The sequence below is a fragment of the Arvicanthis niloticus genome, chromosome X (genome assembly GCF_011762505.2).
Source record: "Arvicanthis niloticus isolate mArvNil1 chromosome X, mArvNil1.pat.X, whole genome shotgun sequence".
NCBI lineage: Eukaryota > Metazoa > Chordata > Mammalia > Rodentia > Muridae > Arvicanthis > Arvicanthis niloticus.
This window is the reverse complement of record NC_047679.1, coordinates 127,642,646-127,749,174: the sequence shown is the minus strand read 5'-3', so window position 1 is coordinate 127,749,174 and position 106,529 is coordinate 127,642,646. Positions and strand designations below refer to the sequence as shown.

The following is a 106,529-nucleotide window of genomic DNA, read 5'->3' as shown; positions in this document are numbered from 1 at the left end:
TAACTACTCCAGACCTCATGTAGATTCCTTATTGATCCAAAGGCTGTATAGAAAACACTTGCTACTGCACAGTACAGTAAATCTGCACCTCCATGCTGGTCTCTGGAGTCTGTTTCCCAGGTTCATGACTCTGCCTCCCTCACCCCCTCCTGGATTCTAGTTCTCACCATTGTATAGCCTGTCCTTTTGGGCACCTCTGTCAATTATTTGATGTATATTTAGAAGTATGAGCCTGTATAATTTCTTGTAACTAGATATACAGAATATTAGCTGGACTAGACTAATTGCTGTATCAAATAATTTCTGCATCTCAGTGAACTTATTCAATAGAGGATTATTTTGTAAGCTGTGCTCTGTCTACAAGCTGATGGAGGAGAGTTGGGATGGAGATTGACATTTTCTCCATGGAAGCTATTAGGAACCCAGCTTTCTCTTGTTCAGTGGCTCCAGTGGCCCATAGATATTCACAGATCTTCTCTTTTTGTACCTGGCAGATAAATGAGAGGACAGCATATTGAGGATAATATGTGGTCAGACCTGAAAGTGTCATCCAACCTCTTATCGACATCACATTGGATGGTATGTAGCTACGTGATGACCCAAGGGAATCCTAATAATGAGATTCTGGGAAATGTAGTGTAGCTACATATAAAGGAGGAAAGGAAGTGGTGGCTGGTGAACACACTGCATATGTATATGTAATGTGTAATGAGAGAAACCATAGGTGTGAGGAAGTTCTCTTCAGGAAGCTGTGTGGTGAGAATGCTAAGAGAAGTATCAAAGGCCAAACATCCCAGAGCTTCAGTGTTTAAGAAATAGGAAGAGGAACAGCAAAAACAGGAAGCTAAAGATAGGCAAAGTGACTGAAGGAAATAACTGCAAGGCCACAGGGCTGAGAGGATACTCTGTGAAGGCTGGAATATTCTCTTTGGATTTAGTATCAAAGAGAATCAATCTCTCTGTCTCTGTCTCTGTCTCTGTCTCTGTCTCTCTCTCTGTGTGTGTATGTGTTTATGTGTGTCTATATCAATACCTATGTCTCTATATGAGAATATTTTTTGAGAATTTGATTGTAAAATGGTGAAAGGACATAGGATAGTAGCTAGTGGCCAGACAAATGATACTCAAGATGAGAGTAGAAAAAATGGATGGGAGAAAAGTGTGAATGTTTGAAAATTACAGGGAAATAAGCATAGTATATAAACCCAAGAACAAGTAAATGGACTGTTGGACAAACAACTACCCTGAAAACAGACTCATGCATATGGCAATTTGGCTTAGCTGGTAAGAATTGCTAGGAAATGGACTGTTTCTGATACAGACATGTTTGCATCAATGTGTGGGAGCATCATTGGATCCAGGTTGGACAGTCATCCCATCTTGGGATAGGGGTGTAAAGCAAAAAGACATTTTTAGAAATTGTAGCCTCATGGAAAATTGTGTGAATGATATGCCTCAGGGAAGGCCCCAAGCCCACAGTGAAACAAGAAAGGGATGTACCTTGAAAATAACTGTAGATTTTCCAAATTGGGCAAGCTGAGGGTATAGCCTCTCCAAGGCTGGGTAAGTTGTACCCATAGACTTAAAGTTAGACTAAACCAGATTCCAGACTTGCTGTGACTGCCATACAGCCTGTATCCATTTTACCCCCCAGAACTTCAGGTCCTTCAGAAACAGCCATAACTTTTACTTCCTAGGAACAAAGTGAGAGAAGGTTTTTATAGTCGTCTTCCAAAATAAGGCAGTGCAGACTGGGTCATTTAAACAGCTGTGGTTCAAGGCATAGATATATAATGACTCATAGTTTTAGAGGCCAGAAGTCCAATATCAAAGTGTACACAGAGTTGCTTTATTCTGAGCCCTTTCTCTTTTGCATGCAGTTAGCAAAATTCATTCTATCTGTATCTGCATCTGCATCTGCATCTGCATCTGTATCTATCTGTATCATCTGTGTTTCTGTTTCCTAAGGAAACAAGTCACAATGCATTAGAGTCTACCATGCAAACCTTACTCTAACTTGGTTGTCTCATTAGAAGGTCTTTCACTAAGGAAAATTACATTCTATAGTACTGGGTATTAGGACTTCAGGATATAGATTTAGGAGAGAGAAAAATTCAGTCCTTATAAGCATCACCTTAGGGTCTGACATGAATTCACTGAGTGTGTGTAGAGTGTTAGATGAGGCTTTTCTAATGGCCCTAGAATTCGTGATCAAGGAACAGAGATGGAAACTAGCTACTTTTGACAGAATCTAAGGCAAAAGGATGCAGTTTCTGAGAGGTGGGAGGAGCCAAGGGGATCAAGATAGAGACAGCGTAGGCATTTTCTTAATTCTGTCCATTTTTTTTTTTTTTAATGTGAGACAGAAACTCTCCAAAATCTTGTTTCTTCTACTTTTGGGTTGAATCCCCAGAACAGGTGAGAGGCCCATGCTTTCTACAACCCCTAATTTTCTGCTGTGAGCATCCCAAGAGGGTCTTCTCACACTGATGCCTCTTTGGATCAAACTCTGCCTACTGATGCCCCAAGATAGTTAAGGAAAATCTATTGGCTCTAAAAGGGGGCTGACATGTGAACTTAAGCTCATCAAACCTGTTCCTCTATAGTTCAGTTTTCTCCTTTGTAAAATGGCAGTTTTAGGAGTTATACATAATTTGTGGGACCCATTGTAAAACAAAAACACATTATGTCCCCCACTTTTAGAAAGCCCTTACTGTAATGGGTTTCCGTATGGGTTGAAATATGTGTTTAGTATTACATTTTCCTCTTTTTTTTTTCTTGAAAAATGTTAAGGTGTTTGGAAGTTGATGATTCAATGGGTAAAGTGCCTGCTGCACAAGCATGAGGTTCTGAGTTTCTGAGTTTAGATCCTCAGAACCCATGTAAAATCAGGCTATGGACAGTGTGTACCTACAACTCCAGCACTGGATGGGGGAAATACAGCCAGTTGGATCCTGAGAGCTCTATGGCAGTTAACACAGCTAATTGGTGAGATTCTGACTCAAAAGTGATAAAGACAGTTGATGGTGACCTCTGGCCTCTGCACACAGAGATACATACACACATGAACTTGTATGTTTGTCACATACCCAAACAACTAAAACAAAGTTATTAAGCCCTTTAAATCAGTGACAGCTGAGTCTTAAAACTAAGTTTGTAAGCCGGGCAGTGGTGGCGCATGCCTTTAATCCCAGCACTTGGGAGGCAGAGACAGGCGGACTTCTGAGTTCGAGGCCAGCCTGGTCTACAGAGTAAGTTCCAGGACAGCCAGGGGCACACAGAGAAACCCTGTCTCGAAAAACAAACAAACAAACAAACAAAAACCCCAAAAAACAAAAAAACAAAACCTAAGTTTGTAGAGTCCATGTGTGACTACCTAGACTAAATAACCATTAAACCAGCCTAGCTTCCAGCCATCTCCCTTCTGTTGAAATTGGACAGGGGTACACTGTGCGATTATCCCAGAGAATGTACTTGATGAACAGTTAAATGCTGTGCTACAAAAGGAGTTAATTTCCAAAATGTAATGCCTTCCACTTCAAGGCATCTGTTGGGCACATTTAGATTTCTCTGATAGTTTGCACACCAATAGCACTCCTCAGCACCTACTCAGGATCCCCTTGCCCACTGTGTGTCCCCTTCCCTTTTCACTTTGCTTGGCCTTGGGCACTCTGAAAGCACCAGAATCAGAAGGGTAAACATCAGTCCCCGGGGGCTCAGACTCATAGTTGAGCTCACATTTATGTGCTAGAGCTAAAGCACTTTTGTTCTTTGGTAGCCTGGGAAATCCCAGTGTTCCCTAGCAACAAGACCCATTTGGAGTCGTTACTAGGGAAACCCTGGGATTTCCATAGTTACTGAGAGCTCATGCAGCATCTCTTCTATAGCTGAACATATCTGGTATCAGCAGAAGAGGGGGGAAGGGAACTGATCTGCTGCTACCAAAGGGGGTAGGGCTGCTTTCACTGTATCTTATCACTCTACACAGAGGGGCAAACAAATGAGCAGGGCCTGCAAGCATTGTGAATCAGTAGTGCTACCCTCACCACACAGAAACCTCTAAGCATGAGTGATCATTTTGGAGTGATATGGTCTCCTGGGTTTCCATGGTCCTGAGTGTACACAACACAGAAATCACTGAATGCATTGTATCTACTTATCTGTGTTTCCTCCCACTCTGAGAAGGCATCCAAATCTTCTCTTTGGTTGTCTGGGGAAAGAGGAACAACATTTCTGAATGCATGAAATAAAATAGGTACGTTTTAAAAGGAAATAATTTTAATTGAAATACAACTACTAAAATATTTGTTATAGCATGATTTTGTCATAAAACATGTGTCTCTTCATTAATGCATCAAATAATAAAATAGAGTAGCAGGTCTAATTATGGTAATTTCCAAGTACTGACAAGTATAAAGGATATTTGGAAATAGTTGCTTCCACGACTACTGTTAACTGAGGATACTAGGTATTTCTCTTGGTGATAAAATCCTGCTTATTATCTTGTAGCTTACTGTTTGCACCCTTTATTGCTAAAGCTAAATTTCAGTTAGAGGTTGTTAAGAGAAAAAAATATACTTTTCCAAATTTAATTCCACAGACTCTCTAAACTTTATGGATATTGTGGACTCTGGGCTTGAACACAGACAGAGTCACATGTAGTTGTAACATCTTTCAAGAGCTGAGCTATTTAAACAAATAATGCTGAGAACAGCTGAATATACATAAGTCAAAGAACCATGCTGGAGTCTCACTATATACCATGTATATAAATTATCTTAAAATGAATCAAAGACTTAAATTATGGAACAGAACTATGAAGCATATAGAGAAAATGGGAGAAAAGAGCTTCATGACATTAGATATGATCGCTTTTTAAAATATGGCATCAGAACATACATACGACCAAAGAACAATTAGATAAATAAGGCTACTTTAAAAGTAAAACATACCTACATATTAAATGAAACAGTCATTAGCATAAAATGACAATGAAATGACAGATCATCATTAATATAGTTAATATAGTTAGTATATCTGATAGTTAATATATCTGATAATATTTCTGTTATTGACTATACACAAATGACTTGTACAACTGGACAACAACCATGTTTTATGTTAAAAAATAGACAGATGAGGTGCTAAAGAGATTGTTCTTTTAGAAGATCTGAGTTTGTTTCCCAATATCCATATGGCAGCTCACAACCATCTGTTAACACAAGTGCCAGGGCATCCAATCCCCTCTTCTGGCCCTGCACGCATGTGCACTTACACAGAGGCAAAACATTAATACACATAAATTAAAAATAAATTAAAATAGATAGATGATTTAAGTAGCTATTTATCCAAAGAACATATACCATAACATTTTATTCAGTCACAAAGAAGAATGGAATTATGTTATTTGCTGGAGAACTGGTGTGACTGGAGATATTGATATTGAGTAAACTAAGCCAAACTCAGAAAAGCATATATTTCATGCCTTTTTCTCATTTACATAATAAAGAGACTAGTGGGAGGAGAAAGGGGGGAATGAATATGGACAAAGTTAGACATACTTGAAACTGTCTTTATGAAACCCAACATTGTGTATAATAAATTAGATTCCTGGGACTCACATGATGGAAGGAGAAAACAGACTCTAATAAATTGTCTTCTGATCTACATGTATATCCCTACTCACACATAAATAGCATAAAAGTTTAAAGTAAATGTATAACAACACACACAATGGCTAATATGATGCTCAACACCATCAGCCAATCAGAATCACTATGAGATTCCACATTATATCCATCAGAATGGCACCATTAAAAAATAGAAAATATCGCCGGGCGGTGGTGGTGCACGCGTTTAATCCCAGCACTTGGGAGGCAGAGGAAGGTGGATTTCTGAGTTTGAGGCCAGCCTGGTCTACAGAGTGAGTTCCAGGACAGCCAGGGCTACACAGAGAAACCCTGTCTCGAAAAAACCTAAATAAATAAATAAATAAATAAAAATAGAAAATATCAAGTGTTGTTAAGAATCTGGAGAAGCTGGGACCTTTGTACACTGCTTCTGGGGTTCTGAAAAGGTGTAATCTCCATGAAAGATAGTATGGAGATCCCTCAAAAAATTAAAAGTACAATTATCATAAGATTCATCAATCTTACTCATGTATACTTATTCAAAAGATTTGAATTCAGATCATAGCGACACTTTTTAGTGAAGGCTTATGTTTTTTTGAAAACCTACTTTAATAAGGGTTCTCAAATGCTTTGACTTCCCTTCTAGCCCCCTGTCCAAAGGTAGGAGAAAAGATGGTAACTAGGACAAGGAGGGGATATGGACCTGTTTAGAAGTAGTTCTTTGGGGGCAATTCCAATCTCTGTTGTCAGGATACAAGCAGTCCAGTCCAGTACTGTCAGGATACCAAACATGAATCAGTAACAGTGTAACAATCCAGCAGAAACCACCAGTCCTCCACCAAGTTGGCACAAGTCAGTGGGAGCAACCTGGACCAGGTCACAAAAGAAGTTCTCTGCCATGCCTCTCTCAAGGAAGCAAAGACTCGAGACCAATAAAGCATTACAAGGCTAGGTATGCAAGTCCACTGTCACTGTTGAGTCCTACTTACACTCTCTCCAAACATCATGTATCCTCTCACAGGTCTTGCCTCAGCAAAACATCACATGATTGCATCACATGACACAACCAGAAATTTCCACTTCATTTTACATCCTTGTTTTTTCTGCATTAAGCACAATAACCAGGAGGTGGAAATAAGGAACCAAATGTTCATCAGTAGATGAAGATCTGAACAAAATATGATGTATACACATGAAAGTATATTATTTGACTATAAAAAGTGATATATGACAAATATTACAACACGGATGAAGACATTTCCCTAAATGAAATAATCAAACTACTACTAAAGAGTAATTCAAATGCTAAATTTCAAATTATGTGTATTTTATGATAATTAAAGATGAAGAGGCATACATGAGGCAAAGAAGCAAGCAATCTTTTGGCTTGAAAATGCCTTGTTATGGGAGATGGAAGCAGCCAGCCACTTTTAGATTTAAGGTCCACTCCATGGGATGTTAACTCATACCTGATACTACTAAATGGCTAAGAATCTGAGACTAGTTAGGTGATAGGCTTAGGGGAAAACCAAATACTATTATTCTGCTAAAGGAACATAGCAATAAAATGAGTCCAAATGACATACTGCTATACTTACAGATCATTGCATCACTTGAACCCTCATCAGAAAAGCTTCTCCTTGCAGTAGATGGGAATTAACAGAGACCCACAACTGGACAACATGCATAGACTTAAGAGGCTTTGGGGCACTCCATTCTAAATGGGATTTTTAAAAAATCAAAACCCACCTCTCAAGTCTCAAGGATCTATGTGGAAGAGGAGGCAGAAATATTGTAAGATCCAGATGTAGTGGATGACTCCAAAAAATACCCCGTATCTTCCAGGCACAACAGGACTGAAACACATATGAACTTTCAGAGATTGTGGAAACACACATAAAAAAAGACCTGCACAGGTTCAATCCAGATAGCACTCAGCTCTGGGAGAGGGTCTCAGCATTGGGATGGGAAAAGGGCATAGTAGATACACTGATGCAAGAAACTATTTGGAATTGATACCTGCTAGGAAAGGAAAAAAATCTGTTTTTCTCAATTCAGTGTCACTAGGTATATCAAGAACTAAGGAGATCACAGCCAGAGGGAGTTATGCTCTACAATCTACAAGAGAATATCTGGAGATGGGGCATTAAACTGTGAGTCGTTGGCTGTGTAATCTTCATAGACCACAGAGGCTCAATGCCAGAAAGGCATTGCATTTTCCCAGGCTCCTTTGCCAAGAGCCCCACTTCTAACCGTCTTTACTACCAGTCCAACAAAGATGCAAACCTACTTCCAGGTGAGCTAGAGATTAGGAATACAAATAAGTCTGTGTTTGGCAACATGTAGAAAGAGGCCACATTGATTGTTTTGCTCATTTAGTTTTTCATTCGAGTAAATTGTTTTGAACATCCAGTGCACTTAAAACAGATTTTTATATTTTCTAGTTTCCTGAGCTCAAGTTTGCTCTTTAAATATTCAACATTCATAATTAGCTCCTCAAAACTATGACTGGCTCTTTCTACTCTCCTTTTAAACTGCACAAACATCTTAGAAAACTTTGCTATTGTTTTACAGTTATTGTCTCATTTCTCTTCTCCATGAATTGAGAATTTCTTCATTACTTACTCTATATAGTCACTGATTATCTAAGACAATTCACCTTCATTTTGCCATCTTCTTGTATGTTAATATTCCCAAGAATAATTTTTCCATCATACAATTTTAAACATCCATTAAACAATGGTTTCTGTTATAGAGTACAATTCTTTGAGCCAAACAGCTGCCACCTTTACCAGCTCAGCTGTGCCTGCTTACAAGAGACTATCCTCATCAACCCTGTTGACCATTGATGTTCCCTAACAGTAGGAGAGCCATTGGATCCTACTGGACTATTAGTCATGTTTCCCAGACACTTGTACACAATTCTGTTCTAATTGCACATGGTCTTGGAATCTTTGGAGGTGCTAGAGTATATAGGCTGGGAAACGTTAACTGATGAGATTCTATCTATGTGACGAGGGAGAATTGTTGTGGATAGTCCTGGCCTTGTATTTTGATACTAATTCCCCTTTCCTGTGAAGGGCTGCAGAGGAGGTGTGAGTCACTACACAGGTGAATTCTAGTGAACCTTCTGCCCACCTTAAGGTGTAAAATAAAGGCTAGAGCCAGTGATTGGGCAGAAGAAGGAGAGGTGGAGAAATAAAGGTTGGTTGGAAGAGAGCAGAGGGAGGAGGACTGGAGGAAGACAATGGAGGAAGAAGACAACTAAAGAAAGGACAACTGGGAAGCAGGAGGTAGAAGGACAGACTCAGGGGCTGGAAAATCTTCAAGTTATAAGGGTCGAATAGGCTGGGAAACAGAGTAGTGTAGGGGTATCTGCCCAATCTAGGCTTACAGAATATACTCATAATTATTGAGTTGTGTTTTCATTGACCAGTCATATTTGGGTTGGAGATTTAAATATCACCCACTATAGGGAATCCATCATTCATTCTGAGCAAAATTTTCTAGTACATTAGCTTCTGTGGTGTCCATGCTCCTATAAGCAACTCCCCACTCATAAGTACTCTATAAGTAATCCCAATTAGTTCCCCAGGATGAAGCTTGGTGTAATTGTACTTTGGTTTGTTGTTGACAAATGAGGAAATGGAATTACATAACCACTTTGTGGACTCAGTTCTCTCCTCCAACCTTTATGTGACTTCTGGGAATCTAACAAGTTGCAAGTCTTGCTGGCAAGCACATTTACCAGTGAGCCATCTTGCCAGCCTAATATGTTTATTTATTCAAAAATTTCATGTGTAAAGTGTCACATCCTAACAAAAATGTCAAAAGTATAATTTAGCAGTGGCTATGAAGCTAACATAGTTATACAGCACACGAGTCTACATAGAGTATTATTAGCAATGCAGAGCCTCCCATATGAAGTATAATCAGCTTCTATGATAAAGATGTATGATAATTATTTTTCTTTGTTTTACTACCCTTTAAAACATTTATTAATTTTTTATTCCATATGACATTAATTAATCATTTATCATTTTAGTGCTGAGGATCTTAACCAGGGCTTGCACATTACTAGAGATACACTCTAGCTCTGAGCAACCCTCCACCAGCCTGAGTTGAAAATTTTTATCCAGTTCTAATTTTTAAAGAAAATTTGTCTACATGTTTTCTTGAAGTTATATTTGTTGTTGTTTTTGAGACACAATTTTATGTAGCTCAGGTTGACCTTAAATTCACTGTTTAACCAAGGCTGGCCTTGAACTCCAAATCCTCTTGTTACTACCTCCCAAATGCTGGGATTGTTAAAACTCAACTATATTGAGTTTTGACAAATACCTAAGCTGTGTAAGCTAATACAATTATGGTGTCAAACTTTTCTCTGTTCTCAGGAAGCTTTCTATTTAATTTTTTTGGGTTTCCAAAACAGCTTATTGGCTTGATGGATGATTGTTGAGTCTGGATGTACACCCCAGTGAAACTTAGGGCAGACCTGAGTTAAATAGGGAGGGAGAAAGAGGGAAGGGTCTGGGGAAGAATGCTTAATTGGCTCCACCCTCTGGCCTTCAGGCTTCTCATTGGTATTTAATCTCTCTAGGGCTGGAGGCCTGTAGTCACGCCCTCTACCTGTGCTCTTTGGGTGTGGCTGCATTGCCCTGAACGTGACTGAACAGTGCAGGTCAATGGAGTTCCATACCATGTGTTAGGAGCCTGGATTCTGGGAGCACAGTGGAATAGATGCCCATTCCTTACAGGCAATGGATACCTGTTGGGTCTCCGGGCTTTCTGGCCAGTGCTTCGACCAAAACCAGCCATCCTATCATGGTCCTACACCCCACTCTTTTTTCTTTAAAAGGAGGGGCATTTCTGTGTCATCTGTAGTGAAAATTTTGGATGAGGAAGTCAAAAGAGAACACTATGCAGGCCATAGGGGGTAGCACAATTAAGTCACAGGGTAAAAAGAGCTGGGGGTGGGGATTGGGAAGGCAAAGGATCATTGAACCAATTAAACACAGGTGGTGCAGTTTGATGGTAATAACATCTGATTAATCTAGATAGACATGTTTTCCTTACTAACATGTAACTTTTGGCTATTTGACTTTGGCAAGAAAGTTCATTTGTAGCTGGAAGGTCTGAATCTCTCTTCTGTAGAGCTCAGCGTGCATCTCTGGGTTCTTCAGTCAGACAATGTCGATGGAAGAAGGCAGCTTGGTGTCCCAGGCAGGTTCCAGGGGATGGCGTTGTCTCTGCTGGACTTGTGGGAGCACCTATAGGATAATGACAACTGGGAAGCAACACCCTGGAAGGGGGGTGTATGCAAAGAGTGGGTAGCCAGTATTAAATTACTCTGGAGCAAGCACATCATGGTCTGCTGTTGATATCTGTCCCATGGAGAGGCTTTTTCCATGGGTGCCAGCCAGGGGGTGCTCTTGGAGCTGGCTTTACATGTGTCCTCTACTGTAAGGCCCCCATGAAGGGAGAACCTCACCCAAGCCTCAGGAATTCTCAGACACCCATTAACTCACAAGACACTGAACTTGATGCAATCAATAAGTGGTATATTTCAATCAGTATACTGAGGTTAAGACCCATGACCCATGCAGGGGCAGTGGGGTCTGACCCCTGGGCTTTGGAGACAGAATTTAAAGCCAAAAACCACAACTCAGGGGGGAAGCCACAACCCAGGGGGAGTGAAGGAGGGTTATTGGAGAGCACCTGTGGAAAGTCCCAGCCCATTATTCAGTTTGTGACAGGGTACAAGGAACAGTAGACTATTTTCTAAGAGCCTATTTGTAACCAACCATCTATCTTGTGGTCAGCCAAGTTCCTGAAACACAGAGCTCAAGACCAAGTTGACCTGTACTCTTGGTTCTGCCCAGCCTGCTAGGAGATTTTGAAAAAATTTTAACCCTTTCACTACCACCTATAGGGAACGATATAGGCCCATGTTCGGGCAAGCACGGGTGTGAGTCTCTGTTGTGTTGTGGGTCCACGAATCTGCCAACTGGAACTGTGGCTCAGTATGGCAGAAGCAGAAGCATGGGATCTTTGAGTTGGTTCTGCACTGCACAGGTAGGCGCTACGGGGCTCCGTCCGGGGTGTGTGTGTGGGGGGGGGGGGTGGAGTTCTAACTCAGTCTGGGGTGCAGAGCTCTTGGATGGGGACCCCTGGGCAAGAAGGCTTGCGGGGATCGACTGGTCTCAGACTCCTGGGCTCCCAGGCAACATTGAAAGCTGTGGAAGAGTTGAGACTTGGGGTGTGTGGGCTGGGCCAGCCTGCAGCCAAGAGGGGCAAGAGGAAGAGCTCTGGTGGCGCCCTATGGGGTGAGCATCACTCACTTGGCAGGGTCAGCTAGCTTGGTTGAATCGGTGGGGAATGATTATTTTGCACGTTGGTGTGGGCATGGCTTCTTGAATCTTGTTGGGCTGTTGTGATTCCCACAGCTCTAAAGAGACTGGAACATGGGAATCTTGACTGAGTTCACTTCTACACATGCAGCGAGCACTATGGGTCCTTGCCCGGCTGGGGGAGTTCTTACTCAGTCTGGTTCTGCGGGGGTACAAAGCTCTTGAATTGGGGATCCCTGGGCCTGGAGGTGGCCAGGGACCGACTGTCTCAAGCTCTTGCTCTCTCAGACACTGCTGAGAGGCCGCAGAAGGACTGAGACTGGGGACATGTGAGTGCACGACCGGCCGGCCCACAGCCAAGAGAAATGGGGGGCAGAGAAGAAAGAGGCCACGGCAGCACCCGGTGGGAAAGACTTGGTTACTGTACTCACTTAGCAGACTCAGCGGCCGGCTAGCTTGCTAGAAGAGGGCTGTCCCTGTGGCTGGAATGCAGAGAGGTCCTTCACGATGGCAGCATAATAGTTGAGACCTTTTCCACGCTTACCCACGGTATCAATTTCTGTAGTTGTGTAGCTGTTCAAGCCCCACATTGGTTGTGCCAGCTGTGGGTAGAGTGGCTGGGAACTGTTGAGGCCCACATTCTGCCTCAACACTTTGCCTCAACACTTTTGGGGCTAAGTGCTCTGGTCAAGAGAGAGTGTGGCTCTTGGGGCAAGTGACGCGAAGAATGGAGATAAGTCAGGGTGTGATTCAGTCTCTCTTCTATTTTCTCATGTCTCCCTTATTGAAGGGAATTCTGAGGTATTTATATACACAAGCAGGAGAACACAGGTGAAAACACTTTACCACGTGCACCATACAGCTGAGGTCACTAAACAGCAAAACAAGCTATGTGGGATAAACAATATATTTATCAGAGTGTGCTTCAGCTGTTACAGGCTTTTGACAACCAAGTCTTTCATCAGGGTATATGGTTCCAGATGGCTGCAAAGTTGATCTAGCCACTTTCTACTAAAGTCGACTTCCAACAGGTCCCCCTTTTTAAATTTTTTTCAAAAGGGAAGGCTGGGAAAACTTACGGAAACCGTGCCTGTCCTAGGTTGGAACAAAGGACCCCAGCCTCACTTAAGATGGTGAGGCCTCCCTTATTTTAGGGGCAAGGGTCTCGATACGCTCTCTTACCCGTCATTGGCTATCTGGCTTAGCGCGTAAATTAGGGGTTAATCCTCGTCTGTCTTGATGACAGAGGTTTCAGAGTCCCCTACTTCCAGCCTGTAATAGCGGACCTGTATGGGTTTCATTTGTTATCTGTTGCCGTACCAAAGCCATCAGTTTGAACAGCATGAACCCGAGAGACAAGAGACTTAATATCTAAACCGTTGATATAAAAGCAACACTCTTTAAGGCAACACACAACTTCCCCTGTTGGAGAAGTGAAAGGTCTAAGCCTTGTACCCACAAATTTTCAATAGAATTATACCAATGAAATCCTTGAATTTTGCATCAGCTTAGTAACAATTATACAGATAAAGACAGCCTAATATTAACCACCTCAGTCCCCAAGTCCAGGGAATTGGGGCGCCAACTCTTCATTAACTTCTTCAAGCTGAACATGGGCGTTGACTTTTAGAAGAGGAATGAGGGGAAGGGTAAATTGATAAGCATCTGAAGTCTGTCTTAACTGCATCCAGCTGAAGTCCAGGGCATCAGTGAACATGCAGGTGATAAGATTCATCCTCCAAAGCTGTGTATTCTACAGTATACAAATCTCAAAACAAATTTTAGTATCTAGATAATTATTTTGATTCTCTGAAATCTAGTGTTCTGGAGGCCTACCTCTGTCATGTCTGATCCATATAATTCTGGAAGTCATAACTACTACCTTAATGACCTCATCCGAAAACTCATAGAAAAAACTTTTTTTCCAAATTAACCTTTCCTTAAGCCAGTAACCAGAAAAACCTTTACATTGAGTTTTTATCCAGAAAAATATAACTATATAACTCAGAATCACACCCATTTTGAAAGTTAAATCAATTACATTATCATTCTGCTTAGCTCTCTGTCTAGAGCAGCCTTCTATTTATTCCTTGCGTCTTTAAAGCCTTTTTCATCTGTTTTTACTCACTTATTTCTTGCCCCATTTTCGTTACTATAACATTTATTTATTTATCTGTTTGGCTCTCTTGACTCAGAGCAGCCTGCAATTTACTCCTTGCATCTTTAAATCCTTTTTCATCTGTTTCTATTTACTTATTTCTTGCCCCGTTTTTGTTACTATGCAATCACCTTTGTTTCACTTCCGAATTCAGCCAGCTCCGTCAGTCGACTGGTTCTCCAGCGCAGGGTGTCTTCCCCTGTATCCCGCTTACTGGAGCTCTAACATTGAGACTGTCAGTTGACTGGTTCTCCAGCGCAGGGTGTCTTCCACTGTATCCCGCTTACTGGAGTCCCTGTTCAGGCACCACTAATGTTGAGGCCCACATTCTGCCTCAACACTTTTCCTCAACACTTTTGGGGCTAAGTGCTCTGGTCAAGAGAGAGTGTGGCTCTTGGGGCAAGAGACGCAAAGAATGAAGACAAGACAGGGTGTGATTCAGTCTCTCTTCTATTTTCTCATGTCTCCCTTATTGAAGGGAATTCTGAGGTATTTATATACACAAGCAGGAGAACACAGGTGAAAACATTTTACCACGTGCACCATACAGCTGAGGTCACTAAACAGCAAAACAAGCTATGTGGGATAAACAAGATATTTATCAGAGTGTGCTTCAGCTGTTACAGGCTTTTGACAACCAAGTCTTTCATCAGGGTATATGGTTCCAGATGGCTGCAAAGTTGATCTAGCCACTTTCTACTAAAGTCGGCTCCCAACAGGGAACTCTTGAGAGTTCCTCCAGGCAGGAAGTTAGGCACTGTGGCTGTGGCTACAGCAGCTCATTAAAGGCCTTCTTCACGGTTCCTCACTGCACAGCCCCAATGACATGAGAAAGTCCTTGGGTTTCCAAAACGGCTTTATTGGCATGATGGATGATGGTTGAGTCTGGATGTACTCCCCCCCCCCCCCATTCCATTTTCTATTCAGGTTTTTTCTCATCCTATGTAGCCATTCTGGTTTCATAAATTTGTTCTGCATTTTCTAGAATGTTCTATAATTAAAACAAAAACATTTCAATGTTGTTGTAATTTATTCCTCGAGTTTAATGTTTCAGTGTTTTATTTTTGAATTACATTTCATTGGATAGATCACAATTTATTTAAACATTTACATGTAAGGAGATATTGGGTTTATTTATTTCCATTTGGAATGTTAAGACCTTGTGGTGATTTGAATAACAATGGTCCTCATATATTTGAATGCTTAGTCCCTAAGGAGTAGAACTGTTTGAAAGGATTAGAAAGATAAGGAGGTGTGACCTTGTTGGAGGAAGTGTGTCACTGGGGGTGGGCTTTTGAGATTTCAAAACCCCTGCCAGGCCCAGAGTCTCTGTCTGTCTCTCTGTCTCATTGCCTCTCTGGCATGATGATAAAGCTTTCCTTCAAAAGAGTTGCCTTAGTCATGGTGTCTCTTCATAGCAACAGAACTGTCACTAAGACAGAAGTTGGTACCAGGGAATGGGGTGTTACTGGGACTACCCTGTCCATGCTGCTTATTAGTGGCATGTGGATTTGGAACTTCTGATTAGGACAGCAGTTGAATGCTTTTAGTGGGGCTTAGTGGTGCATATCACTAAGTGTTGGAAGACAGTGTTGCTGAGAGCAATGTAAATTATGATGATGTTTCAGAGGAGAACAATAGTAAGTGGCCTAGAGATCTTTCTTATGATATTTTGGTGAGGAATGTAGCTTCTTTCTGCTCTTGTCCAAAAAATATGCCTGAAGCCAATTAAAGAGTTTTGGATTAATGGTATTGGATTTCAGTCTTGATTTGGTCCAGTATTTCCTCACTGTGCTCCCTTTCCTCCCTATGGGGACTAGAGAGTAGAATGTGGAGGTTTGAATAATAATTGGCCCAGATGCTCATATATTTGAATGTTTAGTCACCAGGAGTGGAATTGTTTTAAAGAATTAGAAAGATTAGGAGGTATGGCCTTGTTGGAGGAAGTATGTTACTGGGGGTGGGCTTTGAGATTTTAAATGGCCAAGCCAATCACAGCATCTCTCTCTTCCTGCTGTCTGTGGATCCAGATGAAGTACTCTCAGCTTCTTCTCCAGCTGAGAAGGAGACCATGTCTACTTGGGTGCTGCCATGTTTCCCACCATGATGAGAATGAATTAAACTCCTAAAACTGTAAGCAAGCTCCCAATTAAATGCTTTTTTTTTTTTTAAAAAAAAAAAAATAAGATTTGCCTTGGTCATGGTGTCTCTTCACAGCAATAGAATAGTTGCTAATACAATCCTGCTATAAACATCTTATAAAATATTTTATGCAAATATCTCTGCAGCTTATGTCCTCTTTTATTTTGGAAAGCAGACATTCTGAGATGCATGATTCATGTTTATTTTTCATCTCCATTTAAAAGGTATGTCTTTAGTTAGGTTTACAAGAAATTTGTTTGTAGGAAGATTATTGGAAGCATTTTGGGAATGCTATACATGAGGGAGTACAGTCAGTAGAAAGTACAGGGAGAGTTGAACTATGACTCACTCACCATAGTGAAGCAGTTTTGCTATTTGAGGTTTCAGAAGCTCAAGCTGGACTTGCCTGTGGATCCAGATTATAGAACTCTTCAGCACTGTCAGGGGCAGCCCTGCTTATACACTGAAGGCCTAAAATCAGCAATAGGCCTAAGTCAGCCTGCTAACAGAAAGTCTCGGGTCTCTGTGGAAAAACACTGAAACAGATAGCTATAAGATATTGTAAACAGGCAGCTTTGGTGGAAATTTACCAGCCTGGATAAGAAGAAATAGTCATAGGTCTTGTGGATAGTCATAGACCTTGGGTAGCCTTGGTGGATAGTACCAACTTAGATAAGGACAAGTGAATCATACACAGAGTCATAATGACCTGACCCCTGAAGCTTCACCCAGCTGATACTCTGTTCTGGAAGATATCGTACTCCCCCTGAACACCTATGCTCCTGTGTCATCCCCTTCCCCACATTCTGCATTTTTTTGTATATAACCCCTGTGTGAAAAAGTAAAAATCACGATTTGATCAGACTATAGACATATCATCATTCTTTGTGTCTGCCTATTTCCCTATTCTCTCTTTTAGGTGACCTCCCAGACCCAGTTTAATGCCTGTGAGGCTTTAAGATGAGATGTTCCACCCCCCAGTGTTCAGGGGCTCAAAGAGATCACAGAAGAGAAAGTACTGACTTAAGAGGGAGGCAGGCCTACCAGTTTTTCAGGGCATTGAGGGTGGCTGCCCGGAGCACTTTTTAGAGTGACTCCCAAAGGAGCACCCAAGTGAGACGTCTCCCCCTGGAGATGTTTGAGAGCACTCCTATTCAGAAGGTTACCGCAGTCCACCCAACTGTGGGACAATCCTGGGGAGGATCAGAGCGGCAACGTCTTGAGGTAAAAGGTCCCCAGGACAGGCATTTTTGTGAGAGATTCAAGGAGTGAGTCACCCAGGGAGCAAGGAATTAGGGTTAAGAAAAGTCCTTGTTATATGTTGGAGCATCTTCTGGGTATATGCCCAGGAGTGGTATAGCTGGGTCCTCAGGTAGTACTATGTCCAATTTTCTGAGGAACTGCCAGACTGATTTCCAGAGTGGTTGTACCAGCTTGCAATCCCACCAACAATGGAGGAGTGTTCCTCTTTCTTCACATCCTCGCCAGCATCTACTATCACCTGAGTTTTTGATCTTAGCCATTCATTCTGACTGGTATGAGGTGGTATCTCAGGGTTGTTTTGATTTGCATTTCCCTGATGACTAAGAACGTTGAACATTTCTTGAGGTGCTTCTCAGCCATTCGAGTTTCCTCAGTTGAGAATTCTTTGTTTGGCTCTGTACCCCATTTTTTAATAGGGTTATCGAGATTATAAATAGTATGGTCGCTGTCTTAATCTATTGCTGTGAAGGGATAACATGGCCAGGGCAACTCTTATAAGGACAACATTTAATTGGGTCTGGCTTACAGTTTCAGAGGTTCAGTCCATTATCATCATGGCATGGAGCATGGCAGCAGGCAGGTGTGGTGCTGGAGAGGTAGCTGAGAGTTCTACATCTGGATTCACAGACAAGAAGAGTAAGACACTGAGACCGGCCTGGGCTTTTGAAACCCCAAAGCTTACCTCCAGTGATGCACTTCCACACTTCAGAAGCCTTTCAAATAATGCCATTCCCTAAGCATTCAAATATATAAACCTATGGGAGCCATTTTTATTTTATTTTTTATTGGATATTTTATTTACATTTCAGTTGTAGTTCTTTTAGACAGGAACAGTTCTAGGTCAGGAATTTTGACTGCAGGTTGGTAACCCCATCCCTCCATTTGATACCCAGTCTATCTACTGGAGGTAGACTCTTCGAGTTCCCTCTCCCCAGTGTTGGGCATTTTGGCTAAGGCCACCCCTATTGAGTCCTGAGAGTCTCTCACCTCCTGGGTCTCTGGTACTTTCCAGAGGGACCCCGCACCTCCCACTCTCCAAGACTGCATGTTCATTCTCCTGGCCCTCTGGGCTTCTTACCTGTCCTACCCCCTTCCATGCCTTGATCCTGTTCCCCTTTCCCCTCTGCCTCCCCTCTCCCACCCAGGTCCTTTCCCTCCCTCTGCCTCCCATGGTTATTTTCTTCTAAGTGGCCATTCTTATTCAAATCACCACCAGTCACTCTGAAGAAGAACATGGTACTTCCTATTAACACTATGTATGCATTAGTGTATAACTCTGAAATTGAGCTGGTGGATATTTATATCAGAGAAATAAAACCTTAAGAGGTGTTGTTTTCCATCTCTTAAAGCTTTCAATTGACTGCTCGAGAGTGACCCAATTATGGGTAATCCACTTCACTTGATTTAAACATTAATCATAGCTACAAAATACATTCACATTTTCCGGTCACACCTATCAGGTTAGCCTTTATATACACATAAAAGTAGAAATGCCAAGATGTTTTCTCTTTTATTGGTCAAGATATTAAGGCAAAATTGGTTTTCAGTAGCATGTTCTGACCTGGTCATTATGTCCCATATCTGGTTTATTGTAGACCTAGCATTCAGAGCCCCAATTCCATAGAACACACATCTAAACTTTACTACACACTCACTCCCCCAACTCCTTGCCATAAGTGTTTGGGTTTATTTTCATTATCATTGACCACTTGCTATAAAAATCATTTCTTTGTAGTTGGCTACTGTACAGCACTCAGGGCTCTGGACAATTGTAGATGGTTCTGAGGTCTCCTACCCTGCTCTTACATTACTTGTTGTTCAGGCCATCCTCCAGAGGATGGAGCTCTACTTCGGTTAGCCATGACTTATCTTCATTCTGCTTTTCAGCTGCTGATTACGGGCAGATGGTATTGGCTCTCTCCCTTTCTTAAGATTAAGAGGAGGGGTTCTGAGTTCTAAGGCTTTCCCCTTCAAACTCTGCTGATGGTTTCTGTTGTGTTTGGTGTTATGAGCATCTGGAAGGATAACAGGAAGAATTATGTTTAGTTTGCAGAAAAAGGTGGAGGAAGGATTAAAAACTGGAGATTTATAGAAGGTGTATAGCATGAGGTGTGTGTTCCAGGAGAGGAGTATCAGGCCAAGTGTTGTGGGAGATATTTAAATCTCCAACCCAAATATGACTGGTCAGAGAAAACACAACTCAGTAACTATGAATATATTCTGTAAGCCTGGATTGGGCAGATACCTTTGTCTCTGTTGTCTTCCTCCTTCATTGTCTTTCTCCAGTTGTTGAGCCAAAAATGTTGAGGCCCACACTGCCCGGCTTTGGGGGCCAAAATGTTGTGGCCCTCTCCGCTCCACGCTTGGGGGCCAAAATGTCCGGGACTGCTCTGGGGCTTCAGTTTGCGGGTCATGGTCTATCCAGAGAGAGAGGGGGGATAAAGGGAAAGAGACTTGAAGAACGAAGACAAGACAGAGGTTCTGATCAAGTCTCAAGTCTCCTTTATTGAAGGGAAATCTGGGGTATTTATACGCTTTTGCCACGTGCCTTGTAGGCTTGTGGATACCACGTGCCTTGCAGGTGTGGATATGACGTAAGCCTTACAGGCGTCTATAGCGTGGATAGCACGTGCACCTTGCAGGCCTGTATGGCGTGGCTAGCACATGGATAGCACGTGGATAGCACGTGGATAGCACGTGAACCACATGCCTTGCAGGCATGGATACCACGTGGGCCTTGCAGCTGGGGGCACTAAACAGCAAAACAAGATATGTGGGATATCAGAGTGTGCTTCAGCTGTTGAAAAACCAAGTCTCTTGTCAGGGTATATGGCTCGAGATGGCTGCAAAGCTGATAGCTGCTTTCTGCTAAAAGTCAGCTCCCAACATCCAGTTGTCCTCTAGTCGTCCTCCCCCTGCTCCTTTCCCACCAACCTTTATTTCTCCACCCCCTTCCTCTGCCCAATCACTGGCTCCAGCCTTTATTTTACAAATTAAGATGGGCAGAAGGTTCACTAGAAATCACCTGTGTAGTGACTCACACCTCCTCTGCAGCCCTTCACAGGAAAGGGGAATTAGTATCAAAATACAAGGCCAGGGCTATTCATAATAGCCAAGGAATCAAGGAGAATAGGAGGAGGGCTTTGGATGGCTCAGATCACCTTGATATTGTCCCTGGAGCTGGGTTGGGAGGGAAAACTTTCATTTTCTTCCATCTTTCCGTGTTTGAGGTCACTTGTTGAATTTCAGTAATATGTGTTGGTGGTTTTTTGCTCATATTCTGCATCTATACTGCTTAAGATTCTGTTCCAGATCTCCTGCCTTCTCTCTCTTTATCTATTTCTCTATCTCTCTATCTCTGTATCTTTCTATCTATCTCTCTTTACAGGGTAGGGGAGGCCATTCCTTTAGGCTTTGTTTGATCAGCAGCCATTCGCCTAGCCACAAGGGTAGGAGGGACTTAGATTATCACTGAATCTGGGTCTGGGGGAGAGGGAGGGCAATATTCATAGCATATTACTTTGCCACATCTTTGAGGTGGAGGGTACTTCGGGCTCCAATTCATTCTGGTTGGAATAAGGGGTTATTTCCTTAGTACCTCTAGGCCTTTCCACTGGCCTTCTATTTTCCATATCTACTTATGTTAAATTTCAGTAAATTAGATGGGAATGAGAAAATGTCTCATATAATTGTTTCCTTTAGGCATCCTATTCAGCTCATGCTAGTCTTTTCCACCATTCATAATTACCTAGTGCTCATATATCTTACCTAAAACCCTTCCAAGACTGATATAGTTATATTTAGTATATTTGGAGATATGGAGATATGCATGATCCTACTTTCTTTCAAAATTACATTTCAATTAAATTAATTGTGTGTGTGTGTGTGTGTGTGTGTGTGTGTGTATGTGTATGTGTGTGTGTGTATGTGTGTGTAGGTCAGGGGATTGAACTCTGGTCCTCAAACTTGATGGCAAGCACCTTTATTCACCAAGACATCTCACCAGCCTGATTCATCTTACTTCCAGACTACAAATGTTTTGTACATCCACTTAAGGCTACTACCAGAGAACTTTTCTATCCATTTTCTTTTTTTTTTTTTTTTGTCGTTATGACTCACTTCAGTTTTCTGTTGTTCAATTTGAAGTCACTGTCTTCTAGCTGTCAGTAAATAATCTTTTCCTCTAGGCATTCCTATTTTCTTTCAGATATGTGGATCATGTTGGTCTCAGTAGGTGAAATATGGAGGTCAGGATTTTAACAATGTGGGGGGGGTGAGAAGTCATTCTTCAGGAAACTACTATGTAAAAGTGAACATATAATGTTTCTTGGTAGGTGCCTTAATAAGTTTTTTTCTGATGTTATGATAAAATACACTGACAAAATGAACTTATGGGAGAAAGGGTTTATTGTAGATTGAAGTTTCAGTTAAAAGTCCATTATCATGAAGAAGTCACAGTGTGTAATTTGAGAAAGATGATAACATTATATCTATAATAAGGCATGCAAGCATAGTCATGCTCAATTAGCTTTTGTTACTCTTATACAGTTCAGAATCCCCTGTCTAGGGAATGGTATTACCCACAGTGGGTGAGTCTTCCCACTTCAATTAATATAACCAAGACAATTGTCCATAGACATGGCCGCAGGCCAACCTAACCTACAAAATTCCTCACTGAGACTCTCCTTCATAAGTGCTCCTAGATTGTGCCAAGTTGACAATTAGTACTAAACACCATAGACCCCCAGATGATTAAAGGGGGGAAAAGTAAACTATCTTTACACACAGATCATAGTATATACAGAAAATTCTTTCAACCTGAAGAAATTCTTTTAAAACTAATGGTGAAGTTTAGCAAAGTTACATAAGATCATCAGAAAAAAAAATATATTTTATAATGAACATTTGGAAATTTATGGTGAATTTAAAAATTACATCTATTTAGTGTGTGTGTGCATACACACACACACACACACACACGTGCACATGTACCTAAGTGTGTATATACATGCACCTCAGTGTGCATGTGGAGGTCAGAGGACAAATTGTAGGATTTGGTTCTTTTGTGCTTTGTGGGTACCAGGAGTTGAAGTTACCTCATTACTCACTGAGCCCAAACTTATGGTGAAAACAGCTTTAGCAAAATAAAACACTTAGGAATGAATCCAGCACAGATATGAAAAAAATGTGCACCAAAATCTACAGAATAAAATAATAAACACCTAAATATATATAGAGATATAGCTTGTTGAAGAACTAAAAGATGATATTGTTGAGATAGCATTTCTAAAAATTCACTGAAAGTTTTCAGAAAATCCCAACCAAAATACAGATGTAAAGTTTCAGCTCAGAGAAAATTGCTATATAACACTCTGAGATTTTATAAAGGACACAAACCTATAGCAATCTTATTCCAGAAACTGATGAATCTCAACTAAGGTCAAATTAAAAAACCCACACCAAGACATATCATCACCAGAACATAAGAAATTTAAATAAAGAGAAATTATTTTTAATTTTAGTTTTAAATTATGTGTTTATCTGTGTGTGGGTGTATGCAGGTGTCCATAGAGACCCTGCTCTATTTGACTGTTCAATATTCTCAGGTTCTTCCCTCCACTGTGTTAACCATTGCATCTTATCTAGTTAAAACCCTGTTTCACACTATTAGCAGTTATATGGTGTGACTACTGGGAAAGCTGAGGGTGATCTAGTAACTCTGGACCACCCTTCCTTTCACGCTGGCAGTGTAGTTGGTTCAAGATTAACCCTTTCTTTTGAAACAGGCTTTTTGATCAGCCTGTTCTGCCTTTTTAGCTTTTCTCTGACCTGACTGCCCTCCAGCACAGTTCCCTCTTTCCTCCTGCAGGAAACTCCTACTCTCTTGCTCAGTCACCATGACTAAACCCTCTTGTTTTCCTCTTTCCTGTGCTCCTTGCCTCCCCAGTGCTTCTATTTTCACCTGAAATTTTTCCATTTGCACAGCCAACTGCCACCTTTTCTTTGAAACAGAATATAGGATGAAGGAAAAGAAAAAAAAAAACAGATAATTTTCTGGGAGCAGAGCAAGAGATATCCAAGTGATAGCAGCTACAATAATTTTTTTTACTAGTGTCTTCCAAAAAAAAAAAAAAAAGTACTACTCCCTTATCCCCTTCTATTTTCTCCACAGCATTTGAAATCAAATTTCCCATTCTGCCTAACCCCATGTCTGGGTGCCACTTGTGGCTGGTCTTTGCCTCTTTGTGGGTTCTTCCTTTTTCTACTCTTCTCCACCTCCTTTCTCCCCACCATTTTAACCCCCTAATACTAGACAAGAAAGAAAAAAAGGACAGAGAGGAAAGAAAAGGGATCCCTAAATGAAGTCAGAAATCAGAAAGGGGGAGATGTTATCATTAGACTACTTTCTGCTGATTAGGGGCGTTCCTTGGGATAAGTTTGATCTTTGCTGTCAGGATATCTAATTTCTTCTTTTTGTTTCTTCTTCATGTATGACTGTTTAACAAACCAGGACAAACAACAACTAATCAACAACCCACCTATCAGGGCCATAGCATTTATATACCCTCTGAAAAATTCCCAGAATCATACAATGTCACACAATTACAGAAACTATCTACAGCTGACAAAACCTCACCTTTGCTAGAGTATGAGGCAGTCTGAAGTAGCCTCATACCCCACACCTGAGATTAAAACAAACACATATAATATTCTGTGTTTTTTAAAGAAACAAAACCTTCAAAACTTTTATTACGTGTGTGTGTGTGTGTGTGTGTGTGTGGTCTCTGTTGAAAGGAACGAAGGCATATTGAATTAAGGCTCACACTAATGACCTTATTTTACATTTTACATCAGCTCCCCCATTACAGACTCAATATTCATATATAGGTACAGTCTCAAGTATTGGAGGTACAGATTTTTACATATGAATTTCATAACTGGCACAATTCTACCTACAATAACATTCATTTCATTCCAACCATGTCATTTATAAGCCATACAAAAAAAGAGAGAAAATAAAAAAGAGAAAAAAAAACCATCCCCCCAAACCAAAATAACCAAACCAAACCAACAACAACATGCAACAACAAAAACAGAGCATTTGTTTTGTCTTGCCCAGGTATACCTGGACATGGGGCTTTCCCTGGAGTGTGGCTGATATACCCAGTGACCCTTAATTGAAAGTAAAAGACTTTTTTCCCTTTGCCAGCAAGTATCAATTCCAAATAGTTTCTTGATTAGGGGTGGGGTTCTGTGTCCACTTCCCTCTCACAGTGCTGGACCTCCATCTGGCTCAGTGATTTTAATATTACTTTTCAAGATGCTAGCATCACCTAGGACATAAGCCTCTGGGTATACCTGTAGGGGTTTATCTAGATAGGTTAGTCTCTGTCCATGCCTGTGGCTGGTTATCTTGATTGAGTTAATTTATGTGAGAAGACATAATGTAAATGTGGGAAGCATCATTTCCTAGCCTGGGCTGAGGTTCTGACTAAAAGGTTGCAGAACAGGGCATTCTCTTTATTTTCTCTGTGGCTGTGGATGCAACTTGGACAGCTGCCTCAAATTCCAGCTTTTAGGATTTCCCCACAGTGATGAGCTTTATCAAAAAGTTGTGAGCCAAAATAATTCCTTTCTCAAGTTATTTTTGTCATTTTCTGAATTCTCTTCTATTTAGATCAGTGGGTAACTTATAAAGAGAAATTTATTTGGAAATGTATTTAGTATTAGAGGCTAAAAAATCTAAGAAACCAAACTCAATTCTGATAAAGGTCTCATAGCAGCCAACACTATAGGAGTGTGTGCAGGATGGGCATATCAGGAATCCAGAGTGTGATTCCGGGGTGAGGCTCTTTAAAATTTTTTTTTGATTTTGAAAATGATAAAGAGTGTTTTGCCTGTATGTATATACCATGCACATGGTACATGTGCATGTATCATGCACAACATTCATGCTTGGTACCTGTGAAGGCCAGAAAAGGGCATCAGATTCCCTGGAACTGGAGTTATAGACAGTTGTGGGAGTTACAGATAGCTGCTATGTGGGTCCAGGGAACCAAATCTGGGTCCTCTGTAAGAGCAACTGAGCCATGTCTCCAATCCAAAGGCTAACTCTTTTAATATCAACTTCTTGCAAGAAATCCCTAGGGTCCCATGGTAATTATATCAATTATTCCTAAGAGGACAATGCTCCCAAAGAATTCTCATTTTACTCAACCTCTGCATCACACTGAGGACCACACTTCTTGCATAAGATCTAGATGAGGATTCTTGTCTGTCATATCCATCTGATATTCAAAAGGAACTTTTTATGGTACTGGAAAGATAACTCAATGATGATAAGGACATACTTTTTTTCCAGAGGAGCCAGGTTCAAATCCTAGCACCCACAGCAGGTGTATTACAACTGCTTGTAACTTCAGCTCTAGGATCATCTTGGGACTCCTAGAGCACTGGCACTGACATGTGCAGACCTACACATAATTGCTAACAATAAAATAAAAAAACCCAAATAACTTCAGAAGAAACTGTTCTGAAAATGGAAAAGGAACTGCTCATAATTAAAATATTCACTTTTTGGGCCTAAGACACAGCATGAAATCATTCCTTTGGTCTAAGACACCTCATTTCTTCTTTATATGGCTGATGCTGATAGACCTTACCATTTATACGTAAGGACAGCTCTAGTTTTTCCTAGTGTTCCCCTGTGAACATTGGTCCTTGCAAAGAACAAGTCCTCAATGAATCAGCCAGTAAGTAGTATGACTTATTTCTATTGCCATTTTATTAAAAGAACTTGCAAAGCAAAACCATCACACATTGAAATTAACCAGACACAAACTATACATTTCAGTGAGCTTTTCTACAATTTTGATGAGGGGGAAAATAAGAATTACCTTTTTCTTTCATTGTTCTCTATTTCTTGACATTGGATATATTACTAAGGTCTTTCACAATTCAGGTTAAATTCATATGCAAATGTTAACCTTATTACAGACCATAACATAAGATGGGAAGTTTTGTTACATAAAATAACAAAATGGAAAAAATACTAAAAGTTCCAAGTTAAATCGAAGAATTGGAGGCTTTATTCAGGAAGCTTCTGAATATGGTGGCACTAGAACTTATATTGGCCAAGGCAATATGCTACTTGTGGTGGCAATTCTAAACAAAATCTCATGTTCTCTCAAAGCCTCTAAATACAGGGATAAGAAGAATCTGGAATCACTTAGTTAATCCTGCTGATCTGAGCCAAAAACTCTATGACATCTACACTTCTGGTTTCAGCATGGGCCCTTGGACTCCCATAGGAACTCATAGTGAGAAGGATCACTGTCAGGCACCAGATTGTATATCAGATACTCTTCCTGTACAAAAGTTTCAGTGAAAAGCTTCTTGGCATTCCCAGCTACATAGTGATTTTCTATGAAACTTACTCCCATCCTATTTAGCGCTCCCCAGATAACATCCTCACAGACATGGTGGTCTGTCATGCATGCAGATGACACCTAGGGCAATTATTAGGAGGCCTGTCTTGGGTATGCTCTGGACATCAGAAAGCATTCCATCATAGGTGAGCCCCAGGGCAATGGCAAAGGCATAGGTGTGAACAACAGGGTCCACTTCTATCATATCAATGCCAAAGACCAGCTTCAAACCCTCAGAGGCTTCATTAAAGATTCTACTGTAATATTGCTCATCATCTTTGATAACCTTTTCTACAGTCTGTGCCTTGTTGGTCAGCTCCTTCATTCTATACTTCTTGAGGAGCAGGAACTGCACCATATCAGTTGCCTTTGAACTTAGTGCATACTGCAATACCATGGGCTCTTCCAGCTCCATTTAGTTGTCAGAGGCCTCATCAGATGGGGATACTGGTATATTGGCTACACCAATGGGTGGAGATAAGGCTCTCTGAGGACTCTGGTGATAATTTGATATTTCACCAGCAGGCATCTTCCTGGGGAGGGTTGAGCTAGTGGAGGAGGAGGTGTTATTGTCAGTGGACTCTTCTCCCTCAGCCATCAAGCCCTGTTCTCTTCCAGCCTGAAATTCTCCCTGAAATGAGCAACACTGCTTCTTCTGAGGATGAGACATGATGCGTTTCCTTGCAGCTAGCAGGCAGGAGGCTGGGCAGGATCACAGTGATACAGACTCCGACCTGGGGCAAGAAGAGGACTGTGTTAGAATACTTTGCTGACAGTTACACCCTGAAACCTCTCAAAATGGTCTTTTACAGTTTTTTTCTTGGGTACTACTGTATGGCCCTAGAGGAACCTGTCTTCATCTCAGTCCTATTACTTATGAGACTGAGGGAAGGAATGAGAAGTGTCTTCAAAGCACAGCCATGTTACAGAGCTTGACACTCCAGTGGGGGCAGGGAAATGTGGAGTCCCTGTGTTCTGGGGTGGGTGGGGCCCTTGGTACCTCACCTTCAGTCCTGACTCTGCTTGGCCTTCCTCTATGTCTGACCAGAGGATCCTGCTTTAGACCAAGCCCCTGGAGCTCCTGTAAGAGATGTTGAGGCATCCTGAACTGCAGACTCTAAGAACACTGGGTGGCTGGCCCTGATAGGAGAGGAGAGCTGGACTATGAGGAGCACCTCTGTTGTCTCATATGATACTCTCTGTAGTTATTCTAGGCTTTCAATTTTGCACTGTTAGGATCTGAACCTCACTTCTCTGCTGGCCCGAGGGCACGCTTCTTGCAGTGAAAATTCCACAGCTCAGAGATGGAACAAAGTAATGAGGGAGACTTCTATCTGGCCAAACTTGCCTGGGATGACAGGAAAAGGTAACACATTTTACTAAAGCCCATGTATTTTGGGAGGTGGAGCCTGTCTCATACTTACCTTGATAAGTTTCAAGGACTGAACTGCTTCCCCTGATGAGCTGAACCCACCTTCCTTAATGTGGAGGCTTATTTCTGTGAGAAAGAAGAAAAGGCAAGTGAGGGAAAGGAATCCACCTACAGTCCCTAGGTTTTCTCACAGCCAACAGAAGGGCTAGGTCCCCTGTGGTTGGTTGATGGGACTTTCTCAGTTCTCAACTTGAGTCATGACATACCTGAAATTTTTTTCTGATGACCCGAGTTAAGATCTTGATAAGACCTTTAGCTCTCTGAGAGTAATGCCCTAGAAACAGATAAAGGGCTTAGACTGGTGGCCTTATTCAGGACTGTGGGGGTGACAAGTTGCAGTGTGGATTTCTGTGGGGACCCTGTATGTGCTCTGGACTGGAGTTACCTTCAGTCAGCTCTTGGTGTCCTTACCTTGACTCTTGCCAGATCCTTTAACACCCGTGTCTAGCTGAGATCACTCACTGAGGTTAAATTCCTAACCAGGATCCCTAAATCCTGAAAACTCTCAGGAGTAGTGAACAGATGCTATATCCCTTTGGCCCTGCAAAAATATCTTCAGGTTATCTACATGACCTGGATTCATCTTGCATATATGGGGTTTCCTAAGTCTACTTGAAGTTTATTCATCTGATGTGTCCTTCCTGACATCTCTGCTTTATAGCAGACCTCATCCCCCAGTGATTCTGCAGAACTGACCTCACTTTTCCCTAACACGCCACAGGCTATAGTGAAGGTACACTGCACCTGGCCACTCTCCCTAGAGACTACCAAAGCTGACAAGAGTGTGGAGGTAACCATGGGCTCTCACATGAGCTCCTGACTGTCCTCCATTCCATACCTTCAGTTTTCACAGGACCCCAGTCCTTATGAAGCAGCATTCTTTGTAGTAAAGCCTCAAACTCTCTCAGGCCTGGATGCTGAAGTCAGGAATCACTTGCTTATTAGTGCCTATCTGGGCTCAGAGCCAGTGTATATCTGGGCCCCCTCCAGGGTGCTCTCAGCCATCCCTAAATGTTCATCTTGACTTCCAACAGTGTCTGGGACCCTCACTCTGCTGACTTGAGGACCTACAACTACAGAACAAGATGTGAAAAACAGGCATTATTGGTCACGTTGAATTGGGCCTTCCTGGGCTGACCACAAGAGAAAGCTTCTGTGGGACCTTTTTTTTGGTATTAGAATTCTTTCCCTCACAATCTGGACCTTTTTTCCTCTGACCATGACATTTCCTCCTTTACTGGTATCCAAGACAAAAGCTTTCATACTCCACATCTGGCCATAGAACCAGATCCTGAACTTCTTGGAGTCAACAACAAGGACACAGTGTGATCCTTTAGTGGCACTTTATCATCAATCATAGTCCTCCCTGTGACTCATAGACCATTGTAGACCCTCAACATCTGATGAGCTTAGTCTGCTGTCCCCAGACTAAGGTTCTGACTCCAGGGACAGGATGGGGTGGGGGAAAGGGAGCTAGGGGTTCAAGTATCTCCCTTGAAAGGTCTGTTTCCTTATGGTGCAGGGATAGCATCAGAGTCAAGGATGGTTACTTGGAGGTTCCCCAGTCTGTCCTCAAAATCTTACTGTGATCCCTCACAAAGCTATGTAGATCTCAGAACAGGACTCTGAGTGCCAAAATCTACTGAAGTGGATGATTAACCGGACAGTCCCTGTATGGTACATGGCTGAATATAGAAGAAGCAGGGTTAAATCACTTGGTAGGGGGTATTTCCATCAGGGGCAAACTTCTAAATGCATCTCCAGGGTCTCACCATGTTCTGTAACACAGCCCTCTCAGCTCACTGGATCTTGGAACATGATTCCAAATTCCAGAGTTCATTGAAGCAAAAGGAAGGAATGAAAGGGCTCATTCCAACAAATTGTCATCATTTAGTATAGGGTGAACAAAAGTGGTATGGATGGATTGAGGATGGATTCTGCTATCAGGACTGGGCATCTTCATTCTACCCTCAGAGTATCTCAGCACCCTGTCCCAGACCCCTGGGTCCTCTTTGCTGCATGGACCTTAGATAGCAGCTCTGAATCCCAAAGTGTACTGGGGCAGATAGAGGATGTTGGCTTTCATTTGAACAAAGCTCATACCTATTATGGTGCAGGCCACATAAGATATGTGGTTAGATACTTTTTGGAGATGCTATTAGGACTGGGGCTTTCTCAGTACATCCTCAAGATTTCATCATATTCCTTCACAAGGCTTGGCCCTCCAAACATGTTTCCTAAACTAAGTGTAATCACGGTACTCAGGAGGCTAGAGAGATGCTCACACTTTAAAGTCTGGTCTACACAGAATTTCAGGACAGCTTGGGCTACATAGTGAGGACCATCTCAAAATAAAACCAAATAAACCAACCAAGAAAAAGACCCTGTCTTACGAAATCAATTCAATCAAAAGATAATGTCTGTGACATACACAAATACTCATAAATGACCTGGCATACACACCTACCCATAAATAAAAACAAAAATAAATCTAACAACAAAAAGATAACAAACAAACAAACCCAAAACTCTTATTCTTTGAGACTTTACTGAGAAGGAAGGGACTAGAGTGGGGAGGTGGAGGTTACCACTGAATTATATGGTCTGTGTGAGGGTAATCGCTCTATGAGGTCTGGGGTGTTGTTACTCCCAGAGTTTTAACATGTCTCCTAACATGTGCCAGCCCTCAGAAAATGTTTCTTCAATAGGGTGAGGTGGCACATGCCTGTAATATCAACATTAAGGAAGCTGAGGCAGATGGCACTTCAAAGCTGATCTGGTTTACACAACAAGTTTTGGGACAGTCTAGGCTATGTAGAGGGGATCTTGTCCCCAAACAACACAACACAACACAACACAACACAAACTCAGGCACTGAAAAGGTGGATCACTGGAGCACTTACTGTTCTGTCAAGCTCTGGAAGATCCACTGCCCGATTCTGGCCTTGAATTCATTCGCCCCACAATTTGGGCTCCTCGAATTCACTGTAAAAAACACATATGCATATATAAAAGTAAAATAAACCTAACACACACACACACACACACACATGCACACCCCCCAAAATTCAAAAAGACAAACAGATGAAGGCTCTGGGAGTCTGGGAGCCTTCTGAGGAGGAAGGGACAGAGCAGGGTATCTGCCTTATTATGTGGGAGGCTCTCCCTTAGGGCTGCTGCATCCTGCCTCAGAGTTTCAACTTGTTTCCTCTTGGAGTTTAGGTGCTTTCCACTTGACCCATCTCATAACAGGGTTCTAAATCCCACACTTCACTGAGGTAAACTTCCAAAGGTGCAACACTAAACACAAGAATCAAGTTGCATTATATGCTGATTGTCTCTCTTGGGTAGCGCTTCCACAGTCCACTCTTAGGGTTTCAACCCCTCACAGAACTGGAACTTTCACCATTCAAAATGGCACCCAAGCTGGGTGTCCCTCGTCATATTTATGCTTGCCGCCCTGGCAAGGCTGAAATAGTAGTGCCAAGTTTGAGTCCAGTGTCTGCTACACAGTAAAATCCTGTCTTAAACAAAGAAAGCAACCAAGTGAAACACAGCCATAGGCTCTCACCTTGACGGCTTTGCCATGGAAAGAGGGAGAATTCAGACTAGTCATTCCAGGGTCAGTTGTGGGGACACACACACAGAAACACACCCCACATAGTCACTGTAGCAGACATGACAGCAATGCTAGCAGAGTATCTGGGGGTCCTCCGTCTTCTCCTGCTTTAGGCAACCCTGGAACTGAGCTCAAACACCCAGAATCTACCGAGGCAGAAGGTGTGAACAGAGTGCCACCTCTGACAGTGGTCAGATTAGTGTATAGCACAGAGAATATGAGAGCAGATGGGTTATTTGGAGACCATCTATCAGGACTGCCATTTCCTCAACTTACCATCAGGGTCTCATTGTGCTTTCTCACAGAACTTGGTTCCATTTCTTTTCAGTGGACCTCATAAAAAGGATTGTGGCAGCAGAAAGATGATGATGATGATGATTATTATTTCAATGTACAAGTAGTTCCACTTTGATTACCGACTAATCACAGAAAAGCATGTGTATTATTTGGAATTCCTCTAACCAGAATAAGTCTTTTAAAAAAATTCTTCTCTCATGCAAATACATATCGATGGCAGTCTCCCCCTTCCACTCTCTCCGAGTTTTCCCTACCTTCCCTATCCCCCAGATTCACTTCTCTTCCTTTTCTCTTCAGAAAAGAGTAGACTTCCCAGAGTGAGGCTTTTGTACTATACCTTAAGTTATCATCCAGACTCCTAAAGTTCTGGTTCTCTCTGATCTACAGATCTGAAATGAGGGCCTCAGAATAAGGTTCTCACTCCCTCTACCCCCTAAGTTTCCCAGATGAAATTTAGTGGATGTTACATCCCATAACTTTGACTAAAGGAAGAACCAGACTCTCTAGAGGACTATAGTCTCACTAGGATGTTTGAGAATGCCTGAGCCCTATCCTTGTCTATAACTGCACCTAGAGGCATTTGCAGACATCAGGAAATACCTGTTTGGTAACCTTGTCCTAGGGGGCACAACAGGCATAAAGCTGGGCTTCCTTTGTCCTGGGTTTTGGGATTCTTTCCGTTTTTTCTTCAATCCTAATAGTAGCTAAAGTACTTTGTTAAACTTAAAATAGAAATTTCCCCCTTCCTCTCCTCCCTTCAAACCCCTCTTAATGTACCCTTCATTGCTCCCTATGGAATTCACGGCTTCTTTTTCTTTAATTGTTATTACACACACACACACACACACAACACACACACACACACACACACACACACACACACACACACACACCTAAATATATGAATGTAACCTGCTTGGCCATTTTGTGTAACTGGTATGTATATGATTTTAGGGCTGTCCTTTGGTAGTGGATAACCAATTCAGGGGCTCATCTTTGGGTATGACTATTTCTCCTGCTCTCAGCATTCCTTGGTCACTTTGCCTGTGGGCAAGACCCTAGGAAAATTCCCTCTTCTGTGTTAACATGTCTGCTGGTGGTGTACTTATTTACATCTTGTTTAGGCAACAATATTGCTGAGATGCAATGGGTGAGGTTCCCCTGTCATTTCTAGGAGATACAACCTCATTTCAGAGTTCCTAGTCCCTTGATTCAATCTTTCTGCCAACTCTTCCTTGCTGACCCCTTAGCCTTAGGTGTAGGAGTTTTGATGTAGATGTTTCAATTATGATTGGGCATTTCAGCATCAACTGTTCATTTTGACCAGTTGTATTTTTCTGAAATGGTTTCTGCCTACTGCAAAGAAAAGTTTATTTGATGAGGAATATGTTTGCTAGTTTATGCTAACTTGACACAAACTAGAGCTGTTTGAGAAGAACCTCAATTGAGAAAATAGTCCCATCAGCCTGTGGACTAACCTGTGGGACATTTTCTTTATTGATAATTGATATGGAAGGGTCCAGCTAACTATGGATGGAGTCATTCCTGGGCTGGTGTTCCTGGGTGCTGAAGAAAGCAGGCTGAGGAGCAAGCCAGTAAGCAGTATTCCTCCATGACCTTTGCTTCAGCTCCTGTATCCAGGATCCTGCCTTGATTTCATGCCCTGGCTTCCCTGGATGATGGACTACAACCTGGAAGATGAAATAAACCCTTTCCTCCCCAAGTTGCTTTTGGTCATGGTGGCTTATTACAGCAATAGAAACCCTAAGGCAAAGGGTGAGAGCTATACTTTTCAGTGGGTATAAGGTAAGCATTTAGAGTACAGTCATGAATTATGTTGGTTAAGTAAAGTGAGAGTAGCAGGTTCTCCGTTAAGATCTATGGCCTGTCTAGGCTTACATAGATGGACAGCTTCTAGTACCATCCATGATTTTCCTACTATTGAGTGGGTTGTAAGTACTAATAGGAAACTCTTAGTTATTGACACAATTTGAGTACAGTTATTATATCCTTAGGGATATTGTGCTGTGCCGGTCGTTTTGTTCTATAGGCATCAAAAACTAGGAAGGACGAATGCCTGCTTTCCTCCCTTGGAAACTTGTAGAGCACCTTCCTGAGCTATGAAAGCTAGTCCTCAGGGAAGAGACTAAGTAGTCATTTATTTATGCCAACTAGAGAATGTACTTCTTGGTTTAAGGCTTGTATTTTCCATAGATCAATACTTGAAGCCAGAAAACATCACTTCTGTCCACATGGCAATGACATTTATTTCAGCTAACAGAATATGTTGCAATGGGGTCAGTTTTGTTTTGCATTCCTGGATTGTCTTAAATCTTCCCCACAGTCCTCCTCTGAAGTGGAAACATAAGGGTTCTTTGGAAAGTCAGTTGGATGGTATTTTGCTGGGGGAAACTCATGATGGAGTGTTTTCCTGAAGTGGACTCAGGTGTAAAAGGCTAAAGCCGATTCATAAAGGAACATTTTGCTGAAGCAGACACAGGAGAGTGGGTGTTCTGCTAAAGCAAAAATGTGAAAGTACACATGATGAAGAATTCTTTGCCAAGGACAGGGATGTATTGGTCTACTTTACATTATGTAGTTGAGCTGCATTTGTCAGGGCTCCATGGAGAGAAACACACCACAAAAACTTCTGGTGGTGTGCTGCAGTTTCTTGTCACTTCTGAGGACTTGGGCTGATTGGATGCACATGCTGAGGCAAGACCGGTGTTGAGGCAAGAGCCATGCTGAGGCAAGGCACAGGGAGGACACATGATGTTTGGAGAGTATAAGTAGGACTCCACGGAGTGATAGAGGCTGAGCTTGGCCTGCTGGTACAGAGTCTTAAGTATTCGTTGATCTTCGCTTCTCTGAGAGAGGCACCACTGAGAACTTCTGGTGTTCCTGTTGGTCCCTCCTGCTGACTTGAGCTGAGGCTGAGGCCTGGCTGTCTCTGCTAGGTAATGTCTCCACTATTGCTAACCCAACTCTACCGAACTGGACTGCTGGTGTATCCCTAAAGTGTTTGCGAGTGGATCAAGCTGCAGCCTGCTGACCTGTGAACTGAACTGCTGATTTCCAGACAACACAGATGGGAGTTGAGTTGCTCCAAAGAACCTTCCTAAACAGGTTCACTTCCCCTGTATTCTTTCTTTTCCACTACCCCTGGTGGGTGGTGGACTACAAGGGAGGTTATAACGTTTGAGAACCATCATTAAAAATAGGTTTTGAAAAACAAAGACAACAACCTTCATATATGTATGTATTTTAGGGAGCTTCCACTATGTTTTTATACTACCCTTCAAATGGTCCTTAATTTTAGCTATTGTCCCCTGTATTCCTTATCTAGAATTCTTCTTCCCTCCCCATCCCCATTGACTCTCCAATTACTTCTATCTACCTGAGTTTTCCTTGACTAGACCAAAAGCAGGTCTGAACTTGCATGAGTTAACTGTATAGGTAGTATAGAGTGGGTGGTCAGCCAGACAATTCTGCCTAGGGATAGGGTCCCATGAAAATTTCCTTTTTCATGTTAACTTGTTTACTGGTAGTATACTTGTTCAGGTCTTGTTTAGGCCATATTGGTGAGATATCACGGGCAAAGTTTCTCTGTCATTCTAGGAGACAATATCACAGAAAGTTTCCTAGTCCCAGACAATGTGTCCTAAGGCTAACAGTAGATACAGAGACTGATTTTTGGAGGTTCTTATGTATTGCGGTGAGTAGAACTTCCCAGTCATTATTTTAAGGATCCTTATTTTGATTTCTGACTCCTTGAATAAATGGTTCCTGGGACATGTCTTTTCCCTACCACATTTGAATATTTATCCAACAGTAGCCTTTGTGGAAGCTAAGAGCCCATGATAAAAATGCTGGAAAGTCATATTTGTGGTATGGTTTTATAACATTCAAATCTATTCTACAGCCATATTTGTTCAGTTTAAAAATTGTTTATGTATTTTCTTTTATATTTGCAAAAATATATTTTGTAAGTAGTGTCAAAGAACTGGATTTTGCTACTTGATTTTTCTTAGATTTTACTTTATGTGTATGAGTATTTTGCCTGCATGTATGTATGTGTGCACCATGCATGCCTAGTGCTGAGGTCAGAAGAAGATGTCAAATCTCCTAGAACTGGAGTTACAGATGGTTGTGAACTACCACAGGGCTAGCTGAGAACCAAACCCAGATCTTCTACAAAAGAAACTTAACCATCTCTCTAGCCCTGATTTTGTTGCTTTTTACTGGTGTTACCTATCTTGCTATTTACTCATCTTGTTTCCTAACTTATATTAACTTAGGTTTATAATATTCATTCTGAGCTTCTTGAACTGATTGGGTGTCGAAAATGTAATAATAATGAATATTGTCATTTATGTATTTCTGTGCACTGTGTGCATGCCTTGTCATGCCTGGTGTCTATGGAAGATAGAAAAAGTAATTGAATCCCTTGGGCCTGTTGTTATCTTGGGTCATTTGAAAGAGCAGCCACTGGTCTTAACTGCTGAGCCACCTCTCCAGGCTCTTAAAAATATTTTTTTCTCCTTGCTTTTTTCTTTTTGGTTTTGTAAGACAGTGTTTCTCTGTGTAGAGCCATGGCTGTCCTGGAACTCACTGTAGACCAGGCTGGCTTCAAACTCAGAGATCTGCCTGCCCCTGCCTCTGCCTCTGCCTCCTGAGTGCTAGGTTTTAAAGGCATACTCCACCATTGCCTGGTTTAAATATATTTTAATATTTTATGTATTTAAGGCTGGTAATTCCTATCTAAAAAAAATCACCAAACCTGTTATTATTATATAGTTTTGTATGCATTGCTTGAATCTTTTACAAATGTTTACAAATTGGCTATATTCTTTTTTTCTATATGTGTTTGCATGTGAATAAAATTGAGAGAGTGAGCTGAGCATGGGTATTTATTGTTGCCTGCCTCTTAACTGAAGATACAATGTGACCAGCAATCTCAAGTTTCTAATGTGAATTTCCTACCATGATAGACTATAACCTTTAATTATGAGCCAAAACAAATGCTTGATCCATTAAGGTGCTTTTGTACATATTTTATCACAGCATTAGGAAGGTTTTTCATAGTAACTTCAAGACTCCAAAATATGTTTATTGGTGATTTTGTCAGAAATATCACGAAAGGTTTTGATCATTTCCAGATTCAGTCTTCCAGGACTAACTCAGCTATTGTGAAGTTTTTTTTTCCTTCAGTTTTTGTCTTGTGTGTAGTATTTATCTTCCATTTTTTAAAAGTCAGAATTATATAATATAGTCTGTAACAGTTAATTTTTGTTGGCAAGTTGACTGGTAAAGCATTATTTTTAGGTGTGTTTATTAGAGTGCTCTCCAAAGAAGCTCTCATTAAAATCAGTGGACTAAATAAAGTCTGACCTCCTTATCCAGTGTGAGCCAGCATCATCCAAGTAGTTGAAATCCAGATGGAATAAAAAAGCAGAGGAAATGGGAATTTTAACTTTTTATCTTTGCTGGAGATAGGATATCCTTTACCTGCCCATGAATATCAGAACTTCATGTTTTCTATCCTTTGCACAACACACCATATTTGTAGTAACATCTTTTTCCTACCTACCACTCATGTCCATATGGAGGGGTCCTTTATAAACACCTGAATGAGAAAAAACATCTAGACTTTTTAATCTATAATTACAAACTTAGAATGGATGGCATTGCATTTCAGGCATACTTGGGGTAATCCTGAAAGATAGTAACAAAGGGACGATCTTCCCTTGTGAGTCTTCAGCAGTATGTTGGCCTGTCTTATGGCCTCATAGCAGCTTGGCAGCTCTACAGGCAGTCTTTGTTCAAATTTGAGCACGAATCTGTGATTTATAGGCAGCATGTGGTTCCGAGCTGATTAGGAGCAAGAAAAAGAGACTCTTCACCTGTTTCAAGGCCTTTTGATTTTTTCCAGCTAGAGTTTAGTATATACAGTTGGTTGGATCCAGATGAAAAAGAGGGACAAAGGACATGAAAGTAAACAGAAAAAGTAATTGGAATCAAGAATATCTAACTTGATTCTGTTAGAGCAAATATCAACTCATCACAAAAGTTCACATTCATATTTGAACACTGACTCCCTATACAGCTGCTAGGCTACAATGAGACCACAAGATAGAATCTTTGAGTCTCATGACACAGAGACCTCATATTTTCTATTATATTTAAATATATTGATACAAAATACACTCAATGTTACTAAGAAATAGGTAAACCAAGGGATAGAGAGGTGTCTCAGTGGGTAAGAACACTTGATGTGACAGCAACTGGACCATATTTTGTACCAGTTTCTCCTTAAGCTTATAAAAATTCAGGAAATTCCGAGGAGAGGCTATTAAGACTCAGAAAACCCTAGAAGTATCCAAAACTGACCAGATGCACTAAGACACTCCTTTTCTAAGGTTGTGCACCTGTAAATAAACCCTTACTCATATTAGTAACACTGTTTAAACTAATCAAATCCATTTAGATTTTGGATGGGTGGAAATTATGTTTATACAGTACTCATGTACTCTTTCTTTGTTCTGTTCTCATTTTCCTATTTGGAATGAATAAAATGATGTGTGTACATGTCTGCCAAGAATAGAGTCACAAAACAGACTTGAATTCAAATCTCCAGCACCCATGTAAAAGCCAGGTATGGTTGCATGCTCCTGTAACCCTAGTGTTGAGGGATGGAGACAGGGAGATCCCAGAAGTTCCCTGGCCAGGCACTGTAGCCAAAACCAAGCTCCAGGTTAAGTTGGAGACTTTGACTCAAAAAATAAGGCGGAAAGCCATAAAAAAAAACCCTCAACCTCCTCTAGCCTCCACACATACCTATGTATACACATGTATGTATACCAGACACACAGCATAGTGACATGTGTACAAAATTATTTTTGTTTGCTTTCCTATATTTCAAGAAACCTTTCCTGGAAGCCTCCCACCTTGGTTCAGCTTTTTCCAAGCCCTGGCAGGGTCTCCCAGAGAACCTTTAGTGCTTCAATGCTAATTTTTACCCAGTTTTGGTCTCCAAGCTTTCTCCTGACTAGAATTTCAAGGGTGAGAGAGGATGCTAGGTATACCAATGCAGCTAAAAAGGGAATGCTATCACCCTTCTTTCCTCATCCATCTCTTAAGTTAGTCGTATAGTTAGGCATACCACACATAATAGTATAATTGGTCATGTTAGGCCCATCATGGGATTATAAACTCCACCTGTTGTTCAAGGCCATCTTCAGAAACTGAAGACCCCTGGAACTGAGGAAATGGTTCAACTAGTAGTGTGCTTGCTGTGCAAACATGAGGATCTGAGTTTGGATCCACAGCAAATCACATAAAAACACATGCTTATAATTCAATGTGGTGGTTTGATTAACAGTGACCCCCATAAACTCATATGTTTTAATGCTTAGGGACTGGCACTATTTGGGTGATATTAAGAGGTATGACCTTGTTGGAGGATGTATGTCACTTGGAGGGGATGGTGGCTTCAAGGTTTTAAAAGCTCAAGCCAGGAGCAGTGGCTCACTCTCTTCCTGCTGCCTGCAGATCCTGATGTAGAACTCTTAGTTTCTATTCCAGCACCATGTCTGTTTGTGTGCCACACCATGCTCCCCACCATGATGATAATGGACTAAACCTCTGAAACTGTAAGCCAGCCCCAACTAAATGCTTTCTTTTTATAAGTATTATCATAATGTCTCTTAACAGCAATAGAACACCAAATAAGACATCAAAATATTGGGGAAGCAGAAAGAGGTGGATCAGTGGAGCCCATTGGACAGCCAGACTAGCTGGATGAGTGAACTATATCTATTATGAGAAACCTTGTCTCAAAAAATATGGTGGAAGAACAATTGAAGAAGACACCCAATATCAACCTCTGGCCTCTATACACCTGTGCATGTGCACAAACACACTACAACCCCCCCCCCCCAAGGATTCTTGAAAAGAAAACTTTTATATCCAGCTAGTTCCACCTCATGACTATGGGCAGAGCAGCATAGCAATCCCTGAGAACAGCCATTTTAATCTGATTAGGCCATAAAAAGACTGATGGAAGAAGGTCCACTGGTTTCATGTTTCAAGATCTCACATTTTCATCACAAAGTGCTTAGAGATGATCTGAAGAGGGTGGGTTACAAAAAAAGAGTCTCTCTACCACTAGGATGATTCAGTGTGACTTTGCAATACTTTTGATCTGGATTAACCCTAAGCCACCGGCCCTTCAACTTTCTTGCTCCCCACTCTGTACATCCACTTTGGCAGAAATTAAAAACAAAATTATTTTCTATTTTATAAACAATATTTCTCTTGCTAGAACCCACACAGCCATGGTCACTTGATCTTTGGCAGAGGAGCTAAAACTATCCAGTGGATAAAAAGACAGCATTTTCAACAAATGGTGCTGGTTCAACTGGCTGTCAGCATGTAGAAGAATGCAAATCAATCCATTCTTATCTCCTCCTACAAAGCTCAAGTCCAAGTGGATCAAGAACCTTCACATAAAACCAGATACACTGAAACTAATAGAAGAGAAAATGGGGATGAGCCTTGAATACTTGGGCACAGGGGGAAAGTTTCTGAACAGAAAACCAATGGCTTATGCTCTAAGATGAACAATCAACAAATGAGACCTTATAAAATTGCAAAGCTTCTGTAGGGCAAAGGACATTGTCAATAGGACAAAACAGCAACCAACAGATTGGAAAAAAAACTTTACAAACCCTACATCCTATAGAGGGCTAATATCCAATATATACATACAACCCAAGAATTTAGACTTCAGAGAACCAAATAACCCTATTAAAAATGGGGTACAGAGCTAAACAAAGAATTCCCAACTGAGGAATATCAAATGGCAGAGAAGCACCTAAAGAAATGTTCAACGTTCTTAGTCATCAGGGAAATGCAAATCAAAACAACCCTGAGATACCACCTCACACCAGTCAGAATGGCTAAGATCAAAAACTCAGGTGATAGTAGATGCTGGCAAGGATGTGGAGAATGAGGAACACTCCTCTATTGTTGGTGGGATTGCAAGCTGGTATAATCACTCTGAAAAGCAGTCTGGTGGTTCCTCAGAAAACTGGACATAGTATTACCTGAGGACCCAGCTATACCACTCCTGGGCATATACCCAAAAGATGCTCCAACATATAAGAAGGACACATACTCCACTATGTTCATAGCAGCCTTATTTATAATAGCCAGAAGCTGGAAAGAACCCAGATGTCCTTCAACAGAGGAATTGATACAGAAAATGTGGTACATTTACACAATGGAATATTACTCAGCTATTAAAAACAATGAATTTGAGAACTTCTTAGGCAAATGGGTGGAACAAGAAAATATCATCCTGGGTGAGGTAACTCAATCACAAAAGAACACACACAGTATGCATTCACTGATAAGTGGATATTAGCCCAAAAGTTTGGAATACCCAAGATACAATTCACAGACCATATGAAGCTCAAGAAGAAGGAAGACCCAAGTGTGGATGCTTTAGTCCTTCTTAAAAGGGGTAACAAAATATTCATGGGGGAGATAGAGGATGGTAGGGACTTGGGAGGAAGAAAGGTGGAAGGAGGAAAAGGGGGGGCAGGATCAGGTATGGGAGGAGACGGAGGATGACAAACAGATGGTCAGGAAATTGAACAGAGGTGTGTAGCAATGGGGAATGGGGAACTGGGGATAGCCACCAGCAATTTCCAGATGCCAGGAAAGCAATAGGCTCCCAGGACCCAACTTAGATGAGATTAGCTGAAATGCTCAACAAAGGGGAGGAAGAACCTATAGAGACCATATCTAGAAGTTAGGCAAGGCCCTTTGTTGGGGGATGGGTCCATTCACTCATTTCCAAATTTTTAACTCAGAATTGTTCCTGTCTAAAGGAAATATGGGGATAAAATGTGGAGCAGAGACTGAAGGAAAGGCCAAGCAGAGATTGCCCTACCTGGGGATCCATTCCACATACAGACACCAAACCTAGATACTATTGCAGATGCCAAGAAATGCTTGCTGATGGGAGCCTGATATAGCTGTCTCCTGAGAGTCCCTGCCAGAGCCTGACAAATACAGAGGTGGATTCTCACAGCCAACCATTGGACTGAGCACAGGGTCCCCACTGGAGGAGTTAGAGAAAGGACTGAAGGAGCTGAAGGGGTTTGTAACCCATAGGAAGAATAATATCAACCAACCAGACCCCTCCCCCCAAGAGCTCCCAGGGACTAAACCACCAACCATAGAGTACACATGGCCCCAGCTGCATATGTAGCAGATGCTTTATTTGGCATCAATGGGAAGGCAGGCCCTTGGTCCTGTGAAGGCTTGATGCCCCAGTGTAGGGTAATGCTCCGGTGGGGAGGTGGGAATGGGTAGGTGGAGTACCCTCATAAAAGCAGGGAGAGGAGGGATAAGATGGGGGTTTCTGGAGGGGAAACAAGGAAAGGGGATAAAATTTGAAATGTAAATAAAATAAAATATCCAATAAAAACCAACCAATAAAGAAACAAAAAACCAAAGTGGAACTAAATGTCTACCTCATATTTGACTTGCTTTGTCTAAAAACTTTTGTTTCCAAAGACCCTAAATGACTTTGTGCAAAACTGTGAATTATTCAGTGACTGTGTTGCTAGCTCCCCCCTCTTGAAAACCATGAATAATGGAAGATAGAGGTTTTCAGACCTGGATGAGTGTCCCATGTAGTATCTATCAATCTAATTGAGGAAACACAGACACACCAGAGTATTTGCTATTATAGATCTTTATTTTGCCTTCTGCTATTTACATGTTTTTTAAAGTTTATTTTTCAGAAGCATAATTTTATGCTCTTTCATGTTTCAATTTCTTCAAGTCTGGACTGGTCTCTTTCTCATAAGAATGTCAATTAATGAGCTCAACATGGGCACTCACTTATCTAGTAAGGCTCTGCTACTGTGTCCCTTGCAGGTCAGGTCACTTAGGTCACCTGGCTGTTGGTCAATGTCTTTTCTTACTTTTTACTGTCTTGGCTCAATAACACTACTGAAGATCTATATGTATGTGACTTTACCATAATTCATATGCTCCCAGAATGTTACTGACTTAATTGCCATTGAAAGAATCCGAATTCTGGTATCTTTACCTTTGCTAATGAATACTGATCCCAGGAATACAGTCTAGCATAATAGTGGGTACAAATTCTTACACAGAGTTCCACAGGGATGACCCTGACCAGCTAGCCTATTTCATTATTGAAGTATATCAGAGAGATATTTTAATATCATTTCCTTCCTCTTCTGAAAACCCAACACTGATAATTTAGACTCATATTAATCTCAGGACACCATACAAAAAACACAAACACACTGCACTTTCAGTAGGAGAAGTTACAATCACTTTGGATGCTGGGTTGTGGAGTAGCTAGAAAGTTCCTGCTTATTACCACAGGGTATCATGCAGATGGAGTACTTAGTGAGTGCCTTCAGTAGTTAATAGCTTGAAAGCATTGCTGCTGTATATACAGAGTAAGGAACCCTCATTAGGAATGGTCACAATCTCAGCAAAACCTGGTTCTAAGTATGTCAAGAGTTTGCAGCCTTGCTACGAATGAGGATGATATAGATTGTAAGAATACATTGGACAAACTCCATTGAGACTCAATAGATTGTTCTCTCTGCAGAGACACCTCACAGTGCAAATCAAACTGGGCAGGAAATATATCACATATTTCTACAATAAAATGATGCATTGGAAAGACAGAAGCTGGTGTCTTTCTCAGACAGGAATTCTAGGGGGCAAGGAGAGAGGGTAAGGCAAGACAGAATAGAGTAGTAAAGTGGGGTTTCTCCATCCCAGACTTAGTAAGGGTCTTCCTTCTGTCCAAGGTGTTTGACTTGCTGAACCCCAGAAGCACTGTTCAGATGCTCTGCTTTCTCAACTACTTGGTGTTGGAGGAAGTTCGGGAGGAGACATAGGCAGCCAGATAGAGAAGATATGCCTGTATGGGAAAGGGGCTGTATGGAAAGGGAATGGGGGCAGCAGAAGACAGGGCTTGATGAAGACAAACAACAGACCACACAGAATACAAGGGGAGATCTGGCAACTTTCAAGTAAGAAAGACCATAGCCATGAAAAAAAAAAAAAAAAAAAAAAACAGAAAATTCAAGTTCCTGAAAAGCCGTCATTGCCAGATCTCCACGGTACTTTGACATGTATGAATTGCAGTAGAGTTTAACTGCTCTCATTGCAGCACATTAGGGCAAAATAGTCTTTTTAGGGTATGCTATATCTAGCTATGTGAATATTTACAACTGGCCTCTCTACCCCTTCTTTGTTGTATCTTTGTTCCTGCTACTCTAATACCTCTTTGTAACTTTACTCTAGTGGTGGTTCAACACTATACAATTATAGGTCTCCAAATCCAAGTACATATCCAATGAATGCTCAGATTCCAGATGAGAACTCTCTGCTCTTCCTTTAATCTGGATCTCTTTGTGCTGGGTTTCCAAAACAAAATAGACAATCTTAGATATTTTGGTAGAACTTTCTTGTTTTGAGTTGTTTTAAAAGTATGTATGTCTCTGTGCATGTTTATTTGTGTGTGTATATATGTCTGGACATGCCTATAAATATAACTCAGAGCATGGGTGCTCCTGATATGTATGTATGCATGTGTGATGTAATAGGTATGTGTGTCTGGGTGTGTATGCATAAAAGGCTAGAATTGTGCCTATGCATGGAGAAGAGACAATACAGAGACCATCTGTTCAGGAGTACTTAGTGCTCCTTTCCATTTTTACTTCTCTGACTCTTTCCCTGAATTGAGTTAAAGTAAGAAAAGTTCAAACTCCAAACACAAGGTAGATTTTGGGGCCTATTCAAGCAGCCAAGTTTGTATCTAGGATTAGCTACAAATGTATTTCCCCAGTAGGTCCACCTGGCTCTCTAGAACTGAAAAGAAACAGTTAATCAGTCCAGTTAAATAAGACTTTCCCCACTGTGTCAAAGCAAGTCACTAGAGTCATGCTGTTTCTACAAGAACCTTCTACGGGGAATACATGTGGTTTTTGATGTACATCCTTTTACACCAACTAAGTTTGACAAACACAGGTATACAGACATGCACACTCAATGAATGTATACAGAATGCATTCAGCTGTGTTAATATAAGTACACAAGTGACACTCTCATAGAGATGCATACACACTATTCATCCACACAGTGCAGATATGCATTCACATATACCAATGTATATTGACACTAGTACAGCTTCTCAAATGGTAGTATGGACAGCACATAGACATACCTGGACACATACACACTCATACTCAGAGATACACAAAAACATATAAACATAGAAGTACAGTTAAGGAGGTGGATGGGCAGAGGAGTATAGGGCTGAAGGAGAGGCTGCCTATAGAGGAAGGGGGGTTAAAGGTTGAGTGCTTGGAAAAGTTCCTTCATGACCTCCATCAATGAGCTGGTGCTTTCTGGAAAGTTGGTATGCAGGTTCATCCTACTCTTACCAGGACCCCTGCTGAGTAGGCTCCATGTTCAGTGGCTGGTCAGTAGCCTCTTCATATAGAGATGCTCCAGGTTCTGTCCAGTAAGCTTGGCAGCTTGAGCACAGGGAAGGGGCAGTTAGTTGAGAGTTAGGCAGATAAGGAGAAAGAACAAGCATCTTTAAGCATGGCACAGAAGCTCCACATTTTCCTCGGAACACTGGAGACAAGGTACTCTGTCTTTCCTGGCTCACAGGGCTCCTGTGAGGATCCAACGATGTGATGGGTCAGGGAGCTCGTTGACACTTACTATGCACTAGACAAATAGAAAGGATTAGTATATAGATTCATAGTAGTTGTTCATATGTCATTCTAGGCTGATGGTGAAATTGCAAATCTGAACCTTCTCAACTAGTGCTTACTCACCAATTGTGTCTACTGTAACTAGTAATCAACCCAGCAATTGATAGAAACCTAACTCATAACTGAATGGAAGTACTGAGTCCCTACTGTCAGGCAATGTGAAGGGGAAATATGGGCAAAAGAAGGTCTAGTAACTTAAAAGGGAATAGCTGAACATGTACAAACTTCAGCCTGACATTACTCTCCTGTCTTACCTCCCCTGCTGGAAGCAAGTTTTCTCACTTACTCTGCTATATATCTTTGGCAGTCCCTCCTACCCACCTGCCCTTGCCACTCCTGTCTCACAACTCTACACTCAAAGTACAAGGCACTTACAAATGATTCCCAACTTTCCTTTGTGAGAATATCCAAACCCTGCCTAGCTCCTCTCTGCATACCCCAGGCCAACTTGGTTTGACTTCTTTTCCCAAAGCCATTTTTAGCAGGCAGACAAGGTGCATGGCAACCAGGAGGAAGGAAAAAAGTGATTCAAAAGCAATCTCAACACTTTGAGGGGACTAAAAACAAAGGTCCCAGGAATGTTTGTGAACCAGATTATCCTCATTCCTCAGCATGGCTCTTCTGTCCTCTAAGTACTTCCAAGGGTGTTTCTAGGCTGATGGACTGTTTAAAGTGAAAGGTGAGAATTTTCAAGCAGGAGGAAATCAATGTGCAGTTTATTTTCAAGTCTTCCTCAATCTTTCTCCTCTGGCTACATGTTTTTTCTATCTCCTCCCCACCTCATAATAAAGAGAAGTGCCCAATGGATTTGATTGCACCTTCCAAACAAAACAGAACAAAACAACTCCCCCCCCCAAAAAAACCCCAAAAACCTTTGCCAACTAAAATGAAGAAGGGGAAGAGGGAAAGATAAAACCAAAGAAACTATGAAGGAAACACGTCATAGTATCTCTGCTGTTGTGGTGTATGAGGAACTAATAGACGTGGTATAACCAGTAAACTACATTAAACAGCCCAAAGGAAAGAGGGAAGAGGAAACGGGACCATCTATCAACCTTAGTGACCCGGTTAGGCTTAAAGAGCTGAAAAGAGAACCCTTCATTGAAGGAGCACCCAGGGCTTGGGGAGCAATTCTCCTCAGACTCTGAGGTACTGTCTTTCTCTTGGTCACAGGCCAACAGCTCCTCATCAGTAAGGCTCCAGATACTGTCAGCATCCCCCTTGCATTGTTCATCAAGGCCAAGCCAGCTGCTCGTGATACTGATGTCATCCTATAAGCTCTCAATTTTATCAAGGTCCCAACTTGCTTCTTGCACACACCTCTGGCTAATCTGGAGCTTGAGCCTTCCAGTGGGGCTGCTTCCATGGCCATGGCTCTCCTTAGAGCTTAGGCTTTCTTCGGAGTCGTCATCATCAAGGGCATCAGAACGGCTGTGGATTTTGATGGGGATAATACTGTCATTAGTAGGAAAGCCATGAAAGTGAATGGTACAATCAGGCAGTGTTTGCCCAGAGGTGGAGGGCAGATCACTCAGGCTTTCTCCAGTGGCCAATTGGGCCTGGATTGAGACAGAAGAGAGTGGGCTGAGGCTTTCCGAGGTAGCCAGCTGGGCCTGCTTTGACGTGAACGCCAAGGATCCTAGACTTTCCTGGCTTGCCAGATGAGCTTGCATGGGGCTATCAGGAAGGGGGCCAGCTCTGTCTTCCACTCTGTCTTCTACATTAATCAGGCCATCCTTGAAGGAGATAATGAATAAGCTGATTAGTTTCATATCACCTAATGGGCATGCATAGGGAAAGAGAAAACGGAAGGAACTTTCCTGATTAGTGCTTGTAAAGCTACTGTTGATACCTTTGATGGGCAGAGCTTGTTGGGCTCTCTGAGGTGCTTAGAGGGGTTGAGAAACTGAACCAGGAGGTTGTTTTAACATGCAGAGAGTGTCATAGCTGCAGTCAAGCAACTGTTTCCCCATGGAGCAGTTGTGACCTCAGGAATACTATGTGCTATATGTAGGTTTCCAAGCTAGCGTGAGGTTGAGCTTTCTGCAAAGGAGTGGTGTTGTTGCACATTTACATATACCCCAAGGCAAAGGGTTCAGTAAGTTCTCAGGTGTCTGAAGTGCCAGCGAAGGAAAAGTATGAAGGCCAGTCTTCCTGCACCTCCCCTCCCTTTCTAGTTTTATCACTTACTCTGGAAGCCTGTAAAATGGAGCAAACTTGGATCGAAGATATAGAGAAATCAAGTTCTGATTCTTGCTTCATGATATCAAATATTTACTATCTATAGATGAGTGTGGGTATGCCTTTCATATACAAGTAAGTATGAGGATAAAAGCAACTATGAAATGTGAAAGGGTCAAGTGCTAAGCCTAGGCTGAGGAGGTCCTGAGAAAAGCTAGCTGTCAGTCAAAATGTCAAACCTGCACATTTGCTACCACCACTTCTTGGTAGCGGTATCGGGCAACAACTCTTCTGGGTTTCCGGCATCTCCTGTGATTACGTCGAGGCACTTGGCTGAAGAAAAGGTAGTTGATGTAGACGTACTCCAGCAGGGACAGGCAAACGAAGAACAGGCACACAAGGATGTAGATATCAATGGCTTTGATACAGGAAATATGGGGGAGTTTATCCCGCATATGTGAGTCGATGGTAGTCAGGACAAGAATCGAAGTTATTCCTATGAACAACACAGTACAGGGTTACTCTCCTTCAATAGCTGCAATTTTAACAAACCTTTGGGTCTATACCTTAAAGGAGGTGAAGAGAGGCCACCTCTGGGGTGAAGGTTTGCCCATGTCCTCTCCTTGCTCCTGCTCCCTATGCTTATCAGCTTGATTGCTTTGTATCAAGCTCATATTTCTAGCCATGGTTTAAGTAATTAACATCTCCAGTTCCATAAAGTCTTCTTTTAGTATCTGAAGATTTCTGAACACTAACATATATATATAGTTGTATCCCTAAAGGAAAAGATAGACCAATCTGCTACACAGAAGGTAAAAACCGGCCAAGTAGATCAATATTCTAGGCTGTTCCTTGCTCAAAACATTTGATGCCTCCCTCAAACCTAGACCTGAATGAAGTTCAAGGTCTTCTCTGTTCTGTCTTTACTTGTTTTGTAAGCAAAATGATCCAAGTTTCTTCCTGAGATGGAGATAGAACTTACCAATAGTTACCCTGGCTGCAGAGGAATCATAGTTCATCCAAAATGATATCCAGGAGAGAATGGTGGTGAGGACTGTGGGCCAATAGACCTGCACAAGGTAACTGCGGACTTCCCTCTGTACCTGGAACTTCACTATCAGGCGCATGTAGGAGCCTGTAAGAATACACATCAGTATCAGGCCTATGCAAGTCAGCTCTAACTTCCCTCCTGTCTCACTCATTTCCACATGAAATGTTTTCAGGCTGCAAACAGATGGAGGGTGAGAGGCCAGCCCTATGAGAAGCAGGAATCATTGCCAGCTATAGAGTATTGTTAGTCTGTCCAAGCCCTCCACACTTATTCTCCATCTGTAGGGGTGAGTCACTAGGGCTTTATCAAGGGGAGAGCGAAGATGAGATGTGTTTAGAACCAAAGAAATGGGAAAGGATGGAGACAACTATAAGGATAAAAGGCAGATGCCCCCAAGCATTTATACTGGTGTAAAGGGGACAAGAAATGGGAGAGAAAGAGGCTGTCTGGCTCACCTGTGTAGAAGTACACCTCCTTGCTGGTAATTGTCCTCCCCAGGTAGGTGTACTGAGGGATATGCAGCTCATCAGTAATGTGGATAGCATTATCATCTTCCCAGGATAATACAATGTCTTCGATGGTGTAGCCATCTGGGAGGTGAAACCAAGAGTTAATCTAGGCAGATTTCACCCCACAGAAGTCTGTGAAAACCAAAACATGGTCAGCACTTGAAATTTGGGGGCTATGTTGTGGCATTCTGAGTGTGAGCATGGGGGAATCTAAACACTTGCAAAGAGAGAGGACTTCCACTTTGGAGTTTCTCAATTGAATTGTCTACACAATAAAGGCCACCTACTCCCAGATGCCAGGTATATACAGCTATCTGTCAGTTCATTATGCAGCTACTATTTATCTATTTTTTATATACTGCTATGAACATATTTGGAAAGAAAGAGGGAAATGCATAGCAAAGGAGCTGTGCTGTTCTTGGTGTCAACTCTACTCCTGCTTTCTTGACTGCTGTAGCCCAACTCAGGGATGAAGGATCCACAGGGGAGACACGCACAGCTCTCCATCTCCAGCTTGCAGGATTGTTTGTCCATAGGGAAGTTTTGCAGATCCAGGGAACAGGCTGCTGTTGTGGTAAGTCTGCCAAGGAAAACAGAAAAGGAAGGGAAATTAGTCAAGCTTATTCCTAAGGATTCTGTAAGGTGGGGACGCAAAGGTTAGGTGGAGGGTTGACACATATGTATGGAATTGGGGGGAGGCAGAGAGAGAAAAATTGGAATTTGATAAAGAATCCACAAGATTTGGCAGAGCTGAAACAAAAATCATATAATATATATATATAATCATGCCAGAAAAACCACAGAACATCAGAAAGGGAAGGGCCCTTGAGGAAACAATACAGAGACAGAAACACCTGTGCTGGTTAAAGTTATCAACAGAGCTGTTGAGAGAACACTGTGTGCTGTATGTAATGTGCTAAGGCTGAATAGCCACTGGGGAAAGCAGGTATGTGATGTGCAAGTATAAATGTGGGCAGTGACCCAGAGCAGCCTTAGACCATATCTATATTCATGTCGGTAGTGAGGGCCAACATGGCACTGAGAGCTACAAAGACATTAGTGGACACGAAATGCTTATCCATGGATGATGCAGACAGTGCTGACAGTAGATACAGTTAGAAGAAGCATTAATTGCTACGCTGTGCAGCCAGGAGTGGAATCCAAGCAAATGGCCTTGACGGGGTTAGGGAGGTGGCTTATGCTTGAAAACAGCATAATGAAAAAACATCTCTCTACTGCTTCATTTCTGTCCTATGTCATTTTCTTTCCCTCCCATCTGCTAAGCTAGTCTAAGCCCTGTCGGTCCTTGGAGGGATTTCATTTTGGAGACTGGGTAGTGTGTGTACTTACCGCCTTAAAAAATGAATTTCCCAAGTATTATTCATTAGCCAATGCCTCCTTTACTTTAAATAAGAGTGATTATTGATCAGTTTCATGTGAGCATTGATATTCCATGATTCTATGGGAATGTGGATAGAGGAAGAAGAAAGGAAGAAATGGGGAGAGAGTACCCCAAAGTAACCATGGTAGCTACCACCAGGAAACATTTTCTGGGCTATGATGACCTATCAGCTTGTATTACTGACAATCTGAGCTGAAACTGTGACATTAATTTTGGTGACTGCTCCATTGCAAATGGATCAGTGGAAGACTACCAGTGTGCATGTGTTTTCTGTATAAAGAGAGCAGGAGCTGAGAAGCCCTACCATAGCCCTCTTACAGCATTAGCTTCTTCTTCTCCTTATACTCTGCATGGTGTAAATATAAAGAAGGAGACAGGCAGAGCCTAGGCTTCAGCATTTCTTAGTCTCCCTTCATTGCTGCAAGGAGATAAAGAATTCAACACACGTAAGCGAAATGGAAAAAGAGATCTTTTGGTCCAGAGAATCAGGATTTCTTTTTAAAAAACATATATGATAGTTACATAAAATTTAATAAAAACAATATTTCTTCTCACAAATGGTAGGCAACATTGTGAATTTCTTTCTTCATTGTCCACAAAATAAAGAACACTGTTTCCAGTAAACTCAGATTTCTTAATACACCCTCCCATCATAAGACCTCATTTTTTTTTTTAAATTGAGTATTCAGCCATAGGAATTTTGAGGATTTCCTGAAGAGGGGAACATTTGCATGAGGGATTAGAAAGTATGTGAAAGTGTATGCAATACACAGTAGGAAGAATGAAGCTTGTCAGAATAGCCCAAGACTCTTGTGGGGACTCACCGGATGCCATATCGAACTGTCCCGTCTGGGTGAAGTTGAAATACACGATTCTCCACAGTTACATCATGCACAAAGGCATCTTTGCTATTCACAAAGTAGCAGTCAGGAACCCAGAGCTTCTCATGCATCCGATAATCCAGAGTCAGGTTCAGGTTGGTCTCATAGTAAGCTAAGCGTGTGTCCTTCCAGGTCTGATGCAAAAACATTGTGATTGTATAGTCCTTGGGGGAAACAGGTAAATGACAGTTGTCAGATTGTCCAGCTCTCTGTCTTCTGTAAACATATGTTATATGTGCACATATACATATATGCTACTATATGAGACATGTCATACAGATGGGTCTATAAACATGCTTAAGAAGGAACAGCAAAAATTAAGCTTCTATAATTAATATCCAGGTTAAGAAAGTTTCAATGTGTGTTTTTCAGAGCACATTTTCCACAACCAGCAGGAAACATTATTCAAGATTTTATGTCACTATTTCCCATATATCAGGGTAGAGTTTCATTGTTTCCATGTGTATTTTTTAGAAAACACAATGCCTAGTTGGACTTATTTTTGTAACATTGTCCAATTAGAATACACACACACACACACACACACACACACACACACACACACACACACATATCTGTAACCCCCTTTTCCTACACAGTATTGTATTTGTGAGGCCCATTCAAAGTTGCTGTGTGTAACTATAATTTGCTCTCCTGTATTCCTGGAGAATATTTTCACATACAGACAGACAATGTATTTAACTATGTAAAAAAAAAAAAAAAGTACCATACATGCCCGGAACAGAAAGAAATTATAATAGTAAGGTGAAAGTGGCCATTTGCATCCCTGCAAAAGCTGACAACAGGTGACAGCAGTGTTTCCACGTCATCAACCTCAGCAGCATCTGACTCCTGTTTTGGGCAATGTGTGTCTTATGAGATAAATCTTAACTACCCTGTAGTACAAACATAGTGTGCAATTAAATCTTTTAAAAGCTTCCTAGATTTTTGGGGGGGTTGATAATCTACATGTAACTGAGTTTTTGGATATGTTGTAAGGTGAGCCTTCAATTGACTTTTTTTTTCTCTTCCAGAGGGCTATCACTTTTAAACCTACCCTTACTCCCTTTTCATAGGAATTCTGTTACAGGTCAGAACAATTAGAGTTGGCTTATGACTGTGAGTCTTGTCCCTTCTTTCCAGCACATGACCATAATCTATAGACTTACCATATTTATTTCTGAGATCTGTTCAATACTGGAGACATATATAGATACTGACACAGGTACAGGAGCTCCTACAATACAGGAAGATACAATCACATGAAAATTTGGATAAAGGTTATGCACTCAAGACCCAGTTGTCTAGGCTAAAGCTAGTTTGGAGGTTTGCTGGTTGTGTGATCTTAAGTCACTTAAGCTCTCTGAGCCTGAGCTTCCTCGTGGGTTAAATGGGAATAATGGTATCATAGTTAAATGAAGGTCAAGAAGCTTAGAGCAAGGCCTTGCTTATGCTGTGCTGAAAGGAAGGTATAAAGGCAACAGAAAAGGAAAATATGAAATGAAGCACTCTGTGGTAAATGTTTTCTGATAAAAAACTGAAACTCAACAAGCCCATGAAAAAGAGCTATGGTTCATGGTTCTGTGTAAGTGAATGTGAGCGTGTCCATGTTTGCTAGTGACTTTGGGAATGTGTTTCTATTTAGATGAATGTGTCCATATGTGTGTGATCATGTCTGTGTATGAGTAAGTGTGCATGCATGTCTGTGTGATCCAGAGTATTGTATGGGCATGTTTGTATGATCCAGTGTGTTATATGGGCATGTCTGTGTGATCTAGAGTGTTGTATGGGCATGTTTGTATGATCCAGTGTGTTATATGGGCATGTTTGTATGATCCAGTGTGTTATATGGGCATGTTTGTATGATCCAGTGTGTTATATGGGCATGTCTGTGTGATCTAGAGTGTTGTATGGGCATGTTTGTATGATCCAGTGTGTTATATGGGCATGTTTGTATGATCCAGTGTGTTATATGGGCATGTTTGTATGATCCAGTGTGTTATATGGGCATGTTTGTATGATCCAGTGTGTTATATGGGCATGTTTGTATGATCCAGTGTGTTATATGGGCATGTTTGTGTGATCCAGTGTGTTGTATGGGCATGTTTGTGATCCAGTGTGTTGTATGGGAGACAACATATGAGAGAGTTCAAGTGAAACATGAGAATATTTATCATGAGGCAACACACATGTGACTATGAGAGTTATGTGAAGGAGTATACTTACATGTTTGTTTCATTATGCTTTGTGGAATTAGGATATGCAGGCATGTAGATGTGGTATATGGAACTAAATGTATGAGTACAGTAGTATATAAATGAATGTGTGATTCTGCATGCTCATATATGAGTGTCTGTGTGATTGCCTATGTGTATGAATGATTTTGTATGCATATTGAATGTTTTTATGCGACAGTGAGTATATGCCAGCATATTTGTGTGACCATGGTTGTATGGTACTATAAGCATATGTACATAAGGATGTTAATGTGTAAATTAAATTTGCTAGTGTGCTTGTGTCTGCAGCCATATTTGAGTGCATCAATAGGTACAATGTTCATCTGTGTATGACTGTGTCACTGTTTGTCCATATGTGGGAGTAAATCAGTGTTTGTGTAAACAAACAACTGTGAGTGAATGTGTGTGGTTGTATGAGTTTGATAATATATAACATGACAGAATTTATAGGTATATTTGCATATATGAGCATGTTTGTATATTAATGTTACTGTTTATTAAAGTGTGAGTGAATTTTTTAAGTATACATGTAAACACTCATGTTTATGTATACATATGAACACATATGTGAATACTGATGGTTTGTCAATATGTTAGAATATTTATATGTTGAGTATGTTGTTGTATTTGCTCTTATGTAAGAATGGATTTGTATGATTATATATGGGTATAAATGAGTATATGTAAGCATATTTGTATTGAGTGAATGCGTGACCAAGTATGTTCATGTTTAGGTGTGTTTGTGAACTTGTCTGTGTGCATGAATGTACTTGTCTGCACATGTGAATATGTTTTCATGGCAATGGACATGTGAGTATGTTCATAAGTATGAGTATGTTCATGTAAATGTCTGATTGTATGAGCAAACTGTGTATTTATGTGTGTAAATGAGTTTTTGTGATTATTTCTATATGTTTGTGCATGAACAAGTATTTTCCTCATATATATATGTGTATGTGTTTGGCCATTTTGTATGAGTGTTAATGTATGAGTTTGGGTCATGTTTGTGTGCATTAATGTGTGAATTTAACCGAATGTATTGTCATGTTTATGTGTGTCTATGTGATTGAACTCATGACTGTGCTCATGTGAGTTAATACTGTGTAATGATGGTGTGTTTAATGTACAAGTGTGACTCAATGTGTAATTCTGTGTCAGTGTTCTGTCTCCTGATTTTTCCCTTTGCCTGGGTATTTGCAGTGTCCATTGGCAAGACCCAAATATGATCATCATTATGAAAATAGTAAGCTGTAAGGTACTATGGAGAAGTCCATTTTATTATTCTCTCATCAGCTTATAGCAAAGTATATTACACCACACTGCTGCTAGGGAAATATGTGTACATGTGATGCTTGCAATTCAACCTGCTGGTTTCACTGCAGGCTGATTGCAATAGAAGCTGAGCTAAAGAGAGGAAGATGTATTATTTCAAACCCAGTGCCTTAAAGAGCAAAGTGCTTTGGGGAATAAGTGTATAAATGACAGCTGAGAAGCAAATGGGGTTGTGTTAGGGCTAGTTTGAAAAGCCCCAGGAAAATGCTATGTAGTGACAGAGGTTCCTAGAAACACTGGGTTTGATTGCTGCCTTTCAGGCTGCCCTCCCTACACTTTTAGCAGATGGTAGCTGTGTTAGTAGGCAACAAGCCCCAGAGAGGCCTGCATGCCTGATTATTTATTTAAAGCCCAATTGCCAGCCCCTTCCTCCAAGGTTAGGCTTCTCTAGACCATCCTAGTGATGCCTTTACTCATGTGGAATGTTGCGGAGCAAAAGAACCAGGGCAGTAGCCCACTCAAGGGCTCTTAGCTGAAGAGGTAGTAGATACTGAAATGCAGAGTATATTTGCCTTGCCAAGCCATAATATGGCACAGGGACACAACCAGAGTAAGGGTACATTGCTCTTATTTCTCTAGCTTAGGTGAAAATGTTCCATGTCTTCCTTATGATGTTGGGTGCCTGTCTCATGTTCCCATGTGTGTGAGGGAGGGAATCAGGAACATTCTTATTTGTGAAGATTAACGCCTAAAACTCTATTCCATATTAAATACAGAGGGCACTCTGTTTATTGGAAGCTATACAGAGAGTCCTGGGTTCCCTAAACTCTGAGTGCTCTAGCCTGGCTGTCTCATCAATGGGTCTTCCACCATATTTCTCCCATGCAACAGTTCCAGACTTACAGCCTGTAGTGTTCCTTTCCATCTAAATGGCAGGTGGTTCTAAGTTCTCCTTGTCCCCTCCTCCTACTGCCCCCACCTGTTTGGCAAAGTAATTATAGGGGCCCATATTTTATCAGATGCTCCAGCCTGGCATGATCATAATACTTGCTGTAATATGAAAGTTGATAGCAAGAGGCCCCAGGCCTACTGTGGACCTATAGTGCTGGACAATACCCAGAGATTCACTTTTGCCTCTGTTCCCTTCTTTTAATCTTGAATGGTGCAGGGAGGGCAGCCTGAGCCTGAAACAGTGGTGAACATGTGCTCATTGAGAGGGGATGGCTACTGTTTGGCCTTTGTGGACAAATATTAAAGTGAGAAAGAGGCATCCTTTGGGGCTTGGCACAATGATTCAGAGGCTAGTACCATATAAGGGGTTTTATTCAGCTGTGCTTTCCCCTCTGAATTTCTATATGCTAAATGGAAAAGCTGCTGGTGCTGGGGCCTCAGTAGCATAAAGACGTTATATGCCTTCTGCCTTTTTCAACCCCGTTTCTGCAGACTTACCTTGGAGCCCTTGGGCAGAGCCTTCTGCCCTCATGTACTGGAGTGAAGTGCAAGCAAATTATCTCACCTCTTCAATTTAGGGCCAAGAGAAACTTTCTTGTTTTCCAAAGTGGCACAGTATTTTCAGAAGACAGTTACACATGTAGCACAAATGTGAATCACTAGCAGTGATTACCCAGTGGATTATATCCCATCCTACAGTAAGCTGTCCTGTTTCCTTGTCACTTCTTATCTCTGTTAGTGGCCATCAGGCTGAATTTTATGAAGAACACATATAATACAGGATGCTAGATGGACTGAATTTGGTCGGAGCTGAAGGCTTGGAAAAACAGGACATTATAGCAGGGTTCCAGGCCTAGGTGTGTTAGATGACAGAGGCAGAGAAGACCATGGCCTCAATTCTCAATTCCTAGACTTGCTTAAGGATGGCAACGCCGTTAGAAGAGAGGAAGGAGGAAAAGGTTTCTGGCATAGAAACTCAGGTACATTGATACATTCAATGAAAGAGCAGAAGGTCCAAATCTAAAGGAGCTGCCTTGCAAGGTTTGGCAGATTCAAGAAAGTAGGATCTGGGGGTGGGAGGCAGAGGTGTAGACCCTGGTTAGCTTCCAGGGTGGTACTGGCTCTATTCCATCTAATTTAAAGCCTCTAGTGTTCAGTTTGGCTTACCTCCAAAATTTGGTCTCAGTTGGACATCATATGTTGACAGCACCCTGTCCAAAATCTTTTGAACCACAGCTTCATTTGCACAATTTTTGCTGAAACAGAGAAGCCATGAGTAAATGCTGGTTGACTTGTGGCCCACTTACCAGTGGCTGATTTGCCAGGGCCGTCACTGTTCCTGTATATATGTAAACATGTGCAGTCATATGTGTGTGCTTTCACCCTCCCTTCCTCCCCTCTCAGCCCACAGTGAGTCAGCCAGAAACACAGCAGTGACGCAGACTCTTTTTCCCTTTACCCTCCCCCTTCACAGTTTTCATCCAGAGGGTGGGGCCCAAGGATTGGATCCCTGTTACCAGGAAGAAATAGTGGTCAGGGGAAGAAAGCCCACCATAGGAGAGGAGGAAAGGTAGACAGATGAGACCCTCAGAAAACTGTATTATTCTGGTTCTTTGAGACACTGCACCTTGAGGTACCCCTGGATGCTGATTGCTGGCAATCTTTCCAGTGGTACGTCATTGCCCCTGGAGCTCAGCTCCCAATGGTTACGGTGCCCTGAGCTGGGCTCATGTTTTCCAGCTCAAAGACACATTTCCTCTACCTGGTCTGGTTATTTCCCCTTCCCCCTTACATTTATGTCAACATGGTGTGAGAGAGTTGGTATATGACACATGGTGCGAGGGAAAGAGAGTGTCTTGCATTTATGACTCTCATTGAACTAGGCCATTTCTGATTCCCAGGGTTTAGAGCTGTCTTTGAAAAGATCCATCCTGGGAATAGGCATCTTACTCACTACACATGTGTTTTTAGCCTGGAGGTGACTCAGGTGAGCACCTGTAAGTGAATACAGCTCAACTGCAGAGAGTAGGCCTTTCCAGAGCTTTCTGAGATGCTCATTGGATTAAGCTAGACTTCCATTCCCCAAAGGGCTTTTAAATGAAGACAGGCCCCAGGCATCACTGTCACTGGGGCTCCTTTGATCTTTGATGCATCACCCCTGCAATCTCCATCTCCCTGTCTCTCTGGGTGTCTTTTCTTGATCTTTCCATCTCTCCCTGACTCCCCCACCCCTGTGTGTTCACTGACGCAGTCTGAAATGTTGAGTTGAGAGCACTGCAGAGCTGCCTGCTGGAACCTTGCCCAGCTTAGCTCCTCCCCCTTTCTGAATGCATGTTTATTTCTAATTTGCCACTTAAAATTATTACTTATTTCCCTCAATCATAAAATTTAATTTTGTAACATTTAAAAGTGTGTGCATGAATTATTCCCAAACTAAAGAAATACATTCCCGCCTGTTTCTGTCCACAGATTTCCCATGTGCCAGCATCCCAGATCTGTAGCCACTTGCAAATACACATTTTTTGTGTGTGTGTGATCTGCATTTCAAGGATGGTGGTTTATCCCCTCTTCAGATACTTGCAGACCTAAAGAAACTTTAAATCAAACACAGAGAAACACTGAAATCTTCAAACGTTTTCATAGGAGTAAGCACAAAAGCTTACCCCACCTTAAGCCAGAGGTTACATGCCATTTACAGCTACTTATTACACAGTTAATCATTCCAATCTGCTGTATTTGAACGAGCCCCTCACCCTACCCTCCAAAGAAAGAGAGAAACAGAGACAGAGAGACAGGGACAGAGACACAGAGATATTGTTTCAGGAAATGGACTAAAAATCTTTACTCAAACAGGTGTCTTTCCTGTCTGTTTTGCAAATTGCCCATGTACACCCCTAGTACTATGGACGTCAGAGAACACGACTGAGAAAAGCTGCCTGGGACCTTAGTCCCTGAGGATGATCAGGTAGATTCTGGGGTTGAGGGTGCTTCTGGCCTCAAGAATTGGGCTGACAGTAGGCACAATAAGACACAGCAGTAACAGGTGGGTTGAAGCTAGGAGTATCATTTCACCAAGCTCCCTTCATCTCCTAGGCACACCGAGGTCCGAATCCCTTGCCCCCAGCTCTCTCTGCCCAAGAGGCCAAGACGTCTGTCTCTTCGTTTGCCCCTGTCCCTTCCATGCTCAGCTAGGCTGGGCTGCTTACCAGTTGAAGAGATCCAGGATGACTTCAGGCGTGCTGGAGGAGAGCTCGAAGTGGAATTTTGGGGTGGGACTGGGGTCGTTACTCTCTGCCAGCCAAGTCCTAATGAGCAGCAGGAGCGCGGCGGCTCGCAGCATGCCTCGGATGCCCATGGCTGCGGTGCTCTTAGGGACCGCAGCAGACAGCTGGAAAAGGGGACAGGGTTGGGGTGGGAGCGAGTCAGTACTGGGCAAAAGGGGCGGAATCGCTAGTCCTTCCGCAGAATCGAGACCCTAAGGAGCAGGGAGTATGGGGTCGCTCCTGAGCCCAGGGCGTGAAAGAAGAGCAGCTCAGCAGCAGCTCTTCCCCATGCAGAGGTCCACAGGGCGTGCCACTGCAAGGTGCGCTTCTCTTGGCACTGCTCGGGGCTGAAACTGGGTGCCGAGTAGGGCGGGACGTGCGGCTGGCTCCGCCCACTCCGACGGCAGCACCCGCTGAGCCAATCCCGCAGGCGCCTGGAGCGGAACAAAAAGGCGCGCGCTTGGGCCTCCGCCCCTCAGGCTGCGCGCTGTCAGGCCTCCTCCCCTTCAGGTCTCTGCAGCTTTACCTCTAGCCATCTGGGTGGGGTCCAGCCATGGGAGAGGGAGGGGTTTACTGCTGAGACTGGACCACAGGGAAAGCCAGTATTTCTTTTAGAAGACTTTGTGTTCAAGAGTTTGCATTTTGAAAGAAGTGTGACCATGTGACTGTCATGGCTAGATGTGCGCTCTGAAACACTTGTACGTCTTAGAAGAATCAGGAGGTTGTTCTCAGACCATTGACACTCCAGTAACTCAACATGTTTAACCTAATGTGCTTCATCTTTGAGTAGGCGGATGAGACTCTTACCCAAGGGTCTCAATGCAGGGCTTTGACCACAGAGGATGGAAACTGTCTTCTTGGAGCCAAATTTCCCCGAGTATTCTTTTCCTCAACTTTAGGGTCTCAAGAAAAACAAATTCAAGGAAGCTGAAAGTATTCACCAGCTGGAGTCTTCCTAAGGTAGGATTCATTGCTGTAGACAGGGATTGCAGAGTGGAAGTGAGGAGCCAAGCTGACACAATTGAAGGGGAAAAGAAGGCTTCAGGCGTCCCCAGAAGTTGCTGATGCACCTGAGTTTAAATGCTATCACATGGAAAAGTTTGAGATTTTTGTTAGGAGGCTTTTATTACTTCCCCTATCTGGAAACTGCTTCTGTTATGGAAGAGAAGATTATGGAATGGCTTCACAGTAACCTCTGTGTCCAAGACTGGGTCTATGACAGAGTTGGTGCCAAAGCATTACAAGAGCCCATGTACCCAGTAATAAGAAAAAGGGCGTAATCATGTCCACTAGCATTACACCTCCCAAGTCACACCATAGAGAAGGACTGAAGTAAAATGGGATCTCAAGCCCAGCCTTCATTTACTAGGCTCATACACATAGAAAAACACCTTTCTGCTTTCCCTCAGTACTTGGTAACACAACTTTAGGTTGGGTGAATACAGAAAACCTTCACTTTCCTGGTTTTCTCAATGTCTTACAGTTACTAACTTAACCTTTTCCACTTCTTTTGAAAACACAATTTAGAAACAAACCATTCCATGTTCCATGGTCTCATGAATTCTCCTAAAGTGCAGAGTACTGTTACATCTTCCTTAAAAAAAAATCTTCCCAACTGTTGCAGAAAATGGACATGAAAGAGAAAAAGGAATGGTAAGATTTACAGGTTATTGCTAATCACATATAAGAACTGAGAGACAAGCCTGCTCTCACACTGTGATTCCTGTCCCATCACCCCTGATCATCCAGATATCCTTACAGAGATTCTGTTTCTCACCAAAAGGTAATCTGTATCTTTTTGCCTAAAGAAATGGATGGTAATATGGGTAAACAGATTCAGAGAAAGAAGAGAAATTGACCCAATGTCACAAAGTAGTAGAGATTCAAGCTAGAAAATCTATTCACAGGTTTGTCTGCTTCCTCTGACTGAAAATTCAGACAACTACCAGCAGATGGGAGTAGATTTGTTTGAGAGAAATTTCCAGCATAGAGGAGTCAACTTCTGCAGCCAATTAACTGGTGTGGCCTGTTATTTGTAAGGAAGAGTTTTATAATTGAAATTCTGTTCTTATGAGTTTCTGCGACTATGGATATTTCCAAAAAGTTGATGTCAATTATTTATTTCTGGGTCTTAAATCCCAAAGGACTACTTCTGGTTTCCTTGGAGGTAATGCTTTGAAATTTCTGAGTCATAAGACCAAGTAATGCCTCAAATGTAGCTAGATTTATACACACATCACTGCAGTGTGGACTGAATGAACTTTTGTCTCAATGTATTTGTATACTCACAAACTTTTGGGCTGAGCCTGGTGAGATGGCACAGTTGGTAATGAGACTTGATTTCAAACGTGATGACCTAAATTTGATCACTGGAATTCACATGGCAGAATAAAAGAACTGACTCTGAAAAACTGTCTTCTGTTCTTCACAGATAAAGATAGCATGTTTCCACCATACATATATGCTAAAATAAAGTTAATGTATAAAATATTGTTTAAAAAGCCAGTCTAGATGTGGGATTATGGCCCAGGGAGACCAGTGCAGCCTTGGAAAGTTCTCCTAGTTACATTCTCACCCTGTACTTCCACACCATGATGAAGAATATAGTTTGCTAGTAAGACAAGAAATGATGAAGTGTGGCCGGAGAGATGGTTAGAGCATTTACTGCTCTTGCAGAGTTTCTGAGTTTAGTTCCTAGCACTCATGTCCGGAGGCTTATAACTGTTTGTAACTCCACATCTACAGAGTGAAATAATAGTGGTTTACTATATTCTAGAAGAAGTTTGAGAATATCTTCAGGAACATTCAATCACCAAAAGTGTTATAGAAATACTAAAAAAAAAAAAAAAAAGTATTGAAGAGAAGGTTTATAACTCAAACCACTAACAATGAAACTTGAGAACTGAATGGCTGGGCTGATCAGAATGCCAAACACAACTGAAAAAATAATTAAATTGAATTTGGAAGATATGTTACAAATAATAGCCCAAAGTTCATCCTGGAGAAAAAAATTATATGGAATCTTTAAAAATGAGCATGAGACCCAGTGGGTAGATTGAGAAGACTCATATGTATATGTGTATGTGTGTGTATGTGTGTGTGTGTATGTGTATATGATGTATGTATATATATATATATATATATGATGTATATGTATATATACATGTATATGTATATATACATATATATACACATATATGCATATATATGTATATATACATATATATATATATGCATATATATGTATACACACACACATAGGCACACACACACATATATTTGGGAGAGAAAAACAGAGAAGATCCAAATTCACAGCTTTAAACAGCTCAAGTAATCAAGTAATTCCAGGCAGGACAGATGAAATGAAATCTACTTATAGATACATCACTGTAGTGAGAATTTTTGTTTCTTAAAAAAACTCAGCTGTGTGAATATGTTTTTGTTTTAATTCCAGGTATGGGATATGGGGCTGCTTAAGACTGTCCAGGTACTAACTAATATTTGCCTCGTGTTGGGGCGGGGCACTGATTCTGCCAGTTGAACATAGATTATGTTTGAAATTCTGGGGATCCTTAAAAGGGCATAAAAATGCCAGAGCCCTGTTAGGCTGCAGTGGCTGCTGCTGCTTCTGCTACTGCCACCACCTCTGCTGCCACCACTGCTGCTGCTGCTGGTGATTCCTGTTGTTGCTTTTGCTATTTGTTAGATTTCTGTTTGTTGATTGTTCTTTGCTGTTTGCTGGTTGGAGATATCCTGATGGCAAAGATTGGACTTGCCCCAAGGAACTCAATACCTGTCATCAGCAGGAAGTAGTCTAAAGAGGTCTACATCTCCTTTCCCCTCTAACCATCTTTCTCACCTACCTAGTGTTGGGGCAGGAGTATGGAAGGAATTAGGGTGGAGAAGGGTAGTACATGTCGGGCATCAGTGGTCCTTGGTCCCATGAAGGCTGGATGCCACAGTGTGGGGGAATTTGAGGGCTGGGAGGTGGGAGTGGGTGTGTGGGGGCACACCCTCATAGAGGCAGGAAGAGGGAGGATTGGATAGGGGGTTTCTGGGTGGGGGGAATGGGGTAAGAGGATAACATCTGAAATGTAAATAAAATATCCAATAAAAAAAGAGAATCAATTAAAGTAGCCAAAAATTACACTTACACATTATAGTATAAGTGCTAAAAACCAGAGGCAAGGAAATCCAATTAGAGTGGTCTACTGAGAAATAGAAGGCTATTGTTTTATACATGTGTGCTTCTCTTTCCATTGCCACAAAAGAGGAGACTATTATCTCTGAGTGTGAACTATTACTTGCAATTCAGCTCTAAGGCTGGAAAAAGTACTTCATTTAAGCTAAAGAATGACAAAATAAGTTGTTTTAAAGTCAAAATTAAAATGAAATTTATTTTTCTTTTTTATTGGTGTATGTTAGTTGTGCATAGTACTGGATGCCATAAAGGCACATTCTATTTTTCTCCTCCCTTTGGTTCCCTTTTAGATCTTTGCAGAAAAATTATCCTTCTCCTTCCCATGCCCTCAACATTTGTTTTGTTTCTATTAAATGAGCAGCTCTATAGGTGGGATGCCTTCTTCCCTCCATCACTCACTGGGCTATCTTTGTTGTGCTGGGATGAAGTTCCTGCACACACATACAACTAAACAGGCTAGCTTTGGGAAGAGTGAGCCCTTTTCTCATCACTTGAGACTGACTGAAAAAAATGCCCATCATTCAGCAACAGATAGAAGGTAGAATTCTCTTCCATATGGGAAGTCGCTCTGAATTTTTTGTTCATCTCAAAATACTTCATGTATTGCTTTGATTTGAGCAATGCCCTCTCCCATATGCCTCCACAGAAAACACTTTCTGCAAGAGTGGATATTGGAACAGTAGGCAATCAGAATGCTCTCTGAAGATGTAAACTAGCCTTCATTGTAGCAAGTGGTAAGTAGTCACAATTTCACCAAGTGTTACAAAGGAAGACGGTTTTGAATTTCTCATTTTGAGTGTACACATTTTCTCTTCATTTTGCTGGACCTTGATTGTTTATGTCCTTTTTTAGCATGTTCTAACCATACCTCCTTTTCTTACAGTGAAGTGCAGGAGTGTAGAGGACGTTCTGAGTATGGGCCGTGACACCCACTACTCACACTGGGGTCACATATCAGATATTTACATTACAATTTCTAACAGTAGCAAAATTACAGTTATGAATGAGCAACAAAATAATTTATGGTTGGGCCTCACTACATGAGCAACTGTATTAAAGGGTCGAAGCATTAGGATGGTGAAGAGCCATGGCATTAGTGGGCAGGACATATATAGCATATACACTAAAAGTGCATTTGATCACAAACCTGAAGGTATAGATTAAAGCTCCAGAGCTAGTTCAAAGAAGTGTGCCTTGGCCTTTCATCTGAATATGAGGATGGTAACCATACCTACTCATCAATGCCTGTGACAACCTAGACAGAAGGAAGCCCTGTCCAAACTCTAGCTCTGGAGCGCCATCTCTTTTTATGCTTTCATCTGGAAGGGCTACGGCTAGTACCACATTTAACCACGAGGGGGCAGCAATGCTCTTGGTCTGGTGGCAGAATGAACCTTTTTGTTTATCTAATTGTTTTCTGAATCCAAAGCCAGGCTGATATTTAGGAAAAGAACACCCTCAAAAGCTCAGTGAAACAGATGGAGATAAACATCCTTTTTAGGGAGTGAACATTAATCAGCCCATGGAAAGAGTTCTATTTCTTTCCTTTGTGTTTGTGTACTGTTACAGTTGAGCCTGTATTTTATTTTCAATTTTGTTTTTATTGAAATTAGTTTTCTTCCCTCTACACTATATCCTGATCACTGTTTTCTCTCCCTTAACTCCACCCAGATCTTCCTCACTTCCCCACTCACACAAATACATTAGAAAACAAACAGGCAAATAAAACCAAACCAGCATAGGACAAAACAAACAACAGAAAAAAAAGAGTCAAAGAAAAAGCATAAGAGATATATACAGATGCAGACATACATACACTTGCACACATAGAACTCTCATAAAAACATAAAGCAGAAAACTATGCTATATAAGCAAAATACCTGTAGATTTAAAAAACAAAACAAAAAGAAAACAAAAACCCCAACACAAAACCCCTTCAGATAAAGCATTATGCAAACAACAAAAATCTCCAAAACAACCACTGAATCCATTTCATGTTAGCTATCTATTATTGGGCATGAGGCCTGCTCTTAAGTGTGGTTTGTATGCTCAGTGAGACTCTGTTGGTGAAAACAAATTTTCCCTTTTTGAGCTGTTATCAACTGGAGATAGCTTCTGGGTTAGGAATGAGGAATTCGTCCATCTCCTCTCTCAGCACTGGGACCCCATCTGGCATACACTTTGCATGTTGCCACTGTTCCTGTGAATGTATTTTAATTGAAAACAATAATTGTATACTCAAATCAGAGAAATTAGTTTATCAATCATTTCAAACTGTTTTTCCTGTGTCATGTATACTTAAATCCCCTCTTCTAGCTCCTTTTAAATATGTACTCAGTTAATAGTGCTATAGAGACTAGAACTCATTCCTTCTATCAAATATATGAGAAACAGAGAGACCCTGACCTAGTCAAGAGACGGAGATTAGGGCACAGAGTGAGACCCACACTTTTAAATGAGCTTACTTGATTAGTCCAGGGATGATTATTCTTAAACATGTCAATTTCAGCACTAGTTAATTCAGTTTGCATTAAGGAACATGCTTTCTAAAGCAATTCAATAACCTGGGAGCCATTTCCAATTGTCATTTGGAAGGCTATTGTATTATAGATGTGTACCTCTCTTTCTATTGGCCACAAAAGAGGAGACTATTGTCCATGAGTGTGAAATATTGCTTGAAGTACAGCTCTAAGGCTGGGAAAATGTGCTGATAACTAGTAAAGCTGAGAGGTCATCTTAGCCAAATGGGTGCTGGGAATCAAACCGAGGTCCTCTGGAAGTTCTCTTAATCATTGAGTCATCTCCCTGCCCCTCTTTTGAGGGAACACCTTTCTGTTTTCTATAGTAGCCATACTGAGTTATGTCCTCACAATGTGTAAGGGTTTCTCTTTCTCTACAATCTTACCATAATTTGCTATCCCTCTGGTCAGAACTGGAACCAGCTAAATACTGAACTGATAAATATATATATATATATATATATATATATATATATATATATATGCATACATGCTCAGACAAGCTCTGATTGGCTTGGTGTGTCTATGTAAATGAGATGAAGAAAAAAGACTATCAGGAGAAAGTCAATTATTTGAAGAAAGTAAGAGTCAGAGACACCCTTACTTCCACTGTTAGGTGCCGCACAACAACATCCAGCTAATCAGGCGGTGGGAGGAGTGGGAGGAGTAGGGTTGAGCTAGAGCCCAGTCCAGAGTTTGGCTTATAATGGGTACTCTGAATAACTGTTCAAGAGTTGAACCAGAAATGAAGAGAAGAAAAATTTTAAAAGGTAGTAAAGTACCTACAAAAGTTACTGACAAGTAATTTTCAAAGAATAGATAAAAGAGAAATAATATTCTAAAAGCCTAATGAATCATAGATGTCCAAGGATATTATCATTCTCAAAATGAAGGGTAACCCAGAACAGTGGAAAGTTAGCTAGTTCTTGGAACCACCCACATGATTTGCATCTTTCTTTGTGGTCAGGAATGTGTCTTCCTGCTTTGGGCCTTCCCCACCCACAGGTGGGTTCTTTTCCCTGAGGCTTGAGGAATGTTAGCAAGTGTTCTCTGACTGACGAATAATGTATCCCAGGGTAGTGAAGGCCTGAAATCTTACATTCAATTCTGCTTTCTGGAACCTGTATTCTTTTGCTCAGGTCTAGGGGTAAAGAAAAAGCCTGTATATATTTTATAAAATGGTCTTTATAATTTTTCACTCTACAATGTGACTCATGTTGCTTCTCACACTGCTGCTGTCATGCCAACTCAGGTCTTTGTCTCCATATTTGACTCCTGTAATACCTTTGTAATTAGTTTTCATTTTGGATGATCGCTTCCTCTTAAATCCTTTCTTTATTCAAGCCACTTCCTGATTATAGCTTCTCCTTCCATTTCATGCCTTTCTCTCCTCTCATGCTTACTTCACCTCAAGTCTAAAGGGTCTACTGGTCTTTCCTTGAGTCAAGTCCCCTAGACAGATGGCTTGCCACCTTCATTTGCCTGAATCAAATCTATCTTACACTAGATCAGACAAGATGCTTGTTTCCTCAAAGCCAGCTGCTCTAAGGCTCCGTGCCTGCTCATTGATGTCTTTTCTCAGTGTTCTCTGTGTGCATGTTTCATTTCCTTTAAATTCTATGACATGCCTCTCACTGGTGGCTACACTCCATGCATATGCCTTCTCAATTTAAAAACAAACACTTTGTCCACCATAATTTTTTCAGAATCCTTACTTCATTTACTAAATAAACAAGCAAACCCAATTAGGGCCTGTGTAGGTTGTAGTGAAAAGTAGTTTTAATACCTGACATCCTAAAATGCAAATTAGCTAAGTTATTTCAGGCACTAATTGACAATGTAGAAATCTGAGTGGGAAAAAATCAGGTTTCAGATGATTGATTCCTCTGAACACTGCCCCAGTGTGTAGCTGCCTGTGGCCTTGGACAAACTGGGTTTACCTGAAAGGGCAGTTGGAAATGAAAAAGGGGGGACGGAAGGGTGAGAGAAACATGAAGTCAACACAAAGTTTTCTGATCAAGGCTTGAAGTTTAATATTCAGCTCTTCTAATTTAAAGGGAAAGCCTCATGGAACCCCTTCTTGTTTAAGCTGGAGATGGGTGGGGGAACCCATCCTTTGTTACAGCCAGAGATGTCTAAAGGCAAGCTCAGCAGGCAGTTATTCTTCTAAGTTCCTGTGCAGCCAAGGTGGGTAACTCCACCTAGGTCCTATTATTTGGTGTATTGTGGTAAACAAGGTCTTTCAGGCCAGCTCAAGGCTGGGGGTAGGGCACACCAGTGTTCTTTATTAATCAACTAGGAACTCTATTTGCTCTCTAAGCTTCCTCTTCTGTCCTTTAGAAATGCCAAGCCCAAGGGAAAGGTTACTTAAAGTATTTATTCAATTCATTTCTTAGCTTCTGAGTTTGACTAGCTTAAGCCTTTGGTTTGTTGTTGGGGATTATGGGATTTCAATGAATTGAGCCATTCTCTAGTTCATTCCTTAGAATGTAGGCATGTTGTATACATTTAATCCCTTTAATTTATAGAGTGAGCTAGCATGGAAGTCAAAGGTGAACAAGACATTTACACCTTGAATTTCCAGAAAGTGAAAAAAACAGGAGCCCATCTCAGTTCCGAGAGTTTCTATCTCTCTGAGGTTGTTTTTAGGGAAATTGTTCAATACAGTGATATTGGCCTTATATCTAAAATGATAAAACAGTAGACTTTCACCATAAAGTGAATATATATATATATATATATATATATACATATATATACATACATATATATATATATATGTACATATATATATATTCTTAAGTAATTGATGAATACATAGCCAGTGTTCAAATGGTAGAAAAAAATCTATTTTTTAAATTTCTAATGGAGTTAAATAGTCAATTTCCTGTGAGGCTGAAAGGAAGGAAGATATGGGCTACTGGAATAGATCAGTCTCATCTGTAGTCCCAGGATAATTTATTTGTTTCTGTTTGGTGGTAGGAATAGGCACATAAGAAGACTGCAGAAGATGCAGAAAGCCACAAGTAAGCAATCAGGAAGAACTTGGGGAACTATACAAAAGATGCGGAGGAAGGATTGTAGGAACCAGAGAGGTCTAGGACACCAGGAGAACATGGCCTGAAGAATCAGCTAAGGAGGGTTCATAGAGACAAAGTGACAATCATTGACCTAGACCCTCTGCATGTATGTTATGGTTGTTTAACTGGGTGTTCTTGTGGACTCCTAACAGTGGGAGCAGAGGTGTCTCTGACTCTTTCACCTGTTCATGAGACTGTTTTCCTCCTACTGGGTTGCTTAGTTCAGCTTTGATATGACAGCTTGTGTCTAGTCTTATTGCAGATTGTTTTGCTATGTTCAGTTGTTATTTCTGGGAGGCCTGCTCCTTCTGAGGGGAAACAGAGGAGGAGTGGATCTCAGAGAGATGGGAAGTAGAGGCGTGGACTGAGAGAAATGGAAGGAGGGGAAACTGCATTTGGGATGTAATATATGGGAGAAGAATTTTAAAAAATGATCACAGAATGCAAGCCTGGAGGAACTAGTGCCTGACATGTGCCCTAATTGTGTTAACTCCAGCAGCACTCTCTTAAAACCCAGTAAATATGAAAGGAACTTAAAAACAAGCCAACAAACAAATAAAAAAGGACAAAACCAAAAATCTAGACAGGCTAGAGTCCAGGAAGAGTTGATGATCTCCTGTAACAGAAAATAAAAGCTCAAATAATCATACCTTATTTTTCAACTACTAACTTCTTAATTTAGTTATGGCAATTTAGAAAACAGTTGAGCAGTCCTTATAGGTTTCCATTGACATCTGAAGTTATTTTATATATGGGTATAATGTATTTGGAACATATTCTTCATCCATTACCCTTTTTTTGTCCCTCTCCCACTCCCATTAATATCTTCCCAGATAACCCTACTTCATTTTTGCATTTTAGTGTTTTGTGATCTAATGAGTTTCATTTTGGTTATTTGCATGAATGAGGGTTTGTTTACAGGAGAATTGGTACCCTAGTAGTGGCTACATGATTGATGAAATATGTCTCTCCCCCCCCCCCCCCACCATTAACTGGATACCTGAGTCCTATGAGCCCATCCTCTTTTCATGACAGTGTGCTGACAAGCTCCATCTTGTGATGATCTTCTGTACATAATCAGAGCTGCTATGACTTCAAGGATACACTAACCATGTGTATTAGTCAGGGTTCAGAAGTCAGCCTTTCATCTCTTTCACTCCTCCTTTTGGTTCTTATATTCTCTCTTATATTCCCCCTTTCCACTATGCTCTTTGAGCCTTGGAGGGAGTTATGTAGATATACCATTTATGGCTAGCCATCCAATAATCACTTATTCTTAACACTTTCAGCAGTTTTGAGCTGTTGCTGTTGCCATTGACCACTGAAGAAAGGAGCTTTTCTGACCAAAGCTGACAGCAGCATTAATCTATGGGCACAAGCATAATTATTTAGAAGGTGCTTTGACAGGCATATCATACCTATTTAGCAAAATAACAGCAGTAACTTTTCCACTAGGGCCTCATTCTCCTATCCACAGGCTTTTGATGAAGTTTAACAATATCAGACATAAATTTACTCCTGTGAAGCAGGCATCAGATTTAACCAGAAAGCAGTTGGTTACCCCTACAGTGGACTTGCCACTTTTATACCACTAGGTTCATCTTGTCAGACCAGTTGGTGTTGTTGCATACAATGTCTACAGCTGAATAAGTCTGCTGTTGACAATTTTCTCCCAACAGCCTGCAGAGTACCTTCTGGCACATTAGGGCTAATCAGCAGGGAGAAAGCATCTAGCCCAGCTCCAGTTTGATTTCTCTGCAGGTCTTGCAGCCAAGGTACTTGTTTTCTTTTTCTTTCTCACTGAACATTATAAATGCTTCAGAATTGTGTTCAGAGCTCCCAATCCATGTTGAATTAATTGAATCTCTGTTTTCTTTTTAGCCATAATCTCAGGGCAGTTTCTATAGTAGCGGCTTTCTACCCTGCTGCTGTAGCTGTTTCAGATGTTGATGTAGATGTGATGCTGATTCCCACAGGGAAAAATACACGATTAAAAAACATTTCTGGTTTGGTATACGGCATAATGAGATATAATGTTTTTTGAAGACCACCCCCTCCTGAGTACAAAGGAGAAATTCAGTTCAATATAGTGTTTTTTTGGCTTAAGTAAGGTTAAGACATATCCACCACTTGGTGTTATGTTACAGATTGTGATTATCTGAAGAGCTTCACAATACTTTTTGAAAGATGCATCTGGCATGAATAAGAAGTCACAAGTGCATAGAAAGGAATCAGGTCACTAAATGGAGTTAACATGATATGGCATTCATTCTTTCATTCTTTTTCTTTCTTCTTTAAGAATGGCAGCTTAAGGCTGGAGAGGTGGCTCTGTGGGTATGATTGCTTGTTGTATAAGCACAAGACTATGGATTCACATCTCTAGCATCCACACAAAACAAAGCTAGGCATGGTGCATGCTCTCTGATTCTGTTACTGTGTGGGCTGAAGACAGGAAAGTACTTGATACTTGATGGCAGTCAACCTAGATCCAGGTTCAATGTGAGTTACTGTCTCAAGGAAATGCATAAATCCACATGTACTAACAAAATGTGGCTGAAATAAAATGCAGCACTTTAGGAACAAATCCTGTTTTACTCTTCAGTGTAGTCACTGCACATCACTGACTTCAGAAGCTAAGCCAGGCTGTAAGCAATCCAGCCCAACTCAATACTACCAGTACTTTGAGCTCATTTCTCCAATGACACCAAGTAGGGTGGCATACTGGACAGTGCTAGGCACCCACAACTCACTGATGAGAGCATGTTTAGAACCCTTGCTCCTCAGGAGAGTCACATGTGCAACAACTCTGCAACTTGTACCCCATGTACCCCTGTGGTCAGGAAGGGACATGAGGAGAACATGGTGTGAGTGGCTTCTGGGATACTGTTTTCTTGCAGAACCCTCTTTCTGTTGAGCACTATATGATAATAAACTTATTTTTAGTACTTTGACCAGTTTTGAGTCTCTGCTGTTATGTTCTTTCTGCCCCCCTTTTTATGTGTGGGTACATACACTACAATCTCTCTCTCTCTCTCTCTCTCTCTCTCCCCCTCCCTCTTTCTTTCTTTCACACACACTTATTTTATACATATAAATAAAAGTTAAATAGAACAGCTAAATTAACATAATTTGTTTGCCACACAAATCACTATTTAAGTGTATAAGCTAATGTATTTTAGTATTTGTGGAGTTATGTAACCACCACCTCTACCTAGGTTCAAAACATTTTCATTACATAAGAACACATACACATTAAACCAACCATTCTTCATGAATTTCCATGGATTCATTTCTCACAACAAATCACAGGTGGCAAACTGCCCAAGTGCTCAGATGACTGGACAAATAAGATGCCACATATATGAACAATAATATAGTATTCCTTATTTTGTACACACCTCATGAAACATCTATTTTTAATTCTCTGGCTGTATATTTCTGAGTTACATAGGACTTTCACATTCAATTTACTTAAGAAGCACCAAATGACTTTCCATAGAGAATGCATCATTTTAAATTCATACAAGTACTAAATATATAGTACACATATATATCTTTTAAGGTCAACTTTTCTCCAGCTTCATCAAACTTGCCATTTCAGATTTTAAGAATTATAGCCATTGGATTAGATAATCTGGATTGTCAGTTTGTCTGTTTTTTTAATCATAAAGGAGATTATAAATGTGTGCTTCTTACTTGGAGTCTGAGGACATTTCCAGAAAGGATTAGCAAAGGAGCAAAGGCTCGCCCTGAATGTGGGTATTTGATAAGATGGGAACCTAGACAGAATAAAAGGAGAGAAAAGCAAACATCAACTATTTCATTTTCTCTGCTTTGTAACTGCTATGAGGTGAATCAATTTCTTCCACCATGCCTTTCTATCATTATGTTTTTGCCTTACCACAGTCCTGGAAGCAATGAAGATAGCCAGCCATAGACCAAACATTCTGAACTGTGAGCCAAAATAAGTATTTTCTCTCTTAAGCTCATCTTTCAGGTATTTGTCAGCTTCACCGAGGAATAATCTATATGTAACATCATCTATATTTGATGCATATTAGTTGATGATTTCAAAATAAACATAAGTCATCACCACAATCAAGCAGAGCTCTATAATTCATTCATTTAATGTAACAAATTTTATACTCAAGTTATACAAAAGAAAAACATTTACAGCAACAACAAAAGAATAAAATACCTAGAAGCAAATTGAACTTTGCAGTACACAGGTAACCAATTATCTTACTTTTAAAGAAATGAAAGTCTAATAGAGATATAGAAGACAAAGATTTTCCTAAAATTCAGGATGACGATATTATAGAAGTAGGAGGGAATCTTAAACCAGGCACGAGCATTCAGGAGGAAATTTGGGAGCTTGGGAAGGGATGGTAGTTACTTTTAGTTTTCATGTTTTAATATATTTTTTAAATCAACAAACCTTGCCCCATCTGTAAATAAGTACTGTCTTAAATCCCACTACTTTCAGCCTTTTTCATTTTGTTGTAATTACCTAAGGTGAATAGACCACTTATAATAGCTTCTAGTTGTCTTCCCTCTTTCTAGTCTTGTCTTCTTTGAATTCATTTCAATCTCAATATTATACATCTTACTAAATGACAAAAAGCTAGGAAGCTAAAAAGTACATTTTCCAAACTCTCTCACATTCTGGATTTCATGTGTCAATTAGCCTCTGCCAAGCAAACAAACCTGTGTGTAGTTTGGAAAGAAAATGAATTGGTCCCAGGTGGTGGTTACTTCTGTTTCTGCTGCTTTTGCTTCTGCTGCTTCTCTTATTCATCCTTCCTCCTCTGCTTCCTCCTGTGTGTATATGTTGGGTGGGGAATATTGAGCATGGCATTTGACACTTTTGTTCCTTTGAATTAGCAATAACAGAGGTCCTAACCTGAAGTTTCTAGTTTAATGGACCTTAAAAGCTTAGTCATGAGATGTCTACTTTTTATGTAGATGGAGAAGGAGATAGTGTAGTTTTAGGGCCAGTATTTCGGATAATCTTGGCAGATAGTGGGGCCTTGCCTTCCTGCATGTACCAACAGTGCCAATAATGTAATGTTATTTTGAGAAACAGCTTTGGAAATTTAACTTAGAGTCTGTTCTGATTCAATAAATTTAAGCATTTAATTTGTTCTTTCATCTTAAATCTGGTCGAATTCTGGATCTGTTTCTCTCACTGTGAAATAAGCTCCAGGAGGATAGACACCTTGTGTGACCTTTTCAGTGGATTCTAGGAAAAGATGTGATCCCACACATAGAGAAATTAGACAGAAATTCAAGATAAATAAGAAAAAGGGAAGACTGTGTATTTTTTGAGTAATGCTGGAATATTTAGGAAGCATTAGGAGGCAAAAAGCCAAGGACTGAAATCCCAAATCACCTGAGAAAGGTGCCATTTCTAAAGAATATTCTTACAATTGTGAAATAAAAATTACATATGCAAGCAGTGTGAAAACCAGTCAGTCTATTTATCTACAGGGCAGTAAAATAGTGTCCTGGGGTTCATGTAACTGCAAATAATTACTGTGGAGGATCCTGATACATATTTAGCCCATTACCAGAAACTCTGCAGTAGAAATAAAAAGGGAAAAGACACAACCCTTACCTGGACAGTAGAGTAGATAAGACACTATTCAATGAGTATCAGAGGGATGACTGGACATAGGCCTGTAGAAACCATATGAATGCTCCGCACAGTTAATGAAACAGAGGAAGAGAGGTTCAGAATTCAAGGCACCAGGGAAATAAGGTGACTTTTAATATGTATATAGGTATGTGTGTGGGGTATGCATGTGGATGTAGTACCTGTGGATGTCAGACAAGGGCTCTGAATCCTCTGCAGCTGGAGGTACAGGCAGTTGTGAGGGGCATGACATAGGTGCTAGAAACTGAATTTCTGTCCTCTGCAAGAGCAGAACTCTTAGTCACTGAGCTCTCTTTCCAACTCTCATGTTTTCTTACCTTAAGCATCTCTCAACAACATATTACCTTGCTGTACTTCTTCAAAAAGAAAATAAAGGCCTCCAACTTCCAACTGGAAAGGCACTCAATCTTGTCACCAAACTTCAACTGCTTGTCTTTCAGAAATAATTTACACAGGGGATGCACTGCTGGGTGGGGGTTGGGTGTCACTGATTGTCTGTGGCTCATGCTTTTAACTATGTAAGACCCTATTGCCTTGGTACTTTTCCACACATAATCAGAACTAGACTGCTTTAGTTGCTCAGATTATTCCATCCATGCAATCAGAAATGAAGAAAGTGACAGCTGCTACAGGTTCATTTCCCAACATTTCTGCATTAGTATCTCCAGGTAAACTTATTCAAAATGAAGGTTTTCTCATCTGTCTCTCCTATAGTACATTTTAAATGTATAATGCTGTTTTAAAAATATTTATTTTTATTTTACATATGTGGGTGTTTAGCCTGTATATATGTTTGTGCACAATGTGGAGGCAATGCCTCGGAAGAGGGCATTGGTTCCCCAAGGACTGGTGTTACAGACTATTGTTAACCACTATATGGGTGCTGGGGATTAAAGTTTTATCTTCTGGAAGAGCAGCCAGTGTTCTAATTGCTGAGCCATCTCTCCAGACCCTTTTTATATTGTTTTGAGAACATATTTTTTTACATTCTGTTACACTTTTATTCTAATAGCTACTTCTTTTTCTCTGTACATAAATTGCTGCTTGTATGCTTTCCAGCATACATCTTTACACTCACTTGAAGAAGTGATTATTGAATTAGAAATTTGAAAATATATATTTTAATTAATTCTTTGATAACTTTACATATGCATATTTACCTCATACTCCTACTACAAACTCTTTGCAGACCCAGCTACAACCTCTACCCATTCTCTACTTCTCCAGTTAGTACTTGTAAATGCTATTTTAAATGTTATTTAATAAATCTTTATTAATTATCAATATGACCAAGCCAGTCCCCCAATAATTGAGGCAGAGTATTATGAATGTTTTTTTTTAATCAGCTATAGAACAATTACTGGGCAAATTACCCGTAATCTGCTTTTTTATATGTTAAACTGTTAATTCCCCAGCTGTGCTCCCCAAGTATTTGCTGTTTGAGTCTTGCCTAGGTTATTTCTGCTCCATCAGTCTGTTCTCAGTGGATATTTCACTCAGCCACATGCTCCTGGTCCATCATGTCTAATGGAAACCTCCTGTTTTTTCCATGTCCTTTCTTTTTCTTCACCCTTAAACTTTTTTCCTTCTTCTTCCTCCTCTTTCTTTTTGTGGTTCCTACCCAAGACCCACAGCCTGGTAACTGATGCCCTTCCTACCTCTATACTCCACAGTAACTGGTTGTAGCCGTTTTTTTTTAACCAGTAGCTTCAAATTGGGAAGCAAGATTTACATAGTATCACTTGATGAACATGAATATCTGCTCGTTGGGGGCAACTAGATCTTGGGGACCAGTTTTTAGCATTTGAATTCATAGCAGCACCAGACAAACTCCCAACAACTGCATATACTCCAGCATATGAGCCATCCATTGGTGTATGGTTGACCTATCAGAGGCCTTACTGTTAAAACAACAACCACTACCACTACTACCACCACCACTACCGCTACCCTCCTGTCATATCCAGAGGATAACTTTTCTAAAGTCCTCCTCAACTTCTGACTGTAACCATCTTTCTATCCCCTCTTCTTCAATGGTCCCTGAGCCTTAAATGAAGGGAGTATGATTGTGATGTCCCATCTGAGGACAGGCACCAATTTTGACAATAAGTTTCTTTAATTAAAAAAATGCTGGGATGGATCCCTTATCATAAATAAAGATGAGTTGCCTATATTGAAACTGTGGGCTAACTCTTTTTTAAAAGTTAGGGCAAAAGGCAAACCAAGAGAATCCTCTTAGATCATTGGTTCATCAAAAATTTAAAGGCTCTGTTCATCACCAAAACAAACACATATATCCAGAGTCTACTTGAATACTCTGTTCTGATGAAGGGACAGATTGATCTGCAACCCTAACACTATAAGGAGTTTCAACTGTGAGCATATCATAGTATCACATATTACTTGAGCCATTTTTGTGTAATACAACATATCTATAAAAGTACATAACTATAAGGTGAACATATATGTAATTACTTCTCAAGTGAAAAAATATGGTCATTCTCCCAGAAAGTCCCCCCCCCCTTTTACATTTTATTTTACAATACTAGCTCCTTTGATTACTTTGTATATATTTTTGAGGCAGAATATCACTATGAAATTTAGGCTGGCCTCTCAAACTCAGGCATACACTATTGTGTCTAGCTCTCTATTTGGGTATTTTTTAGGTTTTGGTTCTGAAGATGGAGCTAGGAGCTTTGAGCATGTTAAACTAGCTACTAGACCACTGTGCTACATCCCTATTGCTTTGTGTATCGCTTTTGAATTCATGTTGTGGCCTCATTCAGTATATATGGCTGTGTGTCTGAATTATTAATTCAATAGTATATTGCAACATCTATCTATCTATCATCTATCTATCTATCTATCTATCTATCATATACATCTAACTAATGTTTAATTTGGAACTTATGCAAGCAGGGAAGTTTTGACTGTTTTGGAATGTACCTATTATAGCATTTTTATACATGAACTTCTCTAAACTAAGTACTTAGCTGTGTTATTACTGCTCAGAGTAAACAATTTTAAATGTTATGGATTAATAACATAGAATTTTTGTGTCTTTTTTGTCAACTTGATATAAGCTTGATTCATTTGGGAAGAGAGGGAATTACCTGCTTTTTTCTGAAGGAAAACAGAGGAGGAGTGGATTTGGAGGAGAGGGGTAGTAGTGGGGAGAGACTTTGAGGAGAGGAGGAAGGGGATACTGTAGTCTGGATGTAATATATGAGAGAAGAATAAATAAAAGCGTCCATAAGATTGGCCTGTAGGTAAGTCTGTGGGGACATTTCTTGTTTAATAATTTAATAAAGTCTAGCACACTGTGGGCAGTGACACTCTTGAATAGGTGGTCTTGGTTGCTATAAGAAAGCAGGCTGAGCAAGCTATGGGGAGCAAGCCAGTAAGCAGGACCCCTCCACACTCTCTCCACTAACTCCAGTCTCCAGGTTCTCACCTTGAGTTCCTGACTGACTTCTCTGGATGATAGACTATAAATTGTAAGATGAAACAGACCCTTTCCTTCCCAGGTTGTTTTGAGATACAATGCTTTATCTCAGGAATAAGAAATCTGAACTAAGTATGCATTTCTAAACATTATTAATTCTTTCAATCTAGTGAAGAAATAGTAATATTTTTATATATATATAAAATTTTCTTTCTGGATAATTCGGTTTTCTAGTGCTGTCTTTATGCTATTAAATTCTGTATAAGCATTATGGTCAAGGAACCTAGATTTAATGATATTCATTCTTGGGAGATTAAATGGACAGTATGAAAAGTATGAATATTCCTAAAGATTCTGTATTTTGTATTTGTTGAATATACACTCTCATATTTTCTAGTAGCTCAAATTTATTATTGTGTCTTTGACACCCCTAGAAATATTTGTTTGCTTGAATTTTGTTTCCAAGAGTGGTAGGTTAAAATTACTAGCTCTGATTAATTTCTTCTGGCAGTCTTCAAATTTCTTATCTAATGAGTCTGAAAGAAGAGAAAAATTGTCATAATTATAAGGAAAAGTAAGTCACAATAGCCCAAATAGATATTTTAAACACACATTTCTTAGTAACTAATGAACAAAAAAATAAGCAATTAAGTATTTAGAAACTATAAAAATGATTGCCAAATTTGATATGAAGATGCCCCAGCCCACGCTGCTCCACATTGTCCCACGTTTGGGGGCCAAGTGCTCCAGTCTGTTTGGGTCAGTCAACAGGGTCTAGCAAGAGAGAGAGTTGGGATGGAGACAAAACAGAGGGTCTGATCAAGTCTCCTTTATTGAAAGGAAATCCTGGATATTTATATGCTTTTCCACATGCCTTGCAGCTGTGGACAAGCAGGGGAATGCAGCTGAAGGCACTTTGCCATGTGTGCTTTGCAGCTGGGGGCACTAAACAGCAAAACAAGATATGTGGGATAAACAAGATGTTTGTCAGAGTGTGCTCAGCTGTTGTGGGCTGTTGAAAAACAAGTCTCTTGTCAGGGTATATGGCTTGAGATGGTTGTAAAGATGATAGCCACTTTCTGCTAGGAATCGGCTCCCAACATGAGGAGACATAGTAGGTAACTATCTCTATCTCGTACTGAACTGATTGGAAAAAAATATCTACTTTTCATCAGTTAGATTATATCTGCGCATCCATTCATCCTTCCATCCTTCCTTCCATCCATTCATCTATTAATTGATCTGTCCTAGTTAGGGATATTTTTGCTGTGATAAAATACTATGACCAAAAGCAACTTAGGAAGCAAAAGTTTTATTTGGCTTACAGATCTAGATATCAATTGAGGGAAACTTGGGGACTCAGATTGGGTAGGAACCTGGAGGCAAAAGCTGATGGAGGAGCCATGGAGAAGTGCTGCTCACTGATGTCCTCCACAGGTGGTTTTTTTCCTTTTTTCTCCTTTTATTGAAATTAGATTTTTCTCACATATATGTCCTGATTACAGTTCCCCTCCCTCTACTTCTTCCATTTCTTCTCTATCTACATTCCCATCTGGATGCACCCCCTTTCTGTCTCTCATTAGAAAATAAACAGGCTTCTAAGGGATAATAATATAATAAAGATAAAACAAACACATTGGAAGTGGACAAAAGGAATAAACAGAAAAGAGCCCAAGAGATGACACAAGAAACAGAGACCTTTCATTCACACATTCAAGAGTCTCATAAAAATACTAAACTGGAAGCCACACTATATATGCAAAGTACCTGTAGGATAAGAAGAGAGAAGAAAAATACATAAATAAAAAAAATAAAAGAAAATAAAATAAGATAAAATTAAAAATAAGGGAAACCCTTTTTAACATGCCATTATGAGACAAGGAACCTGCAAAGATAGCTTTACATGGGGTCTACCCTTAAGAGTAGTTTTCCTAGTGAGACTCCCTTGGAGGAAAATAAATTTTCATTTGCAAATAATTGTCAATTGGAGACAGTTTCTGAGTTAGGGTTGGAGGCATGTGTCCACATCTCCTTTCAGACCTAGGAACTCATCTGATGAAGACCCCTGCATTCCCAGTCTCTTTGAGCTCATATATGCATTGGTCCTGTTGTATTTAGATGGCTTTTTGTGTGTCTTCCATTCACTCTGGCTTCTACACTCTTTCTGCCTGCACTTTTCAAGATTCCCTGAGCCCTGAGTGGAGGGATTTGATGGAGACATCCCATTACTCTCTGGATAATGTCTGACTTGCTTCTCTGTATTTGCTCTCATCAGCTACAGGGCGAAGCTTCTCTGATGATGGCTGAGCAAGGCACTGATCTATGAATACAGCAGAATGTCATTTGGAGTTGTTTTATTGCTATCTTATTTTTTAGAACATTAGTATTTGTTTTATCCTGAATTGTCTAGTCTTAGGTTCTTGGTCACCCAAGCACTGTTAAGTATGGGTTCTGTCCCATGGAGCATGCTTTAAGTCAATTCAGACATTGGTTGGTCACTCCCACAGGCTTTGTACCACCATTGCCTAGCATATCTTGTAGGTGAGACACCCTTGTAGATCAAAGGTTTTGTCAGCCAACTTTCTTATAGAACCTAGGACCACCAGCCCAGGGGTGGTCCCATACACAATGGACTCTCCCATCAATCACTAATTAAGAAAATGCCCCACAGGCTTACCTACAGCCTGATCTTATGAAGGCATTTTCTCAATTGAGGTTCTCTCTTTTCCAATGACTCTAGTTTGTGTCAAATTGACATTATCTATCCACCCATCTATCTATCTGTCATTTATAGATGATGTGGATATGCCTTAAAGTGTGAAAAGTATTTACCACAAAATTGACATGTAGGTCTAGAAAGCAAGTCTCAATAAATTGTGAGTAGTTGAATACACACAGAACATGTTCTTTGACTGGAGTGGAATTTAGCTAGGAATAGTAACAAACTACTGATTAGAAAAATTTCTACAAGTTTGAAGAGAAAGTTAATTTAAAATAACACAGACAACTGAGCATTGTGGTTCATGGCTGTAATCCCAGCCAGCAGGAGGTTGAGGCAGGTGGACTGCTGTGAGTTGAAAGTCTTCCCGGGTTACTAAGTAACACTGTGTCTTTTTTAAAAACCCACACAGTTAAAGGAGTTTAAACATATTTAAACTAGAGAACTTATAGAGTCCACCTCCAGCAGAAAGACAGGGCATTAAGTGGATGGAGGGGGTTGTCATCCCACAGTCAAAAGTCTGAGCCATAATTGTTCCTGTCTAAAAGAACTGCAGGGACAAAATGGAGAAAAGACTGCAGGAAAGAAGGTTCAGTGACAGGCCCAAATTGGAACCAAGCTCAAGGGAGACTCCAAGGCCTGACACTATTACTGTTACTACTGTGTGTCTTAGACAGGAGCCTAGCATGGCTGCCTTTGGAGAGGCACAACAGGCAGCTGACTGAGACAGATGCACATACTAGCACCCAACCAATGCACAGAAGCTGGTGACCCCTGTGGTTGAATTAGGGAAAAGCTGAAAGAAGCTGAGGAAGAGGGCGACCCCATAGGCAGACCAGCAGAGTTGACTGAACTGGACCCCCAAGATCTCTCAGACACCAAGCAACCAACCAAGCATCATACAGCAGCTGATATGAGGCCCCAACTCATATACAGCAGAGGACTGCCTGGTCTGGCCTCAGTGAGAGAAGATGCACCTATCTCTCCAGAGACTTGAGGCCCCAGGGAGTGGGGAGGTCTGGTAGGGTGGAGGTGGGTGGGACATCCTCTTGGAGATGGGGGAGGAGGAATGGAATGAAGAGCTGTCAGAGGGCAGACCTGAAGGGGGATAACGACTGGACAATAAAAAAAAAGATTAAAGATAATTAAAAAAATTAGAACACCAAGTAACAAAATTTGTGGGGTGTAATTAAAGTAATGATCTAGTTTCCTATGATTTAGTTCCTGGTCTTCCTTTCTATTGTATCCTACCATCCCCAAGTATATTAGCCATTCTGAAATTTGTTCCTATTTCTAGTGAACTTCTTTACTCTATACAAACCATTCTCTCCCACAGATACTTTCCAGATTTGGAATCTATTTTACCTCTGGCTGTCAATGAAATGTAACTAGTTTTGGATCATAACCTTTTAGCCATTTCTCATTCTCCTCATTCTCCCTCGCTCCGTTCCCTCTTCTTCGTCATATCTATCATTGAGTTGAGCTAGTAAAATTCTTTTTTTTCTGTTTCCAGGAAGATTTAATAAATTGTCAGTACATTCAGAACCACTATTCTTTTTTACTTTCAGCATCTCCTGCATTTTTACATTTGTCATGGCCCACATCCAATTAACTGTTGATTCTCAATTCTATAAACTTTGCAACGTGATTTCTCCTGTGACTTTAGGTCAGCTCTTAGCTCTTCACATAATTTGATGCAATTATTTGCACTACAAGGACTCTTTTTATTTTCTACTGTACACTGATTCCAGTGATGTTTTCCTATTTTTAAATTTTTTTTATTGGATATTTTATTTACATTTCAGATACCATCCCCCTTCCCCATTTCCCCTCCCTAGAAAACCCCTATCCCATGCCCCTTTTTCCTTTTTGCTTTTATACAATTTTTTAAAAATGTTAATCAAAGGCTTTATAAGTTTGGTAATGCTCAATCAGAAGTGTAACCCACTACTCAACCTAGATATATCAACTATCTTTGACTGGTAGAGACACGTGAACATCTTCCTCCATGCCCCCTCTTCTCGCTCTTTCTCTCTCTCATCACCTAGCTTCTCCTCTCCTTCTTCTCCTCCTCTCCTTACTCCTTCTCTTCCTCTCAGTACTCCTCCCACCTTAGCTCCTCCTACACATCACCGTTCCTGTTAAAATAAAACTTTTCTCTCAAAATACAATTAGAGCATAATTATGCCAATTTGTACCAGTGAAGGTACAAGATAGTCCTAATACCCAGTCCATCATTTTGTTGACTAACCAGAACCTCTGTCATCTCTCCTAACTAAAAGACTTAGTTCTGAACCTGGCTTTTTTCTTGGTTTTAGAATGAATGTCAGCTGAAAACCATCCACTCAGATATTTTTTCTCAAATAAGTAAATAGCCAGGATTGGCTATGAGACTATAGGTCTTCAACCCCATCTGAAATCCAGAATGACTGAGTTAAGTGAAATTATGGGAAGCACAAAGCATAGCTTCTAAAACTTAGCCAATTTATAGAGACCGCTGAACACCTGGACAGTCCCTATACTACAAAACGTTGGAGTATCTGATCTTCAGCCTTCTGGCCCAGGATCATCTGACAGACCTTAGTGATGCAGAATTATTAAGGGCTTATTACTCTGTCTTGGCAGATATAATCAGTCGACTATTCCGCAAGTGTGTCCTTTTTCTGGACAGTAGTTTGTCTGTAGATGGAAAGAGGCAATTCTTGCCTAGTGGCTGTCTCACCACAACAGGAGTAACTCCAAAGATGCTCAATTTCTTCTTAGAATCCAAGACAGGAAGCTGTCAGGAGCAGACAGGTCTCTAATCAAAATGAACATTAATACAGAAATGTTTGTAATGTCAATTCTGTGGATTTCTGACGTTTTGAAAACCAACTATCCATGTAAGGCAATCTGGACTGTTGTCTGTTAACTCCTCTCAGCTATTTCTAAATAAAATATAGAAAACACTGTAACAATAAACTCAAAGCCATGAATTTGCTATACGCCCTTAACTCACAGGCTAACCATCTCAAATCTGTTAAAAAAAGTTAAAGAAGGACTGGGTCTAAGCCTTGTATTCCTAAATGTGTTATATAGGTACAATGCCTATGCGAGTACCAATATTCATCTCACTTTTATGTCAATAAGAAGCTCGTACCAATGAAAACCTTAAATTTGAAATCAAAGTAAATTTTGTACCATTTAAGAAATTATAACTTCATCTTGATAATAATTATACAGATTTCTACCAATAGGTTATGGCCATGAAATAAATCTCCAGTGATGTTTTAAAGACAAATAATTTTTTTCTTCACTAAAGACCATTGATGACTTCCTTTTATCTTAAGGATAACTCCAAATTACTTCAGTCATTGATAGCCTCCTTTGACCAGCATGTTCCTTTGCTTGGAGGGCCTTTCCTCTTTGATAGAGGATCAGTTTCTCTGTCAGTAACTTTCATCTGAGAAAAGGTTGCTTACTGGACAGTAGTGTGTGTTTGCTCTGTGCAATGTTGCACCAGTCCAAATGACCTGTCTTCATTTGCTAGCTTAGAGATTTGAGACACTAGATTTTTTTTTTTGTGGAGTACTTGAGTGACTTTTGGGTTAGGGACCATGGTTTTGGAATCTCTAGGTAAGTTACATGGAAGGTGTTCTTTTTTTTTTTTTTTTTTTAAGTTATTTTATTGGTTGGGTGAATGAGTATGACTTTCTTTTTTGGACTTCAGTGTGGTCCTCATAATAGATATTATAAGTAATAAAACAACTCCTTAGGATTTAAGGCTTTGTTTTTTTCAGAATCAGGTAGAACTAAATGGAAAGCTCATAGGAATGAAACCTCTTATTTTGTTTCTCTAATTAGCTGTAATCCAACTAGATTGCTGTAAAGGCTATCCAGAGACCTTACTTGTATATATTGCTTGGTAGGCAATATCCCCTAAAGGAATTTTTGAGTTTATCAATGAATCTTAAGAGAACAAGAAACTGAGCTAAACTTAATATGCAGATGGCTCTTGGAAGTCTGAGTAATTAGAATGCATGAAGAGGACTGATTTCAAGGAAACCTATCCAGATTATGAAATAAGCAGGCAAACTCTCCCATGATTTAAGGTCCTATAAATAATGCATACTTAAGTAGCATCACTTCATTTACTTTACTCAGCTACACACTGGGCTCTGAAAGATAGTTATGTGCACTGCACCAGTGGGGAAGTTTGCAAGACAGTCTCTAAAACTAAGCAGGGAAGGCAGAGTTTAAGAAGTGCAATCTAGTAGGTATCTCTCTTGTACATCTGATAGGATAGGAGTGTCTCAGGCCTGCTGATATAGTCTCTTGGTTGCATCTGGGACTTCAAGCCTTGGGTGACAAGGAGACAAGAATGAAGCACAATCTCCACAATTGAATTGGACCTCCACAAATGTCCCCAGGCTCAAACAGAACAAACAATGGGCTGGCTATATTTGATGGCATGAAGCAGGAACAGTTTATGATCATATGGTCCCAAGTGAATATAATGGCAACTATGAAAAGACAGAAGATTGCTGACAGCTAGAAACAGACTCAAACTCCCAGGCTCAAACTGGCCTGCTGCCCTTTTATGACAATATTCTCTTCCCTACAACCACAGTGACATGAAGGGAAATAGAGCCCCTGTCTTGATTGAGAACTCTTTGCTGGGTTTGGCTTTCTCTCTCCTCCAGGTTTCACAGATCTTTCCTGTTTAATTCTCATTCTATACCCACTTATATACAAATACCCTGCCTATGGTATTTGTATTGTCTGTGTAACCCATTGCATGGGCAGTCAATTGTCACACTTGGCAGTTCATTCTTAGAAGGAGGGAGGATGATAATTGTTCCTGCCTTTGACACCTGACATATACTCTGGCTGTGCTGGCATGGGTACTTGTTCCTATCTTGGCCTCTAAAACTCCTGGCTCCAACTGCAGACAGGGAACTCACTATTGCCTCAGGGATGGACTACTGTTCCTATTGTCAGAGAGCAAGTGCTTCTGAGATCTGATCTCTATGGACTTGTTCCAGGAAGAACTGTTCTTGGTTGGCATCCTGAGGCTTGCTGGGAAGCTAATGATGTAATTCTGTGGAGTATACCTTTCCTATTCTGTTTTCTCACCTTATTCTTCTCAAGCTACCAGTTGTCTTGATTGTCTTGATTTTTCCTGTAAGCAACCCTGATAAAATTTATTGGTTCATCAAGTTGGACTTTGGTGGTATCTGTACTGTGGTTTGTTGTAGAATCTCAATTTGGGATGAATAGATGTGTGTGTTGCATCTCCCTAGGAAAAAATCTTGTTACGAAAAAGCATTAAATCCATAAGTTGATTATTGCAATGTAGCCATTTAAAATTTATATTGTATGTGTGTCTGTGTATATATGTATGTATGTATGAATGTATGTATGTGTGTGTGTGTGTTTCCATCTTCTAATATCTTCTTCAATTTCTTTCTTGAAAGACTTGAAGTTATAGTTATACAGATCTTTCACTTGCTTGGTTAGAGTTATCCCAAGATATATTAATATAATATATATTTTATATTATTTTTGGCTATTGTGAAGGATGTTATTTCCCTAATTTCTTTCTTAGCCTATTTATCATTTGTATATAGTAGGGCTACTGGTTTTTCTTTGAGTTGATTTTGTATCCACCCACATTGCTGATGGTGTTTATCAGTTGTAAGAGCTCTCTGGTAGAATTTTTTTGGGTCACTTATGTTTACTATCATATCATCTGCAAATAGTGATGCCTTGACTTCTTCTCTTCCAATCTATACCCCCTTGATCTCTTTTTGTTGTATTATTGCTCTAGCTAGAAATTCACATACTATATTGAATAGATAGGGAGAGAGTGGGCAGCCTTATCATGTCCCTGATTTTAGTAGATTTGCTTTAATTTTCTTTCCATTTAATTTAATATTGGCTATAGATTTCTGTAAATTGCCTTTATTGTGTTTAGGTATACCCCTTGTATCCCAAATCTCTCCAAGACTTTTATCATAGATATGTATTGGATTTTGTCAAAGGCTCTTTCTGAATCTCATAAAGTGATCATGTGTTTTTTCTTTCCAGTTTATTTATATGGCAGAATATACTGATAGATTTTCATATGTTGGACCATTCCAGAATCTTTAGGATGAAGCCTACTTGATTATGATGGATGGTGCTTTTGATGTGTTCTTGGATTCAGTTTGCAAGTATTTTATTGAATTTTTTGCATCAATGTTCATAAGGGCAATCCATTTGAAATTCTCTTTCTTTGTTGAGTCTTAGTGTTGTTTATGTATAAGGGTGACTGTGGCCTCATAGATGAGTTTGGCAGTGTTCCTTCTGTTTCTATTCTGTGGAATAGTTTGAGAAGTACTAATAGTAACTCTTCTTCAAAATTCTAGTAGAATTCTGCACCAAACCCATCTATTCTTGTGCCCTTTTTGTTGGGAGACTTTTAATGACTGCTTCTATTTCACTAGGGTTTATAGGTATATTTAAACTGTTTATCTGATCTTGATTGAAAGTGCTACTTATTGAGAAAATTATTCATTTCTTTTAGATTTTCCAATTTGGTGGCAAATTGGATTTCCTTTGTGTCTGTTGTTATGTTTCCCACTCTTCATTTCTGATTTTGTTAATTTGGATATTCTCTCTGTGTCTTTAATTAATTTGGATATGGATTTGCCAATCTTATTTATTTTCTCAAAGAACAAACTCTTTCATTATTTGCTGGGAATCTTCTGCCCTGTAGAGAATAGTGGTGGGGGCACAGAGTAGGACTCTGGTGATGACTTTAAAGTCTGAGGGTCTCAGGGCTTTCTAGCTCTCTAATTGTACTGGAATGCTGATGATAACTTCCAAAAAGTCCTAAAAACTTCTTGCTCCTTCTGAGGGTAAGAGACTGCAGGATTAGGTGATTAACACCTGTAGCCTAACAGTGGAGGATTAGGCAATGCAGCCTTTGTTCTATCTCAGCACGAACTGTGTAGCAGTAACTTTCAACCTGCTAGTCAAAAGTCCCAGGAAGAAAAGGGACACTTAGAGAAAAGTGGTTATGGTGTTTATTACTAAGTTGTAAAAAGTTTCCTATGAAAGCTATCTAAGGGGAAAAGCAGAAAGTTCCTAAGCAGGGGAAAGGGAAAAATTCTTCTAAGTGGGGAAAGGCAAAAAATTCTATTCTATCAGGGGAAAGGGAAAAAATTCCATTCTATCTACTCCTTCTCATCTCTTTGTCCTCAGTACTTATACATCTTTCAGAATACATGATCACATGTTACAAAGCTCATTACAAGTTCACACAGAAAATCAAATCATAAATTGAAATAGAAGTTTACATCAGAGAATGTTTACATGCATATCCATTAGGAGTAATTATATGGCTAAACATCCATCATCTGTTTCAGCTCCACAGGTTCACTGAAGGTTTAAAACTATAACTAAGAAATTAGTGAAGTTCTGTATAGATAGACCCATTCAATATTTTATCTTCTGTCCTAGCACGTATAATAAATCATTAGTCCCCTTTTATTACCTTTGGTTAATTGTTTTACAGCCTCTTGGAATGTGCTATGAGTAGGAGAAAGTCTGGTTACTATCTAAGAGCAATTAACTGGTGACACTTGGGAGACTGGCAGAGTTCTCATCACAGTTTTAACTATCAGAAAAGGACTTAATAGCAGTCCCACTATTAAAGATCTTAATAATCATTGGCTTAATTTTAGCAATTATTATAGGATCATCATTAAGAATTAAGAAGTCAGCTATTTGTCTATATAGCATCACTACAAGACAATACATCTTTGTGGATCTGCAAAGATCTGCTCCAAAGGGGTGTGCATTACTTAGAGTTTGTTATATATGTTTAATGATAACAGAAAAAAACATATTAATAGCAGGATTCTTTTCTACAATGAATCCCTTATAGCATTGCCTAATAAGGACACACCTGTTGCAGATTAGTTAACAATCTGAAGCAGGCCATTTCAGGATGTTCACCTGCTAGTTTGTCCCATTATGGCTCCTGGCAATCATTTGCATTGTTGTTGTTTTGTTGATTTATTGATTTCAGCCCCAAGTTTGATTATTTCTTGCCATCTACTCTTTTTGGGTGTGATTTCTTCTTTTTGATCTAGAGATTTCAGGTGTGTTGTTAAGTTGCTAGTATAAAATTTCTCCTTCACTTTTTTAATGTAGGCATCTAGTGTTTTGAACTTTCCTCTTAGCACTGTTTTCATTGTGTCCCATAAGTTTGTATATGTTGTACATTCATTTTAATTGAATTTTAGAAATTCTTTGATTTCTTTCTTTAATTCTTCTTTGAGCCATTGTACATTGAGTAGAGAGTTGTTCAGTTTCTATGAGTTTGTAGGCTTTGTTGTTTTTGTTGTTGAAATATAGCTTTAGTCCATGGTTGTCTGATAAGATGCAAGGAACTATTTCAATCTTCTTGTATCTGTTGAGACTTGCTTTGTGTCTGAGTATGTGGTCAATTTTGGAGAGGGATCTATGAAGTGCAGAATATAAGGTATATTCTGTTGTGTTTGGGTGAAATGTTCTGTAAATTACTGTTAGGTCCATTTGGTGTTAGACATAATTGCCTATCTTTGTTTGTTTTTATTTGAAAGTAGCAGTCTTCAACTTTGCCCTAAATCCATATTTCTTCTGCTTCATTTATTTTTCTGGTGATTGTCACTTAACTTTTAAATTTGATTTATTGAGTCTTTAATTTCAAGATTTCAAATTTTCAGAAATTCTAGCTTGTTGATGAATTTTTTTTTTACTGAAGTCTTGTTTTGACTTCAATTTATTCATCTGTTTATCTACTTTAATATGTTTTTAAAATTTTGGCTTTTGAATTTTTTGTCTGACATTTCAATTTTAATCTTCTTTAAAAATTGTATGTGTATTGTATGTATGTGTGTGCACACAGTGCACATGTGTGTACAGGTACACTTGCCTGTATGAGTGTATATGGAGTCCAGAAGATGATGTTAATTATGCCTTTCCTCCATCACTTCTCTATCTTATCTATTTTAGACAGTTTGTCAGTAAACTGAAGTTCTTGTTAGGTTAGATTTGGTGGCTTGCAAGTCTCCAGGATCCTCTTATCTCTGCCTCCCATTGCTGGAGTTTCAGGTACCCACTTCCACGACCAGATTTTATTTAGTTCCTAGAGATCTAAACTCAGGTCCTCACACTTGCATAATAAGCATTTTACCTACAGTACCATCTCCCCAGCCCCTATTTTCATATCATTTAGTTTTGCTAATAAAGTGTTAAGCAGTTTTTGAGGAATCATATTGCCTTGATTTGTCATGGTTTTGTGTTTCTCTACTCTTATTTGTACATCTGTTGGGATAGGTATCTCTTTGACAATATGAGAAGAAAAGGATATAGGATGAAGCATGAAGAACAAAGGTATAGTAATTGAAAAGGAAAATACAGTACACAGAAGACCAGTCAATATTTTGTCCTTGCTGAGGCAATGGAGGATGAAATACTTTACCTTTCCCCAGGCAACTCATTTTATAGCTTACTTGGAAGTTTTGGCAGCACATTGCTCATCTTAAAACTGGATCTATATCCCTGAAGTTCACTGAAGTTCCTTTCTACCTTTACTTCCAGTTCCACTGAGGGGAATTTCCCCCTTTCTCTAGTGTATTGAATAGTACCAATGTTAGGTTCATTTATTCCTTCTAGAAATCCAAGCTTTTCAATAACTGTGCATTTCACCTGTTCACTGTTTATATTTAACTGCTCTGTACCTGTGACTTTCTTGCCATCTCCCTTTCTCTGTATCCATGTATCAGATTCAAGAAGATTCAGGAATGTTCTGGTGTCTCTAATTCTCTACAAGCTTTCTCTTTATTTTACAATTTGTAAGACAAGGATGGCATTTAAGATTAGGTCATGGGACAAATAGGTACCAAAATCAATATATTAAGGATGTTGGATGGGGACAAGAGAAGAACCAATTTTTAGGTGCCTCTTGAGTGAATGAGATAATGGTTTGAATCTTGTTTTATACATAGATTTGTGTGTCCATTAGCTTTTGGTTGCTATGGTGTATTACCAAAGAAAACATGAGGGGAAGGAGGATATACTTTGGTCCAGCACATGGTTGATAGACTATTGCTTTGCCTAAGAGTGAGGACAATGAATACAGTGGTAGGAGCATGTGTATGAGGAGGCTACTCACCTCATCCTGGACAGGAAACAGAGATAAGGCCAGAAGGGTCTAAGAACAGGGTAAACCCTCTGAAGGCATACCTCCAGTGATTTATTGAAATGAATTAGGCTCTACCTTCTAATATTTGTATCACATCATAATCCAATCATATTATGAATCCATCAGTGAGTGAATTCATTGATGAAGTCAGAGGACTTGCGACTCAACCTCTTTCCAAAAGGTAGTTCAGCTGGCTATCAAGCTTCCAGCATATGAAACTTGAGCAGGAAATTTCGGTTTAAAGTAACAACAACTTTGGAAATGACTTCAGTGTTTCCATATTGTCAAATAAATGAACATGATCTGCTGCTTAGATTTAAAAAGTTAAGTTCACACCTCAAAATCAAAGTCACTAGAAGATGTGTGAAACATAATATTTGACTTCTGTGCAAGAATTGTATGCATGCCTAACAAAGCTCCATTGTCTGAGAATTCTGACCTCTTAGATTTAGAAAATATGTGTTCATTTTTATCCTTTGACGTTGTAAACATCTGAAAATAGGTAGTTTAGAATAAAAGTGATTTTTCAGGTCTAACTTTAGTATTGACTCCTATGGAAAGCTGCTTTTGACTATAGCACTACCTTGTTTCCTTCTGTTCTAGTGCTTATCCTAAGGGCAGAGGAATAAAAGGCAAATTTTCAGTCAAGTACTTTCAAAAAATTGAGTCATGATCCTAGAGAACATCAGAGAACCTTAAACATTCCAAACTGTGTAGGGAAACCATCATTTCCCTAAAAAATACATGAGGAAGTGTTGAGGACCGCCCTGCCCCACGCTTTGGGGCTACTATGCTGCTGTCCACACTGCCCCACACTTTGGGGCTAAGTGCTCTGGTCAAGGGAGAGAGTGGGGGATGGAGGGGCAAGAGACAAGAAGAATGGAGACAAGACAGGGTGTGATTCCAAGTCTCATTTACAGTCTCCCTATTGTCTCTCCTTGCAAGGAAATCCTGGGTATTTATAAGCACAAGCAGGGGAACACAGGTGAAGACATTTTACCACGTGTACCATGCAGCTGGGGTCACTAAACAGCAAAACAAGATATGTGGGAAAAACAAGATATTTATCAGAGTGTGCTCAGCTGTTGTAGGCTGTTGAAAAACAAGTCTCTTGTCAGGGTGTATGGCTCGAGATGCTGCAAAGTTGATAGCCGCTTTCTGCTAAAAGTCAGCTCCCAACAAGGAAGTATTGAAATTCTCATCCAGAACATGACTTCTAAGTGTGGAAATAGAAAAGAGTAGTTGGGAAGACACATGAAGAAAAACAAAATAAAATGGAGTTCAATCTCCTAATGAAACCCATTCATTTGTATAGTAAATTCAAAAATAAAAGAAAACCAACCAAAAACAGAAAGGGAAGCTATTTTTCTTCATCCATTTTCCCCAACTACCCATCTTCATATGTATATTTCCTCTTCTGCTTTCATATTATATATATGTATATATATGTGTATGTGTGTAACATATATATGCATATATATTTCTTTTCTGTTTCCCATTCCCCTAGAAATATCTTCCTTCCCTCTCAAGGTGTCAGATGGAGGATACTTCTTTGTCCAATTACTCCAGTTCCCCAGCCACAAAGTTGCAGTTAAGAGTCCAGATCTTTTCTTTTCAGTTCAAGCAAGGAACTTCGCTCTTCCAGAACTAAGGATTCCCACAAAAATTATCTATCTGGCTATGTTAGAGACAGACATAATTTTAGGGCCTGGGGAATCTGGAAAATGTCCCTTTTGCCTTATGTGATGCACTTTATAAGGTGAAAAATGTATATGCTTTGAAAAAAATCAAAGAATTAGAGAGATGACATTAGAAGCACATATCTTTAGATAGTGGTGAATGTTGAGTTAACAGATAGGTTGACCAAATGCTATGTGGAGACATGGGTGGAGAATACACTTTGATTGGAAATTGTGAGAGATGGTATATCTAAAGCAAAGGCACAAATGAGCACGAGGTGTGTTTGAGAGTCACCAAGTAGCCCAGTTTCATGGGGGCTTGGGCTTCATTTATTATATGTTCAGATATTAAGCTGAAAAGGGACGTTTAGGCAACATTAGTTGACTCTTGCATGCCATGGTGGTAGAAATAATCTTGTAATGAACAGAGAAATCATTTAGAGTTGCTGATCAGGTAAATTGTATTTTGGGGAGTTTATTCCGACAGCAAGTATAGAGTGGACCAGATGGGGGACAGTGGTTGGGGGAAGAGACTAGCAGGAGAGAAGATTGATGCTACATAGAGGACCCAAGCTCATTTCTGCTCCACTCCACCCCTCATGCAGTAGAGACACATCCTTTATCCTGTCAAAGAGTTCTTTCTAAAGCACTAATGATTGTTCTGAAATCAGAGAGGCAAGGTTTTCCTTAAGACAATGTCTCATGAGGTTTCTAGAAGCTGCACACCCGGGTCAATTAAAGTCTGCTCTGGGAAACATAGATGCACACATTTGCACATTATGGGGGCAAATAAGGTAAAAGACGAAGCCTCCTGATGATTTGAGACTTTGAAATAGGTTTTCATCTCCTACCTCAGTAGGTGGTTGAGACTAAGTGTCTTGTCTATCTGCAGATCTACCGCACTTTGTATGCCACTGGCAAATCCGGGCACCCCAACCACAGCTCTGTGTGCTGTGCCAGAGCCCCAGGTACATATACTGGACATCACCTCAGCATGAGAGCTCTTGTGCAGCCACTTCTGCTCTCAGAGCCTCAGTTTCTTCATGTGTGGAATTAAAATCATGGTGATTCCTGCTTTGCTTACTTCTCACAAAGCTGCAGTAAGGGTCCCATGAGATGTCAGCTATAAAGAGCTGTGCTCCAAAGCTGAGTCATCACTGTAGTTATTATACAAGAGGATTTTTCCTGGGCTCGGCAGTGCTGTGAACTCAGTATTGCTCAATAAAGAATTCCTGGTGGTGTTGCTCCCAATGATGATTTGACTCATGAGACATAGGGACAGTTATGAGAGGAAATCAGGCAACTTTTTTTTATGAAGCAGCCATCAGTGAGGGGGTCATGGAGGAGGGGCCATTTCTGCTATTATCTCCCCTCCTCCATTAACCACAGTCCCTCCTCTGAATGACTCTCTGTTCAGACTTTGCTTCTCTTCATTTTCCCTTTGACTGAGCTCATCTCACTGTCCAGCCTCTGATTTTTTCCCCATTTCTCCTAAATTCGTTTCCATTCCCCCTTACTTCTTTTCTTGCTTATAAAACCCCCTCTTTTGTCTTTGTCTGATTCCACATTTCACTCTTTCTCTCTCCCTTTATCTGTTTCTTCTTTTTCTCCTCCCCTTCATGTCTTTCTGCTGCTCTGTTGAGAGGCTCTGGAAGGAAAGCCTCCCAGCTAGCGTTGCTAGGCAACCTGCTATCACATGGCCAGCCTTAAATTTCATGCTTGCTTCTCTTTCACAGCTCTGTTACTCAAACTCTGTACTGTAGCTCAAACTGAGCAGAGCTGAGTAAAGAATAGGACCGATTGGTTCACTTCTAGTTGAGCAAAGGAATCAGTTTTGCTCTGGGATCTCTAAGCTTCTGGAAATGTGATAAGAAAATAACCAAGGAAGTAGGAATCATAAAAAGATGACATATATTCTTATAAACAGCTCACTAGAGCTGGGGGGGTTTAAGTTTGGATCAATGTAACTTCCAAGTACACTATAAAGTACTCACCAGAGTTGTGGAGTCCCTTGAAATATGCAAAATCAAATTATACTTACTTGTGACTTCTTTTGTTATAAAAATTATAGGTATATAAACAAAATTATTTTATTTTTATTTTTAATTTTTGAAATTAAAATATAATTACATTTCCCCTCCCTTTCCTCCCTCCAATCTCTCTCATGTAGCACCTTCTCCCTCTCAATTTCATTTCCTCTTTTGTTATTTTACATACACACAAAGAGATACATACATACACATACATGTGGGAGTACTCTCCTAAATATATAAATACAACATGCTTAGTCCATATAATATTAGTTGTATGTATATGAGTTCAGGACTGGCCACTTAGTATTGGATAGTATTAGTCAATTCCAGGACTCTTCAGGATGCAATCCTTTCTAGAGAGTCTCAGGAAGTATTTACACCTTGTAACAAGTTGGGTTTTTTTTTTTTTTTTTTTTTTTTTTTTTTTTTTTTTTTTTTTTTTTTTTTTTTTTTTTTGCATTCAGTGCTTTCTATTGGTGCCTCAGATCTTCCACCTTAGGTCTTCCACCTTTTCTCATCTGCAGAGGTTGCTTTACTTGGTCCATTTGGTTTCCTTCTTGTATTTATATTCACCCAAAAACCTGACTAGGAAAGCAAAGTGGATAGGGTTTATAGGAAAGTGAAGACAAAATCCAGGATTTCTCTGGCTTTGCCAGTGTTAGCTTACTCTAGATCTATTGTGTCCCATAATACAGACACTGTCTGATTGCTCCCCTCTCTATCATTTTTTGTATTCTGGTGACTGCTATTTTCTCTTGACCCTTCAAACATGAGGATAGTAAGTTACCATCCCCAGGGAGCTTTACTGGTTTTCTTAAATCCTGACCATATCTCAGTAAATTGTTCTCCAACTAAATTCTCTTTAAATTATCCAGTTTGAGAAAGGAACATGTTTTCTGTTGAGGCTATGACTAATATGAGGCCATAGCAAATTTAAAAGTGGACACAAGGGATGTTGACTTAAACTTTTCCTGAAAATAGCAGGTATCAAGTGTTTGAATAGAGGTGATTATTTTCAAAACTAAGTTTTAATGGACAAAGCTTGTAACAGATGACTTCATGTTGTTCAACCAAGGGCTCACTGCTGGGAATGGAAAACATGGCATAACAATTCCAATATATTAAGATTGGAGCAGTTACCTCCACAGCAATGGCCACTTGAGATTACAAATGAATTTTTAGCAATATATATCTCATCATTATTGATTTATGGAGTTCTTAAGGCATTTATTACTCATTTCACTATGTTTAGGTATCCAGAAGTTTCAGAGAAACTGTAGTGACAATTTTGAAATTTGGGTTTCTTTAAAAAACAAAAAAACTACAGAAATGTTGTAAGAATACATTTTTGTTTTCATCCCAGATCTGGGGAATTGTGGCTGCTTCAGGTTGTCCATAGCAACTGACCATGATTTGCCTCCTGCTCTAGCAGGGGCATGGTTTTGCCAGCTGCAGATATTTTCTGAGATTATGTGACATACAGAACTCTGGGGGCTTTTCACAGAGTATATAAATGCTAGAGCCCTGAGAGGCATGGTGGACTGTTGGTTGATGTTCACAGTTTGTTAAGTAGTCATGTGCAAAGAAGAAACAACAAGAAGATAAATTAGATATCATAATGGCAAAGATCAAACTTGCACAAAGGGACTTGATGTCACTAATCAGCAGGAAGTAATCTGACAATTATATTTCATTTTCCAATCCCTAACTTTATTTAGGGACCTCTTTTGTGGGTTCCTGTTTCAGAGGGTGTCCCACGACGATCTCTGGCTTAGCTGGGGACAGGGTTCGAGCAGGGAGGGTCTGATGCTGCCTCCACTGCTGCCTCTGCATGCATCTCCACTGTCCATTGATCTCTGGCCCAGCCTGGTGCGGGAAGTCTGGGCCAAGGGGACAGAGTGCGAGCCAGAAGGGGGAATTGATTCTGCTGCCTCTGCTGCTGCCTCCGCCCACATGTCCCCTGTCACTGCTGGTTACTCCCAAGTGCTACACCCTTCTCTCTGTGCTGAGCTGGTCCGGGCTGTGCTGGTGAGGTGCCAGCTAGCTAACAGGGAGGGGAGGGTCCCGAAGGTGTTTTGGAAGAGCAGATCTCTTCCCAAGTGTTACAGCTCTTGCGACAGAAACTCTTAGACAAGGGGATGATTCTCACACACCTTTACTTCTCCTGAATAGCACCCTTATATACAGTTTTGGGGTGGGTTAGGGTCTGGCAGCAGATAACCCCTATTGGCTTAGTCTGAGAGCTTGGGGATGCCTCATCTACATGTGGGAGAGCCTGAGGCACTGTTCCTATGTGACTGATGGCCTTAGACCTCTCTGTGGGAGGGGCTGTGGGGGGCTGAAACTGAGTGAGAGGACCAGGGGCTCAGGAACAAAAATGGAAAACCTTCTGTTCCATTAGGGTCCAGGGTTCGAGGCCTGTTCGACCAGGTGCCCAGATGCCTCTCACAGCTCACTGCCCGACACTCTTTCTTTTAGTCTTTATCCTTTTTCTCTCTAATCTACTGTTAGGGGGATGCAAGGGTAGAAAAAAGGGAATGAAGAAGGATGGAAGAAAGAAGAGCCCATAAAGTAGCAAAAGCCTGGGTATAAGAAACTGAGAGTACTGAGTCATTAAGGCCAGACATTGTTCCTGTTGCATACTTGATCAATTGGCTTCATGGCACATAGCTTTCTGATGCTGGATACTAGAGGTACTTTAAAAGTTGCTGTTGTAGGTAGTGGTGGTGGTGTGTATATGTGTGCATGCGTGTTCGTGTTTGTGTGTGTGAAGTTTGTTTCTCCCTCTCTTCTGGCTTCACTCTTTTCTCCACAGTCTTTCTCAATTTTTCTCCTCACTCTGGAATCTGGGACAGGAGAAGAAAACTAGGTTACAAGTGCTTCCAAATATTTTCTGTCTTACACCTGAACCCCTGGTTTTTGAAACACTCAATTGTCAAGATTTTGACACCTTTATTCTCCAGTTATGTTTTGACAACTTCCCCTAAAGCTATGGGTGACTCATGTCTAGCATCTTAGATGAGAGATAGAAGAGGGTCTTAAGTAAACTCCTATGAAACAAAGGATGTTCAGGTTAATGTCCTTAAATTCCTTATCTTGCTAATACTATAATACATTGGCTGTGGATGACCTGAACAATTAGGTTAATTTAGCCCTAGAAATCCCCCTCCTCCTTGAAAATGTATTCTCTCAATATATTGTGTCTGATGGAAGTTTTCCCTCCCTCCTCTCTTCTCAGGCCTTCCTACTACCACCTTCAGCTTCTGGGGGGAATGCATAGTGGAGTGCTGAGTGTGGAAAGGCTCACCCACTCAGCCAGCTAAATCAGCCAAATCAACCCTGATGATCAATACGGTGCCAGATTTGACAGCCAGGGCACTTGTACATTCCTGAACTGAAAGTTTCTTTTAGAATAAGTCTGTAAGTGGTAAATCAAATAATCAGTGAGGCTAGAAAAATTGGCTCCATTTATTATTGAAGATATTTTGGATCCAGCAGACAAGATGATATCTAGGGATATCATTTTTTAAAGTTAACGGCACATTTTATGTGTTTATTTTACTGTTTTGGTTTCATATAGAATTGATCATTCTATAGACACTGTAGTTGAGGGTTCAGCTACTGATAAAAAAGTCTCTTAGACTAAGATACTGTTCTAGCACACAATATTGAGCTGTATCCCAAAAATCCTTTAGAATTTCTGATAGTACAGCACAGTTTTATATGCAGAATCCATATCTAAGTGTTACTCTTCTATTTATTGCTCTTTTTAGGCTCCCTGGAGGTTTCACTTTGTTAACCATCTGGCCTATCAACAATGCTTAAATGCTGGGATTAAAAATACTTAAAAATAACAAATTGGAAGACTATAATTATTAGTTCTGAGATAAAATTTTTGTAGCTTTCACTATTTTTCTTTGTACAATTATCTTGGCTAATGATTGGTTTGTTTAGAGGTGGAGGGGCAAGGTCAATGAAGACATCAGTGAATTTGCTTACATTACAAATACTTGATAGAATCATCTGGGGATTCTGGAAATCAGGCACTGGATTCCAGAAATACAGGAGTGCAACAAATTTGTGTGGAGCATCTGTGAAGAATAAAAAGGACAGGACTTGTCAGGAAGTATCTCCTACTCAGTGTGCATCTGATAAACTCTTAGGCATTCTAAAATTAAGCCATGGAGCAATGGTTTCCCATTAGAAGAATCCTGTGTTGTTCAGAAATGTGCACCCTTTTTTTGCAAGGTGTTACTTTTGGCCTACCTAGGAAGTTCAGTTTCACTTGAAAATCCTGAAAAGAACAATAATAGCAGATGCTTTTGCCTCAGGGCACTCATTTCACTTTAAGTGCACACTCTTGCTTTGGAGATCATAATTGTAGTACTTACATGGCTACCATGATGATCTATAGAGTTGGTGGCAGAGTGCTATTGGTTCTTGTATTCTGTCTTAGCATTTATTTTACAATGTTTGATCCTATGGTCATTGAGCAGTATGAATTCTATACACTAGAGTCTGTGTATAAAAATGCTTTACTTGGAAATGGGGGTAATGTGTACCGAGTGGGATTCTTCCTAAAAGAATGACTGTGTCCGTGGGTCTTGATAATAAAGGTGAATACAGAATTTAAAATATCTTTGGATGTTGGATAGGGTAGACCACACCTATAATCTTAGTACTTTATAGGCAGAAACTGTGATTCATTCCAGGCTATCCTTGGCAACAGAATGAAACCACCTTTCAACTCCTTTCCTCTTCTTCCTTTGCCAAATCCTTGGAAAGAACACTCAGTCTTGGGAATATGTCAGATACAGAGCCCAGCTATTGCAAATTCTGTACACCATAATGGAGGCTTGGAGCTGGGGACTATTGTGAGAGCTCTGGGAAAGTTGGAGGCTAAGCACTATTTAAATTGAAATAAGCATTTAGACATGTGCAAAACATCTTGCATTAAACTATACTCTTTCTAAAAATTAAAAGTGTACCATTAGAAAAACACAAGAATCAGATCAAGGAGCTAGACTTTGTATTTGGAGAACCAAATGACACCAAACCTGAGATATTGCCAATTTCATACTCATTGCCTCTTCATTTTCTTTCTTTTAACTTTCCCTCTCTTTTTCCTTTCTCCAGCCTCCCCTGTTTCAACCCTTAACTTTTGGACATGAATCTTGTTGTAGTTAATACATTCTATTCCAAATTGCTTTTGGCTTCCTGGTAGCAAGCACTTTTAGGAGATACTTTTCTTTCCAAATATATGTAGTCAGGAAATATTTTTAGAAGAGTGTATTAAAAGCTGGAAAAAAATCACCTCAACAATGTTCTATTCTCCTTTGCTCCATTTAAGAATTATTAGTGCTTTTCTCACTGTGTCAAGATATGTTCCAGCCAGAGTCACATTTTTCATCTCATTTCTACTGGACTGAAGTGCTCCTTGAGGGCAAAGACTATATGTTCTTCACTATTTGCCAGTCTCTTGGGTACGACCAGCCGATCAACAAAATATTTTTGAACAAATACTATGGCTCCAGTACTGGATTTCTGTGTTTGAGTCTGCCAGCTGGTTAACCTTCATCAATCGATAAATAAGTTAAGTATTGTGTATGTTTAGTTCTTGCTAAGTTGGAGACTCTAGTCTTAGAAAGTACATAGAAAAGAACACAAGTCAAATAGGCAAGCTATTACAGTGAGATCACTGCAAGGAATACTCACAGAATCTAGGTAAGCATAGAGCTTATTGTATATTAGTAAATAGTTCTTATTGGTAATGTTTGTTAGGAGAGTAGAAGAATGTGAAGAATTTGGTTAGCCAGGTCAAATAAGAGGATGGCGAGTAAATAAGAGGATGTAATGAGAAATGTAAAACCACAAAATCAGGCACAGCTTAAAGGGCTCCAGAAATTGCATGTCATTCAAAATAACTGCAGAGTAAGGCTTAGAGAAGAAAAACAAGTACTGAATAGGACATCATGTGGAATCCTGAGGACACCCACTTTTTTTTAATGACGCTGGTAGCATTATGTTGGATAGAGCATGAGAAGCTGGGATGTCTGTAGAGCAATGTGTAGAGAAGGCCACTACAGCACATCAGGTGAACAATGGTGCATGAAAACAAGGGTTGTGGCAATGAAGAGGGGAATGAAGAAATGGGCTCAAATGATATTTATGAGGATGAACTAAGAAGAGTCATGGGTAGCTATGTATAGATAAGATGGTAAAATATTCACAATGAAGCTGTAGAGAAGGGTCATCAGTTAAGATTACTGGGTGCTCCTTCAGAGGACCCAGGTTCAATTCCTAGTACCCACATAGCAGCTCACAACTGTTTGTAACTCCAGTTCCAGAGGGTCCATCACACCAGGCATTCATGTGGTGCACATATCTGTGCATACAGACAAAATACCCATAAATAAATCTTAAAAATATTAATAATGATTTCAAACATTAGTTCTAATAATCTAGAAATAAGAAATTTAAATAAAAATATAAAATATGGGTATATGTAGAGTGGAGAGGAATAAAGTTTGGGCAAATATTTGAAAGAGCTCCCACATATCAAAGTACAGATAGCATAGGAAAAATAGTTCAGGCAAAATGTATGGAAAGTATAAATTTACATTCATTAGCGTAGAGGTAATATGAGAAATAGTAACATGAGAGTAATGAAAAGTGTATGATAGTATTATAAACTAGGAGAGATTTGATAAACCCTAGTGTCTAAAGGATAGATTAGGATAAGAGTTTCTGAAGGAAATTGAGGTGGATCAGTCAGAGAGCATGTTAGCTGTTAAAAATGCAAGGCTATATATGGTTTCTAGAATTGGAAATTCACCTCAGGATTCTGCTTTCAGTATTTATGTGGCTACTATCATTTTCACTTCTGGGGATTAACGTCTTTGAATTTCTTGCATGGTCAGCTTCACATTTATAAAGACATTTGCTGTAATTTATCCAGCATCTTAGTTTGTGGAGTGAGAAAGTATGTCAGAATATCAAATCTGTCACACTGCCAGGAGTATTTCACTATATTACTTTAAAAATTGAAAAAGAGTTGGCTTCAACTGTACAGAGATTCCATGAAAAGCTCCCAGCCAATATCATACTTAAGGAAGAAAGACTAAGATCAAGAACAAACCAAGCCCTCTGCCATCACCATTTTTAGTTGGTGTTATACTGAAAATTCTAGTTAGTGCAACTAATTACAAAACACCAAGAAATTAAAAGCATCCATAGTAGAAAGAGACAAAATTGTTACTTTTTGAAGATAATATTTTAATCTATATAAAAGGTTCTAGAGTGGCACTCCATCAGTGAATCAGTAGCACTAATAAGTGACTGTGTCAAAATTATAATATATATGATCAGTATATAGATATATATTGAATCTACACAACTTCTCTATATACTTGCAAAGAGCAATTAGAAATAAAAATTTAGCTATATAAAATACTTATGCATAGGTTTAACAAAGGATATCAATAATCTATGCAATGAAAATCAATAATATTGTTGAGACAAACTAAGGGCAAATAGCTGAGGCTATATGTCATGTTCAGAAATATAGAAATTCAATCTATTGCCATGTCCGTGTTGATCAATTTTTGTTGTGGTGACAAAGTGCTTGAGTATGAAATGGAGCAGACTAGCTTACTTCATGACAGCATGGAAGCAGAGGAGGGGAAGTTGGCAGAAGGGTCTAGAGACAAGATGCACCCTTCAAAGTTATGCCTCCAATGTTTCCTCCAAGTAGGCCTCATATCCTAGTATATTATTTACCTATGACCACTCTGGAAACGAGTCTGGTGATTCCTCAGAAAATTGGAAATAGTTCTACCTGAAGACCTAGCTATACCACTCCTGGGCATATACCCAAAAGATGCTCCATCATATAACAAAGACACATGCTTCACTATGTTCATAGCAGCCTTATTTATAATAGCCAGAAGCTGGAAAGAATCCAGATGTCCTTCAACAGAGGAATGGATACAGAAAATGTGGTACATTTACACAATGGAGTATTACTCAGCAATTAAAAACAATGAGTTCATGAAATTCTTAGGCAAATGGATGGAACTTGAAAATCATCCTGAGTGAGGTAACTCAGTCACAAAAGAACACACATGGTATGCACTCATGGACTGATAAGTGGATATTAGCCCAAATGTTCTGAATACCCACGATTCAACCCACAAATTATATGGAGCTTAAGAAGAAGGAAGACCGACCAAAGTGTTGATGCTTCAGGCCTTCTTAGAAGGGGGGAAATAATCATGGGAGTAGTAGAGGGTTGGAGGGACTTGGGAAGAAGAGAGGAGGGGGAGGGGAAAAGGGGGAGTATTGGATCAGGATCAGGTATTGCAAGGGACAGGAGAGAGGTACAGAGAGAGGGTCAGGAAATGAAATAGAAATATGTAGCAACTAGGGGAATGGGAAACTAGGGGTAGCTACTAGAAAATCCCAGACACCAGGGAAGCAAGAGGCTCCCAGGACCCAAAGGGGATGACTTTAGCCGAAATACCCAACAAAGGGGATATGGAACCTGTAGAGACCACCTCCAGTAGATATGCATGACCTCCCAGTGGTCAATATTCTTAAAGTTGGATCTATAACAGAAATATTTGATAAATTAGAATTTTTTAATATTTTAAAATTTATCTATTCAGCATAAATAATCTCCCACCTGTTTTCTAACTAAATTCAGTGGATCTCCCAAGCAAAAGTACATTAAAGTAAGAGGGTACTTGTTAAGAAAAAGAGTTTCCATAGGAGAATGGGAGAAGGTGGGGTTAGAAAAGGTAATGGGTGGACTGAGCATGGGGTCCCCAATGGAATCACATATGTAGCAGGGGATGGCCTTGTCTGGCATCAAGTGGGAGTGGAGGCCCTTGGTCCTGTGAAGAGTTGATGCCTCAGTGTAGGGGAATGCCAGGGCGGGGAGGCAGGAGTGGGTGGGTGGGTATTTGGGAGAGCACCTTCATAGAAGCAGGGGAAGGGGGAATGGGATAGGAGGTTTCCAGGTGGGAAACCGGAAAAGGGATAACATTTGAAATGTAAATAAATAAAATATCCAATTAAAAAAAGGGTAATGGGGGGTGAAGTTCTTAAAATTCATATGTATATTTCATATACATATATGAAACTGTGAAAGAATGAAAAAATAATCTAGTTGAAAATACAATCTATAATCTTGTAAAAAGTTCACAAATGATATCTGTGTTAATGGATTTATACTCAGAATATATAAAATAAATATAATTTAATAGTGAGGAAATGATAAATGACCAATGTCTAATATGGAAAACAGATTTGAACAGACACTCTGCCAAAGGAGCTTTATTGTTGGCAGACAAACACATGAAAATATGCCCAGTATAATTAGGCTTTACTAAAATTAAAGTTAGAACCTCAATGAGATGTAACTACCCACTCATTAGAATTGCTAACATCCAAAGCACAGCCTATAACAAGTGTTGGTTGGGATGAAGAGCAAGTAGATCATGCACTGTTGGGAATATGAAGTATTAGTTTTAGGGAAAATACTTTGTCAACTTAATTAAAAGTTAAATGTGCATTTTTATATGAATTAGTACTACTATGTCCAAATTTTTATGTGAGTAGTGAAAGCATAGTCCATTCACAGATTTATAGCAAATGTTGACAATAACTGTATTTTTAATAGTCCCAAACTGGAAGTAAGTCAAATATTAATCAACATATGACTGAATTAATGATTGTGTTATCTACTACTAAAAATAAAAATAAAATCTCGATATGTGTTACAACATGGATAACTCTCAAAATAATTATGCTGAGTGACATAAGGTAGGAAAAAGTGTTTGTGATATTATTTACATGAAATTTTATAGAATGCAAACTAGTTAAGGTTTGGATCTGAAGTATCCCACAGAAGCTCATATGTTTTAGGCTTGGTCTCTATTGCAGCAATGTATAGAGGTGAGGATTTTGAGAGGATATTAATGTCATAAAGGCTCTGAGTTTATCAATGAATTCACTGAAGATACGTGAACTTCAAGAGGTGGAGTTTAGTTGGAGAAAGTAATTTACTGGGGGAGTACCTTTTAAAACTATGTTTGTTCCCAGCTCCTTTCAATTTTTATTTGATTCCTTGCTAGCATGAGGAAAGCATCTCTACCATGCCCTCTCTGTCTTCATCAGAACCAGAAACATCAGAGCCAAGTGGCCATACACTGAAACCTCTGAATCCAGTGCCCAGAACTCCTCTTTACCCACTTGATTTTTTTTTTCAGAAAAGTTATCACAGTGACAGAATCTAGCACAGTATTTTATTGTAACTAAAGGGAATATCACTCTTAGGGATCCAGGTGTGCAGAGGTTTGGAAAAATATTTACAGGAGAATGGGAACACTTCAGTGGATGCTTGCCATCTTCATGTTGAGATTCCTCTTTGTTAGGGACTTAACCCAAAGTTCAAGCTAGGCAAGTACTTTAGCCTCATCCATTGGTTTTGCATGATGAGATCTTGCTATGTAGCTAAGTCTGACTTTGAACTCTCAGTCTTCCTGGCTCAGCTTTCTGAGCACTGGAATTGTAGGCATATGCCTTCATATTTGACTTATAGTATTAGTTTGGCAGATACATATATAACTCAAAGTACATAATTTATCATGTATATTTGACTGCATGTTGATTATACTTCAGTATCTGAAAATAGTTTACATAAAACAAAACCAAGGTCTAACAGCCTTGTTACTTGTAACTCAGCCTTATAATTTTGTACTATTCTTCACATTATCTTTAGCTTTTTCCACTTCTATGATTCCAACACCCAACATTGCTGATAGATGCTTATACCAGTATTCTGTCATATGCTCTCTCTTTTCATCCTTCCCTCCCTCCCTTCTTCCCTCCTTCTCTCTCTGTAAGCCTAGACCCACATAAGAAGGTTTTGAGAATAATTTTTAGTTTTCCTGTAGAACAACCTGTAAAAAGTCAAGTAGATTCCTATACAGGATGGATGTTGCCATAAGCTGTAATGTCTTTCATTTTCCAATGATAATACTGGAGCTGTAAGTGGAAATTG

At 40.3% G+C, this 106,529-nt stretch overlaps 1 protein-coding gene and 1 pseudogene across 2 annotated transcripts; both read right to left on the bottom strand.

The window, feature by feature from the left end:
• Positions 1–26,898: 26,898 nt before the first annotated feature.
• LOC117694143 (melanoma-associated antigen 10-like) lies at positions 26,899–27,641 on the bottom strand (annotated as a pseudogene).
• A 15,433-nt stretch (positions 27,642–43,074) lies between these two features.
• Positions 43,075–60,389, bottom strand: Gabrq (gamma-aminobutyric acid type A receptor subunit theta). 2 transcript variants are annotated; one of them, XM_076918609.1, is made up of 10 exons: positions 59,860–60,387; positions 57,821–57,909; positions 53,363–53,430; positions 52,137–52,357; positions 50,408–50,490; positions 49,857–49,991; positions 49,333–49,485; positions 48,590–48,846; positions 47,490–47,905; positions 43,075–46,122 (listed from the first exon to the last, which is right to left on the bottom strand). In XM_076918609.1, the coding sequence occupies exons 1-10, from the start codon at positions 60,006–60,008 to the stop codon at positions 46,116–46,118; spliced, it is 1,578 nt and encodes a 525-aa protein (XP_076774724.1). In that variant the 5' UTR covers positions 60,009–60,387; the 3' UTR covers positions 43,075–46,115. The 2 variants fall into 2 exon arrangements, with proteins under 2 accessions (XP_076774724.1, XP_034340810.2); XM_034484919.2 differs by lacking the exon at positions 43,075–46,122 and having other exon boundaries at positions 46,130–47,905; positions 59,860–60,389.
• Between the last annotated feature and the right edge of the window lie 46,140 nt (positions 60,390–106,529).

Coding starts and splice junctions, on each gene's coding strand:
- Gabrq (XM_034484919.2), bottom strand. CDS start 60,008: ATGGGCATCCGAGGCATGCTGCGAGCCGCCGCGCTCCTGCTGCTCATT. Junction 52,358..53,362: donor AGATCTCAGAAATAAATATG/GTAAGTCTATAG, acceptor GTTTCCCCCAAG/GACTATACAATCACAATGTT. Junction 47,906..48,589: donor TGGTGGTAGCAAATGTGCAG/GTTTGACATTTT, acceptor ATCTCCTTCAAG/GATGGCCTGATTAATGTAGA.